This window comes from Tauraco erythrolophus, chromosome Z (genome assembly GCF_009769465.1).
Source record: "Tauraco erythrolophus isolate bTauEry1 chromosome Z, bTauEry1.pri, whole genome shotgun sequence".
NCBI classification, from domain to species: Eukaryota; Metazoa; Chordata; class Aves; order Musophagiformes; family Musophagidae; genus Tauraco; species Tauraco erythrolophus.
This window is the reverse complement of record NC_141496.1, coordinates 64,586,739-64,730,218: the sequence shown is the minus strand read 5'-3', so window position 1 is coordinate 64,730,218 and position 143,480 is coordinate 64,586,739. Positions and strand designations below refer to the sequence as shown.

General features: G+C 46.0%; 4 protein-coding genes across 4 annotated transcripts; all 4 read left to right on the top strand.

Moving 5' to 3' along the window:
* The first annotated feature begins 16,840 nt into the window (after positions 1–16,840).
* LOC147526439 (E3 ubiquitin-protein ligase Topors-like) lies at positions 16,841–18,023 on the top strand. The gene is made up of 2 exons (XM_086629895.1): positions 16,841–16,920; positions 17,048–18,023. Exon 2 carries the CDS (start codon positions 17,124–17,126, stop codon positions 18,021–18,023), a length of 900 nt encoding a protein of 299 aa, XP_086486021.1. The 5' UTR covers positions 16,841–16,920; positions 17,048–17,123.
* Positions 18,024–23,807: 5,784 nt separating this feature from the next.
* LOC147526438 (E3 ubiquitin-protein ligase Topors-like) lies at positions 23,808–25,008 on the top strand. Its single transcript, XM_086629893.1, has 2 exons — positions 23,808–23,905; positions 24,033–25,008. The coding sequence occupies exon 2, from the start codon at positions 24,109–24,111 to the stop codon at positions 25,006–25,008; it is 900 nt and encodes a 299-aa protein (XP_086486019.1). The 5' UTR covers positions 23,808–23,905; positions 24,033–24,108.
* A 5,787-nt stretch (positions 25,009–30,795) lies between these two features.
* On the top strand, positions 30,796–31,996 carry LOC147526437 (E3 ubiquitin-protein ligase Topors-like). The gene is made up of 2 exons (XM_086629892.1): positions 30,796–30,893; positions 31,021–31,996. Exon 2 carries the CDS (start codon positions 31,097–31,099, stop codon positions 31,994–31,996), a length of 900 nt encoding a protein of 299 aa, XP_086486018.1. The 5' UTR covers positions 30,796–30,893; positions 31,021–31,096.
* A 3,099-nt stretch (positions 31,997–35,095) lies between these two features.
* LOC104380186 (neuronal acetylcholine receptor subunit alpha-7) lies at positions 35,096–119,231 on the top strand. Its single transcript, XM_086629404.1, has 10 exons — positions 35,096–35,189; positions 56,582–56,721; positions 76,603–76,647; positions 78,386–78,495; positions 80,975–81,054; positions 83,634–83,801; positions 85,872–86,066; positions 87,355–87,441; positions 101,487–101,596; positions 118,710–119,231. Exons 1-10 carry the CDS (start codon positions 35,108–35,110, stop codon positions 119,229–119,231), a joined length of 1,539 nt encoding a protein of 512 aa, XP_086485530.1. The 5' UTR covers positions 35,096–35,107.
* The last annotated feature ends 24,249 nt before the right edge of the window (positions 119,232–143,480 follow it).

Genomic DNA, 143,480 nt, shown 5'->3' with positions numbered 1-143,480 from the left:
AATATTGCGTAAGAATGACTCATTAGCAAGATCTGCGTTGTTAAGGAATAGATCTTGAACTTCCCCACTGATAGATAAACACACACACACACACACACATATTCAGGCATCACTCCTGATTTGGGTTGGGTGGTTGGTTGATTTCAAGCCTTCTTTTGCAGGTATCCATGCCTCTTCCTCCTGGAGGTCACTGAGGACACGTTCTCAGGAAAGTTTGGGAAACCTTACAGCCTTCATTAGGTTTCTTCTGGCACTGAGGAAGCAGAGGAAAAGAAGCCGTAAGAGGTGCCACTGTGACTGTCATGCAGCCTCACCTTACCCTGTTTTCCTGTCACTAAGCAAGTTGTGAGGGTAAAAGGGGAGGTCCCGCTTAGGGGCTGCTGTTTCTGGAAGCATTCGGTATGCAAGGGAGAGACATGGAGAGGCAGAGGAAGAGTTGCCAAGGGGCAGTGCTTGGTGTCAGCACTGACAAGTCAAAGGCACTCAGACTGGGGCTGCTTAAATCAGCTTGACACCATGAGGGAGGCAGGCCTCAACCTCCCAGTGTCACCCAGGAGGGAGAGGTGGCCTGTCCCACCCGCAGCAGGGCAGAGTCTCCAGCTGGGGCAGGGGACAAAGGCGCTCTGGCCCCCAAACAGACCTTCCTCCCTGAGGTGGTGGCCTTGCAGGGGCACAGGGGCCTACAGGCCAGTGCCCTGAAGATCTTCAGGGACCTTGGCTCCCTGAACAGTCCTATCAGTGAGCCTGCAAAGGTGCCAGGGAGGCAGTTAAAAGCTGTTCCTTTGCTGGCAGTCCCCAGGCTTTCCTGGGCTCTCTCATGCTGTCACAGTGCGGGCAGCTCCTGTGGCCAAAGCAGCAGCCCTTCAGTTTGGATGGGTAGCCTTTGCATGCCCACTGCTTCTCCTCCCTCTCCCTGCCCTGCCCTGCCTTCTTCATCCCCATGGCCCTTGCTTGCCCACAGCAAGGGCAGGCAGCACTTCCTACTGATTTGGTGCCTTCTGTTTGCACCAAGAACACAGACTGTGCACCCTCTACACAATTCCATTGAACTCTGGATATGGCAGGGATGGGGGATGCTACACAGCTCAGGGAGCTCATCCCCCCGTCTCCCCTAAAATGAGTTCCATGACACCTTGCTTGGAGGGAAGACTTAAATAAAATTGAGCAAGACCTACTCTGCTCTCATGAAACCCCGCCTGGAGTACTGCATTCAGCTCTGGAGCCCACAGAGTAAGAAGGACATGGGCCTGTTGGAGTGGGTCCAAAGGAGGGACATGAAGATGATCCGAGGGCTGGAACACCTCTGCTATGAAGACAGGCTGAGAGAGTTGGGGTTGTTCAGCCTGGAGAAGAGAAAGCTCCAGGGAGACCTTCTAGCAGCATTCCAGCACCTAAAGGGTTCCTACAAGAAAGGTGGAGAGAGACTTTTTGTGAGGGCCTGTAGTGACAGGACAAGAGGCAAAGGCTTTAAACTGAAAGAGGGCAGATTTAGGTTAGACATAAGGAAGAAATTCTTCACTGTGAGGGTGGTGAGTCACTGGAACTGGTTGCTCAGAGGAGTTGTGGATGCCCCATCCCTGGAAGTGTTCAAGGCCAGGTTGGATGAGGCTTTGAGCAACCTGATCTAGTGGAAGGTGTCCCTGCCCATGGCAGGGGGGTTGGAACTAGATGATCTTTAAGGTCCTTTCCAACTCAAACCATTCTATGATTCTATAAAACTATATGCCAAACATCCAAAAGCCAAACAGTTACAGCAGAAGCATCCTTGCGTAAGCCTATCACTCCATCACTCTACAGTAATTTCCAGACCCTCTAGTAGTTACACTTTCTATAGGCCAGACAGAGCTTCCCAAAGGCTTTTATTAAGTGAGGGCATGGCTTTCCCCAGCCAGAAAGCAGGAGGACAGCTACCTCCAGTGGCTGGAGGTGAGTGCAGCTACCTGAATTGCAGAATCTGTGAAGCTGTGCCTACTGGTAAATGCCTTCATTTCTAAAGAAATTTTTAAGAACTCCAAACCTAAATCAAAAAAACATGGCCAAAACTATGGTCCATATTGTCCTACTTTTGAGAGATGAAGGGAGCAGAGGAGAAGGAGAAGAGGAGAAGTTTTGGTACAGCTCCCCAGTTGTGCTCCCCAGTCAGCACAACTAGCTGCAGGAAAAAGCATCCCTGCTATGGCCCAGTGGGCTCTGTCCAAGTGGTCTCCTCTGTAGGGAGGTGTGATCACGTATCAAATATACATAAAAGTTCCAGAGAACCCGCCACGTAGTTGTAAAACTTTATGGCCATTGTGACTCCGTTTTGTGGAAAAGCAGCACACCTCAGTGTTGAAAGCAGTCCTCTTGGACAATGCCCTTTGAAGTCCAGGGAAGGCAGCTGTTGTGCAGGCTCTTTCAGCAGAACGATCACATTAAAATGCTGAAATCGTCAATAGGCTGGAGGGACTTCAGGCTTAAGCAGTTACACGTAGCACAAATCCACTCCTTCAGACTCTGCCGCTCTTTGCAGCACTCTTTCATGAAAGACTGAACATTTACCCTACTGCCCCCTTGCTGCCTCCACAGGAACTCTGTACTGACTGCTCCCGTGCAGGGCACCGAACTAAGCTCTTCTGGTGGAAAGTTGAGCTGGCTCTGCAAGAAACTACAGGGTGGGGTTAGTCAGGCAGTGATTCGGGACCCTGAAGCTTAATCTTTGGGGGCCTTAAGCAGAACTTCGGGTGTTTGAGGCCCTGGAGCTGGTTCGGGTTTTTCTTGGGGAAACTGGGCCAGCCCGGGTGCGTTCAGGGCCTGCTGAGTACCCCTGCGGCGGGTGCGGGAGTCCTTTCAAACTGGGAGTAAGCGCGGCGAGGGGCTGGCCGAGCGCTGCTGGGACACGTTCCGGGGCGCGCTCTGCCGTTCCCCGGCTCCCGGCGGCGACAGCCCCGCAGCCAGAACCCACCCGACACCCGCGGCCGCCGCACCGGCGCCGCGCGCTCAGCACCCGCCCGGCTCCCGCGCCGACGGCAGGGGCGCGCGGGCGACACGAGCCGCGGCTTCCGACGCTGCGCTGGCACCGGCCTCACGCATGCGCGCTTCGGGCAGCCGCGTGGGTCTGTGCGCCCGAGCTGCGGTGCCCGGCAGCCGTGTCCGTCCCTGGGAGGATGGCAGCCGCGCAGGGGCAGTCGTGGTGCGCGGGCATCGCGGAGCGGCTCCGGGCGGCACTCGGGTGGCACTCACTCCCCGGGGACGCTAATCCTCAGAAATGCTGTGCTGCCTGCCAGCAACAGTGTCTGCGGCAGACACTTTTTTTGTTAGCGAGGCGCGGCGGGCACGCGTGAGGCGCTGGCGGCTGTGCTGCGGCATACCCTACGGGGAGGGCGGCGAGCGCCCACGCTGTCCGTGCCCGCCCCGCCACCGCCGCAGTATCGCCGGCCGCGGGCAGGCGGCAGTGCGCATGCGCCAAGCAGTGGCCGCGGTGCTACGGGCAAGGGCACGCAATGCGCATGCGCGCGCGCCCTCGCTCTCCGGCGGGCATGCGCTCGCGCCGGGGTGTGTCGCAGTGGTGAGGGCACGCGCGTGGCTCTGCCCTCAGTCCCGCGGCAGGAGGGCGGGAGTCGTAGTGCGCATGTGCGCAGTTCCGAGCGCAGGCTGCGGGCGGGGGAGCCGTGCGCATGCGTGAGGCCGCTGCGGCGAGCACGCGGCGGTGGCCGCAGCCCGGGGGCGGGGCCAGCGCTGCGCCGGGGCGCGACCGGCACCGGGCACGTGGGCGAGAGGCATCGGGGGAGGGACCGAGGAGTGGGAAATACGGGCGGAGTGAGGACACTGGGACCGAGAGAGGAAGAGGGATGGTGGGACAACAAGTGGGATAGGGACAGTGAAATGGGGACAAGGAATGGCGGAGGTGGTGGGGAGAGTGAAAGGGAGATGGGGATAGAGAAAGATGGGTGGGGACAGAAAGATAGGGATGAGGAACCGAACAAAGGGATAAAGAAAGAAAGTCTGAGGGAATGGCAGAGGGAGGGAGAGAGAGACAGAAATTGGGATGTGACCAGAACAGAGGGGCAGAGTGGGACAATGCAGGAGTGGGACAGAGAAGAAAAGGGATGGAGAGCAGGAAAGAGGGGCAGAGGGAAGTGGACACTGAGATGGGGAAAGAAGTGTAGAGATGGACAACAGGACAGTAAGAGGAGGTCCCCAGTCCTGTGGTCCTTCTGGAGCACATACTCCGAGGTTGCATCCTGAAGTTCACCACCTGTTTCCCCTCCAAAGCAGGGAGAGGGCTCCCTTCCCTCCTTACCACCCCACATAGGCATCAAGGGCAGCTACTCTTGGCAGACAAGGCCAGGAGGAAGGCATGCAGCATGGGGCCAGCATCACTGCAGCAGAAAGTGATGCTGCATGTCAGACAGTGTGTCTGTCTCCCACAGGTCAACAGAGAGCAGGCATGGGTTTTGGGCCCTGCCATGTGGCTGGGACAGCAAGGGCTAACTCCAGGACAGGGCTGCAGCCTCTGCTCTGCCCAGGAGCACAGCCCCCACCTTGGCCAGGCACTGCACAGACCCCTGTCCCCAGTGAGCCCCTGCCACTTGGGTCAGGGGCTAGCAGTGTCCCCTCACCAGCTGTGCTTCCACCATCCCCAGTGGCACAGACCCCAGTACCTCGGCCTCCTGCTCCATCCGCTGCTTGCTACAGTCCACAGGGCTTGGTTGGATGAGTACGTTCATCACCAGGGAGCTTCCTGCTGCCACAGGCACTCCCTGGGCCCATGCAGCACAGATGCCCTGGCTACACATGTTGAGCAAGGGGTCCTCAGTCCCCATTCACTGGGCATTTTCCAGCTCCTACACCTCCTCTTGCAGGTGGGCTGGTTCATGAAAAAGTGCCTGGGAGAGAGAAGGGTCCAACTCCATGTGGCCAATGCAGCCTTTTTCCAAAGCCTCCATGTCAGTGTGCACCTCCGCATGCCCTTGGCACAGCTCTTCTCCGCTTCCCTTGCCCTCACAGCTGCTCCTCCCACTGGAGTGGACACTATTTCTCCTGCAAAGCAATGGACCCACATTACAGAGTGGTGTCCTGGTTTTAGGTGGGACAGAGTTAGCTCTTTTTTTAGCAGCTAGAAGAGCTCCATGTTTTGATTTTACTCAGAGGCTCGCTCTGAGAAGAATGTTGATAGCAAGTTGATGTTTGTGGTTGGAAGTGAGACTCCAAGGACTTTTCAGTGTGCCGGAGTGCAGAAGAACGGTGGGATAAGGGGGGACCATAGCTGGGACAAGGGGGCCACCATTCCCCTTGTGATTTGTGGTGGAACTTAAGACTGAGGGCCAAACTGGCCAATTAGTATTCCATATCATGCAGCGTCATGCCCAGTATAAAAGTGAGGGTCAGCCGGACAGAAGGGCTTTTGCGCTTTGGCTCTTTCACCGCTTCTGCTCTTTTGCGCTTGCTGCGCTTTTGCTCTATTGCCTTTTTTTTTCTCTCTCTCCCAGTACTCCCACTCTCGGAGTACTATCTCTCTCTCTCTCTCTCTGCCCCTCTCTATTTCGGGGCCTCGCATTTGTCCGGGATTGCAGCTTCGGGACGAGACGGGCTTCGCATACGAGGGTGTGGTGAGCATCTACACTGTGTATTAAATCATCTGTATTAAATTGTTCTTATCTCAACCCACAGGTATCGCGTTTCTCCTTTAATTCTCTCCCTCATTCCTGGGGCTGGGGGAGGGTGAGTCAACGACTTTGGGGGGGGCGGTTTGGTTGCCGGAGCGGCCTAACCCACAACAAGTGGCTAAGCGGTGGCTTGAGAACACCTAGTCCTCTCCAACCCTGGCACTGTGCCCACTCACTACCTATCCCCCTGCTCCAAGGCTCAGGGACATCTGGTGGTGACTAACAAGGCACAAGGAAATGATGGACCCTGGGAACGATTCCTTCTCTAGCCATGCCGCTGGCTGAGGGTGCTGGCCTGTGCAGCCCCAGCACTGACACCTCATCCCTGGCACTGCCAAGATGCATCTGCTTCATCCCCGTATCTGTTTTTCCAGGGAATCAAGGCAGAAGGTCTTGTGCCTCTGCTCTTCCCTGAAGCCTGCAGTAGCTAACAAAAGCCAGAAGCTGCACTTTGCTGCGCTGCTTTCAGTACAAGTGCTTTCTTCATCCTCCTTTCTCCTTGCTGAACTGTTGAGTGTGACTGCAGCTGACTGTCCTTCATCTGTGTTGACTCCCAGCCTCAGGTGCTGGGGTTTGGCTTGGAAGCCAAGCCAATGCTGCAAGGGCTGACTGGGGAAACTCAGCAGCAAGCTTTGGGAGTCGTGGAGGAAGCAGAGCTGGCCCACTTGCAGGCACACCCATCTGTAGAGGAGGCATGCCCAGTGCTGAGTTTGCTGAGGTGCAGTGCTATGGTCAGCAGGAGAAGCAACCCAAGAAGAGGAGGAAGAAGTTGTGTAACTTCACAAGGTCAGAGCATAGCCTGAACCTTTAGGTAGAGCTTTGCTGTAGACCTTATCTACAAGCCTCAGTCTGCAGTGCTCTATCCCAGTTTTTCACAGAGGGAAATGGTGGCAAAAGAAAATGTTTGCCTCACAGCTCTTTGGTGTAAACTCTTGGTTTCTGTATTCATTTCATCTGCTTCTATAGGGAGGGAGGCTGAGCAATGAACCTTTCCAGAGATGAGAGGCAGATATGCCTATTACCTGTAAGAACTCAGCCAGAAGACCCTGGTTTCACTATCTCTTGAAAAGCCGTTTGCAGTGGCAGCACAGTTCAGATGTACAAGAGAGAGCAGGAGGAGCACAGACTTGCATGATGAGCACGCTCTCACCGTTTCCTTCCCTGACAGCAGCCTGTGATCACCAACCCACACCTCCAGGCCCCTGCACTGATGACCAGGCTTGTGCGAGCAATAAGCACAACAAGGAGCCAGGCTCCAGCTCGGGAGCGCAGTAAGTTACGTACCTTGTAGTGCTGGTGCCTTCTAATGATTTTCAAAGGAGAAAACATGTTCATGGATCATCCTCAGTCCCCACTTGCCTGTCCTGCCTGGATCCCTGTGCTGAAGTTGGCCATCGCTGCTCACAACCTGACTCCGTGGCACCAGACTGGCCTCCAGCTTCCCTCCCACCAAGTGTGTGATACAGAAGCATCCATAGGTACCTGTCCACCACTGCCTCTCAGGACCAGAGTCAGAAAGGACGATTTTTCAGTATGATTTTCTAGGCTCCAGAGTGCATATCTGGTAGTAAGACATACTTGTTTCTGCCACCTGGCATAGTTAAATGGCTGTGGGACAAAGCAACCCAGGCATTTCTGCGGATTTACTTGTAGCCTAATTTTGGAATGTGATTAGAGGCTGAGGAGCACAGAAAGCAGTTGGACTGCAAAGACCCAGGAACCTGGCTGACTGCATTTAGTCTTAGGTGGAGGAGATCTTTTCAGGGCTTACAGTAGGAAAACGTAGCACCAGGTCTCCCGTCTGCAGGGAGCTGTAACATTGACGGATTTGCCATCCTTGCGGGACCAAGCACTCCTTCAGCCTGACCCTCTGTGAGTCAGTTTCAAAATGGGCTCCAGGAGAGGAAAAGTGGTTTCCAGCCCTGTTGTGAGAAGTGGACAACCCCATGCCGAAGGCATGGTGCAAAGACATACAGGATGAAAGTCTCAAAGCATGGGAACAGAAGTTTAGCAATGGCTCCTGTTCAAAACATAAGGAAAGCTATTAAAAGCATGGAGAATCCTTCCTGCAACTAAGGCTGTGTGCAGATAGGGCAGCGTGAAGGACCACAGACTCTTCCAGGTGAAGTGTAGAGACCGCTGGCCACAACAGGAGGAACACTTTGCAGCAGCAGAGTGCAGGGGGTAGGAAAGGCAGTTGCTGCATAGCCACAGCATAGCAAATACCTGTTTGGGGCTTGGAGGTGGCAAACAGGAGGGGAAGGTGATTTAATTTCAAATAAAACCCCTCATGCTTGCCAACACCAAATGTCTGGATGTGGTGCACAAGAAGTCTGTCCTGCTGTCAGGCATACATCAGGGCTCTGGCTTGAGCTACAAAATGCCCTCCAGAGCTCAGCAGCAGGGTCCCAGCCCAAGGCTGGCCAGTGCTCTCAGTGCTGCTGGGAAGGTGGCTGCCTCCTCCTGAGGCCTCCCAACAGGTCTGAAACAAAAGCTCCTGCAAAGTCTCAAGCTCTCAGGGACCAGCAGGCCCCTGTGATTCTCACCAAAGCCAGAGGAGCCCTGGCCTTACGAAGCCAAAGGCAAGTCAAAGCATGGTGCTGTTGGGGATGTGCTGAGCTGCCTCCCAGGTTGGCTGAGAGGGCATCTGTAGCTCAGCTGGGGATTTGCTCCAGGACCACCATCCAGCTCCTAGCCCTCCTGCTCCCAGAGACCTCATCGGCACTCTGCAGCACCCACATGCCCCAGTCCTGCCCGCAGAGAAAAGCCACATTGCTGTGGCGCAGGGGACGGGAAGAAATGCCCCCTTCGTGGGCAGAGGCTCAGGGCTGGTTCTGTCTGTCCTGAGCAGCATTTGCACCCTCCCTGCCCTCGCTGAGCTGCCTGTCCCTGCCACCCACCTCTCCTGGCAGTCCCCAGGGCTCATCACCTGTGTGTCTGCCTCAAGCCTAGGAGCCTGTATTTGCAGCTCTCTTAACACACAGAGGACCTTTCCCATCCTCCACAGGCAATACCTCAAGACTCATTTTCAGGAGCAGGGGCAGATGTGCCTTGAGCACAGAGTGAAGTTGTCCTATGCTGTGGCCCTAAACTTGGAATGAAAATAATACACCAGGGCTGTGTTTTGGTCTCTCACTGTGGCTTGGGGGTACTGGAAAGCAGCAGCAGCAGCTGCCCTGTGACACGGCAACTCCCTCAGTAGGGCTAGTGCCAGGAGCTCAGCCCCAGGGTACCCAGTGAAAAAGGGCACAGAGCTCCCTTTGCCTGTGGTTCTGAGGAGCTTCCAGCTCCCTCTAAGACCACCTCCAGGGTAGGGCTTGGTGCCTGTCTTGTAGACTGTTGGCAACTGTACAGCTCAGAGGCAGAGGAGGAAGAGGACAGGAGTGTGCCGTGATCTAGTCACTTCCCTGTCCGGACATCCAACTGCAGCACTAAGCAGCCACCCTCCATTACCTTGGGCAGTCCCTGCCCCAGTGGCCTCCCCTCCCTGCCCAGCATGGAAGGAAGTGCCATGGAAGGAGAGGTGGAAAATGATGGGCTCTTAGGAAAATCCGGGTTGGAAAGGATGCCAGGAGGCTCCCCAGTGCAACCTGTTGCTGAAGGCAACGTAAACAAAGAGGTTTGGAGAGTTTATGGATCCATCCTTTCTTAAACGGTGTCCTGGTTTCAACTGGGACAGTTAGTTGTTCTTTTTAGCAGCCAGAAGAGCTCTGTGTTTTGGTTTTAGTCTGAGACTTGCTCTGAGAAGAACGCTGACAGCGCACTGATGTTTATAGTTGGCACTGAGGTCTCAAGGACTTTTCAGCTGCCGTGTTCTTGCCAGTGTGCAGGAGCACAACAGGATATGGGGGAGCATGGCCAGGACGGGGGGGTCCACGACTCTCCTTATGATTTGTACTTAGACTTAGGATTGAGGGCCAAACTGGCCAATAAGTATTCCATATCATGCAGCGTCATGCCCAGTATAAAAGTGAGGGTCAGCCAGAAAGAAGGGCCTTTGCTCTTCCGGGACTCTTACTCTCAGACTCTCAGAGTGCTCTCTCTGTCTCGCTCTCTATTTTCAGGCCTCTCACTCGTCTGGGATTGTGGTATCAGGATTTATCTGTTTCGAGATCGTTAATTCGGGACGAGACGGACTTCGGTCAAGGGGTGGTGAGCAATTACACTGTACATCACTCGTTTGTATCTATTTATCATTGTACATATATGTATATATCCATATATTAGTAGCAGTAGCATTAAATTGTTCTTATCTCAATCCATGGCTCTCTTTCCCTTTTCTCCTTTAATTCCCTTCCCCATCCCTGGGCGTGCAGGAGGGTGAACGAGCGGCTGTGTGGAGTCTAGTTGCCAGAGCCGCCTAAACCACAACAGCTGGACGGAAGCCTTTTTGCTCAGGGCTCCTCAGTGCCTCTGCAGCTGCAGGCAACTTCTGGCACGGGCATGACTGGCCAAAGCTATTTACTGGGGATTTACCAGTGGCTCCATTTTGGAAAGAGGCTGCCCAGGCTTCCCCTTCAACATGGGCTCTCAGGCACTGCTTCTGAACACCTGTTCCTTCGGTGCTTCCGCCTGTGGTCAAATAGTGCTGTGCTTGCATGGCAGTCTGCTCCTGGGCCGCCCCAGGCAACTGGGGAGGCTTGGGGTCTGGAGCTTTGCTCTCCTGATGGAGATCAGGCCGAGGCATGCGCATGGGCAAGAGGGCCTTCTTCTGCTGGGATGGGTGTTGCTAGGCAGCCAGTGCCTACCCAGAAGAGCAGAGCAAGCCTTGCCTGCCGGCCAGGCACAGCCATGGGGTTTTGAGCTGGAGGAGTCGGACTGCTGCTGTAGAGGAGTGAGAGGAAAAGGCTGAGACCGGTGTGACTGGAGAACGACTAGGAATGTCTGGGTGTGGAGGCACCAGCAGGAGGGCTGGGGCTGTCAGCATGGCCTGTGTCCATGGCAGCTGGGCGATGTGCAGGTCTTGGGTACCCACAGCCTGGTAGCTGCTCAAAGGGCTTGGACATCGCCACACCGGTGCTTGGAACTGGGAGGCTGGGAGACCACAAGGGAAAGATCTGCTCTTGCAGCAAACCAACAAAGGTTGCTGCTCTGGGTGCACCAAAGCAACAAGTTAATCAAAGCTGGTAAACTTATATTAAACAAACTCATCGTACACACCAAGAAGTTCTCCCATTGGCTTTTCCGGCACTGCTGAGACAGCGTTGGAAAGCACTGCCTACAGTGGGTAGCCCTTGGTTTTGGGAAAGAAGCAGCCCCTGGAAAGCATCTGGATGTTTATTGGGTGCAACAGCAGGCGAAACAGAGAGCTTACAGCACTGCTCTGCTGATGTGCCTGTAGGCTGCAGCTGCAGGGCCAGCTGGGTGCTCCTCTGGGCTTGACAGGGTTCACTCCTGAGAAATGCTGGATGCGGGAGCCTGCTGGGAGGAGGGATCTGGAGCTGCACCGTGTGTCTGTGCTCAGTGGCTCCCCACAGGCCCTCTTCTACCAGCTGAGAGGGTGTTGTCAATGGCTGAGCTGTGCGGGTCTTCGTGCTGCTCTGGGGATCTGCTCAAGACCCGCTCTCTAACTGCGTCCCTCTGGCAGCCTTTGGGCAAGAGGACCACGTACTCTTTGTAGTCATTGTCCGCTTGCACCGAGTGCAGGAGCAGTTCAAAAGGCTGCTGTCAGAGCGGGCAATTACCTCTCCTTCTGGTCCAGTCCTCGATGCAGGCAAAGCGGAACTGGTGGAGACAGAAGGCCGTGTAGGCTGTGTCCTCGATGTCTTCCAGGCAGATGGGGCACTGGGAGTGTTCTGCTGCCTCGTTAGGCCCTGCTGGCTGCAGCTGGCTGGTGCTGCCATCCCTCACAGCAGAGCCACTCTCCTCTGGGTCCACCTCAGTGACCAACGCCATGTCCTGCTAAGAGAGATATGCAAAGCATCAGAGCTTTTCTGGCATTAGGAGCAGAAAAGCAAAGAAAGACCAAAAAAGCTGTGGGAGAGGGGAGAGAGATAAGGGCGTCCTGAAGGGTGTCCTTGCAGGCTGGAAAGCAGCAGCAGCAGCTGCCCTGTGGGCCAGCCAGCCCCAGGGGCTGCCCTGCAGCCTGGCCTTGCCCAAGCAGGCTGCCTGCCCTGGACAGAGAGGTGCTGGGGAACTTCCTGCTTAGATGCCAGAGCAAGGCAGGTTTGGGCGAAGGGCCCTGGGCAGGGGGAGCATGTGTGGCTCTTGGTGGGAGAGGTTCCATCTAGGGCTTGCAGGAGCTGGAGCAGGGCAGAGAGATGTGGGGCTGGACTGGGATTTGCCCCTATCTTTGTGCCCCCTTGGTTGGCTCCAGGGAGGAAGAGAGGGAGAGTGGGAGGGGAAGCCTGCTGGCATCTCCTTGGTACCTCCCCAGTGCTCAAGCCGTCTGCGGCAGTCAGCCAAGGCAGGCTCTCGATAGCTGTAAGGGGGCCCTGGGGAAAAGCAAGAGCACCTGAGCCCCCAAAGCCTCTGCACTCTCCCCCGGACACTACCAGGTTAGCACAGCGTACCTGCAAGAGATGGTCAGGGAAGGCTAAGGAACTCGAGGGGATCTCCACTGCTGCCAATGTCCAGCTCTCCTGTTGTGCCCCCCGTCCCAGGGCAGGCACTGATAGGCCCCGCAGCACCGCATAGCTGAGCAGAGGAGAGAGGAGTGCTGGAAGGGGTGCCTTTGCTCAGCACCCACATGGCAGCTCTCTCACCTACCAAAACTTAGAGAGCAAGTGGAAGGTCCTGCAGGAACCTGCGTGCCTTGTGTGTGCACCTTGCAGGAGCTCTGGACAAAATGTGCAGGGGTGTTGGGCTCTGTCCCCCGATTGCCACCCAGCTAGGAAGGCTGACATCCTTTCAAAGGGGGAAAGCCTGCTGTGTAAGATGCTTGCCACCTTCTCAAGTGCAGTTGGGTTTTTAGCTCAGGCTTGTCGGGGTTTGCAATGAGAGGCTGGTACCCTGAGCACAAAGACTTGACAATCGGGCAGCCCAGCAGTGCAGGGGGGGAGCCCTGGTAAGCTCTGTCCCAGCCGAAACCAAGACATTAACACGTGCTGAGATTGTCTGCGGTTGTGGATAAATACACGTGATTTATCTTTCACTCATGAACCCTCTGAAAGTAACTGAATCAGAGCTCAGCCTTGAGGGAAGACAAAGGTATTAGGTGGATGAGTAAGCAACCTAACAGCATTGCATTCCCAGCAAGGCTTGTGGATTTTCATCTAATTTGATTTACAGTAGGCTGAGATCTTCCTTCCCATGGAAAGCTTTGTTGTGACGCAAATAAAGTTTCCACATGTGGTATTGTCAGTTGGGGAAACCAAAACGGAAAGTTTACTTTCAGATCAGCATTTATCCCTACTGAGCTGAACTTCGTAGCTTTAGGAAGTGTTCCCTATGTGCCCCCAGTTTTAGGAACACACCTCAGAGTCTCCTCTGAGCACAGAAGCAAGTCAGACACACATACGGTCAGAGCAAAACAGGCCTATTTTCCTGTTTTGCTGTCAGTCTGGCTCAGGGCTTCTCACCAGCTTTCATGATGAGCCTCACCTCCATGATTTGCTTCTCCTAATATCCCCTTTTCTCCCTCCTTGCCATGTTCTTCCTTTTAATATCCTCATCCCCTTCCAAATATAGTCGCTATGTTGACTCATTCCACAGGGGTTGTGGGTTTGCTGACTTCGTACCTTTACTCGATCCTTGTGATGTGGTGGTCTACATAACACCCATCGTTGGTCAGCAGTTTCTTTAAAATAGTACTCTCCTTTTTTGGTATTTCTACCATTTTTCATGTTTCTGTCTTGTTAGTGTAGGTCAAGGCTGGCTCTCTGCATGCACAGATACATTGGTATGTCACATACACAGATCTTCCAGCACCTTATACTTTTACTCTTCTCCCTGAGCCTCACTCTTCAGCAGAACGTCCCCGGTGTTGCACCATGGCTGAGTCATCCTGCGCAAAAGTCCATGGATGCGGTTATGCCTTCTGCAGGGCTGTGCACAGCCTATTCATACAGGTTGTTACACTGGGAGAAGGAGCAGAAAGGAGTTAAAACACAAAAAACTCTGTACTGTTCAGTCTGTAGTAGCTCAGTGCCAAACCCACCTAAGAAGAAAGGTGGAAACATTTCAGAGAACTGTCAGTCCAGAAATGTTAAGGAGCAATGGTTTTAAACTATAAAAGGGTAGGTTTAGATAAAAGGAACACTCTGAGAGTGGAGAGACACTAGAACACGTTGCCCAGAGAAATTATGGATGACCCATCCGTGGAAGTGTTCAAGGTCAAGTCGGATGGGGCTTTAGGCAACCTGGTCTAGTGAAAGGTGTCCCTGCCTCTAGCAGAAGGATTAGATCTAGGTGATCTTTAATGGTCCCTTCCAACTCAAACCATTCTGTGATTCTATGATTCTATAAACTGGAGACTCTGCTACATGTAGTAACTTAGTTTTAAATAGTATTATGAACAAGAAAGGCTGCCCATCTGGTGCACTTGCCTGCAGGCAGAACAGATGTCCTCCTCTGTCCTGACTCTTGCACTTCATCAGCATTTTGAGTTTGGCTGGTGCTGGATATATGTAGAAGTAGTGACTAAAACTAAACAGTAGCTGTCAAAGCAAGTGTCTCGTCTTCAAATAAGGCAATTAAACTGGAAGAATCAGCCAAGGTACAATTTCCTAGGTATGACATTTGGAAATGTTCATATGGAGAACCAACAGCCTTTCAGCTGCTCCATCAGCCCTTTATTTGGCCTATTTATTTGTCTTCCACTTTGCATCTTACAGATTACCCAGACTGTTATAACTGCTTAGAACTGAGAAGGTGGCCATATTATTGCGTCTTGCAGATTAAAAGCCCAAGGGAAAGGGAAATGACAAGATGTTTCTGAACTAGACTCAGTAGAGAAAGGGAAGAAAGATTCTGAAGTTTCTGACCATAAAGTAGTTTACAACCAACAATAATCCTCATCGTGTTTTCATCAAAAATATGCAAAGCAAGTACAATCCAAACCTGCAGTAGGTAGAAAACCTAGGATGAGCCAGCTGGAAGTGATTAATGCTTCCCAGTTTTGCTGATAAAACATTTTGGTTTTGCTTTATGATGGAACTTGAGAGGATCAACAGTGATCTTAAGGTCAACGGGTATTGCCTTTGACTTTTTGGGTTTTTATGGCAACTTTCTGCATGGTTTACCAAACTGATGATATTATAATTGACCTATGGAATAAAACTAGATACAACTGTTGATTAATACATTGCATTTGTTTTCAGAAATACACATTACACATGTCCTTGTGCCAAAGTACTCCTTTTCTAAGGAAGTTTAGTAGTAAGGAAGCAAGTGATTCCCTGGAAACACATCTGTCTTGTCAGTCCTTCACTTAGAGTTGGGAAGGTTCTGCACAGGATCAGCACTAACAGCTGCTCCTGAGGTGTAGCTGTGGAGTCTTAGCAAAACCAGTTTCTAGGCTTGTGCCAGTGCCTCTGAGTGTTTATTGCTGTACAAAGCAGTGCCCAGAGCGAATACAACACAGGACACTGATATCTACAATTCCTCAGTGCCGAATGCAAAGCATAATCCCTTTACAGGACTGGTCGTACGTAAATATAACTGCACCCTGCTCAGCAATGAAGTCAAGAGATTGTTGGAGAGCACAGCCCTGGGCAGCAGAGAGCTCTGCCTGCCAGAAGAGACTAAATTGCCTTCTCCTTGCTGCTGGCTAAGACTGCACTACAAGGCAGGGAAGAGACCCTGTACATGCGCAGTTGCCGGTACACGGTTACAGTCCTGGCTCTGAGCATTAGCATTTAAAGAAAAGCTGTCGTTTGCACTTTCTCAAAATGGGTTTTGATACACAGTCTTATTCGAAGGACTATATAGATGCAAAAGGAGGACCTGGCTATCCCAGGATGGAGGCAATGTAAGGCCAGGGTCTCATGTGGAGAAATAGCAATGAATAGAAAAGAATAGAATAGAATACAGTAGCTCAGCTGGAAAGGAGGCTACAATGATCCTCTGGTCCAACTGCCTGACCACTTTGGGGCTGAGCAAAAGTTACAGCGTGTTATTAAGGACACTGTTCAAATGCCTTGTAAATGCTGCCAGGCTTGGGGCATCGACCACCTCTCGAGGAAGCCTGTTCCAGCGCTTGACGACCCTCTCGGTAAAGAAGTGCTTCCTAATGTCAAGTCCGAGCCTCCCTGGCGCAGCTCTGAGCCGTTCCCACGCATCCTGTCACTGGATCCCAGGGAGAAGGGACCAACTCAGAGGATTGGCAGCCCAAGGTTTATTGGTATTATTATTATCAGTGTCCATCCCATCACCCTGCAGACTCCAAACGCGGGACGCTGGGCCCCATCCAGCCCCGCATCTGAGCTGGGGCACAAGCACTACGTCCACCCTTGCCCAGGGGGCTGCAGGAACTGAACACAAAAGCCCCTCTTGGAAAAGCGTCCGCGTCCTGTGGTGTCTTCGTGAGGGGTGAGAGGTGCAACCGCCTATGAAAACCGAGCACCTAGAGGTTGCTGGGTGGGAGCTGGAGCTGGCTGGGGCTGGAGGCATCAGTTTGATGGCCCAACAAGTAGGAGAAAATCCCCGAAAGCAATGCAAACGCTGCCTTTGATCTCCCATGGGAGGAAGCAGAGGAGCCCAGGGGGCTGGCTGGCAATGCTGGGGTGTGGAGAGAGCCCGCGGAACTTTGTCCTGCGGGCTCCGAGGGAGGCACGAGGTGTTATCGAATGGACCTTCTTGCTGCACGTGCCTGAAGACACCTGCCACGGGCAGCGTGACCTGACGGGGCTCTGGGAAGGCACGGCCTCGGCCTCGGTGACTGGCGTGGAGCACCGATGCCGAGCACGAGACAAGCGATGGGGATGGAAGGGGCAGTGGCATTGCAGTACATCCAGACACATGTGACGTGCCCGCATGATGGACGGTGACGTCACTGAGCAATGGGGTCCAGCGTCACCGAGGGATCCAAGGCGACATCTCCGAGTGACGGACTGTGATGTCGTGGAGTGTTGGATTGTGAGCACACGGTCCTCGCTGCCTGTATCGGGGCGCCGAGTCTCTCCCAGCCGACTCGTGCCTGCACTCTAGCTGAGCCAGTACGCGAGGCTTGGAGTGTCCTGCGAGGCTGAAGGCTGTCCTTGGTTCTGAGTTTGTGCACGGGGAGTTGTCAAGTGCAGCTCTCTGTGTCCAACAGCAGAGCCATCAGAGGATTTTCCCTGGCCCTGCCTGGTTCAGGCAGCCAGGGCACACAGGAGGCGCGCTCACAGCAGCAGAGGTGAGCTGTGCGAGGACACCTGGCCCTGGGGTGGAGAGCTGGGAGGGTTTTTTTCTGGAGGGACCTGGGCATTTCTTCCACCCCTCGTCAGGCCAGCCAACAATTGTGGCCTCTCTTCTTCTTCCAGAGTGACACCTACTGCTGCAGCGACAGTGAGAGGGAGCAGCTTGTCATCCCCAGCTCCCCCCAGCCCACCGCAGCATATGGGGAGCATGGCCACGGAGCTGGACCACCGCTGTCCAATATGTCTGGACAGCTGGGAGGAGGCCAGCTACGTGATGCCATGCCTCCACCAGTTCTGTTATGCCTGCATCCTGCGGTGGGCTGAGAGCAAGCCCGAGTGCCCCCTCTGCAAGAGGAGGGTGAGCTCCATCTTGCACTCGGTGCGGGGGGACGACGCCTTTGAGGAGCACATCATCCCACCACCACCTGCAGCACCGTCAGTCGCCGTCCCCCTGTCGACACGGCCAGCAGGCGCAGGGCCGCTGCCCCAGGCTCCAGTGGGCGGCTTCCATGCCTACGTCTGGGCATCCCTCTTCCGCGTCTACCCCGCTGTCCTCCAGCCTCTGCTGCCCTGGCTGCATCGGGAGCTGGGGCAGCTCTTCGAGGATGCGCAGGAAGCTGCAGCAGCGCAGAGCCTCGTCACATCCAGCCTGCGCTACTTTGGCCTGGACGAGGAGGCTCTGGTCCAGCTGCTGCAGCCGTCCCTGGGCAGGCGCACGAGGAGCTTTGTCCACCAGCTCGTCGAGACCACCGTGCGCCGGTGTAGCAGGAAGGCCCGACGTCGAATGGGCGTGGGGGATGGCCGTGCTGCGTCAGGGCAGGAGGACAGCCCTGCGGCTGCCCCTGGCCCTGCTGCCTCCCAAGGGGTGTCTCCTGCCCCCAGCTCAGCCCTTTCTGGGAGTCCCGGCAGCCCCTGCTCTGCCCCTGCTCCCACTCGTGGGGACCCAGAAGAGGTCCATGAAGACCCGGAGGAGGCTGTGCCGGGGCCCTCCAGGCGCAGCCAGCGTTCACTGGGGGGACCCCGGCGAGCCCCGAAGAGGGGGGCTGGCAGCTCTGAGGACCCTTCCCAGCCCGACAGAAAGCCACCTCGTCGTCGGTGACACTGGGAGGGAGCCTCAGGGGCCGGCTGAGCCACATCTGGGCCGGCAGTGGGGCACACACCCACCCCATGTGGTCCTGGACCCCCAAATCTATTTAGCATTTAAGAAAAGAAAATTAAAGCAGGAAAACTGTCAAAAAAGTCTCAGTATGGCTGTCAATTTCGGTGGTGTAGCTATCCCCAGCTGTGCTGCTTCCCCCGTCCCTTTTCCTGGTGCCACGGCCACCGTTTCCTCACATGTCTGCAGGGCCCTACGGTCACGGGGGTCAGCCTGGTGGGAGAGGGAGTGCGGCGATGCAGCAAGGCAGGAGTGCCAAGAAGTTCAAAAGGGGGAAGAGCAAAGTCCTGCACCTGGGGACCAACAACTCCAGGCACCAGTGTAGGGTGGGGGCTGCCCAGCTGGGAAGCATCTTGGCAGAAGGGCGTCTTTGTGCTGCCTTGAGCGTCACTGAGACTGGCCATCTGATCTCGTTGGACCTCTTTCCGCCTAGTTAGTGCCACAGGGCTGGGCCCTCTGCTCCTGCTCAGCGTCTTTGCCTGGATTCCACTTCCCGGAGCCTGGCCCTCTGTTCTTGCAGAGTCTCTAAGCCCTGATCTGGGCAGCATGGTCCATGCCCTCTGATCTTGCAGGACTCTTTCCCCTGAGTCAGGAACCATGGGGCCTAGCCCCCTGCTCTGGCCAGGCCTTTTGCCCTGATTCTAGCGCTGTGGGGCTCTGATCTCCCGTGATCTCTGTCCGCAGCAGAGCACCGTTGGTATTGCGCAGTCTGTTTGCCCTGATCTGTCTGTCATGGGGCCCAGACGTGCCCTCTGAGTGTGTCTTTCCCCAAGGGCTGCAGCATGGGTCTTGGCCCCCTGCTCCAGCAGAGCCTCTTTCCCTCGAGCAGGGTGCCAGGGGCCTGGCCCTGTCTTTTTGCAGGGCCTCTGTGCACCGATTCGACTGTCGTTGAGACGGGCTGGCTGGTCTTCCCTCACCTCCCTCCTCAAGCTGTGCGCCTTGTTCCTCCGCCCTTGCAGGGCCTCCTTCCCCAGAGCAGAGTGGCGTGGCACCAGGGCCCCTGCTCTTGCACGGGAATTTCCTCTCATCTGAGGGCCGTGGGTCCTCAGACTGCACATCTGATGGATCTCTGGTGTTCCAGGCCAGGCTGGATGGGGCTTTGAGCAACCTGGTCTAGTGGCAGGTGTCCTTGCCCACAGCAAGGAGTTGGAACCAGGTGTTCTTTAAGGTCCCCTCCGACCCAACCATTCCATGATTCTGTGGTTTCATGATTCTGTGAGGCCTGGCCTGCCGCTTCAGGCAGAGCCTCTTTGTCTTGGCTTAGGCACGTGGGACTCGCGGGGCTACCCGTGTGCAGGCCGCCGTGGGGCCTGGCCTGTTGCTCCTGCCGGCCCCCTTTGCCCTGGTGCACTGGCCATGGACACACGCCATCTGGCCCTGCTGGCCTCCTCCTCTGGCCCGCCCTCTGCCCAGGCAGGGCCTCTTTGACCTGCCCGCGCCGCCGTGGGGCCCAGCAAGGCACTCGCAGCGGGACAAGGAGGCCCTGAGCGACCCAGGCCAGGCCCTGCGGTGCTCAGCTCGGAGCTGAGAGGCCCTGCACGAGCCCAGGAGGACCAACATGCTGCTGCTCGCAGACACAGGCTTTCTTCCTGCTCTTCCAGCTTCAGCTTTGGCCCTGGCACTTCTTCTCCCGCACTTGGAAAGGGCCCCTCGGCAGCAGACGGGCACTGTCACTTCCCCCACATCTCTCAGCACCACCCCCACGCCCACCCATGGTGTGCTCTCTGCAGGACGTCCCCCTGCACGGCTCCTCTCTGCTGCAAGTGAACCCTGCAGAAATGGCAGTGTATCATCTCTGTGCTGCCCTAGGCCCCCTGCCCTCCTCTTGCACACCGCTCCATGAGCCTTCTGCAGCCAAGCCCCGCCAGGTGAGGGGAGAGACAGAAGACAGCCGCTGGGTTTGGCACCAAGAGCCGCTGCCAGGCCCCAAATACTGGCCCAGGTCTCAGTGCCAGGGCCACAGCTGGTCCTGCATGCCTCAGCCACGCAGCAGGAGCCTGGGGAGAAGCGGATGGGGAGAGGCTCTGCGGGCAGGCAGGCAGAAAGCAGCGAGAGCAGGCTGGGCCCCACCGCTCTGGGGCTGCACTAAAGGCCAGAGGTCTGCCCTGGCAGGAAAGCCCAGCTGCAAGACACGGGCTCTCTCTGGAGACCACAGGATGCATGAGAGCAGCCACCTTCGGGGCAGTCTCATGGTGTCTTGCTGTGCTCTTTGGGCTCAAGAAGAATTCATATGCGCTCTCAAGCAATCGGCTACAGCAGTCTGACGCAAATCAATGACTTCTTTTTGAAGAGCTTTTCTCCCCCTTTATTTCTCTCTCGGTTTGTTTTTGGTTTTGTTTTTGTTTTTTAGTGTCCATACCCCCGTGCCTTTCCAGTTTCCTTCTCACTTTTGTGGGAAAGATCCAGATTACCCCAGCCAACTACCAGATGATGGCAGAATTCAACTTGAATCGCTTTTGTGACTTGTACCACTTTTCCTCTGTCAAATCTAGGTAGTCCACCAAATGTATTTTTTTGGCTGCAGAAATTTGTTTCAAAAGCAAAACAGAACAAGCAAATAGTCCACCACACCTCCCCTCCCTCCCAAATTTGAAAGCTTCGCTCAAAAGCTCTTGAACCAAATGAAAAAAGTGGTTTTCTAACATTACAACATCTAGAAGCTGTTGCACGTTTAGAGACTTTTTCTGCATTTCCCACTGGCAGTGCTTTCTCTTCCTGGACTTCACAGGGTATCCCTTCACAGACTTGTGACAGTCATGCTCTGGGTTGTGCCCATTCAGGTCTCGAGGACCTCTGGGGTCTCAGAGGATGCCATAGCTTTTTTGGGCAGCCCACTCCACTGCTTAAGGGTCCTCACAGTGATTTCTGCCCCCCTTATCTCCAGCCTGAACCTCCCTAGCTTGGGCTGATGCCACTGTCCCTCACCCTCCTGTGAGGCGCTGCTGGGAAGACTCTGTCCCCATCTCCTTGCTCTCTTCCCCACAGGCACCAGGGTGTGCTGTTAGGTGCCCCGAAGCCTCTTCTGCTGCATGCTGAAGCACTTGCCTGCCCCACTGAAGGGCAAGTGCTCCAGCCCCACCATCTCTGCAGCCCCTTCCCTGCTACCAAAACCCCATCAGCAAAACCCAGCACACTGGGGGAGAAAGATAGGAGAAATCCCCTAGGGCAAGCCAAGTGCTGCCTTTGACCTCCAAGGGAGGTCATAGCAATGAATAGAACAGAACGGAGTAGAAGAGAAGAGAGTAGAAAGGAATGGAATAGGTTAGTTCAGTTGGAAGGGACCTACAATAATCCTCTGGTCCAACTGCCTGACCACTTTGGGGCTGAGCAAAAGTTACAGCGTGTTATTAAGGACACTGTTCAAATGCCTTGTAAACGCTGCCAGGCTTGAGGCATCGACCACCTCTCGAGGAAGCTTGTTCCAGCGCTTGACAACCCTCTCGGTAAAGAAGTGTTTCCTAATGTCAAGTCCGAGCCTCCCTGGCGCAGCTCTGAGCCGTTCCCACGCATCCTGTCACTGGATCCCAGGGAGAAGGGACCAACTCAGAGGATTGGCAGCCCAAGGTTTATTGGTATTATTATTATCAGTGTCCATCCCATCACCCTGCAGACTCCAAACACAGGACGCTGGGCCCTATCCAGCCCCGCATCTGAGCTGGGGCACAAGCACTACGTCCACCCTTGCCCAAGGGGCTGCAGGAACTGAACACAAAAGCCCCTCTTGGAAAAGCGTCCGCGTCCTGTGGTGTCTCCGTGAGGGGTGAGGGGTGCAACCGCCTATGAAAACCGAGCACCTAGAGGTTGCTGGGTGGGAGCTGGAGCTGGCTGGGGCTGGAGGCATCAGTTTGATGGCCCAACAAGTAGGAGAAAATCCCCAAAAGCAAGGCAAGCGCTGCCTTTGATCTCCCGTGGGAGGAAGCAAGGGAGCCCAGGGGGCTGGCTGGCAATGCTGGGGTGTGGAGAGAGCCTGCGGAACTTTGTCCTGCGGGCTCCGAGGGAGGCACGAGGTGTTATCGAATGGACCTTCTTGCTGCACGTGCCTGAAGACGCCTGCCACGGGCAACGTGACCTGACGGGGCTCTGGGAAGGCACGGCCTCGGCCTTGGTGACTGGCGTGGAGCACCGATGCCGAGCACGAGACAAGTGATGGGGATGGAAGACAAGTGATGGAGATGACAAGTGATGGAGACAAGTGATGGCCTTTTATGATGGGGTGACAACATCGGTGGACAAGGGTCGACCAATGGATATCATCTACCTGGACTTGTGCAAAGCTTTTGACACTGTCCCGCATGACATTCTTCTCTCTAAACTAGAGAGGCATGGGTTTGATGGATGGACCACTCGGTGGATAAGGAATTGGCTCAATGGCCGCACTCAGAGAGTAGTGGTCAACGGCTCGATGTCCATGTGGAGACCGGTCACGAGTGGCGTCCCTCAGGGGTCCGTGTTGGGCCCGGCCCTCTTCAACATCTTTGTCGGTGACGTGGACAGTGGCATGGAGTGCACCCTCAGCAAGTTCGCTGATGACACCAAGCTGTGTGGTGCCGTCGACACGCTGGAAGGGAGGGATGCCATCCAGAGGGACCTCAACAGGCTGGAGAGGTGGGCCCGTACCAACCTCATGAAGTTTAACCAGGCCAAGTGCAAGGTCCTACATCTGGGTCGTGGCAATCCCAGGCACAAATACAGACTGGGCGGAGAATGGATCGTGAGCAGCCCTGAGGAGAAGGACTTGGGAGTACTGGTGGACGAGAAGCTCAATATGAGCCGGCAATGTGCTCTTGCGGCCCAGAAGGCCAACCGCGTCCTGGGCTGCATCAAGAGGAGCGTGGCCAGCAGGTCGAGGGAGGTGATTCTCCCCCTCTACTCTGCCCTCGTGAGACCTCACTTGGAGTATTGCGTCCAGTTCTGGAGCCCCCAACATAAGAAGGACATGGACCAGTTGGAGAGGGTCCAGAGGAGGGCCACGAAGATGATAAGAGGGCTGGAGCACCTTTCCTATGAGGACAGGCTGAAAGAGTTGGGGCTGTTCAGCCTGGAGAAGAGGAGGCTCCGGGGTGACCTTATAGCGGTCTTCCAGTACCTCAAGGGGGCCTACAAGAAAGATGGGGAGAGGCTGTTCAGGAGGGCCAGTTGTGATAGGACAAGGGGTAATGGTTTTAAAATAGAGGGAGGTAGATTCAGGTTGGATATTAGGAAAAAATTTTTTACCACGAGAGTTGTAGAACACTGGAACAGGTTGCCCAGAGAGGTGGTGGATGCTCCATCCCTGGAGACGTTCAAGGCCCGGTTGGATGAGGCCCTGAGCAACCTGATCTAGTTGGAGATATCCCTGTTTGTTGCAGGGGGGTTGGACTAGATGACCTTTGAAGGTCCCTTCCAGCCCTAACCATTCTATGATTCTATGATTCTATGGAAGGGGCAGTGGCATTGCAGTACATCCAGACACGTGACATGCCCGCATGATGGACGGTGACGTCACTGAGTGACGGGTTCCAGCGTCACCGAGGGGTCCACGGCGACATCTCCGAGTGACGGACTGTGATGTCGCGGAGCGTTGGATTGTGAGCACATGGTCCTCGCTGCCTGTATCGGGCGCCGAGTCTCTCCCAGCCGACTCGTGCCTGCACTCCAGCTGAGCCAGTACGCGAGGCTTGGAGTGTCCTGCGAGGCTGAAGGCTGTCCTTGGTTCTGAGTTTGTGCACGGGGAGTTGTCAAGTGCAGTTCTCCGTGTCCGACCACAGAGCCATCAGAGGATTTTCGCTGGCCCTGCCTGGTTCAGGCAGCCAGGGCACACAGGAGGCGCGCTCACAGCAGCAGAGGTGAGCTGTGCGAGGACTCCTGGCCCTGGGGTGGGGAGCTGGGAGGGTTTCTTTCTGGAGAGACCTGGGCGTTTCTTCCACCCCTCGTCAGGCCAGCCAACAATTGTGGCCTCTCTTCTTCTTCCAGAGTGACACCTACTGCTGCAGCGACAGTGAGAGGGAGCAGCTTGTCATCCCCAGCTGCCCCCAGCCCACCGCAGCATATGGGGAGCATGGCCACGGAGCTGGACCACCGCTGTCCAATATGTCTGGACAGCTGGGAGGAGGCCAGCTACGTGATGCCATGCCTCCACCAGTTCTGTTATGCCTGCATCCTGCGGTGGGCTGAGAGCAAGCCCGAGTGCCCCCTCTGCAAGAGGAGGGTGAGCTCCATCTTGCACTCGGTGCGGGGGGACGACGCCTTTGAGGAGCACATCATCCCACCACCACCTGCAGCACCGTCAGTCGCCGTCCCCCTGTCGACACGGCCAGCAGGCGCAGGGCCGCTGCCCCAGGCTCCAGTGGGCGGCTTCCATGCCTACGTCTGGGCATCCCTCTTCCGCGTCTACCCCGCTGTCCTCCAGCCTCTGCTGCCCTGGCTGCATCGGGAGCTGGGGCAGCTCTTCGAGGATGCGCAGGAAGCTGCAGCAGCGCAGAGCCTCGTCACATCCAGCCTGCGCTACTTTGGCCTGGACGAGGAGGCTCTGGTCCAGCTGCTGCAGCCGTCCCTGGGCAGGCGCACGAGGAGCTTTGTCCACCAGCTCGTCGAGACCACCGTGCGCCGGTGTAGCAGGAAGGCCCGACGTCGAATGGGCGTGGGGGATGGCCGTGCTGCGTCAGGGCAGGAGGACAGCCCTGCGGCTGCCCCTGGCCCTGCTGCCTCCCAAGGGGTGTCTCCTGCCCCCAGCTCAGCCCTTTCTGGGAGTCCCGGCAGCCCCTGCTCTGCCCCTGCTCCCACTCGTGGGGACCCAGAAGAGGTCCATGAAGACCCGGAGGAGGCTGTGCCGGGGCCCTCCAGGCGCAGCCAGCGTTCACTGGGGGGACCCCGGCGAGCCCCGAAGAGGGGGGCTGGCAGCTCTGAGGACCCTTCCCAGCCCGACAGAAAGCCACCTCGTCGTCGGTGACACTGGGAGGGAGCCTCAGGGGCCGGCTGAGCCACATCTGGGCCGGCAGTGGGGCACACACCCACCCCATGTGGTCCTGGACCCCCAAATCTATTTAGCATTTAAGAAAAGAAAATTAAAGCAGGAAAACTGTCAAAAAAGTCTCAGTATGGCTGTCAATTTCGGTGGTGTAGCTATCCCCAGCTGTGCTGCTTCCCCCGTCCCTTTTCCTGGTGCCACGGCCACCGTTTCCTCACATGTCTGCAGGGCCCTACGGTCACGGGGGTCAGCCTGGTGGGAGAGGGAGTGCGGCGATGCAGCAAGGCAGGAGTGCCAAGAAGTTCAAAAGGGGGAAGAGCAAAGTCCTGCACCTGGGGACCAACAACTCCAGGCACCAGTGTAGGGTGGGGGCTGCCCAGCTGGGAAGCATCTTGGCAGAAGGGCGTCTTTGTGCTGCCTTGAGCGTCACTGAGACTGGCCATCTGATCTCGTTGGACCTCTTTCCGCCTAGTTAGTGCCACAGGGCTGGGCCCTCTGCTCCTGCTCAGCGTCTTTGCCTGGATTCCACTTCCCCGGAGCCTGGCCCTCTGTTCTTGCAGAGTCTCTAAGCCCTGATCTGGGCAGCATGGTCCATGCCCTCTGATCTTGCAGGACTCTTTCCCCTGAGTCAGGAACCATGGGGCCTAGCCCCCTGCTCTGGCCAGGCCTTTTGCCCTGATTCTAGCGCTGTGGGGCTCTGATCTCCCGTGATCTCTGTCCGCAGCAGAGCACCGTTGGTATTGCGCAGTCTGTTTGCCCTGATCTGTCTGTCATGGGGCCCAGACGTGCCCTCTGAGTGTGTCTTTCCCCAAGGGCTGCAGCATGGGTCTTGGCCCCCTGCTCCAGCAGAGCCTCTTTCCCTCGAGCAGGGTGCCAGGGGCCTGGCCCTGTCTTTTTGCAGGGCCTCTGTGCACCGATTCGACTGTCGTTGAGACGGGCTGGCTGGTCTTCCCTCACCTCCCTCCTCAAGCTGTGCGCCTTGTTCCTCCGCCCTTGCAGGGCCTCCTTCCCCAGAGCAGAGTGGCGTGGCACCAGGGCCCCTGCTCTTGCACGGGAATTTCCTCTCATCTGAGGGCCGTGGGTCCTCAGACTGCACATCTGATGGATCTCTGGTGTTCCAGGCCAGGCTGGATGGGGCTTTGAGCAACCTGGTCTAGTGGCAGGTGTCCTTGCCCACAGCAAGGAGTTGGAACCAGGTGTTCTTTAAGGTCCCCTCCGACCCAAACCATTCCATGATTCTGTGGTTTCATGATTCTGTGAGGCCTGGCCTGCCGCTTCAGGCAGAGCCTCTTTGTCTTGGCTTAGGCACGTGGGACTCGCGGGGCTACCCGTGTGCAGGCCGCCGTGGGGCCTGGCCTGTTGCTCCTGCCGGCCCCCTTTGCCCTGGTGCACTGGCCATGGACACACGCCATCTGGCCCTGCTGGCCTCCTCCTCTGGCCCGCCCTCTGCCCAGGCAGGGCCTCTTTGACCTGCCCGCGCCGCCGTGGGGCCCAGCAAGGCACTCGCAGCGGGACAAGGAGGCCCTGAGCGACCCAGGCCAGGCCCTGCGGTGCTCAGCTCGGAGCTGAGAGGCCCTGCACGAGCCCAGGAGGACCAACATGCTGCTGCTCGCAGACACAGGCTTTCTTCCTGCTCTTCCAGCTTCAGCTTTGGCCCTGGCACTTCTTCTCCCGCACTTGGAAAGGGCCCCTCGGCAGCAGACGGGCACTGTCACTTCCCCCACATCTCTCAGCACCACCCCCACGCCCACCCATGGTGTGCTCTCTGCAGGACGTCCCCCTGCACGGCTCCTCTCTGCTGCAAGTGAACCCTGCAGAAATGGCAGTGTATCATCTCTGTGCTGCCCTAGGCCCCCTGCCCTCCTCTTGCACACCGCTCCATGAGCCTTCTGCAGCCAAGCCCCGCCAGGTGAGGGGAGAGACAGAAGACAGCCGCTGGGTTGGCACCAAGAGCCGCTGCCAGGCCCCAAATACTGGCCCAGGTCTCAGTGCCAGGGCCACAGCTGGTCCTGCATGCCTCAGCCACGCAGCAGGAGCCTGGGGAGAAGCGGATGGGGAGAGGCTCTGCGGGCAGGCAGGCAGAAAGCAGCGAGAGCAGGCTGGGCCCCACCGCTCTGGGGCTGCACTAAAGGCCAGAGGTCTGCCCTGGCAGGAAAGCCCAGCTGCAAGACACGGGCTCTCTCTGGAGACCACAGGATGCATGAGAGCAGCCACCTTCGGGGCAGTCTCATGGTGTCTTGCTGTGCTCTTTGGGCTCAAGAAGAATTCATATGCGCTCTCAAGCAATCGGCTACAGCAGTCTGACGCAAATCAATGACTTCTTTTTGAAGAGCTTTTCTCCCCCTTTATTTCTCTCTCGGTTTGTTTTTGGTTTTGTTTTTGTTTTTTAGTGTCCATACCCCCGTGCCTTTCCAGTTTCCTTCTCACTTTTGTGGGAAAGATCCAGATTACCCCAGCCAACTACCAGATGATGGCAGAATTCAACTTGAATCGCTTTTGTGACTTGTACCACTTTTCCTCTGTCAAATCTAGGTAGTCCACCAAATGTATTTTTTTGGCTGCAGAAATTTGTTTCAAAAGCAAAACAGAACAAGCAAATAGTCCACCACACCTCCCCTCCCTCCCAAATTTGAAAGCTTCGCTCAAAAGCTCTTGAACCAAATGAAAAAAGTGGTTTTCTAACATTACAACATCTAGAAGCTGTTGCACGTTTAGAGACTTTTTCTGCATTTCCCACTGGCAGTGCTTTCTCTTCCTGGACTTCACAGGGTATCCCTTCACAGACTTGTGACAGTCATGCTCTGGGTTGTGCCCATTCAGGTCTCGAGGACCTCTGGGGTCTCAGAGGATGCCATAGCTTTTTTGGGCAGCCCACTCCACTGCTTAAGGGTCCTCACAGTGATTTCTGCCCCCCTTATCTCCAGCCTGAACCTCCCTAGCTTGGGCTGATGCCACTGTCCCTCACCCTCCTGTGAGGCGCTGCTGGGAAGACTCTGTCCCCATCTCCTTGCTCTCTTCCCCACAGGCACCAGGGTGTGCTGTTAGGTGCCCCGAAGCCTCTTCTGCTGCATGCTGAAGCACTTGCCTGCCCCACTGAAGGGCAAGTGCTCCAGCCCCACCATCTCTGCAGCCCCTTCCCTGCTACCAAAACCCCATCAGCAAAACCCAGCACACTGGGGGAGAAAGATAGGAGAAATCCCCTAGGGCAAGCCAAGTGCTGCCTTTGACCTCCAAGGGAGGTCATAGCAATGAATAGAACAGAACGGAGTAGAAGAGAAGAGAGTAGAAAGGAATGGAATAGGTTAGTTCAGTTGGAAGGGACCTACAATAATCCTCTGGTCCAACTGCCTGACCACTTTGGGGCTGAGCAAAAGTTACAGCGTGTTATTAAGGACACTGTTCAAATGCCTTGTAAACGCTGCCAGGCTTGAGGCATCGACCACCTCTCGAGGAAGCTTGTTCCAGCGCTTGACAACCCTCTCGGTAAAGAAGTGTTTCCTAATGTCAAGTCCGAGCCTCCCTGGCGCAGCTCTGAGCCGTTCCCACGCATCCTGTCACTGGATCCCAGGGAGAAGGGACCAACTCAGAGGATTGGCAGCCCAAGGTTTATTGGTATTATTATTATCAGTGTCCATCCCATCACCCTGCAGACTCCAAACACAGGACGCTGGGCCCTATCCAGCCCCGCATCTGAGCTGGGGCACAAGCACTACGTCCACCCTTGCCCAAGGGGCTGCAGGAACTGAACACAAAAGCCCCTCTTGGAAAAGCGTCCGCGTCCTGTGGTGTCTCCGTGAGGGGTGAGGGGTGCAACCGCCTATGAAAACCGAGCACCTAGAGGTTGCTGGGTGGGAGCTGGAGCTGGCTGGGGCTGGAGGCATCAGTTTGATGGCCCAACAAGTAGGAGAAAATCCCCAAAAGCAAGGCAAGCGCTGCCTTTGATCTCCCGTGGGAGGAAGCAAGGGAGCCCAGGGGGCTGGCTGGCAATGCTGGGGTGTGGAGAGAGCCTGCGGAACTTTGTCCTGCGGGCTCCGAGGGAGGCACGAGGTGTTATCGAATGGACCTTCTTGCTGCACGTGCCTGAAGACGCCTGCCACGGGCAACGTGACCTGACGGGGCTCTGGGAAGGCACGGCCTCGGCCTTGGTGACTGGCGTGGAGCACCGATGCCGAGCACGAGACAAGTGATGGGGATGGAAGACAAGTGATGGAGATGACAAGTGATGGAGACAAGTGATGGCCTTTTATGATGGGGTGACAACATCGGTGGACAAGGGTCGACCAATGGATATCATCTACCTGGACTTGTGCAAAGCTTTTGACACTGTCCCGCATGACATTCTTCTCTCTAAACTAGAGAGGCATGGGTTTGATGGATGGACCACTCGGTGGATAAGGAATTGGCTCAATGGCCGCACTCAGAGAGTAGTGGTCAACGGCTCGATGTCCATGTGGAGACCGGTCACGAGTGGCGTCCCTCAGGGGTCCGTGTTGGGCCCGGCCCTCTTCAACATCTTTGTCGGTGACGTGGACAGTGGCATGGAGTGCACCCTCAGCAAGTTCGCTGATGACACCAAGCTGTGTGGTGCCGTCGACACGCTGGAAGGGAGGGATGCCATCCAGAGGGACCTCAACAGGCTGGAGAGGTGGGCCCGTACCAACCTCATGAAGTTTAACCAGGCCAAGTGCAAGGTCCTACATCTGGGTCGTGGCAATCCCAGGCACAAATACAGACTGGGCGGAGAATGGATCGTGAGCAGCCCTGAGGAGAAGGACTTGGGAGTACTGGTGGACGAGAAGCTCAATATGAGCCGGCAATGTGCTCTTGCGGCCCAGAAGGCCAACCGCGTCCTGGGCTGCATCAAGAGGAGCGTGGCCAGCAGGTCGAGGGAGGTGATTCTCCCCCTCTACTCTGCCCTCGTGAGACCTCACTTGGAGTATTGCGTCCAGTTCTGGAGCCCCCAACATAAGAAGGACATGGACCAGTTGGAGAGGGTCCAGAGGAGGGCCACGAAGATGATAAGAGGGCTGGAGCACCTTTCCTATGAGGACAGGCTGAAAGAGTTGGGGCTGTTCAGCCTGGAGAAGAGGAGGCTCCGGGGTGACCTTATAGCGGTCTTCCAGTACCTCAAGGGGGCCTACAAGAAAGATGGGGAGAGGCTGTTCAGGAGGGCCAGTTGTGATAGGACAAGGGGTAATGGTTTTAAAATAGAGGGAGGTAGATTCAGGTTGGATATTAGGAAAAAATTTTTTACCACGAGAGTTGTAGAACACTGGAACAGGTTGCCCAGAGAGGTGGTGGATGCTCCGTCCCTGGAGACGTTCAAGGCCCGGTTGGATGAGGCCCTGAGCAACCTGATCTAGTTGGAGATATCCCTGTTTGTTGCAGGGGGGTTGGACTAGATGACCTTTGAAGGTCCCTTCCAGCCCTAACCATTCTATGATTCTATGATTCTATGGAAGGGGCAGTGGCATTGCAGTACATCCAGACACATGTGACATGCCCGCATGATGGACGGTGACGTCACTGAGTGACGGGTTCCAGCGTCACCGAGGGGTCCACGGCGACATCTCCGAGTGACGGACTGTGATGTCGCGGAGCGTTGGATTGTGAGCACATGGTCCTCGCTGCCTGTATCGGGCGCCGAGTCTCTCCCAGCCGACTCGTGCCTGCACTCCAGCTGAGCCAGTACGCGAGGCTTGGAGTGTCCTGCGAGGCTGAAGGCTGTCCTTGGTTCTGAGTTTGTGCACGGGGAGTTGTCAAGTGCAGTTCTCCGTGTCCGACCACAGAGCCATCAGAGGATTTTCGCTGGCCCTGCCTGGTTCAGGCAGCCAGGGCACACAGGAGGCGCGCTCACAGCAGCAGAGGTGAGCTGTGCGAGGACTCCTGGCCCTGGGGTGGGGAGCTGGGAGGGTTTCTTTCTGGAGAGACCTGGGCGTTTCTTCCACCCCTCGTCAGGCCAGCCAACAATTGTGGCCTCTCTTCTTCTTCCAGAGTGACACCTACTGCTGCAGCGACAGTGAGAGGGAGCAGCTTGTCATCCCCAGCTCCCCCCAGCCCACCGCAGCATATGGGGAGCATGGCCACGGAGCTGGACCACCGCTGTCCAATATGTCTGGACAGCTGGGAGGAGGCCAGCTACGTGATGCCATGCCTCCACCAGTTCTGTTATGCCTGCATCCTGCGGTGGGCTGAGAGCAAGCCCGAGTGCCCCCTCTGCAAGAGGAGGGTGAGCTCCATCTTGCACTCGGTGCGGGGGGACGACGCCTTTGAGGAGCACATCATCCCACCACCACCTGCAGCACCGTCAGTCGCCGTCCCCCTGTCGACACGGCCAGCAGGCGCAGGGCCGCTGCCCCAGGCTCCAGTGGGCGGCTTCCATGCCTACGTCTGGGCATCCCTCTTCCGCGTCTACCCCGCTGTCCTCCAGCCTCTGCTGCCCTGGCTGCATCGGGAGCTGGGGCAGCTCTTCGAGGATGCGCAGGAAGCTGCAGCAGCGCAGAGCCTCGTCACATCCAGCCTGCGCTACTTTGGCCTGGACGAGGAGGCTCTGGTCCAGCTGCTGCAGCCGTCCCTGGGCAGGCGCACGAGGAGCTTTGTCCACCAGCTCGTCGAGACCACCGTGCGCCGGTGTAGCAGGAAGGCCCGACGTCGAATGGGCGTGGGGGATGGCCGTGCTGCGTCAGGGCAGGAGGACAGCCCTGCGGCTGCCCCTGGCCCTGCTGCCTCCCAAGGGGTGTCTCCTGCCCCCAGCTCAGCCCTTTCTGGGAGTCCCGGCAGCCCCTGCTCTGCCCCTGCTCCCACTCGTGGGGACCCAGAAGAGGTCCATGAAGACCCGGAGGAGGCTGTGCCGGGGCCCTCCAGGCGCAGCCAGCGTTCACTGGGGGGACCCCGGCGAGCCCCGAAGAGGGGGGCTGGCAGCTCTGAGGACCCTTCCCAGCCCGACAGAAAGCCACCTCGTCGTCGGTGACACTGGGAGGGAGCCTCAGGGGCCGGCTGAGCCACATCTGGGCCGGCAGTGGGGCACACACCCACCCCATGTGGTCCTGGACCCCCAAATCTATTTAGCATTTAAGAAAAGAAAATTAAAGCAGGAAAACTGTCAAAAAAGTCTCAGTATGGCTGTCAATTTCGGTGGTGTAGCTATCCCCAGCTGTGCTGCTTCCCCCGTCCCTTTTCCTGGTGCCACGGCCACCGTTTCCTCACATGTCTGCAGGGCCCTACGGTCACGGGGGTCAGCCTGGTGGGAGAGGGAGTGCGGCGATGCAGCAAGGCAGGAGTGCCAAGAAGTTTGAAAGGGGGAAGAGAAAAATCATGCACCTGGGATCAACAACCCCAGGCACCAGTGTAGGCTGGGGGCTGCCCGGCTGGGAAGCAGCTTGGCAGAAATCCCCTGTCCTCATGGACATGGGGTTGTGTGTGAGCCAGCAATGTGCTCTTTCTATAAAGAAGGCTAACAATGTCCTGGGCTTCAGTGGGAGGACTGTTGCCAACAGTCCAAAATTGCCCTGCAGAACCATTCTATCTACCTGTGTTTCTTCCTAGACCCACTTGAAAACATGACTTGAAATTGCATTGCTGGGAAGTATCAGCCTGGAGTTTTCCACCAGAGAGAAGGAAAAGCCAGCATGACAAGTGCCCCCTATGTATCAGGGTGCCTGAGCTCTTTTCATCTAAGCAAAAAAAAGCTCAGAAGATGTAACCCTCTCCTATTTTATGCCCACATCCAATGTAACACGACTCAGAGTTTGATTAAACTCAGTGGTGGCCAGGCACAGGGCCAGAGGCAATAGGCACAAATTCAAACACAGGTGGTTCCCTCTAAACATCAGGAAACACTTTTTCACTGTGAGGGTGATTGAGCACTCGCACAGGTTGCCCAGAGAGCTGGTGGAGTCTCCCTCCTTTGAGATCTTCAAAAGCGGCATGGACAAAATCCCAGGTAACTGACTCTAAGTGGCCCTGCTTGAGCAGGTGGGTTGGACAAGATGACCACCTTCCAACCTCAGACAGACTGTGATTCTTGAGTTTGAGATACAGGCCTAATCCTTAAAGGCTGTTGTGTTTCTCCCCCTCTGCCTCCCCGCCAAAACTCTCTGTCAGTGACTGTCTGTGGGGAGAGTGCTGGAGGGCAGGACAGGGAGGTAGGCACTGAAAAAAGAATTGTCAGCTTGGTTTTGACTTCTAAAAGTCTTCAGAATTCAGTCTTCACCAAGTAAATGTCTCCACCAGGGTGTCCACTGGTGCCATAGGCAGTTCCGTTCCCGCTCTGTGTCTTTTGCATGTGGCTGGCCACTGGTCTTTGCAAGGCTGTGGTCTGGTCTGGGGCACATGGCATCCAAAGAGAGGCAGAGAGACCAGGCTTTTGCAGCCAGGAGCAGAAGCAGCTTGTCACCTTTGGTAGCTGTTGCATTGGACAGGAGAGTGAGATGATGGTGGCGGGCTGTCCGAGTCTGTCTACTGACCCCCTGTCTCCCAGAAAGAGACCTCCATCAGTGCCCAGTGCTGGGCAGAGCAGTGCAAAGCAGGGCAGAAAACCCTGCAAAACAGAGATAGAAGAGAGCCGAGGGCCTGGTGGTGTTTTCTTTTGCTGCATAACCATAGCCTCCCCAGCAGCACAGGGTGAGTGCTGATGTGAAAGGCCAAGCCCTGGAGAGCCCAGTACCCTGACTGAAGAGCTGTGGGACCTGGCCGCTGGTCTTGGCGGGCTTCCCTCCCCTTGTTTGGGTGGCATGACTCTCACTCTATGGACTGGTGGGAGAGTGGGTGTTATGATGCAACTCCTGGCCAGGCGGGGTGGGATTTTTATGCCGATGGTTCCTTCTGTATGTGCCAGGTAGTATTTTGTTGTTCCCTGCAAAAGGAATTGCTGCCCATCTCCAGGTGCATCTCTGCAATGAGTCCCATGACAGATGTCTCCATCCAGTGGTCACCGGTGCCAGCCCATGTCTCATCACTCGTCATTCCAGGTCTAGCCTCCTCCTCACCACACGTTATTCCTCCACAGCCCAGCCCTCTGCTCTCCTACCAGCCTGCATTGCCCAGGGCAGCCTCGCCACAGGAGCACTCAAGTCCCTACTGCACACAGTCACAACTTGGTGCATCTCTCTGCATTAACCTACAGTTGTACCCTGCCAAGGCGGGAGCCCCAAGAAGTTCAACAAGGGGAAATGCAAAGTCTCTTCCAGTGAAAAAGAAGTGAATGAGTGTATAGAACAGGCAAAAGAATAAAAATAGGCCCAAATGATGAATGTCATTAATTGTATTTTAGCCTGTGCCTTGCCTTGCCTTGCGTTTGCCTGACTGGTGAATAAAATGGAGTGGGGAGGTAGAGGACCTGTCCCAGCTGAGCTAGGATGCGTGAAAAATTCCTTGGTGGGGAGCCAGCAGCAGTGTGCAGCTGGGGAAGAAAGCACTCAGGGCAGTTCCGTCCCTCTGGTGGAGGTAATCGCTGGAAGGGATGCATGAAAAAGGACAGGATACTGGCTAGTCTCACCTTCCCCAGCTTCTACACTATTGAATCACCCCCAGACACTCTGCAGGGAGAAAGGGCAGATGCATGGCAGAGGCACCATGCCACAGGTGCTTGCTGCAAGTTGCACTGGCAGCTGAGAGAGCAGAGAGGGACACACACTCATTTTGCTGGAAAACAGCTCTAGAGGCACCCGAGTGCAAGCACTGGAAGCACTGCAGCCGTGCTGTCTTGAGTTAGGTACAATCTGTGGGGACGTGGAAAGCATCTCCCAGGCAGCACGCTTCCCCTCCTTGCTGTACACACACAGCTGTGTGCGGGGATCGCTAGCATTTGCTTCTGACCAAGAAAAGGCTCAGAGTGCCTGGGAATGTGAGTCCCAAGCAAAGTAACCAGCTCCTTTGTCTTTGGATTTACTGACCCAGCACTGAGCTGATTTAGCTCCTGGGGACTGGAGAAGCACACGAGCAAATGCACTTCTCTCTCCTGGTGGGAAGCTGGTTTAATGCCTTATTACTGTAATTGCCAAATCCATCAGTCACTGCAGACTATCTCCAAGACTTCTTTCTCTTTCACCCTCTGCTCAGGAAGAATAGCCAGCCTATTTTGATGATGCTTACAGAAAAGTGCTTGGGATTTGTTTATTCTGGACTATGTCTCTGGGCATCCTTGTTCCTGTCTTTCTTTAAAGGTAAGCTCACCTGTGGTTGTCCAGTTTTGGGGGATTTTTTTTTGTTTTCTTTTATATTTTCTAAGCACTAGTCACATCCTACCCCAATTCTATTTCCAGAGGACTTGTATCTTCTTGTAGTTTAAACTTTGTTAGAGTCCAGTGCTGATGCCACTGAGTTTTATGATCGGTTTGAGTAAGTTTGTGGATCTTACAGTGCTAGACACCTTCTTCTAAGCAAGGAGAAGGTGTGGAATTTTCTAATGTAAAGCAAATTATTTTCACTTTTAGAAATGAATTGAAATTATTGTGTTTCAAAAGGAATATGTTTTTACTGTCATTAACCTCTCTATGTCTTTTTGGGAATAAGAAATTATAACCCCAGGCTGGACAGGATGGCTGTGAGAACTCTATAGATGTGAGGGTGAAATGGTGGTGTTTTAGAAAGAAAAATGACCAGAGGAAAATTCTTAACTCTTTACTTTCTATGCATCATTTAGAAAGATTTATAGATGCATAAATACATATATTTACTATATCTGGTTCGTTTCTCTCTTCTGACTTTTAATATGTTTAACAAGAGTCCTTCCAGGCAGTGGTGGATATAAGTTGAAAACACCTAATAAAAATAATAATGGGCTTCTGTAGTCTAAGGTGTCACCTGTGACCAAGCTATCTTCTTAAGTTTCAGCATGTTACAAACAAAAGTAGAAACTGTGATTCTTCCAAAACATGGAGGATTGCAAGGCTAACAATAAAGAATTTTTAAATGAGAAGAGAGGTTGAAATAGTCCTGAAAGATGTTCAGAGCTCTACACAAAATGTGCTTTTATTGCTTCCTAACAGCTTGTTATATGAAACATGCCTGCCTGCAACTATAAATCCTAAAACTGAGTATTCCAGGTGTGAGGGAACATGTCATGTTACCCACAAGTTATGCATAGAGAAAAGACTGTATTTTGAAAGCAGAGAATGTGGTCTGCATATTTTAGAAGCACAGGGGTATGGGAAAGATACATATATATGATGTTGCACTGGACTGTTCATGCCACAGACATAATTTCTCATTAGTTTATCTGAACCTAGAAAACATTTGTGCATTTCATTACTACAGCTCCACATTTCAGCTGGCTAATGTAGCAATGGTATTGCAGAAAAATATTTCTCCACCTTGCTAAATTAAGAACCGTGCTATCTTTGTTTCTAAGACGTTTCTGTGCTACTTCAGGAGCTGAACTAACAGGCAGGTGATGGCGTCTAGTTATGATATGACTGACTTTGTGTGCAGTCCCATTTTGAGCAGTTGCATATCATGTAAATATTGCCTTGTAAGTTCTGAGTAATCACTAATTCATCAGAAGAGATGCTTAGTTTCTCTGAACGGCACATGAAGACACAAACTGCTTTTATAAATAATTCAGAAGATTATTTTTTTTTTGTTAGGTGCTTTTACCGGCAGTTTGTAAGTATGCACTTTTACAGACAACTGCTAAAACAGAATGAAATGAACCCCTGATTAAGGTGGTGTATTTGACCTCTGGAGAAAAAAAAAACAGATGAAAGCCCCAGGAATTGTATAGTTGGGTCAGAAGAGAAAAAAGTCAAAATTATCTTAGTATGTTACCAGTAGCAGAGTCTTCCAACAGTGAGCTCCAAATGAACTCCCCCAGGATTCCTCAGTGCACCCTCATGGAAATCACAGCAAATCCATCATAACTAACATCACTCTCACGTAGCGCTGAGTTGTTTCAACAGAATTCATAACATTTTCTCAACTACTGAAAGCTCCTGCAGGGCCATTTGACAGGAAAGTTATGAAAAGGACTAGGTAAAAAACAAACAAAACCAAAACATGAAGAATTTGGTCATTTTTTCCAGTCCTTTCCACAACTTTTTACTTCAACTTGACTGCACTTGCACTATTTCCAGGAGCCCAGGTAGACATGTCATTCGTGTTAGGTTCCTGAAGAGCGTGGAGCTAGTGATGCTTTCCTGGGACATGGGCCCTAGGGAAAATCACAAAACCTCCAGGGTTCCTAAATGACATCTCTCAAAGCGAGACGTCCCTTACAGGCCAGGTGCAATCCTTGAAAGGGCACCCAGAAGATGGAAGGACACTATGAGTCCCAGCAGCTACATAACAACCTTCAGGTGGAGGGATTTGAAAATCCCTCTCCAGGGAGAGACTGGAAGGGAGCGATCAGACCCACTCCTATTCCTTTCCATGAGCACGGCGCAGTCTGGGCACCTAGCCTCTCTGAGGAGTGTTCCCTTCAGCTCAGTGCACAGGCACCTGCTGAGTTTGACCATCCAGGGAAGTTAAGCATGCACTTTGCTAGTCTCCAGTCAACCTTTGTGCTTTTATGTCTTTTTTTTTAGTGGCCTCACTAAGTGCCACACATGCCACATAGAGCAGAGTCAGATCTCTTAGTTTCTTTGCTCTGTGCAGACTGATGGCAGGGTCATACTCTGGCCATCTGGCTTTGAAAAGCCCAACAAAGGCAAAGGCAAGCTAAGGACAGAACCCCTTCTCTGCAGGCCGGTGAGAATACAAGTGCTCAGCAATATGGGACAAATCCTATGGCAGGGGATGCTGCAAGGAAGCTAACCAGCTAAAAGATGTAAATTATGAAGTAACTCAGCCTGACTTAGTGCACCCAGCCGGCGCAAAACAGCTTTTCTTTGGCTTACTCACATAACAGAGTTGAATTCCTGTGCTACACTCATTTCATGCATTCTAACAATTTTGTTGATTTAGATGAGCTCTAGTGATCACATCAGAACACAACTGATGATCTTTAGGAGCAAATCTTCACAAAGACACTGTTCTTGTTTCACTTCCATGCAAGCAGGTGTTGCTTCTGCAACATCAGCAGCATTGGCAAGACAGTCTCAAAAGGCCAGATTCTGTTGCCAAGCTACAATTTCCCTAATGTGAACTAGTCAGACTGAGGTGACATGAGTTGAGAGATCTGTGCAGCAGGAAGAACTGAGGCTGGTACTTAAATACCTATATATGGAGTCTAAACTTTAGGCCTCAGCTGGGTAAGACTGATGGAAATGCAGTGTGCTGTGTTAATCAAACTGGTTTATTCCAAAGAGTCACTGTTGAACAGATGTGAGAAGTCCTGGGCTTTAACAGAGTACAATGTAATGTCATTAGTAATTTAGGTGGTTGGTGAAGGAGCTCCAATTTTATCTCATAAATGTTACCAGACTAGAGCTAGGAGTTAAAGTCAGATCGTTTAGAATCTTTCATACTCTTAATTTCAGGTCTGAAGGTTGCATTCACCTCAGTTCCCCGAATTCTTTATGTTGATGCCCTGAGTTGTATCACCCCACTGAATGATTCACAGTTTCAAAGATAACAATGCAGCTGATGCAAATTTGAAATAGGAGAGACATGAGGAAGACCTTTGCTGGTACAAGTAGATCTTTTCTTCCATACTGGCTAAAAAGATGCCACACAGGCATCTTGCAGAAATGAGAAATTACCGCCAGATCACTGCCATCACTATGACATCTGGAAGCAGAGATACCAGAGTCTGGTCACTGTGGATTCTGAGAGCATGCTAAGACATCACGTATGCATGAGGTCAGATGGGATTGAATGTACTTCTCACAGCACGTGTCTGTTTATAGGTGTCACTCTGCTCTGTGATCAAGAACACTAGTACAGAAACATATGTCAACATATTTAAGACAGGCAGGCAGAGGTGTAGGCAAATCTCTGAGATGATTCCGTGAGTTAGTCTGCTACAGTAACTTGCTGTACATGCTTGCCTCTTGAGATTGACTTTTCAGTTCAGTGAACCAGACTTCATGTTCAGTCACTCATATTCTTTGTGCGTTCACTGGCACAGCTCTAAGGCTGCTCTGTATTATTGTAGGTGCAGCTGCAACTGTGGAGCTGGCCCAAGCTAGTGAGAAGTCAGCAGGCTCCACAAAAGTTGGATGTATTTCCAAGCACATTTGCTGACAGCGATCTGGGCTAAATCTTATGTTACCTCTCCTCAAATTTCACCAGAAAAAGTAGGAAAGTCCAGAAAAAGCATCTGGGACCTGACATCACCAGCACCTATCTTTATATGCACCTATTGGTATAGCACTCTGCATGTAGGGAGGTGTGAAGAAGCAGATACTGTGCACGAGAAAGTAGCATCCATCTGGTCTTCAATATGATGCCGGAGGGTGTCTTGGGAGCCTTCAGCCTTACTCCAGTGCAGGGGACCTTCTGATGGTCTCAGAGCAGAAGTTCCCATTCCAGGCACAGGATTCGTGTCATAAAGACAGCTCCAGACCTTTTTTCTCTCTGTGATTTGTTTTCCTAAGACATGTGGAGGACAACTGGTAACATACTGGATGATTTTGTCAGCAACTGTAAAGTTTTCCAAGCAGTGAAAGAGGTATTTTATGTCTCTGTGGTGCAGTGAGAACAGTGAATAGCAGCATCCCTTCTCACACCTGCATGATGAAGTAACTCTTTCCAGAGTCTAAGAATGGGTTACATCAGACACAAACCAGGAAATATTTCCATCTAAATATGTTGGCTGTGATTTTCAAGGGAATGCATATACCCGAATACCATTCAATTTCACCGTACATACAAAGGGTTAGTGCAGACTTTCATTTGTATGTTACAAGTAAGGAGGGAGATATAAAGTCTCTCCAGCTCTAGGGTGTAATTAAAGTAGATCAAAACCCTTTGCATCACTCCTGACATGGTTGTTCAAGGCTGCATACTGCCTAGAGATCTTCCATAATCTAACTAAGGAAAAGAGCAAATCTGCCTGAGACAGGTAGGGCTAGTGCTGGCAGTCAGTAGCATCCATGGGAATTAAAAAGGTAGACGGGAGTTTATTGCTGTTTTGGGACACACTCCTGAGCAAATTTGGCTTGAAGAAAGAGTTTTGCTTATCAACTACTTTCTGCATTGAGCAAGCAGCTGATAACAAGGCTGAGACCAGAACTGGATATGTGTTTGGAAATAGCAGTCTTCCCACCTGGGGCTTACAATTAAGTGAGTAAATTGCAATGGAAAGAGAACTTGAGTCGGCATGAGTACTTGTGCATGTCAACAGTGAGGTGCAGGTGACTGTCCTGCCTTGCTATCGATTGGCTTTGCTTGGTTAGAGATGCTGTGGTTGCCAGAGCACTGAAATGATTGTCTGCAATCCTTATCACCTTCCAAAAAGGGATGTTTTCAGAACTTACTGCATTCCAGAATGTTGCAGAGAAAGCAACAGTCCTTATTTCTGTCCTTAAAGCAACATAGATTTGGACAAAAAAAGGATTTAGAGAGTAGGAGCAGGCTTGAGGAGCTCTCATTTCACATTGAGAACTGAAACAGCCTAAAGTTAGTTTGTAGACTGGACTGACAAGACCGTACACTGTGTTCCCTGAAGCTCAGCTGTGGCTATGTGGAAAAGAATCTCTGGTCACTTAGATCTCCACCATGCCAAGACAGAAAATTAAATTGAAATTGGAAAAAATATGTTTGTGGTAGCTGAGGTGAGAGAGGATCTGATCTGTACAGATTCATAGGCTGATAGAATAACTTGACTGGAAGAGACCTCCAGAGGTTGCCCAGTTCAACCCCTCTTCTCAGAGGGGGTTCTAATAGAGCAGGTTCAGCTCTATGAGATTGCTTCTTGAGCAGTCAAGCTGGGAAGATCTCCAAGGACAATGGTCTCCTCTATAGTTTGAGTACCCTTCAGAGAAAAAAAGGCCTCCCTGATACCCTGGCAATGCCCCATGATGTAATTTGTATCTGATTAGTGCTTTCTCTATGCACCTCCCAGAAGAGTCTGGTTCCTTCATCATAGAGGCCTTCCTCATAGCAGCTGAAGGCAGCCAAAAGAGCTTCCCCTTGCTTTCTCATCCTCAAGCTGATCAAAGGCATGTCTCTCCTCTCATCAGACATGCTGTGCTCCAGCAGCTCGTTGTCTCACTGGCCTTCGCTCAACTCACTCCACAGGGTCAATGTATATCTTGTGCTGCTGAGGGGAGGCTTTGTGCCCAATGCACAGAGCTAACTGTGTGTCATGCAGTGGGACTCACTGATATTTAATATAAGCTGGCTGTAGTGGAGGATGCTGCTTAGGGTTTTCATCACCTCTGAGTCAGTAGGTTGGGAAAAAAAACAAAACTAGGAGGTCATATAATGGTGCAGAAAATACATCTGTAGTTCTTAGCCATCTTGTGGTTTGTTTGAAGAACTTCCTCATCTTGAGTTTGCAAAGTGACAGAGCAGCAGGTCATGGCAAATGATGGAGTACATTCCCTTGAATACTGAGTCATTTTAGAAATGTCATCAGCAAACTGAAACCTAGCTTGAGCAGCTGTAACAATAGGAAGAGGAGATAGAAAATGAAATAAATAGTTGTTAGATGGTTTGCAGTTGTCAAGTGGCTAATGGGCAGCAACTTTGAATTGGACCCATTCTTGCTCAGGCTTCAAACACAATTCATAAAAGGCAACTGGAAAGCTTCAAGAACTCTAAGCAAAAGGCTTGTCTTTCTAATATAGCCAAACAGCTATCCTGCAGCATACTTTCTGCAGCAGTGTTTCCTTGAAGGTCTAAGCCTTCTAACATCGTCTCCAAAGATATTAGGGTTCTCAGTTTCCATTTACTTTATAACTCAAATTTGTTGGGTTGACATCTCAGCCCAAGCACTTCAACACTCCTGCCATTGTCAGATCTACTTGCACGTTGCCTGACAATGATAACAAGAGTACAGGATGATAGAGAAAGGATAGACTGAATGGGAACAAGTCTGTGGTTAAGGAGAGGAGACACCTTTCTCCAGAGGAGGCCTCTTGCCAAGTGGGCAAATCATTTCCCCTTTGGGTCAAAATGCTCTAACAGATTCAGGAAGTCTGTATGCTGGGGAATACAAAAGGGCGGGCCAGACAGCACTGGGACACTTTCTGCTTTTCAGGCAAGTTTTGGTTTCTCTCAGAGACCAGGCATCCTGCATCTGCATGCACTGCAAGATGACAGTCATACTCTACCTGGACACGTGGAACACCAATTTTGTTTCACTTTTGTATTGTTTCCACTGACATGATTCAGGAGCATTAGATTGAAGCTATCAAAGTTTTACATCAACAGAGTAAAGTTAAAACAAAATCAGGCTCCCCAGATCATCATTGTCTGGAAGTAACTCATTTTCACTGTAGTTCATTTCTGCTCTTAGTCAGGATCAGTGACTCAGCCAACACAGGTTTGCCTGGCAGTGTGCAGCAAGGAGAGCCACATATTTCATATCCCCACTGATCCCATCAAAACCAGTACTCGAGGCCTATGCCTGAGGAAAATACTAGAGCATTCAGGTTTCTGAAAACAGGCAGATCAAGGCTAACCAAAGCTCAGCTGTCACTGAGACCTTGTGACATTGAGTTTGGGGAAGAAAACAGCTGTAAACTTCATAATACAGACCATGCTCAGCCATTTTATATGCATATAAGTAAATCTGGGCTGGATCAGCCAAAACAAAGCACTTCTTACAATTTCAAGTGTCCTAGGTCAGATCTCCACAGACCTTGTTTGATTGGTCACAAGTCTAATTTGCTCAGAGCCAGTCATTTACCTCATCAAGACAATCTTAGAAGCAGTGTTTCTTTTCAGTATGAAATAAATTCAGACTTCCTGCTGAGAATTTTCATGCCTCCATTTACAGCTCCCTTTGTCTTTGAAGACCTGGACCACCAAAGCCTCAGAATTCTTTCCCTTGGAAAAAAATTCCTTGATAGCAGCCACTTCTACTGCCAAAACCTCCAAGTTATCACCAGCCAGCTAGCAGCACAGCGTCTTTCACATAGACAGGCAGCAAGTTTAGCCTGTCCTAATGAAATCTCAGCAGTGCTGCTTAAAACAGAGCTGAGTCTCATCTATGAATGTTTTATTAAGTTTTGCTTCCCAAGTGGGCAACTATTTCAGATCTGGGAGAATGTATCTTCATATTTCCCAGTTTAGGTACTAAGCACTGAAAAGGAGGACAAATAAGCAGCCCTTCAAGATATAGTCGAAATTTCTGTCAGGGTAGCCCACATCCCTTTCACAGGGCTCTAACACCATGTTTTACATCATCCAGCATTTGAGTTTCTGATATTGGAAAGACAAGCTTGCAACTTTCTCTGCATTCCTCTGCATTTTGACACTGTCCTGCACGACATCCTTGTCTCTAAATTGGAGAGACATGGATTTGACGGAGGGACCACTCAGTGGATAAGGAATTGACTGGATGGTCACGCTCAAAGAGCTGCAGTCAATGCCTTGATGTTCAAGTGGAGGCCAGTGACGAGTGGTGTTTCTCAGAGTTTGGCATTGGGGCCAATGTTTTAACGTCTTTTTCGGCGACTTGGACGGTGGGATTGAGTGCACCTTCAGGAAGTTTGCTGACAACACCAAGTTGTGTGGTGTTGTGGACATGCTGGAGGGAAGGGATGCCATCCAGAGGGACCTTGACAGGCTGGAGAGGTGGGCCTGTGAGAACTTCATGATGTTCAACAAGGCCAAGTGCAAGGTCCTGCACACGGGTCAGGGCAATCCCAAGCACAAGTGCAGGCTGGGCAGAGAATGGATTGAGAGCAGCCCTGAGGAGAAAGACCTGGGAGTGCTGGTTGATGAGAAACTCCAGATGAGCCAGCAATGTACACTTGCAGCCCAGAAAGCCAACCGTATCCTGGGCTGCATCCAAAGAAGGGTGGCCAGCAGGTTGAGGGAGGGGATTCTGCTCTCGTGAGACCCCACCTGGAATACTGTGTTCGGCTCTAGAAGGACATGGAGCTGTTGGAGCGGGTCCAGAGGAGGGCCACAAAGATGATCCAAGGGCTGGAGCACTTCTCCTATGAAGACGAGCTGAGAAAGTTAAGGTTGTTCATCTCTGGAGAAGAGAAGGCTCCAGGGAGACCTTCTAGCAGTCTTTCAGTACCTGAAGGAGGCCTACAAGAAAACTGGAGAGGGATTTTTCACAAGGGCTTGTAGTGAATAGGACAAGGGGCAATGGCTTTAAACTGAAAGAGGGGAGATTTAGACTAGATATAAGGAAGAAGTTTTTTACAATGAGGGTGGTGAAACACTGGAACAGGTTGCTCAGAGGAGTTGTGGATGCCCCATCCTTGGAAGTGTTCAAGGCCAGGTTGGATAAGACTTTGAGCAACCTCATCTAGCGTAAGGAATCCCTGCCTGTGGCAGGGGGGTTGGAACTAGATGATCTTTAAGGTCCCTTCCAACCCACACGATTCTATGATTCTATGATTTTGTGATTCCCAGATCCATGTTCACTTGGGACATTTGTGCTTTGCCTGTGCCTTGCAGCTAGTGCAACTCTCTGTTTGCTCACAGGCAATAACTGAGGCTTGAGTGATGTGGAAAGAAGGCAGGAGAAGCCATCACTAACCTTCCCAATTGCATCCTCAGAACCTTTGCTCCTTAGCATTGCTATGCAAGTACAGCTGGCATGTTGGCAAGGCAAAAGTTCATTGTTCAGGAAACTAGCCATCTCTGGGATCACAACCATTGCCACTGACCAGCACTGCAGACAGAGAAGGGGAAAGAATCACTGCAACATCTTTGAGCCCACTGAGCTGTTCGTTCCCACAGTACTACTGTCTGTAACATTTCCACTACAACCTGTGCTTTGCATAGCCCGGAGAAGTTAAACAATATTACTGCTGCTTCGTAACAACGTGCTGAGGCAATGGTTTTGATGCAAGATCCCTCCCTCACTTCTGAACTGTGAAAAAAGGTACAAGCTTTCTCTGCCTAGTAAAGGCATGTCTGTGATGAAGGAATAGCACTTGGAAGAACTAAGTTTGGATTTTTATCTTTGTTCTTTTCATGGATTGCGGACAAAATTACTCTTCTTTCGCTTCCTGGGAGTTTAACTTATCTTCCTCCTCTTCCAGGGTCCTACTGACCCTGATGTGGGCTTCTTTCAATTATATAGTTACATTTTCAGAGTTGGAGCCTGAAGAACTGTGTTGCACGGTAAACTGAAGATTTCATTGGAGCCTCTATCACTGCTATTATCTTTTAGGAGATCATATCTTTTTAGGAAAAAAAACTCTTCCTACCTATCATCTTCTCAGGCCTAACCAGACTTGCCTGCCTGTTTCTACTGAAATCGTTATTACAACTGTCTGTACACATATGGCTTTTCCAGATCTGAGCTCTCCACATGTGCCTGGCATGGTGTTGAGTGGGCTTTTGATGGGGAGGTGCAGATTCTCTGCGATGCTTTTCAGAGCTGCCTGTGAATGCTGTGCTGATTGCCATGGCTACCTCATTGCCAGCACATGGTTAGTGAAGTTCATAGTGCTTTCCCAAGAAGGGCTCTCCCTTGGTTTACTGGCACGGGTGCTGAAATGCGTAGAGGTGAAGAGATGTGACAAGCTGCTCTGCAAGCCAGGGGGAGCGGGGAGTCCAGAAGTCCACTCCAGTACACTTATTACTGTTATCACCAGTATCTCACGTTTGTCATGCGATTTTGTTTCTTTCCATTGGTTTCTATTACTGCTCCTCCCCACAAATCCAAGGATGGCTGGCACACTGGAGGGAACATGTCTAGCAAGGCGAGTCCTCCTCTTCACCACTGCTCCAACTCCCTCCTCCCGTGCTCCCTCCACATATAGTATTGTAGTGATTACAGTTATATTACATGGAGCTAATGTAAACTAGCATTACACTAAAAAGACAGGTTTTTTTCCTTTCTGCCTGTAGCCAGTTATGTTTCTGACCTGGAGCAATCAGGCAGTTTAGATAACTGTTGTACGTTTGAGAAGTATCGCACTGTTAATATTTCAATATATGTCTCTTCACCTTACACACATATCTCAGCTTTTAAAACATCTGCACCAAGCCAGCAGGACCAAAAATATAATCCCATCCTTTCATTATGTAATGGCCTATATTCTCTTTTTAGCATGTTGTCATGTGCCTAAAGTCTTTGAGATGAAACCTTTCCTAGTATACCCTTTAATACCCATCTCTGCTGGGAGCCCTTATCTGCTATGAAAGAACAGAAATTACCAATATCAGTAAGATTAGGTCATTTTTACTTAGGAAGACATGGCATTTCTCACATTTCTCTAGGTATCTTATGAGTTTTGTGTGTAAGATGCAGAAACAATCTGCATAGCGAGAGCCAAAGATTAGAGTCAAAGATTACCCAGAAGGGAAGTAGATTAAAAAGAGATTTTAGATGAGAGAGGCATTCAGATACACAACACCCAAACACACACAGACACAGACACAGACATAGACACACACAGGGCTGAGGCAGCTCATTCCATTGTTTCTTATGAGTACTCTCCCCTGAAGGTGTGATGACATGCATTTTAAATCAAAGGACATTGAAAGAAAGAATACATTTGCAGCCACAGTTAAAAGCAACAACACTGCACATAAGAACAAAAGCAGATGGGACACATCTGTGTTGCTGGGGATCAAATGACATATGGCAGTGACATGCTTCACATTCTCAGAAATCTGCAAAATATACAAAGTAAGGTGGGTGATTTTTATAGCTACTGAAGCATTGGAATGTGCCACGTTCTTTTAAGTGCTGTTACCATTCCAATTCTTTATGCTGATGAAGCTGCCTGTGAAACAATCTGCGTTTTCTCCGATACTACTCCTGTTACTTCCCCCATAATTCATAATTGCATATTGTGTGTGTGTGTGTCTTCCTGTGATCGTCCTATTTGCATTCTCAAAGAAATAGATAAAAATCCCTGTAAGAGTACAGTGATAAACTAAAAAGAAAATAAGCAATAGAAGAGGATCTGTAGTAGAAGAGTCTGCAGGTTGTTAGGAAAATACTTGGAAGTTCTAGGATTTAGCTCTTATACCTACAAGTTTTCCTAATGGCTTTTTGTTCTGTAAATGCTCCATTTACAACAAGATCATATACAATCATTACACAACAAAATATAACATTACTTCTCAATATAATGACACTATTTTTCAAAAAAAGGCCAGAATGCCACTCAATTTCTTTTAGGAAACAGTAAAACAAACAAACAAAACCAAAAACAGAGAGAATGTGACAAAGCAATAATACGAGAGAAAAAAAATGACAGATGCAGTGAAATACCTGCAGAATGTACAAGGGGAGTGAATAAATGCCACAACGACAATATTGCTGCAGTTTAGGACCTTTTATAAAGTAGCAGGGGACAAAATATTTAAAAGCAACAATGTGATGGACCAGGATATGCTGTTGACTTTAACTTACTGTGCTCTGCAACGAGGTTGTATATGCAAATGATGCTAGGAACTGTTTTGAGAAGGGAAGAAATAGAAGGCATGTTTTGCAATTCAGAGACATGACATGCATACATTTAATATAAAGTAATACGGTATTTCATCTGAGAACGACCTCGAGGTACCAATAACTCCCATAATCATGTATGAATAAAGTAATAACTTGTGTGTAAGGCTCAAGCCTCTGCCAAAAGAAATGGGTAACAGCTAGAAAACATTCAGCTAGCAGCAAAAAGTTCAAAGATCATGAAAACAAAACCAGGGAACACTACAAACCAAATGTTGAATAGTCAATAAATACCATGGTCAATAAAGGTACAGTGGCTGAAAACCTCTTGAAAATCCATGCCCTTCCACCTAGCCTCTTGTTAGTATTTAGTCACGTTGTGGTTTAGCCTGGCCAGTAACTAAACGCCACACAGCTGCTCACTCACTCACTCTCCCCTGCTCCCAGGAGACGGGGAAGAGAATTAAAGGAGAAGAGGGAAGGAGACTCCTAGGCTGAGATAAGAACAATTTAATAATAATAATCACATATGAGTATATGTATGTATAATAATAATAATGTATACAAACAAGTGATGCACAGTGTAATTGCTCACCACCTGGTGACCAACCCCTTTCTTGTCCCGGCAAACGATCCTGAAACAGGTAAGTCCTGACACCGCAATCCTGGATGAGTAAGAGGGCCCAAAAGAGAAAAAGAGAGAGAGAGCGCTCCAAGAGCTCAGGCCCAAGAGCAAAAACTCTTCTTTCTAGTCAATCCTCATCTACATGCTGGGCATGGCATTGTATGATATGGAGTACTCCATTGGCCAATTTAGCGCTCAATCCTAAGTCTAAGTTCAAATCATAAGGGAAGTTGTGGACCCTTTGTCCAGGCTGTGTTCCCCCCCACCCTGTTGAGCTCCTGCACACTGGCAAAACATGAGAAGCTGAAAAGTCCCTGAGACCTCAGTGCCAACTATAAACATCAGTGCGCTGTCAGCGTTCTTCTCAGAGCAAGTCTCAGACTAAAACCAAAACACAGAGCTCTTCTGGCTGCTAAAGAGAACGAACTCTGTCCCAGTCAAATCCAGGACAAGCTGTTATGTGGCTCACACCGGGGATGCTCAGTCAAGGAGTTGACCACTTTTGGATCAAATCTGGGGAACCGGCAAGGGCTGGACTCTTGCCTTGTAGCTCAGGGAGCTCTGCGTCCAAAGCAGAGCAGGAAGATTGACCAGCCAAGACCAGATATGACAGCACAGTTCCTAGTAAGAGAGAGGGCATCTGCCTTCCTGGGGATGGCATATGGGTAGTCTGGCCAGACCTAGCTGCAATTTTGACAGCCATTCCTACTAGACAATGCTAAACAGCGTTTAGCTCCAACAAACTTCCCTGATCTGAGCTCAAACCCACAGAACAAACAAGGAGTATTCTGGTGGCACAGTGGGGAGGATGGGACGACACTTGAGCATGGAAGAAGTAATCCATGCCAAGAGGATCCCACTCGGACAGTCAAGGTGGAAGAGATATTTGTTGTTAGCCTGCAACTGTGTGCCTAGAGCCCTGTGTCTTCTCAACAAGCCAAGTAAGATTGTAAATGAATTAACGGGTGCAACCAGTGAAACCATACACAGCACACAAGGAAGAAGGAAGAGCTTCACTAGTTTTAATCAAGTGTCCCTTTTCCTTTTCCTTTTCCTATTTCTTGTTATTTTTTATGCTATTTATTTATTTGTTTGTTTGTTTTTAATTTCTTTTTCTTTTTCTCTTTCATTTTTTTCCTACCAAGAGGTTTAGGGTATTTATTTTGCTTTTACCGTTGTAGCCAGAGCAAGTATGTGAGTTACAGTAGGATCATAGGTCAGCATAAAACATGCAGGCCAACTGAGGCTGGTCTCCTTGCCATCACTGGCAAAAGGACATGAGAAATTCAGTTTGAGCTTGAGCTTGGGCATGCACAGCTGCTGACTTGGAGCTGACATCAGCCAGTACCAGCTTGATCTACTTTAATTGCAGTGTCTCAGAGAATTCAAACCCCTTTATAGACACCACGAAGGCTCACTATGAGTATGAGACACCATCTGTGCAAGCCTCATCAGAAGTGCCTCTCTCCCTCTACCTATGAATCTATACTTTCTCCAAATGCACGGATGCAGTTGTTAACTTTCTTCTAGGTTTGCTCTGAGGAGGTGTCTGCACTTTTTTTTTTTAATTGTCCTGGTTTTGACCGGGACAGAGCTAATTCTTCTTTTCAGCAGCTAGAAGAGCTCTGTGTTTTGGTTTTAGTCTGGGATTAACTATGAGAAGAATGTTGATAGTGCACAGGTATAGGCTGGGCAGAGAATAGATTGAGAGCAGCCCTGAGGAAAAGGACTTGGGAGTGCTGGTGGATGAGAAGCTCAATATGAACCAGCAATGTGCTCTGGCAGCCCAGAAAGCCAACCGTATTCTGGGCTGCATCCAAAGAAGCGTGGCCAGCAGGTCGAGAGAGGTGATTCTGCCCCTCTACTCTGCTCTCGTGAGACCCCACCTGGAATACTGTGTTCAGCTCTGGAGTCCCCAACATAAGAAGGACATGGAGCTACTGGAACGAGTCCAGAGGAGGGCCACAAAGATCATTTGAGGGCTGGAGCACCTCTCCTATGAAGACAGGCTGAGAGAGTTGGGGCTGTTCAGCCTGGAGAAGAGAAGGCTCCGGGTGATCTTATTGCAGCCTTCCAGTACTTAAAGGGGGCCTACAGGAGCCTCCCAGAGGAGGGCTGTCGTGGTTTTTGGACTGAGGGTTGAGACAAGAACCGAAAGGGAGCACCCACCAAACATGGTCCCGGGCAAAACATCACTCAGGCTTTCTTAATAAAACAAAACAATTTATTAACAGTTACTAAACAAAAGACAAAAGGGAACGAAAACCGGTTACTTGAGAGGAGAAAGAGAAAACAAGGCCAGATCTTAAAACAACAACCTCCCCACCCCCTATTTTCTTTCCTTCCTGGCTCTACCTCACCCCCGGCGGCATAGGGGGACAGGGAATGGGGGAGTGCAGGTCAGTTCATCCATGCTGTTAACTGCCGCGCCTTTCCTAAAGGAGGAGGAGTCTTTACACCATTTTTCCCTTGCTTCGGTGGATCCCCTACTCACGAAGAAAAAGTCCCCAAACTTTTCCAGTATGAGTCCTGCCCGCAGGATTGCAATCCTTCCCCATGGATCGCACCAGTTTGGGCTTTACCAGTCTCGGCCTCTTAGGGAGCTGCTGCCACTCGCGTCGGCCGTCCCACGGATTCCAGATGCCTCCACGACCTCGTCGTGCATTCCATGCCCCATTGTTAACAGTACCTGGTCGCGCATCCCCTGCTCCACGACCTCTCCCGGGCTCAGGCATCTCCTTTCCGACGTGGGTTTCTCCACGGGCCACGAGTGGGTTTCTGCTCCGCCGAGTACACCCTGGCTGCAGGGGGGCCGCCTGCCATCTCACACCGATTTGCAAGGGAAGCCTCAGCTCCAGTACACCTCCTCCTGCTCCATCTTGGCTGACCCGGTCGTTGTGGTTGTTTTCTCGTAGATATTAATCCTCTCTGGGGAAGCTCGGCCCGGTGGGCACCCCGGGAGCGGGGCGCTTACCGAGTCCCCCATGTGGCTCCCCGGCGCCATCTTGAGCACATGGCGCCGGCCCGGGCCCGGGCAGCCGCCCGGCCCGGGAGCCGGGAGCGAGGGCAGCGCCCTCCTGCCCTCTCCTCCTCCTGAGCAAAAAGCCCCTTTCCCGCCCCTTTGTCTCAACTTAAATAGGGCAATTCGCAGAGGCGCCAATTTGGCTCAACCTCCCCCGGGGGGGATGGGACTCAGATCTGGTGGCACAGGGAGCAAATCCCCTCCCCTGCCACCAGAACACCCCCCCACACATCAAACTATCACAAGGGCCACGAAGATGACTTTTATTAGTTGAAATTAAAAAAAAAAAGTAATAATATTAACAATAATAAAAACAATAATAGAATATACAAATGAGTGATGCACAGTGCAGTTGCTCACCACCTGCTGACCAATGCCCAGCCCGTCCCCACCAAGCGATCTCAGAGGAGAGAAATCCTGAAAATGCCAAAAGAAAGACAGCTTCCTGGCCAACCTTCATCTATATACTGAGCATGACTTTGCATGATATGGAGTATCCCATTGGCCAACCTGGACCTAAGCCCAAATCCTAAGCCAGGAATTGTGGGTCCATTGCTCTGCCTGTGCTCCCTCCCAGCTTCTTGTGCACCTGCACACTGTCAAAGCAGTAGATCATGGGACTCTTAATCCCAGGGTCGTGGGTTCGAGCCCCACGTTGGGCGCCAAAAAGGACTGTCGTGGTTTAGGCTGATCCAGCAACTAAACTCCATGCAGCTCTCCCACTCCAGTAAAATGGAGAGGAGAAAAATATAATAAAAGAGCTGAGGGTTGAGACAAGAACAGAACAGCACCCACCAACCACGGTCCCAGGCAAAAGAGGCTGTTTCCTTAAAGCAAAACAGTTTATTAACAGCTACCTACAAAGAGAAAAGCAAACAAAAACGGTTACTTGAGAGGATAACAAGAAAACAAGGCCAGAACTTAAAATCAACACCACTCTCCCCCTTTGCATTTTCTACCCTTTGCATTTTCTTCCCGGCTCTGCCTCCTCCCCAGCGGCACAGGGGGGCAGGGAATGGGGGAGTGCAGGTCAGTTCATTCCATGCTGTTACTGCCGCTTCTCTTAAAGGAGAAGGAGTCCTTACACCATTGTCCCTTGCTCCAGTGGATCTCCTACTCACAGGGAAAACGTGAGGTTCTACCCGCAGGAGGCAAATCCTTACCCCATCGGTCTGCTCCAAGTGCGGGCATTACCAGTCTTGGACTTTTAAGGAGTTGTTGCCACTCGCTCTGGCGTGGATCATCATACAAACTTTAAGTGCTTCTCCGTACAGACTTAGATGCGTAAATGCGCCTAGACCTGTGCCCATGATTCACAATAGTCTCAGGCTCAGGCATCTCCTTTAACAAAGCACCTCCCCATTGGCAGGGGTTGTCCCACAGACTCTAGATGCGTACTGTACTCAGGCTCTGGCATCTCTTCTCGACGTGGGTCCTCCATGGGCTGTGAGTGGGTCTCTGCTTGCTCCACCGAGGACTGGTTGCAAGGGGCCGCTTGCAAGGGGGACTCAACCGCGGCACACGTGTCCTGTTCCATCTTCACTGACCTGGATAATCTTGTGGCCGTTTCTCAGATCTTAGTCTTTTATGGGAGAACTCGGCCCGATGGGCACCCCGGGAGCGGGGCTCTCCCCAAGTTCCCCAAGCAGCTCCGTCGGGGCCCCATTCCCAGTGGATGGCCCTGGCCGGGCGCCGGGGAGCAGGGACCGTGCCCCCCTCCCTTCTCCTGCTCCTGGGCAAAGGCACACCTTTCCGGTTCCTTTGTCCGGACGTAAATAGGGCAATTCGCAGAGGCGCCGATTGGCTCAAGCCCCGAGGGGGATGGGAGTCCGGTCTGATGGGCAGCTTCTGCCACCCGGACCTCCCCCCCACATCAAACCATGACACATGGGAAGTTAAGAAGTCCTTTATTTCTTAGCAACAACTAAAAACATCAGTATGTTATCAACGTTCTTCTTATACCAAATCCCATACTAAATCAAAAACACAGCGCTATTCTAGCTACTAAGAAGAAAATTAATTCTATCCCAGCTGAAAACAGGACAGTCAGTTACTTGTACTTTCCTATTACATACATAGGCAAGTAAGTCTGGCATTGCTTTTCGGGGTCTGACTTGGCAACTTTAAATAGACATTTACCTTCAAGCCTAGTTTAAAAGATGAAACAATGCCACTGCTTTTGGTTAGATTTCTTTGTCTGACAGGCAGGTGGTGGTAAATCTTATTCTAGCATTGCTCCTGAGAGATCCAGGCTTCCTCATCACCAGCAAACACTCCATCTAGCACACAGAGATGTAGTGTCACAAAGCATTAGCACAAGCATTAGAGGGGAAAAAAGCAAAAATCTCTCTGGAGTATGTAACGTTAAGTATTTGAAGATTATAATTCAAAGGAAAAGTCCATGAAAATGTGAGTCTGACTTGTCATCCACCTCGATTCCTTTCCCAAAGCAGCTGTAGCTGAGATGACAGTGTGATTAGACTAGCCAGGTCTTTGTGGTACCAGCAGCTGCCATGGCTATTTGCCAGGACACCCCAAAGGCTTCACTGCTTCTGAATCTATGTAATTTTGTAAGCAAAACCATGCAGCACACAAACATGTGGTCACCAATGCGAACTCAGCAGGCTAAGAACAGATCAGCTAACGCTACGTTAACCATTTTGGGTACAAGAGGTTGCAAAGTAATAGGATTACATTACAGAGGGGAGAGTTAAAGAAAGAATGGAAAACCAAGTGCAAGACTCCAGTACTGGGCTACTTCAGCTCATGAAATTTAACAGGGAAAGAGGCCTAGCTTCAGTGTTGTTGGAGCACACAGTACAAACACAGCTTTCCAAAGCACACAGCAAAGGGTTATGCTCCGATCTCTCCAAGCCAGACCTCCCTTGAGGGGGCTGCTTTAATGCACCATGACAGCGATGGCAGCAGGACACTAGCAGCCCAGCTGCTGGTGAAGGGCACTTTTGCCTTGTAAAAGCTGAGGCAGCCAATTTGAAAGGAAGGTTAAAGGCAAATATTACATAAGTACTCAAGATGAGAACGGTAGTGCAGGCAGTCATTTCTTCCCTAAAGCACAGGAACACGGAGAGGTGGTGGTGGTGGGGTTGGCAGGTGACTGAAAGGGCAGCAAATTTGCTCAAAACACAGAGCCTTTTTCCATAGAACAATGCGTTGCAATTTTCACTGGTTTCCTTTCCACAGAAAGATCTTATAAGGGAGTTGAGGTCTGCTGAGGCACTGGAAAGCAAGTACTAAGGCCATAACAGAGAGCCTAAATCACCACCTTGCAGGGAAGCTTACTTAAGCTGGTGAAGGAGAGATACTGTGGCCAGAGCTTTTCTTTGCTGATGGTGAAAACATAGCATCCATACTGACATGTTAGCAAGGGCTATTAGAGCAGCAGGCTATTACAGCATTTACCCCTCTGGATCCCCATGACTATGTAATGTATTATGCAAGAGCAGAGAGGACCCATGAACTTGATGTATTGGTATAACTTACCAAAATAAAAAAAATTACTTTTCCTTGTTGTTGACCAGGATCTGCCACACTGGGAAGCCACAAACTACTCTGTTTAGTATCAGGAAAAGTGAAGAAAAGACAAATTAAACAGACTCGAAAACTGTTTGTAAACTAACTTTATTATTAACTTTAAAAGGCATAGCTGCTCTTTGGCCAGCAGCTTATTCCAGGCTTGAAAGGTTTGCCAAGTACAGAAAGAGCCTGGAGAAGGCGAAACTGGTCGTTACTGTTTGTTTGCATTGTCAAAAAGATGTTTATCATAACCAGTGTGAGAGCAGTCCAGGTCTCCATGTGCAGAGTTCTGCCCAAGAGTTGAAAAACGTCACACACACAGACTGGGAGCTGCAGTGGCTAAAAAATGCTTCAGTCCAAAGTGATAATAATTTAGAGTGCAGATTCCCTGCCAGAGATTGGATTTCTACAGTTCAGGGAACACGCACTCATGCTGACAGGACTGGTTTGGCCTTAGGGAACCTGCAGCCCATGACCCTCACTCTGTTAGATGCAGCTTTTCGGTAGAGCTCAGGCTGCCACTTTCCAGCCCACCAACACCTACACTGTTTTGGGCGATCCAAGCTCCTGGGCAGTGGGTCCCGGTGTCCTGGGTTTGGCAGAGATAGAGTCGATCTTCCAGTGGAAAAGTGGGAGGGGCACAGCACGGGCAACTGACCGGAATGAGTCATAGGGCTGTTGACACCATATGCGTCATGCCCCGAGTCCATAAATCGAGGGAGCTCGCCGCGGGAGGGGCTTTTCGCATCGTCGTTGATCGCCAGGGGCTGGGCTGCCCGGGGGCTCCGAGTTCTGCGGTCAGCGCGGTGAGCGTTTGTACCGCTCCTTTGGTACTGCTCTCTTTTTATCATTTTTGTTATTACTCTTTTCTTGGTCTTTTGCACCATTCTGTTAAATCGTCCTTATCCCAACCCACATGTTTTACTCTGTTTCTTCCGATTTTCTCCTCCTGTCCCGCCGGGGGGAGGAGTGAGCGAGCAGTGGAGTGATTGCTGAGCTGCTGGCTGGGCTAAACCACGACAGTCTCTACCTTCCTGTGGGTAGAGACTCAAGCCAGCACTGCTACCCTGCCCACCCGTGGTTGTTGTGACAAGGAAGCCTGGTCACACAGGTTAATGGATGCTCTTCACACCCACTCCAAAGCTGGGGAACAGGGGCATCTTGCAATTTAAGCATAGACTGAAATTCTGCTAGTCTTCAACATGCTCATGTGTTTGCATGACAGTTTCTATGTTGAGATTTTTCCAAGTGGAAGCTGAGTTAAGCATGTAACACTAGAAATTCAGTATCATTATACCTACCTGTCAAATACTCAAGCCTTCATACCACCACCTCATTAGGTGTTAACAAAGTGTGCTGCCATCAGATGGAAAAAGGCAAGGGAAGTAACCCGAAGCCTGGAAAGTCTGCCACACAAAACTGAAGAGGGTATGAAGAAGGCTTGTTAACTGTTTCCTGAGAAAAGAGCCTGATACATCAGCTCCAAGAAATAAGAATACTTGTTACTCATGCTGGGCAAACACAATATGGCCAAGTAATACCAGCACTGGCTTACAGCGGTGAGTCTCTAGGAAATAAGAGCAAGCAAAGCAAAGCACTCTGACAGCCTTTCAGGAAACTATCTGGTGTTTTTGGAGCCACATCTCCACTGACCATCAGCAGAAGGGGCACCAAGGAAGGGGGGTCATTTACTCAGAGCTGCAAAGACTGTTCAGTAGTTTCTGGGTGTTAGTGATGAGCTAGAGTGCTAGTAGTTACTGTCTTTTAAGAGCTTATCAGTTACGTATGCAGAAAAGCTGTGCCTGCAACATCAGTCTGCAGAATTTTGGGGATATTTTCTGGGAACCGCTTTCAATTTACAAACTTATTAAGAGGGTTTGTTCAACAAAACAGGCAAACAAGGGAGACAGTGTGACCAGCCCAAATGACAGATGCCTTCTTTTCTTTCCCCTAGTCTCTCAGCAGGGCGAAAGCCAGAGACGCTTGTACCGAGAACTGCTGAGAAACTACAATCGTCTTGAACGACCGGTAGTGAATGACTCCCAACCCCTTGTAGTCGAGCTCCAGCTTTCTTTGCTGCAGATAATTGATGTGGTAAGTTACTTGCTGTTCTTTTCTCTACAGCACCCGTTCAGCGTAAGAAATCTGATCTTTTATGTAGGGACTGTACTTTTCCTCTTAATCAGGCTATCAGAAATGAAAGCAGACTATCTTTGGCTAATCATTCTCCCTAAACACTGGAGTACATGCTTTAACACTTTGGAGGAGTCAATATCCTTCTGAAAGCACAGCCATCTCTGATACAACATGAACTGCAAGGAGATTAATTATGTAGTTTTTCCGTTTGTTTTAAACAGAAATAAGAATTCAATAAATTAGAAGCCATGTGTTACTACAAATTATTAAGGATACGTTCTTCTCAGGGCCATGCAGGATGCAATAACTGAAGACCATGTGCAACGTTCAAAGCTATTGTCACTGCACTTACACTTTTTCTTTAGACACTATAACGGCAATGGCCTCTTCTCCCATCATGTCTTTACCATGCACTGCAGTTGAAGGAGCCTGTCCTGAGATGAGGTTAGAAGTATATAAAAGCAACACCTGGAGACACAGCCCTCTGATTGTCTTGACTGCAACATGCTTTTTCAGAATTGGAGATTTGACCCATAGAGAATTTTAACATAGTGACCCAAATCTCTTTTTTTATCATGAAGAGTATTCTATATGATAAAATATGATATATAGAGAGAATCTCTTTTGTCCACATGGAAAAAAACAAGCCAGCAGAAATATTTTTACTACCTTCACCCTATCAACACAGCAAACAGCTGAACACGGTAGTACTCCTTTCCTCATCTTACCCTTTCCATAGACAGTATTATAGAATCATAAGATCATACAATTGTTTAGATTGGAAAAGACCTTGAAGATCATTGAGTCCAACCATTAACCTAACACTACCAAGTCCACACTAAACCATGTCCCTAAGCACCACATCTACAACATCTTTTAAGTACCTCTAAGGACGGTGACTCAATCACTTTCCCGGACGGCCTGTTCCAATGCTTGACAACGCTTTCCTAATATCCCATCTAAACCTTCCTTGGTGCAACTTGAGGCCATTTCCTTGTCCTAGTGCTCCTTACATGGGAGAAGAGACCAAAACGCATCTCACTGCAACCACTTTTCAAGTAGCTGTAGAGAGTGATATGATGTCCCCTCAGCCTCCTTTTCTCCAGACTAAACTACCCCAGTTCCCTCAGTTGCCCCTCATAAGACTTGTGCTCTAGACGTTTCACCGGCTTTGTTGCCCTTCTTTGGACACGCTCCAGCACCTCAATGTCTTTCTTGTAGTGAGTGGCCCAAAACTGAGCACAGTATTCAAGGTGCAGCCTCACCACTGCTGAGTAGAGGGAGACGATCGCTCCCTACTTCAGCTGACCACACTATTTCTGATACAAGCCAGGATACTATTGGTATTTTTAGCCACCTGGGCACACTGCCAGGTCATACTCAGCTGGCTGTCAGCCAACACCCCCAGGTCCTTTCTGCCTCTTCCTTGATGGTCTGATTTCCAATAGACCGCCACTTTTATGGAGTGAACAAGGAATAGAGAGATGTGCAAACCTTTGTGCAGTTCCAAACCAATTTCAAATATGTAAACTTTTTAAAGCTCTTACAGTCTTGCTGAAAATGGATAGTGCACCAAGTACTCTCCTTGGGCGGGTAAGCAGGACCCTGAAAGTCCAGCCCCCCAGCATTGAGCAGTACAAATGGCAGGTCCAGTCAGTAGTGGTGCTCCTGGAAGCAGGCAGCAGTCACTTGGGCAGAGTAAGCAACTTTTTTTTTTTTTTAAATGTTAGCAACTGGATAGAGCTGGAAGAAAGAGGAGATCAGTACTCTCAACTAAAGTCACTCATTCATGGCAGGAGCCATGAATGTAGTCCTTTACATGAATGAGAGAGTGGAGAAATTGTAGAGCTAATTTCAAGTAAATTTCAGCAAGCAATTCCAGATTTAGCAAAGGTGTCTTAACTCCAAAGATCTGGCTCCAGCCTTTCTTTTTCTGATGGTGTTTTCTTGCAGTGATTTGAAGGTTGAGGGTGGTAAAGAGGATTTTTCAGCCTTAGGGCTGTGACTGTACATTTTCGAAGTCAGTTAGTCAGGAATTGTTACATAAAACCTTTTTTTTCAGTTAGGTTTCACGTTCATGTGTAAAACCCATCCTTTCAGGAAATCAGCATTTCTTTAAGCACTATCTATGCCTATTACAAGAAGTTTAATTCCAGTCTTCCCTTTTGATTGTCCACAATAGGAAAGAGGTAAGTTAAATAGTCACACATACTAGCAACAAAGCCTTGCTACCGTCCATCTCTGTACACACTACCTATGCTAGAAGTTAATCAGCTCAGAACATTAATGACTTGTCCCAGGCTCATGGTCTTGCAAACTGCACTCATGGTGTTTTTAAAAAATCTCCAGAGTCACCTGAAGTGTTTATCTTGCATTATGTAAAAGGGAGCCTGTCCCCTCTGAGGAGAGACAGAAAATCCCTGGCAGTCGAGTCCCTGTAGTAGAAGAGTCACTGTGGCATCAACAAGTGGCTAAACCAGCTTGAAAGACTAGAATCATGGAATGGCTAGGGTTGGAAAGGACCTCAAAGATCATCCAGTTCCAACCCCCCTGCCATGGGCAGGGAAACCCTCCATCACACCAGGTTGCCCAAAGCCCCATCCAATCTGGCCTTGAACACCCCCAGGGATGACACATCCACAACCTCCCTGGGCAACCTGTTCCAGTGCCTCACCACTCTCAGAGTGAAAAATTTCTTCCTTATATCCAATCTAAATCTCCCTGCTTTCAGTTTAAAGCCATTGCCCCTTGTCCTATCACTACATGCCCTTGCAAAAAGTCCGTGTCCAGGTTTCTTGTAGGCCCCCTTTAAGTACTGGAAGGCTGCAATAAGATCACCCCAGAGCCTTCTCTTCTCCAGGCTGAACAGCCCCAATTATCTCAGCCTGTCTTCATAGCAGAGGTGCTCCAGCCCTTGGATCATCCTCGTGGCCCTCCTCTGGATCCGCTCTAGCAGCTCCACGTCCTTGTGTTGGGGACTCCAAGTCCACAAAACGCTGCTCCCATGGGTCCCCAAATCAGGAAGCAATGTAGAAATATGCCAGCAGCAAGCTGATAATGAGCATGGACACAGCCCCTTGGCCTCCATGGCCAGCTGGACAGACTGCAGCATCTGGATGCTCCAGCTGCTGAAGAAAATGTCTGTTTAAAACAGGGGTCATGATAGCCACAGTGTTGTAAAGAGTAGCAGGCAAGGTACAGAGAGAGGTAACCTCTAATAGGTGACACACCATGAGGCAAACCAAGTGGGCACATCTCTGTTCACTCAGATGAGAGGCTGGGAGTGAGTAGACTGCCTGCTCAGCTGCCCTGCCTGGCACAAGACAAGGCAGCTGATGCACAGTTGCTTCTCACTCAGGGATGGGGATAGACAGCATCACAGCATCACATCTTGGTAATGGTGTATGTACTAGCAAAGCTTAAAGCTGCTCTGAGGACTTGTGTGTCCAGCATGCTCTGTGACCATAACAGAGCAGAGTGCTAGGCAAGGTCCCACCCTGAGGGAACTCCATGCACTATGCTCCCTAGAGAGGAAACAAGGACTCTGTACTCAGGGAAGTATGGTATGCGAATGCATACAACAGTACTGCTGGACTCACTGGGATGCTTTGCAAGTAGTCACTGCAATGAATGTGAGACAGTGGATGGTGTACTGGTTTTCCTGTGGGAGGAAACAATGTCAAGAAGATGAAAACAAGTCTCCTGTATCGTGAGTTAGGCCGCTCTGGCAACTAAACCCTACACAGTCCCTCTCTCACCCTCCCCCACCCCCAGGGATGAGGGAGAGAATCAAAGAGGAAAAAGAAAAGAGACACGTGGGTTGAGATAAGAACAATTTACTACTACCGCTACCAATATATATATAAACACAGATATGTATGAGGATAAACATATGCAAACGAGTGATGTACGATGTAATTGCTCACCACCCCTTGACCGAGGCCTGTCTCGTTCCAAAACTGCAATCCCAAAATGGATAAAACTCGATACCGTGATCCCGGATGAACGGGAGGCCCCAAGACAGAGAGCGAGAGAAAGAGAAAACACTCTGAAAGCCGGAAAGTGAGAGTCCTGGAAGGGCAAAAGCCCTTCTTTCCGGCTGACCCTCACTCTTATACTGGGCATGACACTGCATGATATGGAATACCAATTGGCCAGTTTGGCCCTCAATCTTAAGTTCAAGTACAAATTGTAAGGAGAGTCGTGGACTCCTTGTCCTGGCCATGCTCCCCCCTTATCCTGTTGTGCTCCTGCACACTGGCAAGAACACGGCAAGCTGAAAGGTCCTTGAGACCTCAGTGCCAACTACAAACATCAGTGCGCTGTCAGCATTCTTCTCAGAGGAGCCTCTGAGTAAAACCAAAACACGGAGCTCTTCTAGCTGCTAAAAAGAAGAGTTAACACTGTCCCAGCTAAAACCAGGACACCTGTTTTGTTGTTGCAAGGAAGGAACAAGGGATCTGCCACTGATACTTGCAGAAATTCACTCCTTACCCTTGTCAAGACCTGGCATCACATCTAATGCACTTCTTTCTAGGACAGTTCCATGACATGCCTCTGTAAGTCTGTTTCTTACACATACCGTATTATAATATAACAAAATCTAAATTCACCTTCTGCAGCCAGCCTACTGAGAATATCATTGATGACAATCTAGATTCACTTTGCTACGTAGAGAGGAGAGTTCTGAGATCCCTGTGGTTTGCAAAATAGTAGTGACAAGTGACTTTACTTAAAATCTCACCTCCTCACATCTATTCAAAGAAAATTTCAAAGTGTGACTACCTTGGATTAGGTTTTCTGCTCCTACCAGCTTGTATTTGCCCACACAGGATCTGTGTGGTTTCCAGCACTCAAAGCCAGTGATCGTATTCAAAGCTGTGAAGAATATGTTCTCTGCTTGTTGCTGTTGTGGTAGACAAATGCAAGTAAGAGACTTCTTGTCATTAGGCTTAAGACTTTTTCTAAAATTATGTTAATTCACAACTACAAACAAGACAGACTTCTTAAATCCAGGAAACAAATGGGCAGAAAGAGGGGCAGTTACACCCCCTCAGGGCTCATTAAGGACAACCTCATGCTGAGTTGTCTCATATGTACACAGTTTCTGAGGGTCACTTTGCTTGGACCCTGCCCTCAACCCTTTCCTGGCAGAAGCCCGGCACTCCCTGTGCACAAGCAGGGCATTTGACTGGTGATTTCTCCCACAGAGCACTGTCAGGCCCTGCCAAGCCCTGCTGGGGCAATCCAGTGTATACCACATCCAAGAGCACCTGGAACAAGAATTTCCTTCTTGTTTTGTCTAAGAGCCCAGACAGTTGGTCAAACTAGAACAGTTAGAAAATGAGGCATGACATATTTCAAAGCAGAAGAAATGGAAGCGTTTTTCCCTTGGCTCAATGTGGTAGGAGCCTGCTCGGTAGAAACCACTTGTCATCACAAACGACTGTTTTCATAGCTCCTGTTGGCTTTGCAGAGGATCTTATCTGAGGGGATCCACATCCCTTATGTGGAAGCACTGGTGAGATATTTTTTAAAAAACCTAGTCTCTATTTTTCAGCTTTCCTTCTGTTAGTGATACTACTTACCATTATCCTTGGATCAGAGTGTCAGTACCACTGCACAATAGCCTCACTGCACTTGGTGGTCTACAGGAAAAGCTTGTTTTATTAGCTTTCTAGGTCACATGTTTCCTCAAACTGCAAGTTTAAATGTACGAAGAGAAAAAGAAACCAAGCAGTCAACCAGCAGAAGAGTATGAAGAAGAAAATCATGGCCAGACAAGAAATGCATCACACTTTTTTAAAAAAAACTCTAAAAAAAGAGCCTAATTTTAAGAAGAGTGCTGTTACGATTTAACTCCAGACAGCGACTAAACACTACACAGCAGCTCGCTCACTTTCCCCCAGTAGGATGCAAGAGAGAATCGGAAGAGTGAAAATGAGAAAACTTGTGGATTGAGATGAAGACAGTTTAATAGGTAAAGCAAAAGCTGTGCATGCAAGCAAAGTTAAACATTCACTGCTTGCCATTGGCAGGCAGGTGTTCAGACATCTCCAGGAAAGCAGGGCTCCATCACATATAGCCATTACTTTGGAAGTCAAACGCTATCACTCTGAACGTCCCCCTCTTCCTTGTTCTTCCCCCAGCTTTATACACTGATCGTGACATCATATGGTATGGAATATCTCTTTAGTCATTTGTGGTCAGCTGTCCCAGCTGTGTCCCCTCCCAACTTCTTGTGCACTTTCAGCCTGCTCACTGCTGGGGTGGTGCGAGAAGCAGAAAAGGCCTTGACTCTGTGTGAGCACTGCTCAGCAATAGCAAAAACATTCCTGTATTATCAACACTGTTTTCAGCACAAATCCGAAACGTAGCCCCATACTAGCTACTGCGAAAAAAATGAACTCTATCCCAGCCAAAACCAGCACAGTGCTACAACGTGGCTGCACAATGCTGCAGAGATAATAAATGCCTCAAAATCCCCTTCCAAAAAGCAAATGCACCTCTGAAGTTTTCTGTAACTACTCCATTTTTGCCTTTCAGAGACTGTACACAGCTAAGCACACTCGTTAGCCTTGTGCAAGAAGGAGCCGTCACACTGTCCCTGACCATGTTATCTTCTGCAGAGCCATGCCAAGGGTCTGACTGCTAGGGTCCCTGTGCCTAGCGAAGTCCTGTAGTACTGTTCTCCTCCATGTTGATCCTTCCAGCTGCCACTGACCCAGAAAACCACCCCAAGAGCTGACAGGTTGCCCGAGTATGTAATGCCACATGGTTGTTCAGGTGTTTTGTGGAAATTTCCTCCTGTTTCAGAGGGCTTAACAACTAGAAAAAGAGACTGTGAGTGTCCAGTGAGAAGCTGTTCTGATTTCAGCTTGGACAGAGTTCATTCTTCTTTTTAGCAGCCAGAAGAGCTCTGTGCTTTGGTTTTAGTCTGAGACTTGTTCTGAGAAGAATGTTGATCGTGCACTGATGTTTATAGTTGGCACTGAGGCCTCAAGGACTTTTCAGCTTCCCATGTCTTGCCAGTGTGCAGGAGCACAACAGGATAAGGGGGAGCATGGCCAGGTCCACAACTCCCCTTATGATTTGAACTTAGATTTAGGATTGAGTGCTAAATTGGCCAATGGAGCATTCCATATCATGCAACATCATGCCCAGTATAAAAATGAGGATTGACTGGAAAGAAGGGGTTTTGCTCTTCCAGAGGCTCTCACTCTCAGACTCTCGGAGTGCTCTCTCTCTCGTTCTCTTTTGGGGCCTCTCGCTCTTCTGGAATTGCTGTGTTGGCACTTACCTGTTTCAGGATCATTAGTATGGGATAGAATGGGCATTGGTCACCAGGTGGTGAGCAATTACACTGTGCATCACTTGTTTGTATATGTATCATTATACATATGTATATAGTCATATATTAGTAGTAGTATTAAATTGTTCTTGTCTCAACCCATGGGTGTCTTTCCCTTTTCCCCTTTAATTCTCTTCTCCGTCCCCTGGGGGTGGGGGAGGGTGAGTGAGCGGCTGCGTGGCGTTTAGTTGCCAGAGCCGCCTAAACCATGACAGAAGCCACAAAAAATACTGAGAAAATCCTCAACCATCCATGAGTCATTTTGCACTTCCAGAAGCAAAAAAATACATAATTTTACTGTATTTTGTGCTGCAAACCCCAAACAAATGCTATATCTGGAAAATTTAGTATGTACTGTTTTGATTTGGTTGAACAGTGTGTAAAATGATTGTATATTCTAGGGACTGCAGGATCATCCCAAACCTGATCACATGCTTGCAAACGATCCCACTTAAACTGCACATTTTGTTGCTGCAATGTGTTAAAGCTCTTCGCAGATTTGGAAAGCAGCAAGGCAAGGTAACAGAATTTAGTGAGGCAACAAAGAACAAAGTTTCAGGTTTTTTTCCTGAAAACTATGTCTGTGCCTTGCTGTGCAGGGAAACCAAGGGAAAAGATGTCCACATACTTTCCCTGAGCTCTCAGATGCAGCTGTTTCCACAGTAAGCAGCATGCTCGCTTAGCAGCAGAGCAGTTTTTATCTTCTCTACCAGGAATTTACCAGCCTGTTGGGATTAAGCTTTAGCTTACACTGGCTTTCCCCTAAATCAGAGATTGCAGCATTGAAGGGGTTGAGGTTTTTTGATTTTGGATTGGTTCAGGGTTTTTTTTAAGGAAGTGTTTGGTGAAAGAATAACTTTTAAATGCAGGCATCTCTTCACATCAGAGATGCCCTCATCAGCCTGCCCAGTTCCCGAGTGATCCACTCCTCAGCTGGATTCTCGCACTGATTCCCCAAGAGCTGCTATGCAATGAGCTTTTTGCTGGATAGTTCTCCACTTGAGTGACAATTGCCAAAGCTAGAGGTTGCCTGTTGATAGACTCTGTGCCGTAAGATGAAGGTGAGAGGGTAGGAGGGTGACACTCAGCACCGTGGTACCTTCTGACACAGCCCTTGTAGTGTCAGTTTCTTCACATAATATCTGTCAGATCTGAATACCTTTAGATGTTTATCTCCTTGCTTTTAAGTTCTTTTGTTTCATAAACTGCAAGATGGAGAAGGGCCTTGTTATACTCCATCAGCTTGTGAAAACAGCTCTGCTTTCTCATCTGAAAACGTGCTTGTTCATTCTGGTAAGCGTTAATATAGCACAGGCACTGTTTCCCCCTTTGCCAGGTGTGGCTGGAGGCAAGAGCTGCCGCAAGGCTGCGAGGTGGCCAGTGCTGGCAGTGGTTCTGCCAGCAGGGCAGAGGAGGGCGGCAGCCAGCCATGCTGGTCCTGGGTACTGCCCTAGGGGCAAGCCAGGTCCATCAGGCTGCTAACCATTCGATCCTCTAGGACAGAGGCTTTCTAGGGCTGGTTCTGCAGGTGAATTGAACAACCGGAAAGTCCAAAGGTTAAATTTCTAGCTCTAATTCTCCTCTCCCTTCCTAAACTGACTTTACAGCAGCTAGGTCATCCCCTCCCACCCTTCATCCCATCACCACCACATGTCCAAATCTCTGCACTGGGTGTTATGCAGCAAACCCAGATCAACAGATGAGTGATTCAAGGAAAGAAATATAAATATGCCAGTACACATAAGCACCTGTTCACATATTATTCCCAATATAGTATCAGTATTCACTAGATTAAACCATAATCCTGATAGTACATCCTGTACAAATCTTTTATAGATAGATAACTTCAACAATGTAAGCTTGACCACTCAAGACTGAAACACAGAGTATATGAAAGAGAAAGAAGTAATGAGGAAAGGATTATGAAGCAGGTATTCCAAATTCTATGTCATTACAAAGCATTGTTAAGTGCTATAGAGAGAAATTGACTTTTTCAACCCTCCTAGATTAAAGTGTCTTTCTTTTTCCTCTCCTGGTAATGTCTTTCTATTTATTTGTGGGCTTCCTCTGCAGCCTTTGAGAGCTATGTTTCCTCTGTTTCTACTTGTATAGACCCACTCTGCCAAACCACATATCTTTCCAGACATTTTTTTGTCCACCAGAAATTTCAGTCTCCTCTTGTAAGAGCAAATTCAGTGAGACCAGAGCAGTGAGACTGATGTAAAATGGTGTAACTGAGAAGGAAAACAGACTGGTCATCATTATAAAAGCTGAAAACCAGTAATTAGTGATCATGAATAGTAGTCATTAAAATTCTGGACAGAAAAGTTACAGACAGGTTGTTAGACCAACAGATTCATTAAAGTTAAATCCCAAACTCTCTCTCCTGGCCACAAAGCTCACTTACTGTGACCAATTTTGAACTCTGGAAAGAAAAATTAAATAAATTGGCCTCTTCATTAGCATGGAAGGAACTTGAAAAGTGGGGAAGCCAGGGCTAATTGATCTATAAATTATTATTTTGGCTGCCTTCTATGTGCCAGATATTATCAAAATGTCAGTCTTACTAAACCAATTAAATGCATGACACGTGAGTTTGCTAGCACAATGAAGTTAGGCATCATGAGCATTACGGCTTCCTTTCTAATACTACATTGTGCACACACTTGCATGAAGCATTATGATGAATCCTGAATTACCTGAGTTTTACCTGCGGCTTTTTTCATACACTTCTGCCTGGCTGGGGCAAAGAGTGAAGGGGGCCCACTTAGTGAGCAGCAATTCAATAGTTTATTTTCTCTCAGGACAGTTCTCCAAGCTGTAATTTGTAGCTGTGCCTCTAACAAAAGAATGGCTTGATTTCCTTCTGGGGTTTTCAGTGGTGGTCACCCAGCTTGAGTGTTTCACGATAACTAACTAATTTTCTGCCTGTTTGGTGAAAAGGCTATACTATGCTGTTTGAAGATGTGGGAATTTAGGTCTTAAGCCATCAATGATTTTTAAGAGACATTAGTACTTTTACATCAAGTCCCCAAGGTGCACAGGAGCAACATTTATTTAAAGTGAGATTTTCCTGATTATCACTCAAGAACTTAATAGCAGTGACAGAAAAAGTATGTTGTCCTTTGGAGAAGCACGAAGATGCTTGAAATGGAAAACATTTTCCACATTTCCTTCCAGGAAAGGCAGCAGGGTCCCCAGAAATCGGAGGTTTCTCCTGTCCATGCCTCACTGTTGCCAGGGGACTATGGAAGCCAGCATGGGGCAGGTGCACTGCAAATGATCATGTTTCTAAAGCAACCACTTGCAATAAAGCAGTTAAACAAAAGCTGTTGGAGTGGCCTTGAACCTAGTATTTTTTAGTTTCTCAGTGTTTGAAAGGTTAGTATTTTAATACTATGTTCTCCTAGTGTATCTCCTGAGAGACAGTGACTTAAGCTCCACAGTAAAAACCTTTTCCTCCCTTTCCCATCCCTGATCACAGGCTTCAAGAGCTCGCTTGAGTTTTGAAATAGTACTATGTCCCCTTATTTTGCTGTACTGTCACAGCAGCATGTGAATACAGGAAGAAAAGCAAAGGCAGCCTCGCAGATAGCCTGAGTGTGAGCCCCTGATAAGTACTCAGGGTTGGCCTGTTTGGGACCGTTCTCAACCTTCCTCCCACTGCTTTCCCTGTGATTTCAAATGCTGAAAAAGGCAATGAATAATTAATAGCTTGGAATAACGGTTCATATCTAGTCCTGTTTGTTGAACACCTGCCGACTGTGCACAAAACACACAGAGGGCTATTTCAGGATGAGGTATCCACCCTGGAGAATATACGAACCACCTACATGCTGTGTGTGAATGACTTGGGGTTTTAATGGAAGACTGACTGCTTTTGGATGGTGACATAACATCCTTTCCCCCAGGAACCAACCACATACGTCAGTTCATCCAAGCAGTCACAGAACAGCGCTGTGCTGGACAGCCACATGAGGCCCTCTGACCCAGCTCCTGCTGTTTCCTTAAGAAGCATCTGTGAAACAGTGGGACAAAGCTAGTGGCTTCGCTCTCCCCAGGACCATGTAGCAGTGTGGGGACAGGGAGTCTGTGGAATTTGCAGGTCTTTGTTGAAAGACTTGAGGTCAAACGGTTTCAAAACCATTGCTGGAGTCTGTAACATGACGCACTTCACAGCAGTCCTTATCTTTAGGCAATGCTGAGAAGCTGCAGCTTGCAAAAAAAAAAATTGGTTTCCTAAGGCAGGTACCCACAGTCTGGGCTGTAGTTGAAGGTCACATCACATATGCGGGGCAAGAACAAGTCTGCCTTTTTTCGCCACAGCAGTAGAGTAAATTGGAAAATGTGGGCAAAAAGGCAGGTAAGGTACAAATCTGTAGGCTTGGCAGACTCTTGGTCACCAATTGTGTGAGTGACTGGGAGAGCTGCCTCCTCGAACGCCTTGGCTGGCAGCAAAAAATTGCATTTCTTCCCTTGTTCCTTCCTTTCGCACTCATTTTTGGGGAATATGCAGGTTCAGTACTCCCTGCAGCAGATTTTGGATTTCTGCACGTAAACTCAGCCTTTGTGTATATCATCCATACCAAAGCAACTGGTAGGTCTCTGACGTATGGAGAGCCAAAGCCTTTACAAGGATCACTTTCCACAGATTTTGTTGGGCATGCATTATGTTTCCTGAGGAATATGACTGGCATCCCTATGTTTGCAGGCTATTCTAACACAGCCCCTATTTGAACTCCGTGCCTGTCCCAGTACAGGGTTCTGTTAAAGTCTCCACTCTTAGCACAAGTGATTGCTCCTGGCTCCAGGGGTTTGCAAGGGAAGGAGTGTGATCTGGCAGACGCCAGACTCTCCAACATGTAAAGCTCCTGCTATGAAAGCAAGTGTGCACAGGCCTGCTGTAAGCAGCAGACAGGGGTGCAATGATACTTCCCCCAGAATACTCTTCTGGGGAGGAGAACACTGTGGGTGGTTAGAGTCGGTGGGACCAGGCAGCCTCAGGCTGCTACTCAGTGCAAAGACTACAGGCAGATGGTGCTGCTTGCCCACAGTGAAAGGACGCGTGCCTTTCTAAGACAGGAGAGGGACCAAGAAAGTCATGACCTCAAGGAGAAGCCAGTGGCAGCAGATGGGAATGTGACTCAACCGTAGGTGAAAAACATAAGACATCACCGCCAACCATTCATAGGAGAAAAAGCCCAAGCAACAAAATGAGAAAAGCAGGAGGGTGTGGGTGTCCAGCTATGAACTCTTAACTATAACCTCCTTAGCTTAACAACACTGGCCTGGTCGCATCACCATCCTGATGGGCAAAGAAATGCTCAGCAGGTGTCAATGGATGTTTGTTCATCCTTTATTGTTCCAGTGTATTTTTATATCTCTCCCCAACCTTTCACCTTGACTCTAGGCCACCTTGACTTCGGGCCATCCTCTCTGATTCCCATCTTCCTCCTGAGGGTGCTTTGTTAAAGGTATGGAGTTGAAGTACTTAAACATCAGATATCTCTTCAAAGTTGATGTTACCGTGGAAACATTTATTCCAACTTTTTAATGAGACCCTTAAAATATAAAGGCTGTTCAGTGATGCTTACTGAATGTTGCCAAGGCAACTTGGGTTTTCCTCAAACTGTCTGGTTTCGTGGGACTTCAACCATACAATGCATTCATGCTGAATTTTAGTTAATCAGCTGAAGGTTGTGGGCAGATGTGTGTTTCAGCAATGGAAAAGACTTCCTGCTGCAGTCGTAGACTGAGTGTACAAGCATTTGAAAGCCTCATCAATTCCTTTTGACATTCTTCATCAAAATCCTGTGCAGAGACCAATGCCTCTTCTAAGAAAACTTTCCAAGTCTCCATGTCAATGTCTCCATGTCTTTTGACCAAATCCTTCCTTGTATTCAGGCACAAAACAATGTGGGTTTTGGTTTTTTATTTTTTGTTGTTGTTGTTTTTAAAGAAAGAAATTAACCAAAGCAGCCACATATGGCCTTTGGTGACCTCTGAGAGTTACCTGTTCAATCTGGGTCTTTTATGATCAGTGTCTTACAATAAATCAATGTCTGATTCAACTCCCAGTTCTGTGGGTCTGTGAGAGGACAAGAGTTAATGACACCTGACAGTCACCTGATAACAAGTGCCTTACTACAGAGGTGACATGTTACTATATGATGTGACTACCGAACCAGGAATAGCTTTGGGGTTTTTGTCCATGTGCTATGACCCAGGTAATTACGTGGCTGAGGGCAGTTACAGTTTATCTAGACGTTGGCCTGGCAAGGGAGAAACTAGTGACAGGTAGACGTGCAAAAGGCAGGGAGACCTACATATGTTGTAAGCTTTGGATTGAGATTAGGGTATTCACATGTTGCAGCATGTGCACTGGAACAAATCAGACTAACTCTGTCACTCTCCGCGGGTCAAAGGTGGCTGTACGAGTAAGCAGATATCCAGGGCAGAGGATTCACTGAGGTTAGGCTGGAGATAGAAAGGGGAGAAAGTGACCCAGATAAAGACAGGAAGGATTTAGAGGACAAGAGTTGCACTAGCTAGTGACCACAGCATTAGCTTTTCAGCATTTCTGAAGACCAGAATCAATCTGATTTGTCTGAGCTGAACATTTGAAGCCCAGGGGAACTGCCGGGACAGTGCTAGAAAAGCATCTCTGGGAGCCAGTGATCTCCAGTCTCAGCTGGGATCTTAGCAGGGCTGCTTTGTTTGCTTTGCTGCAGGGAAAGCCAGGAGCTGAGAGCCTGCCAAACACAGAGGGAAGGCCGTCCCCAAGGCTGACAGTGCCAAGTGAGATAAAAACCTTGCATGGGAAAAGTAGTGGGATGGATTATTCAAGTTTTCTCCTGGGATGAAAGACATCCTCACAACTAACCTTAAATCTGCCTGCACGAACCAATGACACACAGTGTGGGAACCACCTCCAGTGCTTCCCAAGCACAAGAATTAGCTTTTAGTTAGGCAAAGCAGTACCGGCCAGTGACTTCTTGGGACAGAGTAAGATTGACTGTAAGTATCATGATTGTCTGCAAGTATCTTGGGACAGAGTAAGATTGTCTGCAGGTATATTTGTAACAGACAAATACGGTCCCTCCTGTGCCCGGATACCTCAGAAATGTACACAGTCCACAGGTCATGATGAAGACAGCAGGAGCTGTGATTCTTCTGCAGCTCTGGAAAGGCAAGGAAACCAGCCCATTTCAAAGGCCAAACTATTTCCTTATAGGATGCAAAGCTACATGGCTCAGTAAACCACCACACCTGAAAAGATGGAAAGCTCCATAAACACCTCTGCCCTTAAAGACTCTTACTCAAACAGGGGATGGATTCAGACTCTAGACTTCCACTGCCTTCACATCCTGGGCAGCCTCAGCATGCACTCTTCCCCTGGCCAGGCTCCTTGAGGTCCTAGAAGGGGCTTAGCAAGAGAGCTACACCTGGACAAATGCCTGCCCACCATAAAGTGTGCTTTGCTGCTCCTGCAAACCAGGTACTTCTGGCAAATTCAGATCCTAGTTTGGAAAACTTTCTGTTCCATCCTGTGAGAAGAAGGCCCCATCAGGCTGCATGTGTTGATCAGTGCTGGATATGGAAATAACGTTTTCTGTGTTTTGCTGTCCATAAAGCCAAATACACTTTGAAAGCTCAGCAGCCAGAAGGCAAGAATGAGAATAGACTCTGAATGGCCATGAAAATGTCCTGAAGTGACATTTTTTTTTCCCTCAAGGCTGAGAGAGATGTAAGCAGCCCAAAGCTCTTGTGCTTGTGCTGACTGCTGTTATCAAAAGGCAAGACAAGGAAGACCATGCAGGGCATGGTTACACTGTAGATAAACCTGTAAGAACTCTAATAGACAAGCTTTCCTTTGACTGCAAAACAAATCTGAGAAGCAGGACAAACATGATGAACACAGTAGCCCTGTGAAAATGAGGCAAGGCGTACCCTAGATAATAAATTTAATGCAGCCTGAAATACATGGCTGATAAATTGGTTAGAGTCAAAGCTGATTACCAGGGTCATTAGCATCTGACTTTGAACAGGGAGCTCACAGAGGTGTGACAGAGGAGCGGGTAAGGGCAACAGACTGTTTCGTGAAATACAGAAGTCAGCCATGTTTTCCTTTGCAGACATGGAGCCTGTCAAGTAAAAATTCACTACATCAGGTAAAAGGGAGTTTCCTTGTAAATCCAGAGCCACACATGAAAGGCTTCTGACAGGAGGCATCTCCACATGCAGGAGACCCATAGGCTTCCTGTCACAGCCCACCTAGGTAAAAGGTGGGAGTGACTCAGATTTGCAGATCTCCTTGGTGTGGAAAAAGGTGAGATAACACTCAAGGTCCAAAACGAAACATCAACTTTAATAGAAAGCTTCTATAGAATGAACACTGGAGCATGTTGGCCCTCTCACAGTTATATTTGCCTTCTCACAGTTACATCCACCCAAGCCATGTGGCTTTGCAGAAAATCAAGGTAAGCCTTATGTTACTTAATAACTTTAAAAGAAAAGGGAGAGAGAGAGACAGAGAGGAAGAGAGAGAGAAAAGGAAAGATCGCTAGTCCTGGATCCAGTGTCAGACCTGCCAATGGGGGAAAAGAATCCCTCTGTGATGTGTCTGTGGGTTGCCCCTTTTTATTGGCCCCTGTTCCTGGAGGTCTGGAGCCTTCTCTTATCCCTGTTCCAGCAGTGGCTGAGATAAGAGAAGAGACAGAGACACTCGGCCCCTCCCTGTAACTCAACCCTCTCTCCGGGCAAGCACAAACACTTGGAGCTCATCCTTTATCCTTCCCAGATCAGGTAGTCAACAAAAAGAGTAAGGTCCACTCCTCTCCTTTCCTATAGGGTGCAATGTAGATGGAGAAAAACCTTCATTTGCACAGGAAAGTTGCAGCCCATCTTTTCGGTCATGGTGTTCATGCTGCTTTAGCAGTAGACAGAAAGACTTTGCAAGGAGGACATGTGCAGCCTACAAGTATAAAGCAATTATTGATTGGCTAGCAACACAAAAATTGCTAGAATTTAATGAACAATTCAGACTAGCATCATGGTCACCATCCCTAGAAGACACCTGAGGCGTCATTGGTGGCCAGGAAGGCATCAGTCAGACAGGGAAGGGCTGGCCTCTGAGGATACCTGGGACAGTCTTTATATTGCAGTGTTGTTTTCATTTCCCAGGTCAGTTGACATAGGTAGCTCTGATGACCCCATCAATTACCAGCTATGTTTGTTTTTGTGGTTTTTTTTTTTACTTTATGACTTTATACCTTTCCAAATTGGTGTTTATCACTTTGAATACTTCAGTATCTGAAAAATGTGTCTCAACAAGCTTAGTCCTGTGTGTGATTTTTCTTTTCACTACAGACGAGTCAGCCTTACCTCTGTGCCAGGTAAAATCATGGAAAAGATTCTCCTGGTAGCTGTACTAAGGCACATAAAAAATGACCAAGTGGTTGGTGACAGCCAACATGGCTTCACTAGGGGCAAGTCGTGCCTGACTAATTTAGTGGCCTTCTACGACAAAGCTACAGCTCTGGTTGACGTGGGTAAAGCAACGGATGTCATTTTCCTGGACTTGTGCAAGGCATTTGACACTGTCCCACATGACATCCTTGTCTCTAAAATAGAGAGACACGGATTTGACAGATGGACCACTCGGTGGATAAAGAACTGGCTGGATGGTCGCACTCAAAGAGTTGTGGTCAATGGTGCAATGTCTACATGGACACCAGTGTCAAGCGGTATCCCTCAGGGGTCTGTTCTGGATCCAGTGCTGTTCAACATCTTTGTCAGTGACATGGATGACGGCACTGAGTGCACCCTCAGTAAATTTGCCAATGATACCAAGTTGTGTGGTGCCGTGGACTCACTTGAGGGAAGAGATGCCATCCAGAGAGACCTTGATAGGCTTGAGAATTGGGCCAGTGCAAACTGCATGAGCTTCAACAAGTCAAAATGCAAGGTCCTTCACCTGGGTCAGGCCAATCCTAGGCACAAATACAAACTGGGCACAGAGTGGACTGAGAGTAGCCCTGAAGAGAAGGATTTGGGGGTGTTTATAGAAGAGAAGCTCAACATGAGCCGGCAGTGCTCTCATGCGGCCCAGAAGGCCAACCGCATCCTGGGATGTATCAAGAGAAGCGTGGTCAGCAGGTCAAGAGAGGTGATTCTCCCCCTTTACTCTGCTCTTGTGAGACCCCACCTCGAATACTGTGTCCAGTTCTGGTGTCCCCACCATAAGAGAGACATAGATTTGTTAGAGTGTGTTCAGAGGAGGGCCACAAAGATGATCCAGGGGCTGGAGCACCTCTGCTACGAGGACAGGTTGCGAGAGCTGGGATTGTTCAGCCTTGAAAAGAGAAGACTTCAGGGGGACCTAATAGCTGCTTTCCAATACCTGAAGGGAACGTACAGGAAGGCTGGGGAGGGACTTTTTACAAAAGTGTCCACTGATAGGACAAGGGAAAATGGATTTAAGTTGAAGGAGAACAGATTTAGATTAGATCTTAGGAAGAAAGTCTTCAGTACGAGGGTGGTAAGACTTTGGAATAAATTGCCCAGAGAAGTTGTGGATGCCCGCTCCCTGGAGGTGTTCAAGGCCAGATTGGACGGAGCCTTGAGTAGCCTGATCTAGTTGAGAGGCGTCCCTGCCCATGACAGGGAGGTTGGATTAGATGATCTCTGAGGTCCCTTCCAGCCTATGCCATTCTATGATTCTATGATTTTTCTGTGGACTTTCTCACAATTGCTTCAGCAATTGCAGCCAAGGGGACAAAAGGAGTTGCAGATGGACAGGGCCTCTGGAGGTGGATTGTGGTTTGCACAAAGCGAGGCAGGTATCTGTTGCCATGATTTGGGGAGCAGCAGAGAGGTGAATGGGAAACATAAAAACAATATAACATGATACAAAATCCCATCTGATTTTTATGCAGCATGTCACAGAAGCAGAAACAGTTTAGGCAGGTCTCAAGGGTACTTAAGAGGAGCAGGAGAGGAGGTAGTGTGATAGACAGTTTTGCATAGAGGACTATGGCAAAGGCCTGTTTCATGCCTGAAGTTTGCTTTTCCTGGGAACAGGAGCCTGGCTGCAGAGGATAACTCTGCCCACAGTGCCAAAACTATCAGGAATCCTCCAGATCAATGATGTCTCCCTTTCTAGGTTGGGATGTTTATGCAGTTCCAACAACCCAAGTGAGAGAAGAGAGGAGAGCATGACACAGACAAGGTTCATGCTAAGGTTTCAGCAGTACCAGTGGTCCAGTATCCTATATGCTGGGGAATCAGTAATTAGGAGGCTTCACCAGGCAGTTCTACTTCGTGCATTATCCTAGGAGTCTGCAGTCATAGTTCCTGTGTGGGACACACATGAATTAAACCCAGAGGCCTCACAGGAGAAAGCACACACCTAGTGATGCAGCTCACACTCAGGGTGAGATAATGCAGTCTGCTTTTGAGCAGCTCACGTCTTTCCTAGTGCTTTTAGGGTAGTTTCTTTGCATAGCTACTGTGAGGGTAGCTTTGGAGATGAAGAGGGGAGGAAAGAGAGCATAAATGTAGCTTGAGGTGAGCAGACTGGTGTTTTTCTAAAATAATACCGAGTACCCCCGTCTCAGCTCCTGGGAAGTGCCTGTGGTGGCATCTGGAGCTGTGCCAGGCTGTGCCACCCAGTGTATGGGGGTGTCTGCACTGCGATGACTCTGCAGCCCTGCTCTCTATCCTGGCTGTGGCACTAGCACCACAGGGTCCTGCACCTGCCAACTGCAGCAAGCTAAGCACCCTGCAGCTCCCCAAAGCACTTGGAGACCTGCTGGGTGAGGACTTCTTTGTTTCTTTTGTGAGTCAGAGCAGCTTCCCCGTGGCCTCTGCGTACAGGTGTCTGAACCTACAAACTCCTGCTTTGTGCAGGCACCATGTGAGCTCCCTCTCAGGAGCATCTCTGTCCTTTTGCTGCGTGTTAGCTTTTGCCCAAGGCCAGCCAGTCCTTCCCTCTAAGCCTGAGCTAAGCTACGTAATACCGACACTCCAAAGGAACAGGACTTCCAGCTCTTTTTCACCATCATTTTGCAGTGGCAGCAACTATAACATAAAATTTCTCCCAACTACTGCATGCTGTGTGGTACTGGAAATCATCTTGTTTTGACCAACTGGCTAGAAGGAATACTTGTGCTTTTGGTAAGCAGCCTGATTGTCCTCAGCAAAATGAAAGTGATTATTTTCACTTCTGTTGTTGATCAGTTCTGATAAATGCAGGCGGTCTGCAGGTTTAAAAGGCAGAAAAGAGTTATTATTGCCTGGGCGATATAATGCAATTCAGTGGTTTTGCACTGAGCTCACAAACTAACCCATAAAGTTTTTGTGTTTATTTATCCCAACAGTCTGGGTTTTCTAAAGAAAGAGAAACTCTTCTACCTGTAATCAAACTGTACTTTGAGTCTCGTCCCTTTTTCTCTTCTCTTCCCTTTCCTTCCCCCTTTTGTTCGAAGGATGAGAAGAATCAAGTGTTGATCACAAATGCCTGGCTGCAAATGGTGAGTAACCTGTGTCAATAAAGAAAAAAAAACCTCTTTCTAATAGGAAACTACTGAATGTGATTTCTTAGCTGAAAAGCAAGATTGCTGTCTTTTAACTTGTCTATAGTGTGAAACAAGCAGGTATTTTGAGTCCTTTAAAATTTCTCTGGTGCTCCTTTTAGCCTTGAAAATGAAACATAGGAAACTCCACCAATCCTTTGGACAGACCTGTTAGCCTTTGGAGGGTGAAACCACCTGCCTTGTTAGGCCGGTGGATGAAGGGATCCAGTAACAAAGAGCTCAAAGTTATGGTCGCACCATATTAGAAGGAGAGACTCTTCAAGGGGCTCAGCGTCCTCTCCAAGGCCAGTGATGGGAACTTGTTGTGAAGGAGCCAAAAGCCCAATAAAGCCCAGGTGCCCTCCACTCACAGCTTCTGAGAAAGCCCCACCTCTGTCTAAACCAGGATCCAGGGGTGCCCCTGTGGAAGGCAGGGAACAAAGACCCCCAGCACTTGCCCCCCAACATAGAAGCGAAGCTGCCATGCTGGACCGTAGGAGACTGCTGGGGCTGGGCGGTGGGGTGGCCAGGGACTGCCAGCAGCCCTGTGCCACATTGCTGCTGGCAGTGCCCAGGCACATCAGCGGGAATATTGCCTTCCCTTTGCGTTACAAACCTCATCCACAAATGTTCCTCCTCTCTCTTCTGCAACCTGCTCCAGCGGAGTCGTCACCTGCACCGGTTGTGCAGGATAAGTAAAACTGATCTTCTCTGAGGGCTTTGTGGGAGGGAGCTTCCTGTCAGGTCTGCTGCTGGCCACGTATGGCGAGAGATATGGTCTTTTTTCATGGCACGTAAACCACTCTCCTTAATGGCTTGTGCTCAGTAAAGATGCAGCTCTGGAGGGAAAAGCCTGTGAGAGACTTGAATGATTGAACTAATTCTGCTTTGACTCTACCAGCCAAACAATATCTCATGTTAATGGGTGCAACTGAACAGGCTACCTGCTGGGATTTGCAGCAGAAATGAGTGGTTTTCTAATGCAAAAGCTAACCCAGAACAATCTATAGGGCTACAGGATTGTTAGGACAGAGCCTGTGGGTGTCCTGTCCCGTGCAGAGGTGTTCTTCAGTTATAGCACTGATAACTGTTTCCCTTGCAACCTCCCATAGAGCTTTGCTGTAAGTCACAAGGTTCAGCATAAAAGCTGTGCCTGCACCTTTCGTGAATTAACTATTTCTGTTGGGATGGAGGAACAGGGATCAGAAACAATCCCTTGGGATAAAAGGTTCACTTGTCTATCTCTCATAACAAGGTGGTTATCAAAAGAATCACCCAATCTTTAGACTAGATTAAATTATTTCCACCAAAGAGGGACTCTTGGACTGTTGTCCACATACCAGTGATGATACCTGTGTCGTTCAAACCACCTCAGCTCAGAAACAGCACGCCTTGTGGAGGTGCCTGTTGACAGTGTTTCTGCCAGCCCACCAGAAAAGTTTGGCATGCCTTGTGTCAGGCCATGAGGTGGAGGGGTTAGACACTAGACAAAAATACGGTTCATAGCATTCAGTTTTCACACTGGGGATTCCTCAGTGTACATGCCAACCTTTCTTAATAATTGAAGCTGAGCATTAAACTATTATCATACTACTATTATTGCTATTGACAAAAACCATTCTATTCCCATACTATTGCAGAAAACTTATAAGACTTCTGCCAGCTCATATAATCTGATGTATTTATTTGCCAACAGTACTGGGTTGATGTTTACTTATCTTGGGATCAGTATGAATACCCAGGGGTGCAGAACTTGCGATTTCCAGCTGACCAGATTTGGGTACCAGACATTCTTCTGTATAACAGGTAAGTAAGACACGCAATGGCCGGTGGGAGCCTAGAACTAGAGCATTAGATGCTGGAAATCAGTCACGCTTCACTGATAATCTGGGGTTTTGCCATCTGGAGGTTTGGCTCTTTTTTTTCTGAAACAATAACAAAAAAGCAAAGAAACGGCCCTAATAGATTTTTCTAATTGCCAATCTAAGTCTTCCTTGCTGTAGCTCTGCAGATGCCTTCTTTACCTTTTCCCAGTGAAGGCAGAGAGAGAAAGATCCAAATTCTCCTTATAAGTACCATGGCTCCCCTGGAAAATTATCATATCTCTGCCACAGTGTTCCTGCCTGAACTAAGCAAACAGATTTTCTTCTCGCTTTCCTCATCACTCATATTTTATAATTCTCTGCATCATTCCTCTTCTCTTCTGAAAACTCTCTATTCTGTTTTTCCTCTTCCAGAGCTGAATCCATCTCTCTAGCCAGCACTTCTGCAGTGTTGAAGGGGGTGGAAGCTCTCTAGGCAGATGTTTCCTTAATGCTTTACAGGAGTAGGGGATTTTGGTTTTGCTTTGACTAACGTCTTAGCTTTGGTCTTGTTTTTTGATCTGTCACATACCCCAGATATTGTACTTCAGCCTTGCTGTCTTACTAGATTTTCACAAATCTGTCTTTCTCTGCCAGTTTTAAGGGTAATACTTTCTAATCGTCCAGATTGAATTTCATCCTATAGGTTTCCCCACTTAATCAAGATCCATTTTCCATTCCAAGCACTCAGTACAAGATATCTGAAGGAGGCTTGGGGCGACCTGAGTTCTTTAAGTGTCCTTTACGTCAGCTTTCCTCGTCACAGTCTCTTTGTTCCTTTTCAGTCTCTAAAAAGGAAACATATATCCTGGTCCGTATTACTGTAGTTTTGTTTATAAGAACACGATGTGGTAAAGACTTTCTGAAGTTCAGATATATCACCTGCCTCCTCTTAGATAGTAAGAAAATTAGATTGATTTGATGCAGTTGGCCCTTGACAAATCTGTGCCAGCTGTTTTCACCTCATTATCTTTGAAGTTAGGCTGATGTGTCTATAATTTCACCTTTTAAAAAAACCTTAGAATTCTCTTTGATCTTCCCTAATTCACTGGGCCCTTCCCTGTTCTCCATGAGCTCTCACAGATAATTGTTAACGCTTCAGAGGGTATTTCGGTCAGTCCCTTCAGCTCTCAAGAGTATATTTCATCAGCCCTGCCAACTGGAATCTGTCTTACCTGCACTTCTTTAACATGCTCCTCCCTATTCTGCCCTGGACTCCTGCCACTGTGTGAGAATTAATTGCGATGAGCCACAGTTTTGAAGAGTGAAGCACAGAGGCTGCAGGATACTGCAGCTCTCTGCACCCTGTTGTTTCCTTTGCTTCAACAGCAAGTAATGGATCTATCTGGTCCTTTGTCTTTTCCTTGTTTCCTTGCATTTATAAAAATCTTTCTTGCTGCCTTTTATGATTTTTGGTAGTTATCATTCACTCTGTACTTAGTCTTTTCAATTTTATCCCCTTTGCTTTGTGCTGAGGACAATACTGAGGACCTAGGACTCAGACATGAGTAAAGAGCAGGTCACAGGAGAGACAGAGGGTCTAAATTTTCCACATCTGGTTGTGAGACAGAGTGTGTAAGATTGTGTAATTGATAATTACAGAATGTGTTAATTGTGTAACACAGACCTGCACATAGCCATGACAGGCAATGATGTACAGCATCAGCCAAGGGAACCCTCAGTAGTTAATCTCTGCCCAAAAGACTCTCTGCAGAAAGACCTTAGGCCTGCTCCCTTGAAGAATTCTTGTCCTTGCCTGGCTCATTACTCCCTTATTTTTCTCAGAATTTTTGAAATCCTAAAGAAATTATCTTTTCTTAGACCTTTTCACCTGGTTTATGCTCTTAGAAACTCTATGAATCTCCTCCTCCAAGTGCCCAATCTAAAACAACTTCTTCCCAGTCCTTTCCTCCATTACTTGAAGCAAAACCTTGGCCCTTCTGGATCCTGAGAAACTGCAGAATTGTTGCCTCAGGCCACCATGACTCTGACAACAGATATCTGGGTAACAGGTAACTTGACTTATGGTGTAAACTGCCTGAATCTGACAGCAGCCCTAGAAAAGCCTCATCCTCCCAACGCTCCGATCTTTGGATACAGCTACTGTGATGTTTGTTCCTTTCACTTCTACCTTTGCTCTGAGATATCCAACTGTTCTCCCTCTCACTTCTTTGAGGACATTGTAGTGTGTACATTGTAGTGTGCAACCAGCATGCCTGGGTGGAGGCCAACAGTGTCCATGAGAAGCCGAGATACTGATTGAGGGTGGATTCTTCACACAGGCGTAGGACCTTAATTCAGATATTCTGTGTATTAAATTCAGCCAAAAGATTATTTTTATGATGACAGTTACTACATCTTAACTCAAATGTCAGCTTGCTTTTTGTTTTGTTTTGTTTTGTTTTGTTTATTCTGTGTTACAGTGCAGATGAAAGATTTGATGCGACATTTCACACAAATGTGCTGGTGAATTACTCTGGATCCTGCCAATATATTCCTCCAGGTAGGGCACAAAGAGCATTTGTTTGCTTTAAGTCAGTGTGTAGCTTTGAATAACTACAAACAGTTTTCCTTCATGAATAAAACCAAGGTGTTTAGAAGCAGTTTGTGGAAATTTTGCAAGCTGTGTAATTATGGGGCAAACTCACTGAAATAATTTAAGTCCATTATTAGTGGTGTATTTCCACTTCACAAATCAATAAATCACTCTCCTGAGCAGTTTGCTTAGAACATTCAGAGGCCCAACTGAGGTGTTGCCTAAAGCGAGGTGATGTACACCCTCACATCACGTTTCGTGTGCAATTCAATTGGCTCTTTCTTGAGAGCAGAGAGGCGTGTGACCACAGGAGACCCTGAGGGCAGCACTCTGTGTGCAGTGAAGACACTCCTGCCAGGCTGAAGCTACAGCTCCAGGTGAAAAGACAAATTGAAGCCAGTTTCAGCCAGACACCCCAAGTCTCAGCCTGCTTCCCATCTGTGTTGCTGGTTCGGTGCCTGTAGGTCCCAGCAGCCAGAGCCTACCAGCAAACAGGCTGTCCCTATGGTCACTCACTGTGGTGGACAAGAAACGACCAAGCTTTGCATCTCATAGCTGCTGGCAGGCTGACCCAAAGTATGTTCACATGGCCCACCAGAGAACAAGTGAGTCTTCCCTGACGACATGGTCCTCTGTTGATCCCTACCTCTGAGACCCTTTAAAGCATCCCTGTGGTTTCACTGGAACAGACCCATGGGTAAGGTTGCTTGCCAGAGAGCAACCTGAGACAAGAGTAAAATTGGCATGTATCAGAGCAGAGCCTTCTCCGTCCCTCCAGATAGGGAAATGATGCAGAGGGAGCCTGTATGGGCAGATCTGGTGTCCTGCTTACCTCTTGGTGCACTACAAACTCCTTGATGAAGAGTTGGTTATGCAAGGAAAGAGTAAAGAGACAAAAAGTAATAAATGAAATCTGTTATGTAAAGCACAGGAAACCCTTTGTTACAGGGTTTTGACTGCTTCCAAATTACTTTGCAAAATTTTAGAAGGGAAAAGTTGATAATCAACCTACTTACTGGAAACAAGGGCTCACAGAAGCAGCTAGATTAATCAAGACACTGGAAAACACGGAAGAGTGGAAAAGATGGTGTTTCCAAACCTTCATGAAAGTTTTATTTCCCATGACTCTGAAAGCAGGCTGTACTCACTGCTACTCTCCATTAGAGAAACAAGATAGGTGGAGAACTAAAGAGAAAGGACAAGAAGGGGACAGCTGTCTGCTGTTAAGGAAAGGAGCAGAGCCAAGATTCAGGAGAAACTGGAAGAAAAGCCTCCGTGTAGGCAATCCAAAAATGGCCATGACAGTGGAATACAGACCTCCCAGAATGTAAAGGGACAAATGAAGGGAACTCAGCCACCCCAGAGCTGCAGCATTTGTGCAGCGACATGGTCTTGCACACACAGCTATGTCACAATGCCCTCAGCCTTTGCAACAGCAAGCAAAGACAATAATCAAGAATATCTGTTTCGGGGATTTTATCTTCAGAAGGCACGGCTCAAGAACTTGATGTAAAACATCAAACTCCGCTCACTTAGGTGACTTAGAGCTGGGATTCGCATTAGCTGGTATTTTAAGGAGCACACAGAAACAATTACTGCAAAGAGGTAGACTAAGCGCGGTGTTGGGGATAATTTTCCGACAGAGCAGAAGCTGCCTGTCTTTCAGACAGTGCCTCCAAGTTGGCCAGCCTGCAGTGAACTGATGGGGTAAGGCGAAGGAAGGCTGCACAGCCGTCGACCCATGGGGCGAGGCTTGGCAGGGGTGATTTCTGTGCTCTGTCACCAGCGACGCGGACTGCGTGTGCGTGGATCACCTTCCCCACTCCCCCAGCCCTCCATGATGCCGGACAGCTGGGGAAGTCACACAGCCACAGCTGTTGCCCCAAGAAGAAAGCTTGGAGCATCATTAGTTGTTTTTTTAATTCTCTCAGCTGAATAACAGAAAAAAAGAAATATTTAGATTGCAACAGTATACAAGTATTAATCTCCTAAACTGCCTAAAACGTCACATGAAATAATGATAGTGGACTAGGCACATCCAAAGTAAAATTCAAGGCCCAGGTCAACCTGCAGAAGATAAAGGCCAGCACTGAGCAAGGTTTAGCATAACAATGTTTTTTCAGGGGACTGTGGGTCTAAGGCAGAGCCTGGCAAGGAACTCCTTTCAAGCTTGTCACAGTACTTCCAGCCACAGTGTGTGGACATCTCTGTACTCCACGCTCCTGTCAGGCCCTGCAGCACTGCCTGTGATCTGCTGAGACCAGCCAGCACTAGGAGACAGGCTGAGCTGTCTCTAGGTGGCCAGAGTGTCCTGGACAATGTATCTCAAGGATGCGGTGAAAGAGAGGGATCTTCACTAGTGCCTCAGGAAGGGAGATTATTTCACTCATGGCAGCATCTTCCAACTACACTACTTGTTTGGTTACCCCACGACTACATCACACAGACTCTCGGGGAAGAACGTTACTCACAATTGATCGGACAGATAAGAGTAGAGGTGAACTGCACCCTGTACATGCTTGATTCTGACTGATTTCTATCCACAGGCATTTTGAAGAGCACATGTTACATTGATGTCCGCTGGTTCCCCTTTGATGTACAGAAGTGTGACTTGAAGTTTGGTTCCTGGACTCACAGTGGCTGGTTGATTGACCTGCAGATGCTCGAGGCTGATATTTCCAACTACATCTCAAATGGAGAATGGGATTTAGTGGGTAAATCACCTGACTTAAAAATTTTCAGTAGTCTAATTTTCAAAGGAAAACCCCAAATATATAGAAATGATCAAACCCATTGGGATATGAAATACAGGTATTAAAAGTTTCTATGTAAGAGACAGAAAAAAAAGAGAAAAAAATGACAGATCAGAGACAACCTTTCAGTCACATTCATTAAACTTGTGTCTGAAAACCCTGTATTCTGAAGCAATTGCCTGCAACTGAGTACATAAATTAAATCTACTGGTCCTGTGGCATCTGAGCAGTTTATAACTGATCAGTACTAAACCTGGATATATCTCATGTACATGCACAGAACACTACTGACAGATCAACTCTATCACGTCAGCCCAAAACTGATTAGTGTAAAAAACACTTTCAGCAAAATTGGAACGAGCTTTTGCAGAAATGAATTTCTCTCACTTAGAAAACCATCGAAGTGTCTACCAGGTCATAACATTAAAAATAACAGCAGTTCAGTATGTCTCTCTTCCCTTCTGTGCTTTGGAAGATACCTGTATTTTCAAAAGAGAAATCTATGGCTAGAACTACTTATTCAGAGCGAGCTCCTAGTGAGTTATTTTGAACCTGTTGAGGTGTAAGTCAGAAGCGATACTGTGGAAATTCATAGAGATCAGACCACTGTAATGAGAGCTTGCAGAAGGGACATTTCATCTTCTAGTCTGGATATGTAGACAAGGAAATAGCTGTCACTGACCAACTGCATGCTGTAGTTTTACCCTTCAGGGCATCTGAGAAACAATACAATAAGAAACATAAATCAATATTCAGTTTCATGGGAAGCTGAAAGACTCCATAGGGAAGTCCTCCTAAAGTCTGTCCATTTCAGAGAACTCCTGACCGCTCCTTTATAGTGGTTAATTCTGTCCAGTAACTTTGCGCATCTGACTAAGAGACTTGCCTGTGGTTTACCTGCCTTCAGCCCTGACCAGAGATGGACCAAACAGGCCCTTATCTAGCTCACACAACAAAAGCATTATGTAACACCTCAGGCAAGCCATGGCCATATCCTTTACGGAGACCTTGCTGTGCTCCTCCCAAAACGTATGCATTGTCACATCTTCTGTCATGTGGACAGAAACAAAAAAGAGAACTACGGTAGCATGAAAGATACAAGGTGCTTAGTTCTTCCAGCTCCCCTGACATTTCCTGTGCTGCTGCAGTCCCTGCCACGCAGCATCTCAGATAGCCTACTGCAGCTGAGTCACCATGGCCAACCCTGCAGTACAGCTATGTATATTGGACAGCTATGTCTTTCATCCTTCAGATATGACAGACTTTAAGTTTAACTTGATAGGTCTTTGGAAAATTAAACCATATCCAGTTCATTATTCCTGAAAAAACAAAGCAAATGTGTATTAAAGAATGACAAAAAAATAACAACCTGTGGCATTTGTCACATAGAAAACCTGCTGCATGGGCTAGTAAATATGACATCAGCTGTTTGTTACCATTCCCTGGATTCAGGAAGACAGAACGCATGTTTCAGTGAATTAATCTTTGGCCACTGCTTGTGAATCTTTCCATGCTGAGGTCAGGATGCTCGGAACTGTTTTGATCTGGCCCAGATGAGCTTTCTTAGCTAAGCCAGGTTCTAATGACTCAGAAAGCATGAAAATAAACCCTAGAAAACACACAATGTGGACTGAGAACAGCAAACATCTTGCACCGGTACTTCAGACGTTGCTGAAGACACTGGCACACTAAGAGTTACCTTGGCTCATTTAACCCTGTAGTAATGTTCTTCAGCCTTGAAACAACATTGAACTGAGGCATATTGTCCTCCTTTATCCTCTTTAATCTATTCATCCATGTGTGCGGCATTGGGAACAACTGTTAGAAAGTGTCTTTTGTCTTGGTAACTGACTCGAGGGTGTCTTTTCTCTCTTATCAATTGCCAAAGGACACTTAGAAGCTCTCTTCAACGCACAAAGCCTGGCGAAGGTGCCACGCGTTGGCTCATAAACCATCAATTCTTGGCCCATTTCAAGGGGTTACCTGGAAGTCCTACACCTCTTCCCACTGCTCTGATCTCCCTCTCTGTAGGTGTCCCAGGAAAGAGGAATGAGATGTACTATGAATGCTGTAAAGAGCCATACCCAGACGTGACGTACACCATCACGATGCGCCGACGCACCCTCTACTACGGCTTGAACCTACTCATTCCATGTGTTCTCATATCCGGCTTGGCACTGCTTGTTTTCCTTTTGCCTGCCGATTCAGGGGAGAAGATTTCTTTAGGTAAGTGCTGAAGAATTAATTTCTTTTGTAAGCACTTCCTACAAAATGGAAAATAAATACCTCGTGGTGCTTGATGAATAAAGATTTCTCTGGAGAAGCAATAGAAGCACTTGCTTGGTTGCGGAAACCAGGGTAACAGCTTTCTGAATGGCATTCACACATCCTGTGCTAAACAATTCTAAAATCTTTTGGATTTTACCCTGGGATGAGGCAGAACTTGTCTCTCGCACAGGCAGCAGGGATATTACTGTGTCATCCCTGTTGCTCTCTTCTTTAGTACGTCTCAATGCATTTCACAGATGATTAACTCTGTTTTTCATATAGGACATACTAAGACACAGAAGGGCTAAGTCTGAAGGGCTGTGAGCAGCAGCAGCTGGGTATAGGATTTTCACCTTCCAAGTTCAGCTCCCAAAACACTGAGCCATGAGTCCTTCATGAACACAAAGCAATGACAGCCAAGGAAGGGCTAAATGAGATTTACAATGTGTGTATGTCGATAAAGTCAGGAGGAGTGCTTCCAAGAGAAGCCAGGGGAGAGATGTAAATACGCAAGACTGGCCTGAGGGAGACCTTAAGAGTTAATTGTGCACACTTCTGATCAGGACAGAGACCTTTAAATCATATGAAGTGCCCTCAGTGTTAGATCTAGGGATCTGTGCAGCCTGTTTTACAAGAAGAAAAACATAGGCTATGGAGGATACAATTGCTTTCTGTGAAAGACAGGATGAAGATAAGGAAAAGAATTATTTGAGCTGAAGTACAATGTTGACATAAAAATAGGATCTAATGTTCATGCATTGACCTTGTGATTTCTCAGCAACAGAAGAGTTAGGTTTAGCAGCAGTCTTTCCAGATAGAACAAACAAAGAGCTACTTTTAAAACAGGCTGCAGCTCTTTGGAGAGTGTTACATAATACGCAATAGCCAAAAACTTAATTCATGCCTGTGCAAGTCTCTCCTAGCCCTTAATAACCATCTGGACTTTGTTTGCGTCACATTTTGGAAAAACAATGTAGTTTACCAATTCTGCAAGCTTCATTTCACTCTGCAGGAAAGATTAAAGAGGACAAGGATTTGGGTGTAATTGAGAAAAGTGAAAGGACAGCAGATAAAGTTGCATCCAAAAACACCCTCACTTTGTGGAAGTTCTCATCTGCACTGATAGACATGAAGTGACGGGTTTAGCCATACATAGGACAAAGCCATATTTAACAGCAAAGACATCAGAGGAGCAGCTGCAGAGTTCATGTTCCTCATCTTTCACCTTCATGTTCACTCCCTGCAGGTATCACTGTCCTGCTTTCCCTGACTGTATTCATGCTGCTTGTGGCTGAGATCATGCCTGCAACTTCTGACTCAGTCCCACTAATAGGTGAGTCGATTTTCTCTTCTCGGTGCACAATGTATGATGCTTCTCAAGAGTTGTTCAAAGCTTATGTAAGGACTGACTCTTTTTGTTACTAGTTTTGCATTTCAGCAATGTCAGGAGTAAATCTCTATCTGGACTTTACTGTTTGCATATATTAAAAGGGCCTACATAAGCGACAGAAAAAAAATGCTCTGAAAATATCAGATAAGCTGGTAACTGCAAGGATTGAGGAGGCACAGAATTAACGTAACTGCGTGGAGATTTGGCTAGGCAAAGCACAAAGCTAACACCACTAGTACACAGGCATGAATGCAATACCGGAATCGCCCTCAGCCCGGGCACTGGATTCATTGAGCCTCTCCATAAAGTCCCTGCAACAGCTCTTTGGATGAAGCTGTTTTGAAAGTCTCAGTGCTGCTGGCTGGAGAAAATTTATCTTTCTTCTTCTCCTCATCCCACCCTCCCTGCTGTTACGTATCTCTTCACTGCCTGGACCCTTCTCCTTCACCTCTCTCTACTCAAGGTACTACAGTCAAAATTCAAATGTATCACTGGAGTATTTTTAACATGTGCTGAAAACCATGAGACAGATTTTCATCTTGTGAATGTAGGCCAGACAGACATTGTTACATCCTGTTTTCATGGGACCATCCTTTTGCCTTGGTCTCATGAGGCCTCAGTTTGTCAACTGTGAACTGGAGAAAGCATTGTTCCCTGATATTATAGCAGGGTAGAGAAAAGAAACCTGTTCTGGTGTACAAGTGCGGACACTACAGAAAAACTCAGAACTTGTTTAATTATCATCTCCTGAGCTAAGGTCTATCTTTGCCTACAAATCATGACTAAAGTATACATTCCAGACGGCAGAAGTAAACAATATATTCAACAACATACGTATGTGCTGATGGAAGGTGCACCTCACAATTGTATAATTAAAGCCTTGCACAAGTTATATCATGAATAGGACAAAAGAGCATGTACTCAGACCAACCCATTATCTCACTTCAAGGATGAAAACCTCAGACCTAACTGTGGGGAAGGAGGGTGACTATGCAACAGTAAGGGCAACAGTGCAAGAGTTTCTGAAAGCCTCCACATAACTTGGACATCTTAATGGAAGTCAGCAGGACTGTTGCCTCTGAGTCATACAGGAACTTCCAAAAAACTAACAAAACCTGTCTCTGAACATATACCTAGGACTCCACAGAAGCAGGTACAATTTTAAGAGAAGCTTTGTGTGTAGGGAGGAGACACAAGGCATCTTGGACCAGTCTTCACCTAATTTTGCTTTGTGGAATACATAACAAAAGTGGTTTGGAATGAGAAAAGAGTTGCACTTGCCTATGCCCAGTCCAATAGCTTTAACCAGGCCAGACTCTATTGATACAGTTCCCTATCATAGAAAGTAATATTTGTACTAAAAAAAGCTACGAATAGTTATTTATTACTACAGATTTTGATGCTGTAATAACAGATTAATTTCTACGTATCACAGCATTGCTATGTGATCATCACATACCAGGAGAGAGTGAGGAGTAGGGGTGTTGGGGAACCCTGTTACATCAAGTCCCCTTTCTCCAGGTGAATATTGGCTCAACTATTATGACCTTTCACATCTTTTCACCCTTTTTGGATCACAAAGTCAAGGAAATGATAAGGGAATCTCTTCTCATTAATTTGCCTCATTGACAGCATGTATTGTTGCAAGTTTTTTCCTAATACTCAAGTAATTAGAGCGTATCAAATGTATTAGAAATGCACCTCTTGAATTTGTCATGTAGGTCAAACACAGCCTGTTTCTTTCATCCGTTCATTAGACAAATTTTGTATTTTGAAACACTGTAAAAGAATAATCCTTGCACATGGATGCTTTGTAACACCCTGGAGACTGACTTCAGGTATCCAGATGAGGAATGTCCAAAAGAATCCTGTGGCTACTATCATCTCATGCTTCCCTGTTACAGCCCAAAAGCAAACTGAGATTGACAGACTGTGGTGCACTAAGGCTGCATGGTCTGAGACTCGACCATCCCTGTGCAATGGAAGCTCTTTTTTCACAGATTCACAAGATAGGTCAGGTTGGAAAGAACCTCAGGAAGTGGAAAACTGTGTCAAAAGCCTTGCTAAAGTTGATGTAAATGATTTCTACTGTTCTCATCTCGTCTGCAAATATTGTAATTTTATTATAGAAGCCAATCATGTTGGTAGGACATGATTCATACTTGATAAATGCAGGCTGGCTGTTCCCAATCCCCACCTTCTCCCTCAAGTGTCCAGAAATGTTCGCCAGACACTTGCTTCTCAATTTACCCATGGACCGAAGTCAGAATGACAGTGCTGTGGTTCTCTAGATTGTCCTTTTCATAAAATGGTTGTAACATCTGTCTTTCTCCAGTTGTCAGGAATCTTATCCTATCTCTGTGGCCTCGCAGTGATACCCTTAAATCTGTTGGTGTCACCTATCTGGTCCCAGGGACTTGGGCAGGTTCAGATCTCACAATCAATCCCTGACTCCATCCTCATTCACTGCTAGTTGTTTTCCTCATCCTTTGAGCCATATCTCTAAGCACAGAGACATAGAAGACCTAGATGGCAAAAACTGAGGCAAAGTACACACTGTCTTGGTCTTGTCTCCATCCACTGTCACTAAATGATCCCCATTCAGCAGCAAACCAATGTTTTCCTTGTTCAGCTTTTTACTGTTTGTGTAGTGGTAGAAACTCTTCCTGTTGCCCTAGGCTCCCTGGGCAGTCTCAACTCCTAAGCTTTAACATTCCTAACACCAACCCAAATGCTTAGGCAATACTCCCAGATTTTCCTTTTGCAGCCTGTCCCTGCTTCCTGCATTCCTCTCTCTTCTGCACTGGAGCTCCACCATGAGTTCCCAGCTTAGCCATGCTTATCTCCTGATGTGTTTTCTTATTCCTCTGAGTAATAGAAGGGTCTTTTCTTGCATTTAGAGGCTAGTGTACTTTAAGCCCTCGCAGTTTTCTTGTGCTGCTTTATGTTTCGGAGCTTCCTCCAGTGGGATCCCAGCTACTAGTTCCTTGAAAAATGAAAAGATCTATTTCGTAACTGCAGCCTAGGTTGCTGTTGATTATCATGTTCCCAACCAGCTCTGCCTTGCTAGTGATGAGTAGAGCCAGCTGTGCACCACCTGTCCTGTTGGTTGTTGGCCTGCTGATTGTACTTGACAGGTTGGCCTGTCCTGTACTTGTATCAAGGATTTATCACAGACATCCTTCAGAAATCCTCTTGACTGTTTGCATTACACTGTGTTGCCTTTTCAGCAAACATCAGAGAGGTCCAAGTCCCCTGTGACAATCAGGATCTGTGATATGGAGGCTTCCCTGAGTTGCTTTAAGAAGACCCCATTCTCATATCCACTGTGTTTGGGTGGTCTATAGTGCACTCTCACAACAGCATCACACTTTTTGTCCTCTTCACTGAATCTGACTCACTAGATCTCCAGTAGCTCTCAACCATCCCATAGCGGAGCCTCACATCCAAGTGGCTCCTTCACACAGAGGTCATAGACACAACCCATGTTGTCTTTGCTGTCTGTTCCCCCTGAAGAGCTTGTCCCTATGCATCAGAGCATTCTGGTGGTCAGAGATGTCCCTCCACCTCTCAATTGTCCCAGCAACATTATTGTTTCATGACCAAATGGAGAGTTCTAGTCACTCTTGCACATTTCCCAGACTTCGTGCATTTGCTTACTCTAGAAGTGAGCCCCTCCACCTTGTTTCACCATTTCTGAGGTTTTTCTTGCTCTAGTGACCCAGCATAATTTTCTTTTCACTCTTGTCCACTATTTCTCCATTTAAATTTGTGTTATAATCTCCCTTCCACAGTATTCCTAGTTTAAAGCCCTGCTCGTAATTCCTTGCCCCACCCCCAATAAGCAGGGAAAGACTGCTCACCCATTTGACTTCTGCATCCACACAGCCCTTGTTCAGCAAGTGCTCAAAGCTGGGTTGTGTGGTTTTACATGATTTTGAGTTCTGAAAACCTTATCCTTACTCTAAGAGGGTAGCACAGCATAATGTCTCCACAGTGACCTTATAGATGATCCCAAATGGGATATTGTAGCTGCTGAACTAGGTATACCAGGTCATGATCACAGTTTTTCAGTGTGATCTCTGGTCTGGCTCAAAATCCTCAGGAATAAGTGAGAGGAAAAGGAGGACACTTGGACAGCTTGTTCAATTTTTGGAGAATCAGCACGGTTAACATCAGGTTATGGGAACAAACAAATCTTCTAAAGCATGTGGTTTGAGAAGGATGCAAGTAATTTGATCTTGAAGTAAAAAGATCCATTGTGAAACTGCCAAAAAGCCACTGTCACTTGTCTTGCATGTGGGAGCATAAATATTCTGAAAACTTGACCCTATGCACTTTAAAAATCCACATTATATTCTTACCATCTGGGTTTTGAAAACAAACATGCATCCAAACCTACCTGGACCTGGAGGAACACTCCCAGCCTTTGCTAGTAGAAAAATATTAGTGTCTAACACGATGTATCTTTTACCTTTCTCCACCTTCTGCCCTCAGCTTTAACTGCTTAACCGTAACAACATGGGAAATTCTCACAGCTGCTGTTTGGAGTGTCTTTGTTGAGCGAGCAAAAGAAAGCGGGTCTAATATGACACCAAGAAAAGAACTAGCCTCTGAGGTCTGGTGTATTTGCAAAGAGATGTGGAAATTATATTCCAGTTCTCAGTTGAGGCCTCACTCTCCCTTGACCTCGACTTACATTTACAATAAATGAAACACATCTCATCCTAAATAATCACAAGGAAGTAGGTGGGGCACTTGCTTTTTTCCACCCCTTTGCAGTGTGGCTCCCCATTTCCTTGTTTGTAAAGCTCTGCAGAGCAGAGATTCTCTTCCTCCATACATGCAACTTCCCCAAGCGATGGATTCCCATTTCTATGTAGCCTACTGACTGCTGTGTTAATGCATGTTAAAAACAAGCCCACTTCTTTTCTTGTAAAGAGCAAGTGACAAAGCTTGGCCTAGAAATCAGCACAGGCTGCTCAACACCTTTGAACACCAGGACCCTGCTGCTCCTCTACAGTTCAGGGTGATGGATAGATCTTTCCTTTCCACAGTAAGCCAATCTCTTTCTGTGCCAAGTAACGTTCCAGTTGGACACACTGGGTCACTACATTTGCCCCCTGCTCTCACATAGCTTTCTTGGGGGCTTGCATTCACATCAGTAACTAGCTGCTCCTTGCCCAGTAGCATATCTGCTCCTGTCCTTCTCCAGGAAGCCACCCTTTTTGGGGGAACAAGATATTTCTAAAAACCAGTTTTCAGCAGCATGAATACATGCGAAGCAAGGCTCTGCAATCTTTCAGAAGTTGAATCCTGCCTTTGTGCAGCCTCATCTGTGATGTCAAAGAAAGGAGAAGTCTGGGAACGAGACCAAGGATGCCTTTGTTTCTGTTTAAAAAATTAACCACCTTTAGCAACAGAAAACATCTCAGCCGTTTGGATCAAAAACATTGAAGTCCCATGACATCAACAAACACAACCATTTGGCCAGAATCCAACACAAGTCAACTATGTGAAAAAGGCTCATTTCACTATGGGGTCCTGGAGGTCCCTCCTGACACTTAAAATCTCTAGAGTGTAGCTCCTAAAAGACTTCCAGACTGTGACTATACAGCAGCAGCAGCAGCAGCTGTGTCCTAAACTTACCCTTCCTAGTATAGCTTAATCATGCCTCATGGGAAGTGTATCTGCCTGAACTCGTGATTTGGCTTATTTTAATTTCTCTCTTTTAAAATACTTTTATCAAGAGTCTATGTAAGCAGACAGCTGGAGTTCATTACTTGAGGAAAGGATATACAGAAATGCAGAGAACCCCAGATGTGTTACACACCTGAAATTAGTGGTCTGAGTGCACTAATCACTGGGTAAAATCATAAAGCCTGTGTGATACAGCTCAGGTATATGATAACGATTGTTCTTTCTGCTTCTAAAAACCTATGCAATTATACAGAGATTTGTCTCACACTATAAGTGCAAGTAATTTAATGGGGCTTTCATGTACCTTCTTGTGCCTACTGCGTAACACTCGCACCCAGTCTAGCACATTATTTAAGAAGAGATATCCATGTCCCACTGTGTTGATTTCCTGATTCAGTGACCAAACAGAACTTAAATACTGTTATTTCAATTAGAGCTTTTGTACATGCTCAGATTCTGCCCATTTAAACTAAAGGCTTAGGTAATTCATCTAAGAACTACATTTGAGGCATTTAGATCTAAACTGGAAGGGCTTTTTTATCTCTACAGAGACAATGTGATCCATGTCAATAGCACTGGATAATCAGACCTGTTTTTTGTTATGGTTTTGTGACCATCTCTGAAGAAAAGATGAGTTCCTTCCTTAGGCAATAGACATACGCCTGAATTCCCTTTTTTAAAGAGCACTGTGCCTCTCTGTTTAAAATGTCCGTACCCATTTGAAAGCAATCTTGTAATTAAGGCTAGGAAATCATGCATTAAGAAGTCACTAAGGAACAAGTTCTCACAAGTTAAAGCAGTTTCCTAACTGTAACTCTTCCCGTTCATGTCTATCCTTTAACTAGAGCCTCCTTAAGATTATACAGCTAGTGGTCATGTTTACCCACATCCAGCGGTACCTGATAAAGCAGTGACCAAAATCTCATTCATCTTGCCCTGCTTTAGGAATATCTTTGAAAATCAGCGTCTCGGTATAAGCTTCTAGTTTGGACTCAAAGACTCAAAAAAATTCAGCTCCTAATGTCATGTTTAGTTACTATCAAAACCAGTCAGTTTTTCAGGAAGTCAGATAAATCCACAGCCTACGTTGAAGTCAGACATGGCCAAAAGCCATAAAAGTAACACCATTATGGGCACAACCAGCAGCGCTTCTTGACTCTCTGTCCTCCGTACCTGTAATATCTCCTCCAGAGGGGAAAACATTTGGGCCTGCATGACACTGAGAAGTTTGTACCTGTCCCCACTTCTCCTTCTGTGATCCCAGCTGCTTCCAGCACCAGATGTTTTGTTTTTAAGAAAACACCATTCAACCCCCAGCCCTAGTAAGCAGCAGGTTCACCTCGTTCTACTCTGCAGTGAGACACACGCTGTGATGTCCCTCCTCCACACACGCACATCTACCTCGCGCTCTCCTTGGTTTACCATGCTGCCGTCCCACTGCTGTGAGAACAGGGTAACACCATGCAGAAAGAGACCCTAAAAGGCTTACCTTGAAAACCTTACCCAGCTCTTTACTCTCATATTGCTTCAAAGCTACTGCAGTCTTTGAGTTCGGGCCCCAGGTGGCACAGAAAATACCTTCACACAGAGAAACAGCTAGAAGCACCCACGGCAGGATGCTTCCAGCTTGAGACTAAAGCTCCAATAAGCTCTGAGTTGGCTGCTCTCCCGCCACCCTAGCCAGTGCTCTGAGGGAGTGTCACTTCCCAAGTACTTTGTCAAAGTGGGTAAGGCATGCTTCTGCCCAAAAGCCAAATCTTGAAATTAAATGTTCAGACCTCTCAGGCCAGTCAGATGATTTGTTTCTCCCACAAATACTTTTTACTCCTGGATGTTCAAGGCATTCCCTTGCACAAGAGAAGTGCTTCATCATTTCTGATTTTTTTTCCGTTCCCAAATAACTCCCAAGTGCTGCAAACCATTATTTCCCTCTAGCTCTCTTCAAAATAACACCATTGGTTTTAGATCAAGAATCTGTATTTTGGTCTAAAAGGAGTTTTATAGCAGGAAGTGTGGTACACCTGAAAGCTGGCGTTTGCAGACAGTATTTGAAAAGGGAACACGGAGCTCATGAATGTGAGGAAATGTCACTTCCGATGATTAACATCCAAGCAATGCTTGACACCCTGTCTGGATGTTGTCGTGGGTTAGGTTGACCCTCCCACACAGCCGATCATTCACCCTCCCCACCCCCAGGAATGAGGGAGAGAATTAAAGGATAAATGCGATACCTGTGGGTCGAGATAAGAACAATTTAATACAGATGATTTAATACACAGTGTAGATGCTCACCACCCCCTCGTATGCGAAGCCCGTCTCGTCCCAAAGCTGCAATCCCGGACGAACGCGAGGCCCCGAAATAGAGAGGGGCAGAGAGAGAGAGAGAGAGAGAACTCCAAGAGTGGGAGTACTGGGAGAGAGAGGAAAAAAAAGGCAATAGAGCAAAAGCGCAGCAAGCGCAGAAGAGCAAAAGCGGCGAAAGAGCCAAAGCGCAAAAGCCCTTCTGTCCGGCTGACCCTCACTTTTATACTGGGCATGACGCTGCATGATATGGAATACTAATTGGCCAGTTTGGCCCTCAGTCTTAAGTTCCACCACAAATCACAAGGGGAATCGTGTCCCCCTTGTCCCAACTATGGTCCCCCCTTATCCCGCCGTGCTTCTGCACTCTGGCACACTGAAAAGTCCTTGGAGTCTCACTTCCAACCACAAACATCAACTTGCTATCAACATTCTTCTCAGAGCGAGCCTCTGAGTAAAACCAAAACACGGAGCTCTTCTAGCTGCTAAAAAGAAGAGCTAACTCTGTCCCAGCTAAAACCAGGACAGATGTATCAAATAGCGCACAATAAAAATTATCTTCACCTCCAGACAGCAAAACTGCATTTCTCTCTAACTTCTTTTGCTGAGCTCCTCTGCTTACTTCCTTAAAAACTGTAACATTTACGTGCTGCTTAGGGCTCTTCTATCACAATTTTTCAGCTGTGTCCCCTCCTTGCCGTTCTTTACCATGTCTGCATTATCTCAGTAAGATTGAAGGGTTTATGCTGTGAATAAATACACTTGCAGCAGGTGCTTTGGGTGATTCCTTGCAGTTAGTCATACAGCAAATGAGACTGCAAATTACCAAGACAAGGAAGCAATGTGGTGCTTTGCCACCTCCGCGAGTTACAGATTGTTTTAAGTTATGAGCAAAAGGAATTAGTGTTTCTGACCAGAGAGAGAAAATGAGATTACTCTCCTGTTGCATTTTCTGTGATCTGCCTGTATGTCCTCAACTGCTGCTACTTCACTTTCCTCTATCTCTTTTTGATTTTATGGAGTGCTTTTCCTCCTTTCCTTTCATAGTCCTGCCTGGTGCCTTGTTGGTGCCAGAACCCCGCTCAGCCTCTTCCATGAAACAGAAATTCTAATTTGCAGCAGCTCTTACAGTTTCATGATCAAAGGTGCTTTTCCCAAAGCCACAGGTCTCGGATGCTTTTGTTTTTTTAAATTAAAAGATAACAGTTTTACTTTTTGAACACACAGTTCTATTATTCAACAGCTTGTGAGAGGAGAAGAGTTTGAAAACACTGTGAAAACACTGCCCCTGTGCCCTCTGCAAGTACCATAATCAAAAGGTAGACACAGGGTCGAATCCTGAACTCTCTCGCTCTTTTCAGACATTTCATGTTTATGAGGTAATGCTCTTTGCTTTCTTCTGTCAGTGTGAGCTAATGGACGACACAAGGTGTCCCAGCTACAGCAAATCTCAACAACAGTGGAAATTGTTTTCCTGCCTACATCCTCTTCTGTGTTTCTTTGCTGACTGAGTACAACAGCAAATCAGCCAGCAAGGGAACCTCTCCTCTACGTTTTAGTTTCCGTGGTCTCTGAGAAACTGTGCCATCACCCATTGTAGACTGTAACAGCATCTGCTCAGCACCAGACCTGGTCCTTGCCATAGGAGAAAAGAAGAAGGGTGCCTGGAAGCCCCTTTGCTGGTGTTTGAGGTTTCTTGCATCCTCCACAGGTTTCGCTTCATTAACCTGGTCCATTTCCAGAAGAAGGAGCAGTGAATATCTCATTCTGTGCATGCTCTGGAACATTTTTCCCGTTTTCTGAAAGTTCACCAGAAGCACTCAGCACTGAATGACTGAAATGACCTGACTTAAATAAAGCAGCCCTAAACCAGTGCATCATTTCAGATGCAAAACCTGGTGCTTCCTGCAAAGAAGGAACGCAAGCAGGAACACCAGTGGGAGGTATCCAACTTGATCACTGTGAATACCTGAGCACAACACTCTCCTCCTTCCCCTACTATTTCATAGGAACAGCAAGACTGTAACTGGTCACACTGGAGAAGCTCTGCCTATCCTATGATTAATTATGTTATCAAATTTGGATAATACACTGCTTTCTCAGTCAGTGTTCAGTGATAAAGTCAACGAGGCAAAAGCATCCATGTGGAAACATCTTACTCCTCTTAGAGTTTCTGTTTTATTCACCCTGTTCCTAGTCAGTCCTTAAAGTTAATCCAGTTCAACTCAAGCAGCAGATCTTCCAAAACATCTCTAAAATAATCCTAAGGTACTTCTCTAACATCAGATCAGGGCTTAAAAGGTCAAAAAATGATACTGGAAGCTCCTCAAGTTATGAATTGCAAGTCATTGCCATCCTTTTGTTACGGATGATGTCAGAGGATGCCTGCAAGAACAAATAGCTGTTGTCACTGTTTTTTTAGAAAGCCTTTCTGGCTATCTGTAGTTGGATTAGATCCATATTTGCTACGACAACGTCACCTGATCATCTTCTGACAGTGCTGAGACAGGGACTGACAACTCCCAGATGTTAAAACAGCTGTCCAGGTAATGCATTACATCATGCCTCCTTTGGCAAAGAAAGGGAAGAAAATCAATTGTAGGAGCACAAATACTTCATACTGCTTGAAAAAGATCAACGGAGAATCCAAAACAGCTTTTCTGTTTGCACACGACTGCTGAAGATGGCAGCATGCAGGTTTTAAAACACATGAAGACCATCCAGTGGTGACCAGTGCAGGCCTTGGTTATCACTGGGAACATCGCTGTGCAAGTCAGGGATATTGAGGGTCTCCAAACACAGATCCCCTGGTCCCTTTCCCTGGCTTATGACAGCTGCCCTGGGCAGAGTGCAAACAAGTCAGTTCCCCTCCAGACAGGGCTCATCGCTTTACAGCTGTGCCGCAGAGCAGCTGACACACAGCAGCCAGGCCCCTGCTCTTTCAAACACACTCTGGCCTGGGATTGCTGTTCCTGACACTGCCCGTGGGGAAGGAATTTGTTAAAGCCACTAAGATGACCCATTCATACCAGGGATGATCTAGTAACCAGCAGCTCTTAAGTAGGATACAGAGAGATGCTTAATGAGAGTTGCTGAGTTTCCTTTCTGCAGTTTAAATGAAAGGGGTTGAGATTCTTTGTAAAATAAAGATGTGCATTTACCCTGCCAACAGACACACGTGGGGGTAAGACTTTGTGGGAGCAGCAGCTTGAAACCCTAACTGCATATGTGCTGTAGGCTTTAGGATGGACCCTAAAATACTGGTGAAAAAAGTCTGGTAGCTGGACTGTGGCTACTGCTTAAAAGACCAAAGCTCTCTTCTTAGTCCACTGATGTCTCCTGTGCCACACCTTGCAGGACAGCATCCTATTTCTGTGCTCAGCAACATCAGTGGAGGCCCAGGAATAGAGTTCGCTAATTTGGGGCGTTGTGGGGCCAGGATAGGGTGAGTGAAGACTGCAGTCCCATGGCTCCAAGGAAAGTGTTAGCTGTGCACATTGTACCTTGATTCTTTCAGCAGCTAGGATCCTCTGCTCACAGGCTTGCTGGAGAAGGTCAAGTCATGGTCGGATTGGAGGTGTGCCAGCAGACTGGAGGAGGGTTGCGCAATGCTTCCAGGGAGATGCGTGAGAGACAGCGCAGGATTCTTCCCCACCAGTTCTCCTGACTGCTGCAGGAGGATCACGTTTTTCTGCTGCTGGGAAAGTGAGGATGTAGGATTAAACTCTGGAAGGAAAGATCAGGAAATGCTGAGTGGGTATGGATACCATTTCAGATCCAGCACTGTTTTGCCTCGTGAGTGCATCCACTCAGTTCTGAGGCCTTTCCTTTCCTTCTCTTACAGGTGAACTATCACTGAACCCAGGCCCAGCTAGGTCTTGGCCATCCCTACCTGTGTCTGTGACCCAATTCAGGGTTTGAATTGTAAGCATGGAGTCATGTTTTCAAAGAGACTCATGGGCAGAAGATCTAGAAATTCCTTTCTGAACAATGGCTATTAGGTCTACCTTGTCTTGCCACAGAAAAGGAAGCAACCGCCTTCCTCATATCTCCAACTAGTGATGTGAAAGGCTAACGGGACAGGTGTGCCACCCACAGCTACTTCCTTCCTCTCCTTTCATTGCTGGTTATTCAGGGCTGGCAAAATCCAACCCTAGAGTAGGTCTGGTCTGCTCCAGGGCTTTGGGGCTTTCTCCCCCTCAAATGAATATAGCACCAGCACCTACCTGGGCTGCATAAGTCTACTCACAAGTTTTCATTTCCCAGATATCTTGTGACATTTGATTACCTGACACTAAGGGCTGAAGTACCATGCCCTATGTCTTCCATCCTTACTTTCCAACTGAAAACTTCTATGTTGAACAGAAGGGCCTCTCACCCCAAATGCAGGTGATGCACATCCAGCCATCTTCCTTGCCTACCACCAGGCAAAAACATAAAATATCTTTCTTTATGGGTCCACAGATGCCCTACAGTTCCCAGTCTGTTCCTGAGAGAACTGTTTTCCCTGTTTACTAGCAGGTCTCCATAGCAGTTTCCTGACCTCTGTTCCTGGGTTTACAGCACAAAAAAATGAGAGTGTGAATTCCTCTGCTAATCATTGGCTGTGATATTGAGTCAGATAATACCAAGTTGTTTCCAAGTTCAACCCTGTGACTAATTTTCCAAGGATCTGTGAAAAATCCTAGCCAAAGCCATTTTAAATGGACCACTTCAGGCCTTTGAAGTTGGGTGACATCAAAATGTGTACAATTTATGAAAGTTTCTTAGTGACTTACAGAAGTAATTAAACCAGCAATATCAACACTGCCATGTTTCTGTTATGCAGGGCATACTGGAGTCAGATCAGTGGCCTTCCCTAAAACCTTAATTCGTCGTTTGCTCTGCTTTTGCCTGGCTGTTGGCTCTGTTCTCTCATGAGTATGTGCAACAGAAACCTTTCAATTCACCTCACACTTGGTTTACTGTTCTAATCCAGCTGCATAATTCATTTTGCTGTGGAAAGCCATGCCTACCTCTTGAAGAATTTGCAGCGTTGGTTTCAGGAAGACCTTATTATTATGAGCAAGCTTTTTGCTGTGGAAGCATTGGGAAGTGCTATTAAGAAATGGAGCCAGAACAAAACTTACCTTGGAGCCTGTATTGAATTTTTGACTTTTCTTGCAAACGGCAGGAGGGAGGGCTGGAGGCAGGAGGAGGATACAGTCTGGGGCAGCGTCACATGTTCTCCCACATTGCCCCATCGTATCAGCCAACAGTAATGCTCCCTGATATTTTGCCACAGCAGCCTCCAAATGTCGTTAGCCTTGTGGGCATTTCCTCTTTACACTCCAGTGCACCAGCCTCACTCCTGGCTTGGGGAAGCTGTACTGCTGCTTAGGAGATACCGGTTTCAAGTGTTGCTCTGGTGTTCAGGTTCTTTATTTCTTTCGTATGTGGGAGGCTTAAATTTAGCACTCAGCAAGGGTGTAACACGCTTTCATAGGAAGCAAAATAAATGGTCTTGAGGGCTCAGGAGGGTGATGACAAATATGCCTAACCCCCTGTGAGCAGCAGTGGGGTGAGGGAGGGAGTCTGGTGACAGTTCCTGAAGTGGTCCAGTGACTCCATGAGGACAGCATTTCCCTCCAGCACCTCTGCTAGTACTGGAGGGTGGCTCAGGGATGGTAATGCTGGTGTTCAGTGGGTCTGGTAAGCTCAGCTCCTCACTATCCTGGCAGACAGCAGAAAGTCCTTAGCAAGGGGCCCTATGTTCCTCTCTGGGAACAAAAACCAAGCAGTTTATGCTTCGCTGGAGAGGAAGGACCTGAGCAGATACACTGGAAACCTCAAAGGCCTCAAATGGTGCAGTGTGGAAGACTAGAGAAGAGGATGTTTGGATGTGATGCAGAGCTTCTCAAATGTAGATCTTGGGGCATGGCCAAGGAGTATTGTTTGCCTTTTATTTGTTTTTTCCCCTCCTAACCAAGTCCTCCTTTTACTTGCAGCTCAGTATTTCGCAAGCATCATGGTCATCGTTGGTCTGTCTGTTGTGGTAACAGTGCTCGTTCTGCAGTTTCACCATCATGACCCACAAGCAGGAAAGATGCCCAAATGGGTAAGCAGTTTTGGTGGTGAATATTCAACAGCTTACTGAAAGAAAAAATTAATCTAAAAGCTATAGTAAACTACTTATAGACGAGGGGCAGAAGCCATTAGCCATTAATCTGAAGACTCAGCTACAGACAGGGTGTGTAACCAGTATCTGTTATTTGAGATTTCTTTTTATACTTAAAATGAGGCGGCTGAGTCATGGCAGAGTAATCTTGCTCAGCACTCACTTTGCAAGTGCTAACCCCATGGGTAACACCTTTGATTTCTCATCCAGCAGACACCAGTACTGATAAAGTGCGACATTTCAAAACTAAGCAAACCGCTACTGGTCTCTGCTGAGCAGTTTGTCTGCTTTGTTCTCCTATGGAGGTTCTCACTGCAGTTCGAAATCTCCCAAAACAAAGACAGAAGATGAAGCCAATTTTGCCTTGCAACTGTTCCAGTTGTGAGCTGGCTCCCTGAATTGCTGGAAGATCATGAACCTCAATACCTCAGTGTATATAGTGAGGGTGTTGAATACTGAAAAGAGCTAAGCTTCTCACAGCTTGGCGCTCTCTGCTACTGCACCACCAGCAGAAACAGAAAGGCAGTGCTGTTGGACTCAGTCCTGAGTAGCACTGAAGAGACCCCTGGGTTTCCCTGGTGTGGAAATCTGCCCTCTGCTGAAGCCACATCCACTTATCTGTATGGAAAACCAATTTTGTCTGCTGCCATCTGATCAGTTCTCAGTGCATTAGCATGTGGAACCTCTGTTCTCTAAGTAGCCGACTCTGCTAGCTGAGTGAGGTCTGGCACAAATGCCAGCTGGCTTTCAGGAGAAATATATTTCCTTTAGATTTTCAAGTTAAAACAAAATGATGTGCTTTTTTGTCTCTCCTTTTCCTAAGAACAAATGTTAGAATAAGCAAGATACGCTTTGTGTTTACAAAAAGAAAATGAATGAAAGCAAAAGCAGATACAAATAGTCTCTCAACTATCTATCCACCCTGATTTCACAGAAATCTGGTTGTACAGCATCCTCTGGTATCTCATTTACCGTGTTTGTCATGCTAGACAATTATCCTGACAGGATGTTGAATGTTACATCGTTACCAATGTCAGCCTGAGTACAGGGCAGCTTTCTAATTTAGCCTTCCTAAAAATGAAATGCAGATTCAATGCAATTTTTTTTTTAAAAAGTCCAGTAGCAATAAAGCATACTAACAACTATTTCTTAAAGTGCTGCACCATTTAAAATCATCTTACTTTCAAGAAAACAGAGCATGTGAATTCTGCATAAACCTGCATGTAAGCAAGACCTGGGAGGACAAATCTGGGTAATCATGCTTCCGTTGTCTACATGGAGAGGGTATGCAGCACCATAACAGCCCCCATTTGTTGTTTTGTCTGCATTTCAAGGGGCCCGGACACAATGGCTGGTGCTAAATCTGCCCACAGGCCCTGCAAGTCAGCTCTTGCTCTGTAGCAGCTTCTTGCTCTCTTGGCTGAAAACGCAACATGCAAACGAAGTCTCACTCTTGAGGAACATTGTTCAATGGCCTGACAGCAGAGATGGCATACATGAAAAAAATGCCATCAGGAAGCAAAGACTGTGGAAAGCACTACTGGGAAGCACAGATGATAGACTGTGAAAGCTGTAGACCAGGCAAGCTGACAGGGCTGAGATCTCAAGAGAAAAAAGGTGAATGCCAATTGTGTAGGGAAGAGGCTGACCCCACAAAAGTAGACATTAGTCTTCCACAAGGCATGAGCAAGGCTCAGTGTTTAGGATTCATGGCAAGTCTCATCATTGTATTTTTTTCCTGTCCACTTATGCCAGGTGTTTCTTACAGATACATCCTGAAAGGGTTTTGCTCAATGAAACCCATGAATCTAAGATAGCCATCTGCAGAAAGAAGGAAATTGCTCACCTGAAATTTGTTCTCTGCAATTCCAGTCCCAGCAGAAACCCCTACCACTGTAATCTCCTCATCCTGGCAGAGCCAGACATCAGCTTATTGCAAAATTCTAAGCCTGATTAATTGTTACAGGATCGTTCTCACCTCCTGCTTAAATGGAATTAGCTCCTGGAATAGGTTGCAGGGGAAGGCATTGGGCTTGTGTGGGAGCAGCTCCAGACCTGGAAGATTTATCTGACCCTATTGCCTCAATACCCACTTTGTAAATTATTTACAAACGAGCAGCTTCTTTTCCCTGCCTGTGTCTCAAGGGCTCTGTGCTTGGCCTTTGAACCAGAAAAGGGAGGAAATGTGCATGTTAGTGTCTCGGTTTGAAAAAAAAACCACACCGGAGGTCTGCTAAGGAAGGCAGGAGCCTCCCTCGAAATGGAAAATGTAAACCCCCTCCCTCCGAATTAGTAAAATTTTGAAATTAAGGGGCTCTCAGGCAAAGATATGGGAGTAGGAATAACAGTTCTTTACTAGGAAGATTAAAGAGAAGGGAAAACAACAACAACAACAACAACCACCCAAATGCAATAGTACACCAAAAAGGGGGAAAAAAACCAAAACAAAAAAAAACACACACACAAAAAAAACCCAAACAAACAAACAAAAAAAAAAAAACACCAAAAACCAAAACCCACTGACAGTCAGAATACGACCTGACCCCCTGCTGGGCAGGGTGCTGGCAGCAGTCCGATCAGATGGTGGCTGCAGTCCCCCTGCAACGGCGGACGTGGCTCCGCGGAAGCAGCGATCCTGCCGAAGGGCGCGGGCCTCCGCCGAAGGGCCGGCGGTGCCGCAGACGGCCCGGTCTGCCTCCGGGAACCCGGCGGAGAAGAAGGAAAAAACCGCTCCTCTGGGGTGTCAACGCCGGCCGGCCCAGGCCTCCCAGGTCTGGGAGGAAGGCACGCAGCAAACCTCCAGTGGCTGCTCTGTCCCAACCAGTCACCCAGCAGCGAGCAGTGCCCGTCTGTCTCCCCCGGTCCCTGCCGCAGCCCGACCGCCGCCGCTGCCGCCGCTTTCCCGCGCGCGCGAGTGCAGTCGCGAGGCGCCCCCTCCCCTCCCCTCCCGGCTGGAGCATCTCACATGGGGCAGATGTTCTGGGAGTCTGGCCGCAGATCTTTGATTGCCCATCAAACAGAGATGGCTCCTGGAGAGAGTGATCCACGAGTCATGGGCAAGGCATTGATGGCCCATTAACAGAAAACAGTCTGGGAGGAGGAGGCAAGGGAAACATTGCCCCACCTGGTCTCAACAGCTCATGAAGATGGTGATAGAATACATACTTTTGGGCACATCTTACATCGTAACCTAGGACAGTTAGTACTTAGCCTCTCTGTAGGTGCTCACTTCTTCCTTCAGTCCACTGCTGAGAATTGCACCTTCATTTCTATTAGTCTTTGATGACTTACTAAAGCCAACTTTTTCCAAGACTGAAATGTAAATTTGAGGTGTTCAGTCAAGGCATTTGTTGGCTACTTAGTTGAGAAGTAAGAGCTGCTGGCTACTTGACACTTTTTATAACGTCTGCTGAGCTAGCATGTGTGATAAATGAGCGAGTCCCAAACAGAACTCCAATCAAAGTTTACAATTTATTAAGCGAATAAAGGCAAGCAAACAGCGCTGGGTGCGCCGGGAGTCTCCGCTCCACCAAGACGCACACCCGCCGTGGCAGTTTTTCTTGTATTTATACAAACATATTCATAGCCCCCCCAAAAAGGTCAGTTTTTTCCCATGAGATCATTTCTATAGTCCCCGCCTCAGGATCCGCCTCAGGCTCCTCCTCGACACGCCTCCTGATGGTCGTGGGCCTGGGTCTTCAGGATGAAGGCCGGAGGTCTTCCTCACGTGGGCAGGGGTCTTCAGGATGAAGGCCGTAGGTCTTCCTCACTGTGCACTTTTCACCTCTTCTCTAAAATTCCCGATTTGGCTGCGTTTGCAGAACCAAACCGGTTCCAGCCTGGTCCGTCCTTGAGTGGACATCTGGTTGTAGTTCTTGTTAGTCCTTATCTTGCCCACATAGGCTAGTTTTTGTCTCCCTTCCTCCCTACAGATGTGTGGGTCCTGAGTTACGACTTTGCTGGCATCTCTCTTATCTCTCTCACCAACCTCCTCCCTGGGCAGCCAGCAGGGACTGAGACTTCACACTTTAATTAAGGCAAGCAATAATTCATACAGCAGTTAGTGTAGCAGTTAGTATTGAGTGTTTAAACAATTAACTTGTTAGTATTTAATATTTAAACAATAACTAATATATACCTTCTTATGTGATTTTGTTAGTATTTCTATATTCCCTCTGTCAGCCCCCCCCCCTTTTTATTAGATCAAGTAAATCCTTTTACTTGCATAAGTTTCCCGATTGATATAACACTTTGTGCACTGAAAATATACACACCAAACCCATATGTACAACAGTGTCAGTAGCAATATTAAAGCAGCTGCAGCTATTAACAGTATTGTCACAGGATATTTTAAATGACTGAAAAATCCTGGAGCTGAAGGTGACCACCTGAAGAGAGCTTCCCAGCATCTATGCTCTCCATCCTTTTCTACCTTTTCACCATTTCCTTTTATTTCGTTTTGCATCACGATGAACTGTCACCAGAGCTCTTTGTTCTGCAGTGCCAGAGCATCCTGTGTATCACTCTGGCGGTCAGCAGCATCATGAGGAATTTCGCAAGTTTATGTTTTTGCATTTCACAGAGATCTTAAACTAAGATAATCACTTCTCTTAAATAAGGCACACCCCGCTCCTTACCACCATATTGACACGAATCAAAGGAACATATTTCACAATCCCTCATTTTCTTTTTTGATGGTATTGATTCGTGTTTTTGTTTCCAATCGTGTCAACACTTGCTGAATAGGTGTCGGTCCCTTGGCTTCTTTTGTTTTTATTACTAACAGGGAATGAGTTTTTCCTTTTTGTGTTTCCGAATTAACAGGTACTGCAGATATCTGCATTCCCTGTATAGCCGAATGTACTAGCCTAATGACACAAGGTATCAAACATGGAATTATTAACAATCCTCCGAATATTCCTAGTATAACTATTCCAATTTTGGTTAGCCAATCACCATTCATGAAATTTCCAAAAAATCCCCCTAATTCTCCTAGATTGATTCCATTCCAAGTTTGAACTGGGACGTGAGCTACTTTTTTCATTTCCTTTACAAGTTCATCTATAACTTTTCCGTCATCATCAATTGCCAAACAACAATTACTAAGATTAAATTTTCCGCATACACCTCCTTCTTGTGCCAACAAATAGTCCAAGGCTAGGCGATTCTGATACAAAGCCGTTCTCATTTTGGTTTGTTGTTTAGCAATTAATCCAAGTGCATCCCCAGTTTTGTTTACTATTATCTCCAGCACTGCTTGTAATCTTATTATCCTATTCAGCATGTATATTGGAGTTCTGTAACCCCAAGATCCATCTTCTGCCCAGGTGGCTGGTCCATAATAGGAAATAATTCTTTCAGGTGGCCATTCATTATCTTTCCAATTCCCAATTTGTAATTCTCGTTTTTGGCGCATTTCTCTTAACTCAGTAGCTTCTGCATATACCTGAACTCCCAATTGCTCTCCCCGACTCATGGGTAACAGAAAGAAACCGGGTCTTATAGTTCCCAATATGCAGGATCCTGTCCAATTTTTTGGCAAATATGCATAGGCTAGTTTGCCACAAATCCAATAATGTCCTTCAGGAGTTTTCCACCCGTTTGGTATATTTGTCCCATCAGTCCAATTTCTAAATCTCCTATTCATCTTTAGTGGGTTTCCCCACTTGTCCCACTTATTTCTTGTTTCATTCCATAAGTATCCCCCTTCACATTCCAGGTTACCTACTTGCCTTCCACCATCTTTTAAATTTTGCCAACAGCTCTTTCCAATTATACTTGTTTGGAGTATCCATTGTTGCTTTCTGTTACCTTCTGTTGTAATGTTTTCAGTCTTCCATATTCGGGGATCACTTATGTTACTTTCCATAGCTTCCCATGGCCACCTATCACCTTGATTTGTTCCACCACAAACATAACAGTTGGTCACATGTAACGACTTAGCAATGTTTTCACCAAGATTCACAAATAAATTCTTAGTCATTGTGGGAATTTCATATTTCACCCCTGTTTCCATTTCATGATAGAATGAATTAAAGAGTAGCTGGTTTTTTACTGGTTTTCTAGTCTTTTCTTTATATTCTATGAACAAGCTGATCCCAGGGTCCTTTCCTGAGCCATCAATCTTTAATCCCAGTTCCGCTCTCTGTTGTTTCCATTTGCCTAGGTTTATGAGAGTTAAGGTAACAGGATTGCAAGAGTGAGCTGTGCAGTTGGGTAGAGCTTTTTCTTTGACAATTTTGGCTTCAAGGCCTGTTCCGGCACAGAGTTGAGGCCATCTCCAGCTAGAAGCCGTGCTCCAGCAGGCACAGGCCCACATTCCACCTCTCCCCCATACATGATTCTCACAAAAGTATGTATCCCTATCTATACTTTCATATCTGTTGGGATGACAATAAGAGGGCCTATCCTTAGATCCAGGGCAAAGGTATTTTTCACAATTGCTATAATATTTTCTCCACCTTAAATCACCACAGTTGGTATAGCGGTCCTCATCAATGGCAGCACAGGCATCAAAAGCTATCGATACTGAGGCGTTTAAATTGGTTAGTTCTTTACTTTTTCCAAGTAATTTTCCGTCTTTAGAGTTCGTCTTTACTTCTATCCAGTATAGATATGGGAGCTCTTTTGGATCATAGCATATAATTTCGTTCTCTTCCTTACATAAGGCATACTGGGTTTGGTTATGAATGCAAGTCCCGATTGTTCGATCTTTACAGTCGTAGGCAGTGTGGTACACCAGGGTTTGAGAGCTTACCCGCCCCCTCCTGGTAGTGACCACACATTGATTGCAATTGTTTGCTGCAGCCTGAGTCAAGAAACTCACCCCAAATAGGGTCAGAAGAGGTCCGGTAAGGGCCATAGTGGCCGGCGGTCATAGCCCGAAGGGGTTGCAGCCCTCGGCAGACCTTCTAAGCCGCGCCACTGATTCCCTATCCGGTCTTGCCCTCTTCTCACTGGGTTATGCCACCGGATGAGTTCTTGTCGGTTATAGCGACAATTATTGGTTTCGCACTGGATACACCAGAAGCTTAGGCTATTATGTAAATATTGTTTTTCTTTTCTTGTCCCTCCGACCTCACTGGGAACACTTAGTTCTGATAAATAGTCAACACTCTCCACACAATGTACAGGCACTAATACCAATCCCTTAAAAAAAAACAAACTATTTTGGGGTATTCCTCTCATATATTCTTTTTTTTTTTTTTTTTTTTTTTTTTTTTTTTTTTTTTTTTTATTTATTTACAGGGGCTACTACAAAATTCCCACAAAAACTTATCTCATATTTTGCAATGAAGGTTTTTTAAGTCCGTTTTATGATCAGCTTGGTGTCTCCCGGTTCAGATGTTATTTTCCACTCCTTCACTGGACCTTTCACTCGCGACGCGTGTGTCCATCCTTTTTCAGCAGTTCGTACAGCTGTTTCTGTAGTTAACAAGACAAGAAAAGGTCCTTCCCAGATGGGAGATAAGGTTTCTTCCTTCCATGTTTTTATCAAAACATTATCTCCCGGTTTTATTTGGTGAATTGCAAACCCTAAAGGTGGTGTTTGAGCTATCATTCCAATTTCCCTTAGCTCTTTCAATCTTTTCCCAATAATGATTATATATTTTTGAATACTATGATCCTCAATTGCTTTGTTTCCCAAGGGCATTCCTTGAGAATAAGGCATACCATATAACATTTCATATGGTGATAATCCAGTTTCACTGTGTGGTTTTGTCCTTATATTTAAAAGTGCCAAAGGTAAGCACTTTGTCCAAGGCATTTGAGTTTCTATCATTAATTTAGCCAATTGTTGCTTTATTGTTTGATTCATTCTTTCTACTTTCCCTGAACTTTGTGGATGCCATGGGGTATGGTATTCCCATTGTATGCCTAATGATTGACATAATAATTTTACTATCTTTGAGGTAAAGTGCGTGCCCTGATCGGAATCAATGCACTGGATTATCCCATACCTAGGTATCAGATGTTCTAGTAAAATTTTCACTACCGTCTGTGCCGTAGCTCGTGCTACAGGGTAAGCTTCTACCCATTGTGTTAGATGATCCACTATTACCAATAAATGTTTTATCCGTCCCACCTTAGGCAATTCTGTAAAATCCACTTGTATTCTTTCAAAAGGTCTGTAAGCTGTTTTTCTTCCTCCCACAGCTATTTGTCGAAACACCCTTTTATTTATCTTTTGACAGGTTAAGCAACCTTGTGTAATTTGTTTTGCTGTTTCAAAAATTCCAATACAGCCAAATTGTTTAAGGAAATGATCACTCAATGCCTTTGTACCCCAATGTGTTTGTGCATGCAAGCGTTCCAATATTTGTCTGGCATATGCTTTTGGCAGCATTTCCCGTCCATCGGGCAGTGTCCATTTCCCTTGCTCTAATTTTACTCCTATCTTTTCCAATTTTGCTTGTTCTTCAGGGGTAAACCTTTTTTCTTTCTCCCTTGTTTTTTTCTTCGTCACTTGTGTCTTTTTCAGTTTGTGCTACATAAATTCTGGTAGTTTGAGTCCTTAAAGCTGCCTCCTGTGCCTCCTTATCAGCTAAGTTATTTCCTCTGGTTTGGTAATTTAATCCTCTTTGGTGTCCTCTCACATGTACTACTGCTATCTCGTTTGGTTCCCTTAATGCTTTTAAAATTTTTACTATTAATTCCTGATGTATTAGATCTCTCCCTTGAGTATTAATTAAGCCTCTTTCTTCCCAAATTTTTCCAAAGGTATGGACTACCCCATATGCATATTTAGAATCTGTAAATACAGTCCCGCTTTTTCCTTTCAATAACTCCAGAGCCCTATATAGGGCATACAGTTCACAAGCTTGGGCTGACCATGATGGGCTCAGAGGTCCCGATTCTGCTAGCTCTAAATCCTTATTGATAATTGCATATCCTGATTTCCTCTTCCCTTCCACTACTCGGGAGGAGCCATCTATAAACAATACTTCTCCTTTGTCTAATTCAGTATCTCTTAAATCTGGTCTCACTTTAGTCTGGGTTTCAATTACTTCTAGACAATTATGTTGTAATTCCCCTGATGGTTCTCCAAACAGGAATTGTGCTGGGCTTTGAGCAGAGGTCACCCTCAGCTCTAAATCAGGGGAGTCAATTAATATTGCTTCATATTTCAGGATCCGACTATCTGTTAGCCATTTTTCTGCTTTTTGCTGTAACACACTTCTAACATTATGCGGTGTGTATACCTTTAAAGGAGCACTAAAAGTAATTTTTCTGGCTTCTTCTATTAACAATGCTGTGGCAACCAGAGCTTGAAGACAAGCAGGCCACCCTCTGCTTACAGGATCTAATAATTTGGAACAATAACTCACGGGTTTTCTCATTCCTGCCCAGTCCTGGGTAAGGACTCCGTATGCTGTCTGATTTGATACATTAACAAAAAGATAAAAAGGTTTTTCTAAATCCGGGAGGCTTAACACAGGTGCTTGAATTAAGGTCCTTTTTATTTCTTCAAACTTTCTGTCATCTTCTGTAGACCACTTAAGTTGGTTGTTAGTCAATTTTTCATATAAAAATTTTGCTTTTTCACTGTAACTTTCGAGCCATGGTCTACAATATCCTAATAGTCCTAATATTTGTCGAATTTCCTTTTTAGTTTGTGGGGGTCTTAAGGATAAAATTCCAGATACCCTGTCAGGATCTAACCTTTTCTTTCCCTTACTTATCCAATGTCCTAGGTATTTCACTTCCTGTTCTACGAACTGTAACTTTGATCTGGATACTTTCAATCCCTTTTCTCCTAAAAAGTTTAACAATTTAACTGTGGCTTCTCGGGTTTGTTCTTCAGTTTCTCCTGTTATTAATAAATCATCCACGTATTGTATTAGTTTTGTCCCTCTTGTTAGTGTGAAATTTTGTAATATTTTTTCTAGAGTTTGTCCAAATAGATTTGGTGATTCTGTAAATCCCTGTGGTAGCACAGTCCATCTCAATTGTTGTTTTCGTCCTGTTTCAGGATCCTCCCATTCAAAAGCAAAATAGTCTCGGGATCCTTCATCCAGAGGACAAGCCCAAAAGGCATCTTTCAAATCTATTACACTATACCAAGTATATTTTGGGGATATATGACTCAGTAAAGTATAAGGATTTGCTACTACAGGGAATTTGGTGATGGTTCGCTGATTTACGGCTCTCAGATCTTGTACCATTCTATATGACCCATCCGCTTTTTTTACAGGAAGGATGGGTGTATTATGAGGAGACATGCATGGTTCCAGAGTTCCTTTTTCCAAAAGTCTTTCAACAACAGGTTTTAATCCTTTTCGACCCTCCATGGGTATAGGATATTGTTTGATTCTAATCGGGCGATGTGGATCTATTATTTGGACACTTATAGGGTCCATTTCCACTTTTCCAGCGTCCCCTTCTTTGTACCACACCGAAGGGTTAATGGCTTTTTCATCTTCTTGTGTCAGAGTATATAATTTGATCTGCAATTTGTCTCCTTGGCTTTTAATGCCCAGATTTAATTTCAAAATCAAATCCCTTCCTAACAAATTATGTTCTGCTTCAGGGAGCAGAAGTAAGTCATTCAGGCATATTTTTTTTTCTGTTTCTATTTCCACATCTTTTAAAACAGGTACTTTAAAAGGTTCTCCTTTTGCCCCTATTACTGTCATACAATTCTTCCCTTTTTCTATTCCTTTTGGCAATTTTCGAATAGTTGATTTTTCAGCCCCTGTATCTACTAAAAATAGAACCTCTTCCTTATGGGGACCTACTGTTAATTTTATCAAGGGCTCTGTTGATGTTGAAGTCCCCAGAAAATACAGCCCCTGACACCCCTATTCTTCCCTAAACATTTTTTTATCTTGCTCTTGCTTATGGCAGTTTTTTTGAACATGTCCCTTCTTGTTACAGTAGTAACAAATGGGAACTGTGAATTTTTTTTCAACTGACTGCCTCCGGGGTATGTTTTCTAATTTCTTTACTTCCCCAGACAGGGCTTTATTCCTCTGACTTTCTCTTATCGCTGCTACAAAGATTTTTGCTTTTGCCGCTTGTCTTTCTTCATCTCTTCTAACATAGACTTTTTGGGCTTCCCTAAGTAATTCCTCTAATCCTCTTTCCTGCCAATCTTCTAATTTTTCTAATTTCCTTCTTATATCCTTCCAGGATTTAGCTACAAATTGTGTTCTAAGTAATGCGGTCCCGGCCACTGTATTCGGATCAATTCCTGAATACATTTGTAGGCTTTTTCTTAGCCTCTCCAACCATTCTGTTGGAGATTCATCCTTCCTTTGTTGTTCATTAAATGCTTTATTAATATTTTGCCCTCGGGGAACCGCTTCCCTTATTCCTTGTATGATCAACGTTCTCAGATCCCTCATGTTTTGTCTCCCCTGGGGTTGTTGATGATCCCAGTGGGGATCCACATTAGGCCATTTCTGGTCTCCCGGGGGTCCTGCTTGATTTTGTCTTTCCCAAATTCTCATTCCAGCTTGTCTAATCATTCCTTTTTCTTCAGCAGTAAATAAAATCCCTAAAATGGATTGTATTTCTTCCCAGGTATAGGTATTAGGACCTAGGAATTGATCCAATTTTTCTGCTACTTCGAGGGGATTATCCAATAGGGTTCCCATTTCTTTCTTAAAATTTCTTACGTCTGTGGTATTTAATGGGACTGCTACGAACCCTATACCCCCCTGATTGCCTCCGAGAGGGACCTCTCGTAAAGGGTAAAAAGAGGCTCCCTTGGATACAGCAATCTTACTTCTTGTACAAGCAGCCGGGGGTTTTTCCAGCTCCGGTGCTGTCGGTGGAGGTGGCAGAGGTAGAGACAGTTCTGATGGGGATATTACGGCCACCGGGGGGGAAACCACCACAGGAGGCGGATTGTTAAGATATGGTGGCGGTAAATTATCCAGCGGCTCCCATTTATCGTCTCCTTTTTTTTCTTTGCTTTTATCTCCTTTTTTTTCCTCGAACTTTTTATCCGTTTTTAATGTAAGTATTGGGGCTGAAAAAGGACCTGGAGTCCTGATCCATAATTTTGCATATTCGCTTTCCTCCTGACTGAAAGGTTCTTTTGAATTAACATATATATTTAAAGCTTCGCAAATCCAATCATCAAAGGATCCAAAAACGGGCCAGAAAACATGTGGCTTTAAAGGTTTTTTTGGCCATGTAATCATACAATAGTGAACTAATTTTGATTTGTCTTTTTCTTTTAAGGGGCCCCTTTCATCCCAATTTCTGATCATTAGTCCTAATGGACTTTCTACCGGTATATCTGGTAATTTGCTCCCTTTTTCCTGATCCTGGGTCTTTGACTTGTTTTGACCCATCTAGGAATTTTACTGTGGCAATTCCTACAGCCCTTGGTTGCTGGTATGAATGTGTGGCAATTCCTACAGCCCTTGGTGGCTGATATGAGTGTGTGACAATTCCTACAGCCCTTGGTGGCTGATATGAGTGTCTGGCAGGGGGTTAATGATCTATCACCCACCCACGAGTCCTATAGGAATCGCTTCGGTCCTTCACCGGCCAAGTCCCTCGCGGGAGATTGGAACCGCGGTTAGAAGACCTCCGCACTCGCTTCGGAACTACGTTCCGTCTCAGCCACACTCTTATACACAGGAATCGCTTCGGTCCTTCACCGGCCAAGTCCCTCGCGGGAGATTGGAACCGCGGTTAGAAGACCTCCGCACTCGCTTCGGAACTACGTTCCGTCTCAGTCACACTCTTACACACACACATACACACACAGGCAACCGTATCCCACCCAACCGAACGATCAACGCCTTAAATACTTACACCTCCGTCGTCTTCTCACGACTCCGTCATTCGGATTGTCGTTCGGGATATAACCGAACGGTGTACGCACGGTCGGTTCGGGATTGAACCAAACAGTATACGCACACCACAATCACACGCGGCGTTACTCACAGCTCCGCTGTCTTCGTTTGGGATTATACCAAACGGTCGCTCGGGTCTGCGCGCAGAGAATTACGGGCAAAACAAAACTACTGAAGCCGGCAAGGGAGCTGAGCTCGTATAAAAATAAAATTCTTTGCTTGCTTCTATTCAGGTTCAGGATGGTGTCAGTCCCGACCCAACCCGATCAGGAGTCACCAAAAAAGTAAACGGTGAGGCGCCTCTCCTAGATCAGGTCAGATTTCAGGAACTAAGACCATCCCGGACGAGCCCCCAATTGTGATAAATGAGCGAGTCCCAAACAGAACTCCAATCAAAGTTTACAATTTATTAAGCGAATAAAGGCAAGCAAACAGCGCTGGGTGCGCCGGGAGTCTCCGCTCCACCAAGACGCACACCCGCCGTGGCAGTTTTTCTTGTATTTATACAAACATATTCATAGCCCCCCCAAAAAGGTCAGTTTTTTCCCATGAGATCATTTCTATAGTCCCCGCCTCAGGATCCGCCTCAGGCTCCTCCTCGACACGCCTCCTGATGGTCGTGGGCCTGGGTCTTCAGGATGAAGGCCGGAGGTCTTCCTCACGTGGGCAGGGGTCTTCAGGATGAAGGCCGTAGGTCTTCCTCACTGTGCACTTTTCACCTCTTCTCTAAAATTCCCGATTTGGCTGCGTTTGCAGAACCAAACCGGTTCCAGCCTGGTCCGTCCTTGAGTGGACATCTGGTTGTAGTTCTTGTTAGTCCTTATCTTGCCCACATAGGCTAGTTTTTGTCTCCCTTCCTCCCTACAGATGTGTGGGTCCTGAGTTACGACTTTGCTGGCATCTCTCTTATCTCTCTCACCAACCTCCTCCCTGGGCAGCCAGCAGGGACTGAGACTTCACACTTTAATTAAGGCAAGCAATAATTCATACAGCAGTTAGTGTAGCAGTTAGTATTGAGTGTTTAAACAATTAACTTGTTAGTATTTAATATTTAAACAATAACTAATATATACCTTCTTATGTGATTTTGTTAGTATTTCTATATTCCCTCTGTCAGCCCCCCCCCCTTTTTATTAGATCAAGTAAATCCTTTTACTTGCATAAGTTTCCCGATTGATATAACACTTTGTGCACTGAAAATATACACACCAAACCCATATGTACAACAGTGTCAGTAGCAATATTAAAGCAGCTGCAGCTATTAACAGTATTGTCACAGGATATTTTAAATGACTGAAAAATCCTGGAGCTGAAGGTGACCACCTGAAGAGAGCTTCCCAGCATCTATGCTCTCCATCCTTTTCTACCTTTTCACCATTTCCTTTTATTTCGTTTTGCATCACGATGAACTGTCACCAGAGCTCTTTGTTCTGCAGTGCCAGAGCATCCTGTGTATCACTCTGGCGGTCAGCAGCATCATGAGGAATTTCGCAAGTTTATGTTTTTGCATTTCACAGAGATCTTAAACTAAGATAATCACTTCTCTTAAATAAGGCACACCCCGCTCCTTACCACCATATTGACACGAATCAAAGGAACATATTTCACACATGGAAAAGAATACTAAAGAAAGTCCAGTGAAGGAGTAGTTTGGGAGTGGATAACATCAGGCATGAATTACAGCACCATTGACCTGCCTCTGCTGGCAACCAAGGCTGTTGCATAGGCGAGAGCTACGGGGAGACCAAGCACAGACCAAGAAGAAAGGGGCTTGTGGGAAAAGGCAAGAGCATTCTGGCCCTTTGCTGCGCCTAAATAGGGTTTGTCAGGTTTCAGGCTTTTCTTTTGATATGCTTCAGACCTGGACTTGCACAGATTTGCTATGTTGCTGATGCCCCTTATCAGGAGAGCTTTAATTGGAGACTTTCCCCTCGGGGCTAGGCCAGGCAGGTGGCTTCGATGGGAGCTGGTACTACAGCTGTACTATGGTTAGGGAAGGACCTTGGTGGAGAGGGTCACAGCAGGGTTGGACTGTCGATCTCTGAGGGCAGCTGTACCTGCGTCCTTCCTCACAGAAACCCAGTTAAGATAACGCAGGTGAGAACATAGATTATACCATCATGCCTGGGCTGTTTTCCAACAGCCCCTATGCTGCAGCTGTCTCCTAAATTAATTGATGTGACAAGATGCCTGAGAGTCTGTGTTTTCAAGGAAATAGGGCATTTGGAAGTTCAAGCAAACTACAAGCTGCGTTGCTATCTTCTGTGTATTTATTTTTTCTATGGGAAATTGATTTGACTGTATCTATAAATGTAGTTTCCCTAAAGACTAAACACTTTGTCTTGAAAGAGAAAGTAGCATTCCTGTAGAATAGAACTTTTTCACCTCATATCTCCTTGCAGAGCTAAGGCAGACATATTAACATTTTCTAATAAGAAAGTTTGACTGGTGTAGTACTTTGGAATTTCACAGTCCTGGAGAATTTCTTTCTCTCTGTCCTTTGCCACTGACACTGTTGAAATACTGCTGGCGATTAAGACCTTTATTTTGTTCCTTGATGTTCCATTTTGTGTCCATAAGCAGAGGACATTTTAATTAAGCAAGTTCAATTAAATACAGGATCAATTTTTTAGGCTGCTGTCCTATATTTTTTCTATTTGTCTGTGGTGACCATGGAAGAAATAATGAAATATTTAAAGAACATGAAAGCAGAATTCATTTCCAAATGAAAGCTGAATAATATGAATGACAGGAAAATAGTCTTACAGGATGAAGAATAAAAGATTTATTAGTGGGAGAGATGTAGAAAGACTCACAGAAAATGGCACAGGACTGTGACCCCGAAGAGGTCTCACTGCAGAGTTTAAAAATTTTGTAACCATCTTCCACTGGTCATTATTTTTGGCTTTACTATTATTATTCCCACCTATAGTAATTAATGCCTTCTCCTTTCTGAAATCATGTTTGGCATTACAACAGCAGCTCAAAGTATTGGTTGTAATTTCCCCATCCCTGCATCTGTACTGTGCAAACACAGGAGAAAACTCATCCTGCATGTAAAGCAAGCCTGGATGCAGGTCCTGAGTCAAGCATGACCAAAGTAACTGGAGCAGGATCACACAGGGAGTCCTGGACTAAGGCCCAGAGGTGAAACCGGAGGTGACATATGTTCTCTCCTGGTGCAAATCAGATTATTTGACTTGGAACCAGAATGATTAAGTCATTAAAAAGGCCACCTGTCTTCCAGGAGGGACTCTCACAAGCACTTTGCAAACGTCCGTTTTGTATACATAATACCCGAAAGACTTCATAATTACTAGATTTTACTGATTTAGTTTGCTGCCCTTCACATAAGATGTTATTGATTTCACAGCCTTTTTACTGCCTTTCACGACAAACAATGTTAACAATAGGAATCACAGCAGGCTCAGACAAGACATCTGAAGATCAATTCACTGGATGTACTCCGAGTTAGCTCCTTTGAGGACCTTGTCAAGAAACATACTGGGTACAATCTGCCACGTGCAGCTTAGAGCGCTCTTGTAATATACCAGAGCAGTTGTGCACCAGAGCACAGGGAAATGACAGCAGTTGATTGTAGCATTCAGATTTTGAACTGCCCAATTTAATTGGTTTACTATTGTTTCTTTCAAAAAACCCCTGGCGTATTATGTGGATAAACTCTTCAAAGGAGTATTACAGTAGCTTTCAAATTAAAAAGACCACGACAACCCAGGCTGTTTATTTAGACATAAACAATAGTGATGAGGTGGGGAATGTGTTAAAAACAGCTGTTAGTCTGTTGTACAGAGTTTTTTTCAACAGAATCTAAACATTGACCACCCAAATATTTAAGTGTATCACTTTCTGTACTATCTGAGAAATGGTTGAAAACCATGCAGCTGATTTTGACCTTCTGCTCAATTACAGAGATCTGGGATTGTTTGCTAAATATAGGACTTTGAGAATCATTTTGTAAAGTAAGATTTTACATCTCTTTTGCTTTATAAGCTAAGTGGGCATTGAACACCTCTATGCTCAAGACATATCCAAAAAATGGTCATTCTTGGGAAGAAGCCAGACCCCCAAAAAAAAACATTTGAAAGCTGGAGAACAAAGAAAGGGGACAGTTTTTCTTACGTACCATGCAGACTAACTATAGTAGTCGTGAAATATTTAAAAAACTTTTGAAATGCACAAAAGTCTCCTTTGTTTCTACTATGATCACTCTCTTTCAGGTCCGTGTCATCCTGCTGAATTGGTGTGCTTGGTTTTTACGAATGAAAAAACCTGGGGAAAATATAAATCCCCTCTCTTGCAAATACAGTTATCCCAAGCACCATCTGAGTGTAAACAGCATGGAGATGAATGTCCTACCTGGGCATCAGCCCAGCAATGGTAACACAATCTACAGCTACCACACAATGGAAAACCCGTGCTGCCCCCCGAAGAACGACCTGGGTAGCAAGAGCGGAAAGATTACTTGCCCCTTACCAGAAGACATTGAGCTTGTTCAAAAGAAAGCTGTAATGGATACTATTCCAGTGATTGTGAAGATCCTGGAGGAAGTTCAGTTCATAGCGATGCGCTTCAGGAAACAAGATGAGGGTGAAGAGATCTGCAGTGAGTGGAAGTTTGCAGCTGCTGTCATAGACAGATTGTGCCTGGTTGCATTTACCCTTTTTGCCATCATTTGCACATTTACAATACTCATGTCTGCTCCAAATTTTATAGAAGCTGTTTCAAAGGATTTTGCATAAGGATTTCAAAGATGAACACGGTAATTTAAAAGCGAATATTGCCAGTAATTTTGCTAGATAATTTAACTTAAATAGAGAAGTGTACTTATATATGCTAACTTACACAGAAGGGGATGAAAATAATTTCAGGAGATAATTGTTCCTGATGTTAGTGATTGTAGTTACTGAATAGTAAACATATTGAGCTTTGTTACTTATTTCATAGACTAGTTCAAGTGTAATGATGTCATGATCTGTGACAAATGATAGAACAAATTCCTATCTACAGTATATTTATTGCAAGTTAGCACTAGTATAAATGTGTTACTACAAATTTGTGAAATTTTAGATATTGTTAATAATTTTAAAAATCATTGATGACTATAAACTTACAGCATTTCATTGGTTTTAGTATATTTGTGGTTTATTGTTTTTGTTTAGTGTGGCTGTGACATTCACTTCTCAGATTTGACAGACGTATCTTCACAGTCTTATGATTCTGTATATTGTATTTAAGAAAATAAACTATCATCATGTTAGCTCTTATGAGTTCAGTGACTGGACTGTTTTGTCAGTAAATATGTTAACAGAATATATTTTTCCCAGATTGTTCTTTTTTTTTTTTCTTAAATTAGGCGATATTTTTTGTGAAGTTGGGAAAAAAATTCATTCTCCATGCCGACAGTCATATATATCATTAACGGTACCTTCTTACCTCTACCACTACTTAACTGTTGCTGTCATCTTGTAACTCTACTTAATTTGAAACGTCTCTGATGCCTTGGGACACAATTGCCAACTTAATACTGACTAATTCTGTGTAATTAGGTCAAAAATCTTGGCTGTACATAATCTGTAGGAAATTTACTACTGATTGCACTGGACTCAGATTTCATATTTAGTCTACATCACTGAAGCAGTATTTTTTGAAAATTTGTTTAGTACAGTTCACTTTTCAACTTGGTCAATATGGCTTTGTTAAAAGGAATGTGTAAAAGACTAATTTTATTTTGCTAAATTTTAATGTAGCAATGTTTCTTATCAATTTGCTGTCCATAAGTGCTCTAATACAATGTCTATACGTTAATTAAAAAAATCCAATTACACCACTTCCCCAGAAGATAAGGGCAAAAAAAGCACTAATCTCAATAGCAGCTTCTTTCCACTCACTAACTTGGGAGGGAGTGACACCTCTGTTGGTGTAATTTTGTTTTGCCTACTGATCTAAGCACAGCTACAAAAGGACATGATCTGATGTAGACACCTTTCCTCTTTGGGCTAACACAGCACTTTTCTGAATATTCATTTAAAGAAAAGAACAACCTATTATCTTCTCTGGCTGACAGAATATACAACTGTTTCTTTTAGGACAGGTGCTTGAGTTTTCCACTGTTACTCTACATTGCATTGTGATGACTCCCTGTAAGTAGAGACTTCACTGTAATATTACCTCTGTAGCTGTAAGATTCAATCATCACACCAACAAATTTATCACGCTGCTTGGAGATATGTTCACAAAAGCAGCTAAAAGCTATTAGAGATCCTGACTATGGTGTCCCATTTTCTCTTTCACTTAGCTTTTGTGCTTCTTTTGCTTACTTCAGTTCTGGGTGTAGCTTAAACGAGTAACAATGGTTTATAGTAAAAGCCTGTGCCAAAAGTTCAATCTATATTTCAGAGAGATCTTGTTTTCCGTCATAGGAGCATTAGTACTCCAAGTAGCTCTTTCTCAGCCTGCAGGAGAAAACTCCCATGATATCTGCTTCTGTCTCTTGCCCATTTTGCTGCTTCTACTGAGAAAATTTGCCTTTCTGAGGTGCAGAATCCAATTCAAGAGGGGTTTGCCTAATAGAAACATCTAACCGAACACCAGAACTGGTCTGGGGCTTTGAGTCAGTGATACCAGATTCTGCTCTTGGGCAGCAGCTGAAATGTTCATTGTAATTTGTTGCTTTAGTTATGGGCGCAACCAATAAATACAAAGTCTAAATATCCAATTACTTCTGCAGCTTGTGATGCAGGATGCTAAATGACCTTTAGAACACTTGCTCAATGACCATTAATATTTTTGCACAAAAATCTCCATTTTTTAAAGTAATCTCCAGTGACAGAATAAAAAGATAAAAGCTAATGTAAAAGCACACAGTCACAATAACTTAACATCCTAATACAAAGCACGTTTCCTTACATGAAACACAAAGTTGTTGTATAAGAGTATTTTTAACTGGGTGCATACATCTTAGGATCAGAAGGAGGACTATGGCAACCAGTCATTATTACCCAGCTGGATTGAGTTGAGATAATGAACTAATTACTAATCAACTCAAGGTACCGACCCTGCCTACAAGAGGCAGGCCATTTCCTCCTGGCTGTGGAAGATGCAACAGCGTCCTTGGTGCTGCAGCCCAGGCTGGTAAGCAACAGAGGACTAATATCAATCACCTTTTAATTTTATAAAAGCCAGCGCAAATAAAAAAGTCCATTTATAGATTACTATCTTATGCTGTTAGATTGCGAGGGCTGGCTTGTCTCTTCCAGAAATGTCCTAAAACATACTAGTGGTATGCAGTTTACAAATCTGTACACTGGACTGAAACTGCTTGCTGCTTACTTTTTCAGATGACAGAGTAAGGCAGATCCTTTTGATATCCAGTTGCCACTTGGCCTTTTGGAATGTAATAAGACTGTTACCATGAAATTTGTAGAATAACCTAGTGTAAAATGGCACAGAAAAATGGTTACTGTACATACAGAGCATTGTAGAATAAAGTGTGAATGCATTTAAGATCTTCTCGAAAAACACTTGGAAATATTGATGCATCATCGGTATATAGTGATTCGGAGTTCTTCATGGCATCACTAGTTAAGTGTCACAGAGTATCTGTCAAGGTATTCCATAATTCTAAAAGAAGGAAAAATCCCAGATTGATTACAAATGGTAAACGGCAACAAGAAACTAGCTCATAATATCCTTTACTAAATCCAGGCATTAAACAAACGTTCCATAAAGAGTGATGATCTTATCCTCACCCAGTAACATGAGGACACGATAGTAAACGTCCTTGTGCACTTTCTGTTGCTGAGAATCACCGTATTTTCCAGAGGGCATGGTAAATTTCTGGTATTCAACATAAGATGATGAGAATTTGCCCTGATTTATCCATCAACCATAAAGAACTGTAGATATCGTCAAACATAATTTTAACTGACTAATGGGTTACGAGTTTTTTTGAAGTGTCTTAACTGTCTTGACTCAAATATATAGATATACCTGAAACAATATGTTTTCCATTCTTCTTAAGACATTTTAGACACCCATGGAAGTTTGCTGTTTTATCTGCCACCAGGAGAAGTGTGGCTGTATAACTTCCAACAATGAATAACAAGTATTTATTTACTACTGTAAAGCTACACAGTTCTTTCAATCAACATTAACTTTTTAGTAGTGGCTATAATAAAGAAGTAGAGGATCAAGAGCTAAAACCATTTTCTTATTCTGAATTGCCATGTGCTCAGGAAAAAAGACGGCATAAATCAGAAAAATGTTAATGAAGAACAAGACTAATCTGGGATTTGAGATTACAAGAGTGTCAAATACTGTGAAATCCTCACAGAAATAAACAGTGAATCCAGTTGAAATCTCTTTCCTTTTGTGAGGCTTCTCTTGCCAGAATTTGGAAGAAAAATTTGAAACTCTAAAACACTTGGTGAGAGTACGTCTGGGTTAAGAGATTGGGCTGAGAGGTGAGTATTTGATTGGAAGACCAAGTTTGGAATTATAAGCAAAGCAAGGGTTTATGAGTCTTTTTTTGCTCTTGATGACACGCAGACTAAGGGAGAAAGGACTCAAAACATACAAAACTCCAAAATTCAATTTAGTAAGAAAGCATATGCTCAGAAAGCTGGCTCCCTTTTTGTCTTGTTGAATGAACTGGAGTTACTAAGGGTCTGCTTACACATTTTGCATAGACAAGGGTAGAAGTGTCTCTTGGGTTTGTATTTGATACCACAGCGGTTAAAGCTAGACTTCATCACAACTGCTTTCCATCACCATTTAAGATGGTCTTCAGACCTCTAACTCCAACTTGTTATGAGTTCTGTTGAATCATACAAATCATTCACACGATCTTTCTCCTGTCTCAGTATGGGAGCAAGAGCAGCTGTGTCTCAAGTGCTTTTAACAAATGCTTAATCTTAAACCTCCAATAACAGAGAATTCAGTTTTCCTAATGTATCATAGACATATTGTACCACTACTTGTTAATCTCTAGCATATAAATGAATCTACTAGACCCAATCACTTAAAAAAATACCTTTCCTATTAGAAGGCAAAATGTCAGGATCCTTAGCTTACTCAGTATCTGTAAAAAACTTCTTTTTTGTTATAATCATGATTATTAGTAGTAAACAAAGTTGTAATGATCATCCATTATGACACAGTTATTTTAATATTGACAAGATCTTGATCATGCCACAGATTTTGGAAGAAGTTTCCTAGTGCTTCAACAGATAGTCAATTTCTTTTGTGCACAGAAACCTCTGAGTTGTTATACAGGCTATTAACACCTTGTCCCTGTAGCTTTTCACTTAATGTAAGACATTGGTGAAGACTTTCCAAAGTAAAACATAGTTTTGACACAGTCCAGATAGTCTTGTCTGACTAAAAGAAAAAAAATTTGCAACACAAGTGTTTGAATAAAAATAAATGCAAATGCAATTAGAATGTAGAAAAAGGACAGAATACTAGGAAAAAAACATGAAGTCATTCTGATGGTAAATTTAAAAAGAATAATTATTGTAGAAAAGAGAACTTCAAAAGATTAGCATTTTCAGGATGCATGCTTATCTCATAAAGCATTATATCTTTTCATTTTTTAAACTATTTATCAGAGAAAGTAGGATCTAAATTTCAGATCAAGGACAGGAATACATCAGCGTTATTGTAGAGTACCTATTTCCTTATATAGAGAATTATTTTTGTTTAAATACTTCGCAGGGTTATACAACATCCAAAAAGTGAATGTATACACAATACAGTACAGTGAGATATCCATTGAGTTCTAAGTAAAATAAATTTTAAGATCATATTTGTGGCATTCTTGGCTTTTAGACACATGACATTGCATTCCAACATTTTCAAAGCACAATCATTATTTACATTCAATAATGGGAAGGTACACTTCCCAATATCCTTTAACTGTTTGCATCCTTCAAGGTAATAGCTGTACGTTCAGCTATTTTTGCAAGAACTGTATCTTTAAAAAAATCAACAAATAGCTTTTTTTTTCTCAGAAATTTCTTGTCAAAAACAGACATGAAAAGGCACTTTTTTTTCATTAAAAATACCATAAAAGTCAGAAAAAAAAGATTATCTTGTAACATTTCGTGAAACTACTGGGGAAAAAAAAGTAGGATTGAGGGTATTTCAAGTACAGATTTCTGAAATCTATGAAGTACAGAGTTACAGTACGCACGAATATAACTTTAGCTCTGCCCCCATGCAGCAAGTCCTGAAAGCAACTTTAGCACCACAACTATACTTTTATGTTCTACTTGTCCTAATGTCCAAAAGTGAATAGTATAATAAAAGTTTGCCTTGTTTCTATGCATTCATACATACAAATGCACTTCAGTCTAACATAGAATCATAGAATCATAGAATGGTTAGGGTTGGAAGGGACCTCAAAGATCATCTAGTTCCAACCCCCCTGCCATAGGCAGGGAAACCCTCCACTACACCAGGTTGCCCAAAGCCTTATCCATCCTGGCCTTGAACTCTTCCAGAGATGGGACAGCCACAACTTCTCTGGGCAATCTGTTCCTGTGCCTCACCACCCTCAATGTAAAAAATTCTTCCTTATGTCTAATCTAAATCTGCCCTCTTTCAGTTTAAATCCGTTGGCCCTTGCCCTATCACTACATGCCTTTGTAAAAAGCCCCTCTCCAGCTTTCCTGTAGGTTCTGAATTTCACTTATGTCTCACCGTGTTACTGACAAGGCCCATGTGCCCAGTACAGCTCCATAGGAAAGATCTTTAACAGAGAGGATTTTATTGCATGCTTGATAGTTGAAAAGATTAATGCCCCTGCAGATTGTTTTGTATCCCATGAGTTCTGTTAAGCTATCGGGACTAATTTCTTCACTATTTAATGCAGCTATATATCCAGCGAATGCAGTTAGTATACTTACAAATAATTCTTGCTAACTGTCATCAACTCTAAAGAAGCACTGGTCAGGTTTAATATATCCTAATTATGTTCTTCCTTGATTTTATGCATTTGAGTTTCACTAAACCCAGTATTACAGGGAAAGCTTACAGCCCCAGTCCATTCACCAGGTTTTGAGCCTGGATTATTTGCTTAGAACAAATCATTTGAGGGAAAATAGATCTTGAAACTAAACAGTCTGCATCCTTTCCAGTGCTTCTGAAAAGCCTAATGAGTAGTCAGCTGGTCCAAACTGGACACTCCCGGCATCTTGGGCTCCTTAGAGTAACGTACATCAGTGACTGCTGTCACAGTGCCAGACATGTAACACCAGTGAAACAGCTAAGCTTTTTAAGAGAGAGGTCTAGTACGTGTATTTCTCACAATAAAGAATTTTCCTTTGGAAATGCTTATAAAATGGTTTTCATTTAATATCGTAGCAAAAGTTTAGATTTCGGCTTTTGTGCATTCAAAATGTTCATTTTACAGCTCAAACATCTGAAGGTTTTGAACAAAAAAACGGAATTTGAAAGAAATGCTTATCCGTCATTGATAGTGGACCTGCTCTGGCCTCAGTTATAGAGTGCTGAATGGTACAGTTGCGGATCAGGTTCATAGTTCCTCTGCAGTTCAAAATAGGTCACTGGTAATAATGGATTTATTACTGAAAGAATACAATGGATGCCTAGGCGAGACATCTCCTGTAACCATGCTTCATCATCAAAGGAATTACAGTCGAAACCATCCCATGAACCAATACACCATCTTCAGGACATGGCCACTGATAAGAACTTCAAAAAGTGAAAAGGATGAGAAAAATGTCACAGGAAAAAAAAATCCGCTCAGCATAAAATACTGAAGTTCATGAGGGAAGACAAAAGATCAAAGCCACAGAAATCCTAAAAATAGATTTACCAAAATTATTCTAAATTTCATTTTAGTTAGAAAGAACTCCAATGAAAGACTTTCCCTAGTTTTTATGAGCTCTAAAGAAGACATATGATCTGGAGTGAAGAATTTATTTTGAATTGATTAGCACTGCCAGTTTTATTTTATTAAGAAAAATTATCTCTTCATAACTCTGATAACAAATGTCAAAAGTACCTCCGAAATCTGCAGATACCTACTTTTCCTGAGAAAAAGCTCTTTTTAATTTTTATGCAAAAAGCAAAGATTTTTCAGTTTAGAACCAATAGAAGAGTGGGTGCAGAATGGTCTTTACATTTCTGGAGAGTCTGTCAGGCCATGAGGACTGGCAGCTGCTGGCTCTCTTCTTCCTCTTACCTAGGGACAATGAAAAGCAGAAGAGTAATACAGACAACTAGCATCCATGACTCAGAACTGTGGCAAACAGATGTATTTCCATAGAGGGTGTTTGTTCTTTTTTTCTTTTTCACCTGTCAAAAATCTTTGTTGAACAGAAAAAACAGAGAACCAGAAAGACTTTGGGTAACCTTTTTTTTGATCCAAGACTATAAAACCTGAGCATTTTAGTTAAGGTTAGTGAAGTTTAACACTGTATACTTAAATCGTACTTGCTAGACTTAGAAGTTCATGGCTAAGTTCATCCCATCTGAAGCACTTTTAAAATAATCAGTGGGGTGCATGACAGACCCTTCCAGCCCAGTATCCAACTTCTAAGAGGACCAATAATGTCTATGACCTCACTATGCCTTCCTAAATTGAAATTTGTTTCTATAGCTTTGCAACTAACAGTCCTTAATGAATTAACAGTCCACATGGCATGTGTTGAGAAGCGTTGAGAATATAAGACATGTTTATGGCTAATGTGAACAGTTCTGCATATGACCAGAGTATTTTCGTAAGGCATTTCTCAACACTCTGAAAACTAAGATACTTTGACTTCACAAAGAAGTCAGAGACGAGGCATGAAGTTTTTTGCCAGTTCTGAAATCTTCCAATTTTATAATCATGTGCAATCAAATGCTGAACTCTCATTGCAAAAGTGTGCCAAACCTTACATAGCACAGGCACACAATAATATGCAGACGGAACTGGAAGTGATAAAAAAGAATTTTCTACATTAGTGATAGAGTGGATAAAATCACGAATACGAGAAGTTGAGGTTTTAGGACTGCGTAGCATACATAATCTCAAGCACTTGCTCAGCTCCAAACTCAACATTTGAAATGCCCTGTTTGTCAAAGTCCCTTGGGTACTCTTTGAAGATGTGTCCACTGCATACTGCCACTCTAGCAAATCTCTCTGCTAAATTCCTGCTGCTACTGCTGAGTTTAAAATGAGTGTGCTCTGAGATTAAGTGACCCAGCGTACTCCAGCACAAAGAGATGTAAGATCAGCAAAAAGACTGCCAGAGTTTCAGGTTCTCAGCAGGAGATGTTTGAAAGTCAAGTAGTGCTTGTGGTAATGAGGAGGACAGCTAGAGGCTTAGGTCTCTCTAATTATCTTCAAGTCACATCAGTGTAAAGTGAAATGCTGCTGCCAGAAACCTGCTAGACCACATGCCTGGGAAAGTACCATTAAGCACATGCTCTTGAAAGAGGAAAGCAGAACAGTAGCCCCAGACAGATCAGACAGATGAAGGGAATGACCAGATCTCAGATTGGTGCAGTGCAATGACCTGGAAGGCTCAAGCTGTGGAGGTACTGACCACCACATGTGCCACAGTGGTTGAGCTTCAGCTCGTTCTTCCTGCTGCCCAGAAGTCTTTACCTTCAAAAATAACAGCAGATTGAAACCAAATGTCCGGAAACAAACTTGACTAACATACTGGTAATAACAAACGGCAGATTTTCAGTGGGTGTGCTGGGTGAATTTTACATTTTGATTCCAAATTACCTTTGAAGAAAGGACTACACGGAAAATTTGAGCTAGCCTCTCCTTTAATATCTTTGAGCAGCTCCCATAGTCAAACCTGAGAGAGAAGTTCAGCATGAAATTCCTGTACCATCTACAAAGGTACAGGAGGACAAGATCTTGTACCCAGCTTCCTAACAGCTTCAGAAGATATGCTGCCTTGGCTCACAGACCAGGAACTTGATTGTTTAGAAAGCTACTGTAGATGTTCTGCATCTCTTCTGACATAACCACAAAAACAGCAATAGCCTTTTTGAGGATTTTCAAAGAACTCTAAAAACAAGATTTTAAAATGTTGTCACAGAATCAAAAGTGGATAGTTTATCCCTTATTTGTAGCTGTGTTTTTGAAACAGTTGCCTCTACAGGATAATAACAACAGACTTTTCATGCAAAAAACAGTCTCAGCTTTTGATATTTGGGTAGTTGTGGAAAGACGTCAATAGCAAGAAGCAATCAGATTTACACCATGGACAACTAAAATTGTCGAGCAAAAATCCGGTCTTTTGGAAAACTAAGGTTTGATGATAAGCATCTGCAAATCACTGAAGATTCCTGTGAACTTGGTGGAGTTAAGTAGTGAGAGACAGGGACGCCTGTTTGTAATGAGAAATGTCATTTGCACAGCTCCTGTGGATGCATATCAGGGCCTGTAGCTCATCTGCACATAAAGAAAGACTAATTAATCTTCAAAACTGGATGAGAGAAAAAATCAACTCTACATCTGTCCATGCTTTTCTTCCACGGCTGTTAAAAGATGGAAGAGGCGGACAATGCAGATGATTAGACAGCAACAATTTTGTCATTTTAGACAAGTTTTGATGTAAAAGTACTATATAGTGGCTTTTGCCATTATGTTTATTACTAATTTTGGACATGAACTTTCTTCCCATGGACATATCAAAAGATCCTGGCTTTTATCTCATTGACCAACCATCACAAAATAGTTCTAGGTTTTTGTAGCTCGGTGACTGTATGTTTTCTACGACGTTAGTAGAGTTTTCTTGGCAAGATGACAAAGGGTTTTGCTCTCAGATAGACTGTATAGTTCCTCTCAGTTGAGATGTGTTTTTCCAGATGGCACAACTGAAATCTGTCTGATAGAATTCCCAAACAGACAAATATGACAAGTGAAATGGGGGATTTAGCCAGTGACAGAACCAGCTGTTCAGGGTTCAGTGTTCGTCATGGGCCATATCTTGCCATATCCTTCATCACTTTTAAAGGACAGACGCCGAATAAGTTATCGCATCTTCCTGGAAGTGCAACATGTTAGCCTCCCTACAGTAAGAACTCCCTGGTGTGCTCCTAACGTTCTCCTTTGCATCAGGAGGAAATCTCACTCAAGGCTCTGTATAATCCTGACCTCAGAGCTAAGATTATGTCAGTTACTTGATGTTGGAGTACTAATCTGTTGCGCAGTAAAGAGGGCACAACTACTGAATATTTAGCAGTGGCATTGTGCTTGCAAAATACTGCACCCATCAAGGCAGTGGCAAGCTCTCTTGACCAACATCGGAGCCTGTTCACAACCAAGCTCAACACCAATATTGCCAATTGTCTGTAAACCTTATGAGGAGTAAACATGAAAGTTTCCTGACAGGAAAATCCATTAAGAAATTAGATGTCTCTAAAAATGATGACCTATGGTTAAAACTGTTTTCCCATTCAGCCATACTTCCTAAACCTTCTCTGAGTTTATGAAATAGTCTCAGAAGTAAGGCTAAGGAATACTAGTAGTGGCTGTAATCTTTCTTCATCTGGGCAGGGAATTCTCCTCGCAGTACTGTTTACTGACTGATGGAACTATAAAGAAGTGAGCAATTTGCACAGTGAGAAACACTTGTGCTCATAATACCGGCCAGTTTATTCCTGTACTTTTCCATTCTAAGAAACATTAATGGCACATCTTGTCTATGGTTGTTACCAATTGCACGAATGTAATGAAATCCTGCTGGTTTTGTTGCTTACAAGCAGCATTGCTGAAATTGAGTATTGAGATCAAGGAGGACTAACTATCAAAGCACAAACACATCTTAAGTGAAATGTGGGTCCTTGCTTTCCCTTCTCAAGGGCATCAGAAGGGTGATTTCAAACAGGGAGCTTCCAGTCAGGTGTCTACATTCACACTTCAGTATCTAAATGCAGATTGTCTTTGCTCTGAATGATCTTCAGAACTTTCGCTTTCCACAGATGTAAACTAATGGTTTAAATACTTGAACCTTCAAAAAATATACTAGATCTAACTTACAGAAACACTCATCCTGCATTTGCAACAACAGCTTATGGAACCCAAGCAAGCTCACATTAGTAAAATCAGCTTGGAACATTCAGTGAGTCATTGCAAAGCATGAGTAAAAGATGTGTGCAATATGCAAGCATTACACTGAAATCTTGCTATGCTTACTATGGAGACTGGATGAAAGAACTCTTGGTGTCTGTTGGACATTGAAGTTGTTAAGACAATGAGTTCAAACTACTACCAGCAGCAGGAAGCTTTGTATAATAGCAGAGTAATACAAAAGCATCTTCCATTTTCTGTTTTGCTCTTCTTCTATTTCAGAGCCGTAGTAGAAGTAAGAGATATCCTAAATATTCAGAGACTCCTCTTAAAGCAAAAAAAACACAAACTTGAGGGCAATTCAGACTTTCATCATAGTGTAGTAAAAAATTCTAAAATAAGGATATCATGAAAATCATTAACTTTGTGATGAAGGGCAGCTGGGAATAATAAAATCTCGCAATCGTTATTCGCAGTTCAAAACCAGAATTTACAGACTTATCTTCAGAGTATGACACCTACACCAGCTGTCACTCAGTGCAAAATGAGCAACTCGGCTGTCATGCTTTTAACAGCTGATGCAGACTGTTGAGTTTATCCACCTCCTAGCTAAGCTATGAGAATGGCTGATGGAATATCAAGCTATGTACCAGAGCTACACTCTGCCTCTGAATGTCTGCTCACTATCTGCGCGCAGAATCCCTGCATGCAGCAGGAACATGTTTCCCATGCGGTTGTCAAAAGCTATGTTACTGTAGAGAGGAACAAACTCTGCTGAGAGATATTGATCTCTCTCATATCATGTGCAATAAGACAAAAAAACATCCAAACCATCTCATGCTGTGCCAGCCAACTAAACAGCAGCTCATGGAATCATGCAATTTATTTCAGTGGTGGATCTGGTCACTCTTGAATTCCATTAAACATTTTACACGTTACACAGTGACCAGAGAACTGGCTTTAAAAAATTCTTCTCTAAGTAAAAGATAAACTCAAGAGAGGTTTCCTAAAAGTGTTCTACAATCAATGCTTTTCATCATCTTCTGAACAGGAAATATTGGACTGTGAAGATTACACTCTTTGAAATGTATTACAAAACAGAAACTAATCAAACATCTTCAAAATTACCTTGAAGCCAATAACAGTATGCCTATAGGCAAACAGAAGTCAGTGTTCATGAGAAAAACATTGCCTGAGAGTGACTGTATCTGATTTGTTTGTGTATTGACTGCACAATATTGACTGCAGTGCCTGCCTGGGAAAAGAAGGCAGTATTTCTAAATGGGTTTGGAAATCTCAAGTGATTAGAAAAATCATCTCTACTGCTCGTATAATTTTTCATGATGAGGTATCATATAACAGTATACATCTTTTTTTCCACTAGGGAAAATACCTTTTTATTTTTCCTGGCAAATAGCTTTTGTTACACATTTCCTTAGCTCTTATTTTGATTTATTTTCTAAAGGAAAATTTTAACACTCACATAATCTAAAATGCATAAATATCACAGCTGTTAATATGCTCACCCAGTAGCCAGAACTACGCTCATGAAATATTTTGCTGTCTTTGATTTATACTGATGTACTGAAAAGGCCTGGCGTTAGCCAGCATTCAGTCTTACTGAAATTGGTGGGAATTGTTCCACTGGCTTGCCTGAATCCAGCACTGAGACTTGAATATTGTTCCACAAAATACCCAGTGTTTACTCTAGCTCGGGGAATCCATTCCCCTTTCTGTCTTCCCATAGAGTTGATGTGCCCATCAAACAGTAGCTTCTGGAAAACAGAGAAGATGGAAAGAGCTCAGCTGGAGAAGGGGTTGAACCTAAGTTAATCTCATTTTTCATGCACTTCCCTTTTCTAAGGACCCTTTTCTCCAATGGAAGGAGGCTTTTCTGATTAAGGAAACTGAGGAAATTCCAAAAGTGGGTGCTTAACAAACTAAATTTACGATGCATTGAAATTCTCTCTTGAAGCTTTTTTAAGTTGTGATCTGCTGCAGACTATGTATTCCCCATTGTGCCTGCAAGAGTAGCAGGTCGACAGGAACTGACACTGTGGTCTATCCCACCAACCTATTTTGATGGCTCCATCTAATCAGATACACTGTTTACAGTAATAGCCACTTTGAAGGAGCCACCAAAAGGCACTTTGAAGGAGGCTGTCAACTCTATAATTTGTCCCAGTAGTATGCTTTTAATCGTCATTCTTAACACTTATTACTGCTTGAAGCATTGGAATTGCCACTCCCCAATGTTTGTGCTGTGTAGTAGTTGTTTATAATTAACAAAAGAATAATTTTTTGTAACAAAAAAAACCCTGTTTTGATTAATCTTACGTGTTTTATATTCACTATCAAAACGCCTTTGTTAAAGTGTTCAAAAGTGTGAATGAGGATTTTTTGCTCAATGATGCTTTATGCAACAACTTCCATGGGTTAAACATGAATTATTATCAGGTTTTTTTCCCTTTTTAGCATTCAAAGTACAGAAAATTTTCATGAGTATTAGAAGCTTTGGCTTTTTATATGTTTTAGCTTTATTTACTATTTCATTAGGTAAGACTGGCTTCACCACAAGTACACTTTTGTTACACGTGTGTTTCCTAAAGAATGAACCAATTTTTACTCTTTTTAACCAACATCCTTTACAATATAGAACAGCAGCACTGAGAAGGATAGAAGTGACATTGGCATACAACAAAGTTTGGACAAGATGGTGTTAGCAAGAGCTTGAACAATTTTGTCACTGCTTTGTCCTGATACTTGTGCTGTTGTTCATGGCTGCAACTCAAGGATTATTATAACTAAAGAATTTATTGTTTTACAGTGGATGGGGTGTGGGGGGAAATAGCAAACAGGAATGCTTCAGAGCACTTTCCTCTAGAAGCTTCATCTTGTCTTTTCTTCTTTTTTTCTCTGTTCATAGGAAATACTTCCATGGAATGTTTAGGATTATGATCTTGTTTACATGGTTCACTCCAAAATTTAATCCTGCTATTCTACACCAACTTTCTACTCGCTCTCAGCTATATAATAAAAGAATAATTACAAAGAATAACTACTAAAAGAATAACTAAATTGCATTCCCAGAAGTTAATACATAATATATTTTTTAATTCTGCACAGCATCCATTCCATGAAATTGTAGACTATGAATACTATCTAAATTCAAGATAGATGCCCAAAATTAGATTAAAGTGTTTATTAATACTTTATGCTGATCATTCTAAAGACAATTTTCACTGTTTCCTGCATAAAGAAGCTTATTCTTCTCAGTATGTTTCTAATTTTGCCATTAAACTCCTTATGTATATTACTGAATGAGACTTTGAACATAAGGAAATGAGTTAAAATTTTAATGCATTTACTTAATTATCTTAGTACTAGATCTTATTAAATCCTTGTTTCAAGCCCAGAGGAACAAAGTTCATTAAATATTGTGTTCTTTATCGTCCTTATTTTCTAAGAGCAGGTATCTCCTTTATTTTGCTAATACTTCACTTTATTGCTATAGAAGTCTAGGTTTTATTATTAATATTATACTACAGACGCAAACAGGAAATTTTTCCCAAACAGAGAGCTATGAAGGAAGTAAGTCGATTTCGTTCAAAAACTGCTTCTAAAAGTTGAAGTTGATACCATCTTCACAAAAGGATTGATATGTGCTTTGTTGCCTGATGGATTTAGAAGAGAAATGTAAAGAGATAGAAATCTTGTAGAAACTGTCAGATAAATGGTAAAAGTATGATTTATAGATTAGGTTATTCAGAATTATATAGGGAGTATTAAAATACATGACACAGGGTGTCATTGAAGACATGAAAGCACTCAGAGAAAACAGTAAAATTAGTTTCTTATGTGCTTCACTGTCTACGATCAATCCAAAGAGCTTTTAAATTAAATAGAATAGATATAGGAAAAATGTAGATCTCCTTATCTATTCTGATGAGTGGAAGCAAAGATGAAAAGAGATCAAATGACTTACCCAAGAGATCTGTGGCACAATCAAGAATTGTACACAATCACTGCAGTTCTATCCCAAAACCTTAAGCATAAACTAACATTTTTTCCTTCTTGTTTATGTATCCATTAGTTTATATTGAAAGTCTCAAACTTCCTTATCCTGAGTGTTTCTAAGCATATAATATTATTTTGGTTTTGTTGCTATAAATGTCCTGCTTAAGCAGATTTTAGAGGATTACTGGGGTCCCTCTAGGAAAAATGAGTAAGATTTAACAAATATAAAATTGAGAACTTGGATCTGAACAGCTTCTTAGCATTCCTTTAAAGTGTTCCTTTGTGAAATCAGAAAGTATAAAACCACTAGCCCATGAAATGCGATTGATTTGTGCAAAACCATGGATAACGTGTGTTAGCATGTAGCATATAATGTATAAATAATAAGAAATAATTCATTAAAATATGGGTTAATAAGAAATGAGTTGAAGAGAACATCCAAGAATCCTATGTTACATATCTAAGAGAGAGAAGCCAGATCTAACAAGTAGTATGGCCATTCCTCCTTATTATTTCTGCTTAACAAACTGTGATTGTTAAATCAAATTCGCCCTTTAAATTGTAAAGTATAATTCATTTAACATAACTAGTTTAGAAATGTATTTAAGAAAAACCTACAAAACTGAAACACTAAATTGGCATTCCCATGCTCTCTGAAGATTTCTGGATCAACAATCAGAGGAAGGTTTCAATGTGTTCTTTAAAATCTTGGAAAGTGCCATCCACATGAGCAAAATACACACCTGTTGCAGAAATACATATGTGTATGTATATGACACATATTAAAATATTCTCTTGTGACTTAAATAGACAAAAATGAAGTGTCAGACTATATATATCACAAATTATCAATATAAACCAAGGATTGCCTTTAAAGTGTCTGAAGATATACATCATTCACTGTAAGAAAATATCTGTAGGAAGACACTTGCAGCTGCACATGGATGGCAAACTTTTTCATAGGCAGTGACGGACCCGTGTCACCTTTTGACATCCTCAAATTAACATAAGCTGTATTTTTAAAAAATATTTTTTAAAGTTTCACATTCACATCTAATATATTAACGCATATTACATCTCAGGAAAAAGAATTTGAGACAGAATATTTCCTCCTTTTTACACTTTGGAACAGAAAAACAAATGGTCGCTTGTGAAAACAATGTGAAAATAATAGCTGGATGCAAGATGTGTCTTATGATATCATTTACACAAAACAAATAGAGAAATAAAAGGAACAATACATCTTTCCAAAGCCTGACTGCTGGGCTAAAAGCCTGACAAAAGTCAGCTTATATATCTTGATCATTCATCTACCTTGCCTTCCAGATCAGCTGAATTATTCTGAAGCATGCCTGGGGAAGTTTAGAGCGCCTGTTCAGTACTGGGAGACATGGATCTGAAACTACTTCATTCCAGACATCCTGGATAACCTCATCAACTCAGAAGATGTGATTTTCAACAGCAACACCAGAGCTGTTGGAGTGAGTCCAGAGGAGGGCCATGAAGATGATCCAAGGGCTGGAGCACCTCTCTTATGAAGACACACTGAGAAAGTTGGGGCTGTTCAGCCTGGAGCAGAGAAGGCTCTGAGATGATCTTATTGAAGCTTTCCAGCACTTAAAGGGGGCCTACAGGAAAGCTGTAGAGGGACTTTTTACAAGGGCGTGTAGTGATAGGACAAGGGGCAATGGATTTAAACTGAAAGAGGGCAGATTTAGATTGGATATAAGGAAGAAATTTTTCACTCAGAGGGTGGTGAGGCGCTGGAACAGGTTGCCCAAAGAAGCTGTGGATGCCTCATCCCTGGAAGTGTTCAAAGCCAGGTTGTATGAGGCATTGAGCAACCTGGTGTAGTGAAAGGTTTTTCTGCCCATGGCAGGGGGGTTAGAACTAGATGATCTTTGAGGTTCCTTCCAATCCTAACCATTCTATGATTCTATGATTCTATAATATAGTTTCTTCCTCAGCCATAGATTTTTCATAGATTTTCATAGATTTCTAGGTTGGAAAAGACCTCAGAGATCATCGAGTCCAACCGTCCCTAATCCCCATTAAACCATATCCCTAAGTAGATCATCCACCCTATTCTTAAACACATCCAGGGATGAGGACTCAACCACCTCCCTGGGCAGCCTATTCCAGTGGCTGACAACCCTTTCAGAGAAGAAATACTTCCTAACATCCAACCTGAATCTCCCCTGACTAAGCTTATACCCATTTCCTCTTGTTCTATCACCCATCACTAATGTAAAGAGCCCTTCCCCCACCTCCCCACCATCTTTTCTCAAGTATTTGTAGGCTGTAATCAGGTCTCCCCTCAGCCTCCTCTTCTCCAGGCTAAACAGCCCCAACTCCCTCAGCCGGTCCTCATAAGTTTTATTTTCCAGCCCCTTGACCAGTTTAGTCACCCTTCTCTGGACTCGCTCCAGGAGCTCAATATCCCTGTTAAAGCAAGGGGCCCAAAACTGGACACAATATTCCAGGTGCGGCCTCACCAGTGCCGAGTACAGGGGCAGGATCACTTCCCTGTTCCTGCTGGTTACACTATTCTTGATACACGCCAGTATCCCATTGGCCTTTTTGGCCACCTGGGCACACTGCTGGCTCATATCAAGCCGGTAGTCAACCAACACCCCCAGGTCCTTCTCCACCAGGCAGCTCTCCAGCCACTCTTCCCTGAGCCTATAGCGATGCTTGGAGTTTGTATACCCCAAGTGAAGGACTCTGCACTTGGCCTTATTAGGCCATCTCTCATTGCTTATTTTCTCCCTTTTGCTCTATCATCCTGTAACACAGGCTGCTGTTCTATCTGTTGTACTGGAACAACTGGATGTGTTATAATTATAGCCTGTCATATCAAAGAAAAACACAACCTGTACTAGTTCATGAGACATTAACCTGCAGTGGAACAGCAATGGGCACACAAGTACCTGGGCCATCCCTGTAGCAGGCACTTCTCTTATCAGGTATTTTCATGGGATGGGCATACAGCTGCTGCCAGGGAGCAGTACAGCTGCTCCAAAACAAGTGATAGTCTTCGTGATCCGCAAGTGCTGTTCTCATGTTCTAGGCCTGTATTTCACGTACAGAAAGTCAACAATGTGCAGTGGCCACAGCTCCACTCTAGGTACTGGGCTCCACCTCAGCCACCTGCTGAATGTGATGTTATATCACGTCAGTGTTTCGTGGGGCTCTGGTGCTTTAGGGGTGTCCCTCTGAAATTGGGGACGTCAAAGAGTGAATGCATCGAATGAATGCACTGGTAGCAGGATTTAGGGAATTCTCAAACCTCGTAGGGATATGTAATCTTTGTAGTTGTGCTAAATCCATCAAAATCTCTAAGGATTTAAAAGGATATGTACAATAATCTCTTCAGTATCCATACAGCCTGCAGACCTGTTACCTTTTGTTCTGATTTTCACATCAGATCTGCTCTGATCTAGAATGTTGCTCTGTAAAACTGTCAGTGAAATATCATACCTGCTGCTTACCCTTTTGAGATTTCTAGAACAGGGAGTCTCAGAATACTACCTGAAATGAGACGTTTTTCCCACCTCAGCTGTCATTCTGGAATACTCTACTAAAAGAATATTATATCTCCTAAATTAAATAGATTTAATCTGTTTTCAAAACCAGTGCAAGAAGCAGGATGAAAACTAAGCCGAAAATTTTTGTACGGTTTGTCATGAACAAATTTGCAGATGCTTTACATAATTAGTCTTCAAGGACAAATACCTCTGCTTCCTAAAAGTTAATTCTGTGTTACCTTGTGGTTTTGCTCTTCCACACTTTTTTATTTTTTTCTGGCATTGGTAGCTTTTCTGTTTTTCAAGGTCTGACAATTAACACAAAACCAGAGTAACAGGGTTGATATTCTCATGGATGTAGTATCTCTTTGAAATCCTTGGGTAATTCCTAGGAACAAAATCTCATTTTTCCTCTAGACTAGCTTAAGAGTCAAGACTGCAAAACCTCAAAGTGACACAGTTGACTAGTCATATTGCAAAACGGACAGAATAAAAGGAAACAAAAGAACCCAATCTGAACTGAGAAAACAATTCATTCTTCACAAAAAAATACCATTAGAAGAATCAAATATTCATGCATATACCCTCTCTAATACAGTAAAAAGATTATCAAAGACATTCTGATGGTGATGTAATGTTAATAAAATCAGTCATCTGTAAATAAGCATGTACTATCTGATGGTGAATGAACAAATCTTTTGCAACTCATATTGGGTTGCAGTCTACGAATCAAAAAGGATTTGCTTAGGATAGTTGCTTGAAAGCACTTGTTTTCGTTTCAGCAAATACATATTAGTATTAATCTTTAGCTTCACAAAAGAGTTTAGAACAACATGCTCAGTTTTGGTTTCTATTTTTAGCGTATAGGGAAGGTAACTATTATAAAATATGTAAGACCGGATAGAAATAGAACTTTAAGAGTCATACTCAGATATGTGCCTTTTAAAGTGTTTGCTTTATGAAAAAAAGCAATTTCAGTGTACTGGAAATACAGACAAATTACAGGGTTTTTGATAAATACAAGATTATGTAACAAGGTATAAAGAATAACAAAGTAATTTTGGAGAAAGCTCTTTCATATTTCAACGGAAATCTGGGAAACGTATTTGAATAGAAGATCTGTCTCATCAGATAAATGTGCATTGCCCTAAATCTTTGCAGTTATTTTCATCTGTTATAGTAAATTCCTTTATATCACATCCCACTCTCCTGTTATTTTCACAACTCGCCAAATTTGTTTCCTGCGTTTGATACAATGCAAAGTAAAATGTATTAATCACAGCTAGTCAGGACGGTAAAAAATTAATTTTAAATTAATTAATTAAAATTATAATTAAATAAAATATAGTTAATCTAGAATCTACAAAAACTGAGGGCAGTATCCGCAGCAATGATACTTCTACACTTTTAGACCATAACGACTATGAGACCGATGTAGTGATTCATGGCAGTTTCAAGACTTTGCAAATTACTGAAAACTTTTCATAACTAGAAAGGATGCCAATGCAGAGAGGAATGTATTTGATAATTTATAAGTTAACAAATATTTGTTAACTTGTCAATTTGAAAGGATTGACTATTCCCTTCATTGTTAAAGAAGAGCCTGAAAACCTCTGTTTTAATATACAAACTTTTAACTCGATATACAACAATGTACAAAATTATGTCAAAATAAATACAGCAGTAGCTAAAAATGTAGTCCGCAGTGAATTTTATACCTGACAAAGGAGAAAAAATCCTTTTACACACTCATCAAGGCGACATAGTGAATAAAAGAGTGCAAAATATTATTTGTATTAGGAAAAATGTCACATTCTGCAATTTAATGATGCATTGATTAGTAACACTTGGAGGGATAATTTTGGAAGTATGTTGACAGGTGGTAGAGAAATTAGGAACAAGAATATGCTGAAAAGAGGTATGCAGAAGGAAGAGTTTGCAGGAACACTTAAGAACATAAAAAGGCAGAACAGCCTTTGGCCATGTAAGACGCACAGATCAGTGAAAGAAACATTGCCAGATATCTTGTGAATTCTACAACAGTTTTCAGATTATAAAAATGGGGAATGAATGGATGAAAGCTTTTCAAGGTCTGTTTTTAAACATACAGCAATTATCACTTAGGGAAGGAACTACCACCGACCGTCCAGAAATAATTACAAATGTTCTCAGTAGAATTACTGAAATCTTAAATGGATAAAGAATTTCATTTTGGACAATCAGCACTCCTGTTGACAAAACTGACAGAAAGGCTGCAGTTGGCTAATGCTTTGAGAGAATCTGTTGAAGGCATACAAGTATGAACTTAGAAAGCTCGAGAAATGTAATGGAAGAATAAGTTCGCTTTAACCAGCTATATATAAGAAGAAAAAGCAGTGTCCATATCAAAAGGAAATGGACGAGCGTAGAAAATGTAGAGTAAGTGATTATACATATTTGAAGTCAACACTGAGTCCTTTTAGTGTTTTCATGATGGTGGTAAAAGACAAAACATGGTTAGCTTGGACAATGAAGTTCACTTATCGTTAGTATCATACGTGGAAGCTATGTCTCCAGCAGAATTTTGGGCAGTAACCATTCAATCTTGAACAGCCTGAACTTAGCATCAGTGTTGGCAGGTATGAAGACTATGATAATTGAGGGGAGTAATACACCACCGAGTCTAGATCAGATTGTGGGAGAGGTGTTTGTAAGAGTGAAAAACTGCAATAACCTTGAACAAGTGACTGCAGTACTGTGAGTGCCTTTTTCAGTAACTTGTGGTACCAAAAATACATTGTGCAAATCTGTTCATGACTCCCTTGATAGATGGAACAGATGCCTGGTCAACCATGAGAGGAAAGACCTTCAGGCACACAAATAAAAAGACAGCATTTCTTTGCCAGTAAATGCAATGAAAGTATGAAAGTTGAGCAAATGAGAGCTCTCCTGTTGCAGAGGGTGAGGGTTTACTGCTGCTATCTGCTTTGCAAAGATATGAAGATTCTGCTCTATGATGGCTCATTTAGTGAAAGCAAGACGTAGATAATCAGCTGGGTGATAGCTAACAAACTCAGTGGACGAGATGACACTAGAGTTCAAAGAGGCCAGTAGCATGGACTGTGAACCATGAAAGCTCCTTACTGTAAGAAAGAAAAGAAAAGATACTGCTTTGTGTTAGAAGATGAAAATAGGAAACTTGCTTTTCATCTTGGAAAAGGGATGGATGGGATATAATCTGAAGAAATGCAATCTGTTAATGTGAGAAATTTAACTTTTTTTGTATGCTTACTTTTTTGATAGGAAACTTCAAGAAGAGCGCCTATGTGTTGATAGGCAGCATTTGAGAATCTCAAACTGTTCTGTGTACGAGGACCATATCTCTACATTGACTGAAGTTTTAAAGTTAGAAAGCTCTTCATCTTCCTGAGGATGGAGAGTTTTAAAAAATCAAAACCTTCTAATTATATTAAGAATATTTTAAAGCCACACAATCTTTGAGTATTAATCTATGACTCTGAGATCAGTAGTGATCACAGTCCCTAGACTTCACTTACTACATCCTTCATTTCACTGAATGCATCAGTTTTAGAGGGTAGGCAGAATTCAGCTCACCTCGTTGTAGCCTTCAGAAAGTAAGGTGCCTTCTGTTAGCCTGCTATCTTGAGTCCTCCCCAGTCAATGAAGTGAGAAGGGCATCTCACTAAGGACATCATCTGATAATAAAACAGAAAGAACATCTAAAACAGATGGAATAAACATGCAAAACAGATGGAATAATGTTGTGCCTACAGAGTATCTGTCCTTCCCCCTTCCCTTACCTCTCTGTCCTCTTATGATGGATCCTAAAGGCAGACCTCAGAGACTAGAGCTCAGAGACTAGACCTCTGGCTTTATTGTGCCACAGTTAAGTGAAATAATCCTGGAGTCAATAACTGACACTCACAGCAACCTTAGCTTGTCATGACAGACCGCATTTGGATGAAAAAGTCTTCCTCTTCTGCAGTGTTTTACAGCTTCAGCTGGCAGCCTGTTGGCCGTGTGGATTCTGGGTCATGTCGTGTAACACGTGACCTGCAGAGCCTTTCTTTTCTGAGACATGCCAGAAGCAGACAGCCATGGACACCCCAACGCGAGTGCTGTACCTGTTATCTGAATGAGGGCAGCCCATGACATCTGCCTACCTTGACCATAAAGTTCTCAGTAAAGTACGCTTTTTATCACTGTCACTAAATTCACAGCAGATGTTCCAAACAAGAGATGCAAACTTCTTCCTCTCCTTCAACACTTAATGTAAAATGTAGTAAGCTGTTCTGTGGATTTGTTTACATGCGATTCTAAAAATGTAATGACCAAAGCATAGGTCATACCCTGTCACTTAAGGCAGAAAGAGGTATATCTGATGATCTCTTTATGTGCTTTGACTGAAAACACTAGTGCTCAGAAAAATTCCTCTGAATTGCAAATACATTTAGTCTTGAAAAAGCTGAAGCCAACAGCTCAAGACTAGCAAAAATCCCCAGGTGCCCCTGCACAACAGGTATGAGACTCTGGAGGTGGAAGGCCCATCAATGGATGATGTGGCTGAGGGACCATCTGCACTGGAGGTGTCACCAGGGTCAGAGAGGACTACCCATTGTATCAAGACCGCCTCCACAGGGAAGAAAAGAAGGGTAATAGTTATAGGCAACTCCCATCTGAGGGGGACAGAAGGTCCAATACGCCAGGCTGACCCTGCTCTGACGGAAGTCTGCTTCCTCCCTGGAGCCCGGGTTAAAGATGTCACTAGGAAACTTCCTAGCCTGGTACGGCCCATGGACTACTATCCTTTATTGCTCTTCCACGTGGGAGGTGATGAAGCTGAAACACGTAGTCCAAAGTCAATCAAGAGAGACTTCAGGGCCCTGGGAAACCTGGTAAGAGGATCTGGGGCACAGGTGATCTTTTCATCTATCTTTCCAGTTGCAAGCAATGACACTGGAAGAAGGAAATGCATCCAGTCAATTAATAAGTGGCTCTGTGGCTGGTGTCATTGCCACAATTTCAGCTTTTTTGGTAATGGGATGGGCCACATGGCACCAGACCCACTGGCACCAAATGGGACTTGCCTTTCTCAGTGGGGAGCAAGGGTTTTAGCGCGACAGCTAGCAGGGCTCATGGACATGGCTTTAAACTAGATTTGAAGGGGGAGGGGGGTAACATGAAGATTGATAAAGACATGCTGGAAGCACCTGAAGAAGAGAAGAAAGGAATTCCAGCCAGGAAGTTAGATTCACCTAGGGTCCAACTTAAATGCATCTATGCCAATGTGCGCAGCATGGGAAACAAGCAAGAGGAGTTAGAGGTGCATGCGTGCCTGCAGGGATATGATCTTATTGGCATCACGGAGACATGGTGGGATGAATCCTATGACTGGAGTGTCA

What these genes read in the sequence shown, in the direction of transcription:
- LOC147526437 (XM_086629892.1), top strand. Translation starts at nt 31,097, where the DNA reads ATGGGGAGCATGGCCACGGAGCTGGACCACCGCTGTCCAATATGTCTG.
- LOC147526438 (XM_086629893.1), top strand. Translation starts at nt 24,109, where the DNA reads ATGGGGAGCATGGCCACGGAGCTGGACCACCGCTGTCCAATATGTCTG.
- LOC147526439 (XM_086629895.1), top strand. Translation starts at nt 17,124, where the DNA reads ATGGGGAGCATGGCCACGGAGCTGGACCACCGCTGTCCAATATGTCTG.
- LOC104380186 (XM_086629404.1), top strand. Translation starts at nt 35,108, where the DNA reads ATGATGCTTACAGAAAAGTGCTTGGGATTTGTTTATTCTGGACTATGT. An exon ending in GTTCCTGTCTTTCTTTAAAG is followed by an intron (nt 35,190 to 56,581) that starts GTAAGCTCACCT and finishes TCTTTCCCCTAG; the next exon opens with TCTCTCAGCAGGGCGAAAGC. An exon ending in AGGGGAGAAGATTTCTTTAG is followed by an intron (nt 86,067 to 87,354) that starts GTAAGTGCTGAA and finishes CACTCCCTGCAG; the next exon opens with GTATCACTGTCCTGCTTTCC.